This window comes from Myxine glutinosa, chromosome 11 (genome assembly GCF_964187855.1).
Source record: "Myxine glutinosa chromosome 11, kmMyxGlut1.1, whole genome shotgun sequence".
In the NCBI taxonomy this organism is placed as follows: Eukaryota; Metazoa; Chordata; class Myxini; order Myxiniformes; family Myxinidae; genus Myxine; species Myxine glutinosa.
Genome location: NC_136271.1, coordinates 101,289,927 through 101,434,105, shown reverse-complemented (window position 1 = coordinate 101,434,105; position 144,179 = coordinate 101,289,927). Strand labels below are relative to the sequence as shown.

The following is a 144,179-nucleotide window of genomic DNA, read 5'->3' as shown; positions in this document are numbered from 1 at the left end:
TTACCGCTTGTCCGCTTCCTCCTTGCTCACAAGCAGCGCGCGTAACGCCGCGCTTTAACGTCATAATTAAGGCACCAATGAAATGGCGTCATCGTTAACAACATGTATTCCCCATGCGAAATTATTTACAACTAGTATAAAGTCCGCCAAAAATGACGGGTTGGAACAGTTTATTTTCCGGTGCAGCCGCGTGAGCGTGACAGGCTGAAGCCTGGGCCTAATGTCAGGTGTGCTTATAAATCTTTATTTTTTAGACATCCTACAGACGTAAATGAACACTCGTTTTATTCTGCACACTTTGCACATCACATGCAACAAATTTCACCTCCATGTGACTTGTATTTATTGTGATTAAAAAAAACCCGCTTCTGCACACCGACCGAGGCTCAGTTTGCAACCCACCGTCTACAATTCCAATGTAAAAAACATAATTACTCTTCTTTTGGGTTTTTGGAGACCTCGGGGTCTTTTGGGTCCTCCAAGTCATTTGGGTTCTCAGGGCCTTTTGGGTCTTCAGGGTCTTTAGTTTCTTTTGCTTCTTCTGGTTCCTCGTGGTCTTTTGGGTCATTTGAGTCTTTTGGGTCCTCTATGTATTTTGGGTCCTCTGGATCTTTGAGTTCCTTGGGTATTTTCGGTCCTTTGGGTCTTTGGGGTAGTTAAGGGTCTTTGGGGTCCACTGGGTCCTCAGGCTCTTTAAGGAGCTTTAGGGTCTTTTCGGTCTTTTGGATTGTTGTGGGTCTTTAAGGGTATTTTAGGTCTTTAAGAGTCTTTGGAGTCTTTTCCGTCATCAGGAACTTTTCGGTCTTCTGGGTCTTTTCAATCTTTGGGGTTTTTTGGGTCTTTGGTGTATTTTAGGGTCTTTGGGATTTTTGGGTCTTTGGGTTATTTTGGGTAGTTGGGGGTCTATTCAGTATTCTGCGTCTTTTCAACCCTGTCACTCACTAGGGTCTTTTTGGTCTTCGGGATCTTTTCAGTCTTTTAGATATTTTGTATATTTTGGGTCTTCTGGGTATTTTGGTACTCCAGGGTCTTTAAAGGTCTTTGGGATATTTTGTGTCTGGGGTCTTTAAGGGTCTTCTGGGTCTTTTCAGTCTTCAGGTTATTTTGGGTCTTCGGGGTCTTTTCGGTTTTCGGCTACTTTGCTTCCAAATATTGGGTCTTTAATGGTCTTTAATGGTCTCTACTCTGTCGCTCCATTCTTCATCCCTCAGATCGGCAGTCTGCAGCCTCCTCACTCTCTGCAGACCTGGACAAAATCACAGACTGGGCAAACAAGTGGAACATGTCTTTCAATCCTGACAAATCTCACAGTCTTACGATGTCTCTCAGAAAAGACCGACTGGACAGCCCTCCCATCCACTTTCTGAATAATCCTCTCCAAGAAGTTCTGTCACTCAAGCTTTTGGGTCTCACTATCTGCCATGATCTTTCCTGGGAAAACCACATTTCAAATCTGGCCTCCAAAGCCAGTCGCCGACTGGGCATCCTCCGTCGTGCGAAGTCCTTCCTTGGCACACCTGAGCTCCTCACCACATACAAGGCTTTCATCCGCAGCTCAATGGAATACTGCTCTCCCCTCTGGTCTGGTGCTCCTGCCTCACACCTAGCTCGTCTTCACGCTGTTGAAACCAAAGCATTCAGAATCATTGGAATCTCCCGCGATGAAGCTAACTCCAAGTGCCTCTCACTCACTCACTGCAGGTAGGTTGGTGGTCTTTCCGTTTTCTACCAACACCTCTCTGGCCTTGCCCCCCAGCTCTCTCTGGGCTCTGTCCCGCAAATATTCCTACAGGTCGCACAAGATCTGCCTGCAACCCTCTTATGGTTAATCTGCCAAAATCAGGGTCTTTTGGGTCTTCGTGGTATTTTGGGTGTTTGTGGTCCTCTGGGTTGTTTGGGTCCTTTGGATCCTCAGGGTCTTTTGGGTCCTTGGGGTCTTCTGGAACCTTTTGGATCCTTGGAGTCTTTTAGATATTTTAACCGTTGGACACACAGTCACGTTCAAAGATTGCCTATTAAAACCTCACTCAAATCCCTTCAAAGCGCTACTCAAAGCCTTTAAAACCTCCACTTATGAAGGGGGACAGATGTCACACAAACACACATTGTGTTTTTCATGGTAGATGAGCCACGTTTAAACTTTTTCCATGGAGCGGTTTCGGAGATATAGAGGTGCAACCTATAATGCAATCATATTTATCATTGCAAAAAAATCTACAGGAGGAGGCACTCTTATGGTGAAAATTTTGTGTCCATCGGACCTTCAGTTGCAGAGGAAAAAAATTCATACTGATTGGATCAAGCATCATACTTGTCAAATTATGACATCATAATGAAGGCACCGATGACATCATCATTAACATATCTTATTCCCCATGGGGAGTACTTGACAATGGGCCATGTTTCAATTTTTGCCATTGAGCGGCTTTGGAGATTTTGAGGTGCAACGTTTTTCCAAGATGGCGTCCGTACCAGGTACCACTTGACCTATGACATCACAATTATGACTAAAGAATATACAGGCGGAGTCACTCCTATGGTGAAAATTTTGTGTCAATCGGACCAACGGTTACCGAGAAAATGATTTTTTAAAATGCTGCCATGCACGTACTGCACCCGATCGCTTAACTTTGCCTTTCGGAGGGTAATAAGCTTAAGAATAAGATCATTCCAAGAGGACAGCGTGTCTTTAAGAGATCACAGATGCCGTATCCAACTCTCAAATCTGGCTGGATCATCGCACCCAAGGTTGGTTTACTATTTTTTTTTTTTTTTTTTTTTTTTTTTTTTTTGTATACAAGATCGAGGCTCGTGAAAGAGCGAACATTAATCACACAGAAAGACAAACCGACACATAAAACATATAACATAGGGAGCGGTAGACAAGATGGGGAGAGAGGGGGAAGGACACAAACACAACATTTGAGAGCAGGGACCGAGAGACATGGAGACATCGAGAGATCTGAGAGAGGGCGAGGGCTTTGGGGGGGGGGGGGGCGTGGGAAGGGGGCGGTGGGAGAGGTATAAAACATATGGACACTGCCAGGACTTCCAGGAAAGAAGTTGGAATTTCAAACAAGGTGGATCTGGGGTGAATTAGCGGGGGTAGAAAAGATCAAGGTTTTGGATGGGGGAAGATAAGAGATGGTGGTGAACAGCTGTTTTAAAGACCTGGAGGGAGGAGTGGGATTGAAGGGAGTGAGGGAGTTTGTTCCAGAGGCGGGAGAAAAGAGGAATGAAAGAGTGAAGGTGAGCAGAGAGCCGAGATTTCGGCAGTTTAACCATCAGAGGGTTGCTGGCAGATCTTGTGCGACCTGTAGGAATATTTGGGGGACAGAGCACAGAGAGAGCTGGGGGTGCAAGGCCGGAGAGGAGTCGGTAGAAGACAGAAAGACCACCTACCTGCCTGCGGTGAGTGAGTGAAAGGCCCTCAGAGATAGCTTCATCGCGGGAGATTCCAATAATTCTGAAAGCTTTGGTTTCAACAGCGTGAAGCCGAGCTAGGTGTGAGGCAGGAGCACCGGCCCATAGGGGAGAACAGTATTCCATTGAGCTGCGGATGAAAGCCTTGTATGTGGTGAGGAGCTCAGGTGTGCCAAGGAAGGACTTCGCACGACGGAGGATGCCCAGTCGGCGACTGGCTTTGGAGGCCAGCTTGGAAATGTGGTTTTCCCAAGAAAGATCATGGCAGATAGTGAGACCCAAAATCTTGAGCGACAGAACTTCTTGGAGAGGATTGTTGAGAAAGTAGATGGGAGGGTTGTCCAGTCGATCTTTTCGGAGAGACATAGTAAGAGTGTGAGATTTGTCAGGATTGAAAGACATGTTCCACTTGTTTGACCAGTCTGTGATTTTGTCCAGGTCTTCAGAGAGTGAGGAGGCAGCAGACTGCCGATCTGAGGGAAGAGGAATGGAGCGGCAGAGAGTGGAGTCATCAGCAAAGAGATAGAGAGGATTTTCGAGAGAGTCAGAGAGATCATTGATGAAGACCAGAAAAAGCACGGGGCCCAGAACACTGCCTTGGGGAACTCCAGCCTGAACAGGAAGAGGAGATGAGAGAAACCCATTCAGGGCCACACGTTGACGACGACTAGAGAGGAAGTCCGCCAGCCATGCGTGGAGATTTCCATGGATACCAAAGGAGGAGAGTTTGGTGAGCAGAGCGGGGTGCCAGACCGTGTCGAAGGCACGTGATATGTCGAGGGAGACAGCTCTAATTTCCTGTTTGGCATTGAGGACCTCCATCCATTGTTGAGACAGCAGAAGCAGCATGTCCAGAGTAGAGTGACCTGGTCTGAAACCAAATTGATGATCAGAGATCAAGCCATTGGAGAAGAGGAAAGATTTCATATCCGAAGCAATGATGGATTCCATGACTTTGCTGATAATTGGGAGAAGGCTGATTGGTCTGTAGTTGCTAGGATCTGTTTTTGCACCTTTTTTGTGCAAAGCGGTGATGTTGGCTGATTTCCAAGCAGATGGCAGTTGACCTTGAGCAAAAGAGAGGGTGAAGAGAACAGAGAGAGGGTGAGATAGAGCAGCAGAGCAGGATTTTAGGACCCGTGGGCTGATGCCGTCGGGTCCAGTTGCAGAATCAGAGTCGAGGGTTGACAGAAACTTTTCCACCTTGTCAGGAGGAAAGGACACGGAGTCCAGGAGCGGCAGGGTACGACTGGGTATGGTGGGTACAGAGAGGGATGGGTTTGGGACACAAGATTTAGAGGCAAACACAGAGTTGAGGCATTCAGCTTTTTCACGTGCGGAGTCAGCTGTGTAGCCGTTTGAGGTAAGGGAGGGGATGGAGGGGGAACAAACACCAGAAACGGATTTGACCAGACGCCACCAGGATTTGGAAGAGGGAGACAGATAAGAGAGTTCGGTCTTGAGAACGGAGAGATATTGTTTCCTGGCTCTCCTGAGGGTGGACACACACTTGTTTCGGGCTTTGTGAAAGGAAATGAGATTTCCTTCCGTTGGATTTGCTTTCCAGGAGACGAAGGCAAGTTGTTTCTGGGCAACAGCCTCACCACAAGATTCCGTGTACCATGGACGGGAGGAAGGGTATGACAACTGAAGACGAGATGGGATAAATCTGTGCATGAGAGAGAGCAATTTACTTTGGAAGAATTCCCAGGATGAGTTGATGTCAGAGGTGGTAGAGATGGGAGACCAGTCCAGATGATTGATGGCTGCTTGAAGACCGTGCCAGTTGGCCTGAGTGAAATGCCAGACTCGTCGGCGCTGAGCAGGCTCCCTGAGGATGGTCAGAGAGATGTCCACTTTAACAAGGACATGATCAGATGATCCGATCGGAGCAGAAGAAGAGCAGCAGACATTTTCAGGGAAGTTAGTCATAACCAAGTCCAGAAGAGAAGATGTTCCGTTGACTGAGATCCGGGTCGGGAAATTGACAGATTGTGTCAGTCCCAGTGAGTCGCAGAAGTCCTTTGCTGAGGAGCCATGGCTGGTGAGAGAGGTACCCACACCCAGCCAACTGGCATGATGACAGTTGAAATCACCACATATGAGGAAGAGAGAGTTGGGATGAGTAGATAGAAGTTGGTCCATATCATCAGACAGCGAGATGTAGATGGAGTCATCACTGTTTGGTGGACGGTACAACACACATATGAACAAGAGGTGGGAGCGAAGGGGAAGCCGTAGCCAGAGGTATTCCTGGGGGTGAGGTGGAGAGAGTGCAGTGCAGGGCGAGTGAGGAAGAGAGTTTTTGATAAAGATAGCAACCCCGCCTCCAGGACGAGGCTCAGGTCTATCATACCGGAGGAGGGAGTAGCCCGGGAGAGATACTATGGAATCAGAGACATCATAAAGGAGGAAAGTTTCTGTTAAGCAGATCACGTCTGGTTTGACAGAAGCAACCTGTATGGAGAGATCAGTTAAGTTTGAACGAAGGCCCCGGATGTTTGAGGTCCATACCGTTAATGAAGAGGAAGGGGGAGCATCAGATACAGAACAGGGGGGAGGAGGGGTAGGGTAAGATTTGGAAGAGGTGGAAGAGGTAGGGAGAGCTGTTGAAGGTGTGTCAGAGATTTCAGAATAGCTCGGAGAAAGGGAAGGATGGGGCGGACAAAAGGTTTGATGGTGATTGGGTGAGCCACAATGAGGTGTTATTTGAGGAGGAGGAAGAGCGAGGCAGAAGGTTGGGGGAGATGGAGGTGAGAGTTTGAAGGGGGAAGAAGCGGGGAGGACGCTTTGAGGAGGGGGAGTGAGAGGGGGGAAATTGAGAAGCAATGAGGGTTAACCCACTATGGTGGGTTAAGCGAGGCAAAAGGGGAACTGTGCCAGCAGTTACGTAACAGACCTTGGTCAGTCAGCCGAGCAGAAACAATATTGCATAACTCCATCTGAGATTGAACTTATATAACAAATCCCACTGATCAAACACCTCAGCAGTCTTATGCCACCATCAGAACAGGTAAAATAAATCAGGACATCGTTTCTTGAGGAAATGGCTTTTGCTAACAGTAAAAAAAATGCAAGTATTTACAGTGGCAGGCAAACAAGTATTTAAAGGAGAGAAAACAATGCAAAACTATTGTTACAGACGTGGTGGTGGATGTTATTTACCGAGCGGTTTGGTATGACCACGTCTGCACAAGTTACCCGATTATACCCGAACGTTGACTAATCGCGCTACGCTAGGTCAATGAAGGAAAAGACACACGGCTGGGATTAAAATGACACGACACCAGGGATACGGTTCTCAAGACCTCCGGAGGAGATTATATTAAGGCGGAAGGTTAGATTACAACTACAAGAGGGACAGCATAGTAAGGTGGGCACTTAGACACACTTATCTTATTCCCAACAGACGACAGATAAACGGGACAAAAGGCTGACTCACACGGGGATTGATGGCAAGGAAAGGCGGGTTGGTCGATGGCCAGCACAAGGTGCACCTTGTGCTCAGGGACAGGATAGCGCGGCCCAAAAGAGGCAGGAGGTCTCTCAGCGCTCGGAGGTGGCTCTCTTGTCTTCTCAAGGCTCAAGCTCGGGGCGCATCTGACCTCACATCCGGTAAGTCGCTGCGTATATCCGGCGGGGAGTGACACGCCCTCGGCTCGTTAGCTCCGCCCCAGATGGAATCGGCTCGTTGCTTCTCATTGGGTGCATGCGGGGGGGTTACCGGCTCCACCCTTGACGAGGGGCTGACAGGGAGCCCCTTCGTGGTAACCCCGCCGGAGCGCATCGTCAATGGCGGCTAACCGAGCTGGTGTGAGGACGCACACTCCCCCGCGCAGCGCCGTTGTTGTAGTTGTTGTTTGTAGTTGTAGTTGTTGTTGTTGTTGTTTGTAGAAGAAGATGGGAGGAGGTATGGGAAAGGTCCTAAACTCACTACTGGTGCCATATAATCACATTCTGGTGCAACGAAGAGTCAGAATTAATGGAAACGAGTCCTTAACTGACATAGACTAAGAATAACTAGCAAGATGTCCGAAAGTTGTCTACGTGAGATGCGGTGGACCTGGGCACGACATTTAATGGGGGAAAAAGGGGAAGGTCGGTTCTACAGAGTGTTATTTACAGGCAATGGGACTAGGGAATGGGGGATTGGGGATAGTTGGGGAGTATTGGGGAAATAGGGGAATATTTACAAGCGGATATGGAGGCCAAATTCCATATTAGCAACATTGCACCCTTCTCTACCCTCGGGGCGTCCCGACCCGATAAATTTTTACCTACTTTAGTGTGGCACGCAATGTAGTTCCCTCTACTATTAACTCTACCCTGAGTGCGACAGTTTTACAGATATTCACAAATGAGTAAATATGTCCCCCTGCGACGTTGCACCCTTCTCCTCACAGAAACACACCCACAGGATAACCGAATCCGGAAAGAATCCTCAAACTAAACATACAGCCGGTAGGGAGCATTATTTACAAGACTACGCTGATATTTACACTACGATCCAGGACCTGTTTTTGGAGGGACACATGCAGATGTTATGCATAGAGAGCGCACGCATGCCAGCATCGATACACCAACCCACGAGTGCTCTGTGGCCTACGGCCTTTAATAACGTGCAGAGCACCCTTTCCCAGCACGAAAAGCACCACCCCCTCATGTACAGTCAGCACCATCCGGTGCACCAATAAAGTGTCTATAAATCATTGTGTGGTGTCGCAGCCGGCCGATGTTCTGCCGCTGGTCTTGCCTTCGTGTGGTGCACTTGGCCTTCTTACTTCTTTCAAAAATAAAGAAAGGCGCCAACCGCGTCCATTTCTTTATTGTGGCTGTCAGGGGGCCAACTGTTAGTGGTTCACCTTGTATGGCATAGGTGCCACGTTGACCCATAGGTCCATCCATGGGTGGTGCTTGGCCGCAAAAGAACTGCGGTCCATTGTGGGTGGCCACAAACATTGCGGTCCATATGGTGTATCGATCCAAGCAGCAAGCAGCGAAAGTGCAGGCCCACAACTGCGGAGCCAGCACCTCTCTCTCCTCTCTCTCTGCCCCAAAGCCAGATCCTCGGAGGTGGGAGACAAAAGAAGCAGACAAGTGAGTAAGGTGGTAAGGGCGCAAAAGTGCACGCAATGCAAGGTAATGCACACTGGGGGCACATGGGAACCAGGTGAGACAGGTACGTTCCTACCGTACGCCCCCCCCCCCCCACCAGGTAACCTACATGGCCCCTCCCTTACCCCTTACTGTATCCACAAAACACAACACTACCCATAAACATCTACTTTACTAATCAACAAACGTCCCTACTGTCTTCCCCGTTCCTCCCATAAACCAAATTCGTCTTCTCTCCCTCCTAACCAATCAAATTTGCCATTTTCAACTCTCATCAAAATTTGCCATCTCCAATTCATCATCAGTCCCTCCTAGGGAGGGAGAGATGGAATCACCCCAATGTCTCATCCACGTCGTGATGCGTCTCACAAATCCAACAGCAGTCCTTGCTTCCTGCACACAGAACAAAGAAAACACAGGTGTGGAGTCATCATCATCACCACAGGTGAGTGGCTGCGTATGGTGCGACAGGTTCATCAATCCTAACTATTTCCTAAATGACTTTAACAACTTTACACTACCCGGGGTCTTTCTCCGGCCAAACCATTGGCCCTCTTACACTATGGGTTCTAAAAACCAATTCCCATTGGCCAAACTGTGGTGCTTTTCAATTTGGGGTCTCACTCCCCCGATTCATCTCCCGGTGCCCTCGCACAATTTCTGGGCTGTGGCGTGTACCTCTCCCAGCAGGTCTACCCACCTGCACACCCCCACCACTGCAGTTGCCTCCGAGCTTACCTGCTCCTTACCCTAACCTAACTAACTGGGGCAGGCCCTCTGGCGCTCTCCCCACTCGGTGCCCTCTCTGGCACTGGGCTGCCCGATCCACACCCGGGATCCTCAGGCACCCACTCACAACTACCAGCTCCCAGAGCCCACCTGCGGCCTCACCTGGCCGACATCCTCACAGTGGTGGAGTGCCCAACCAACTACACACACTAACAGGCTACACGCCCAGCCATTTCCACAACACTAATGCACCCATCCACAACACCATTCTGCAACCGCACCACAAATGCCAATATCCAACCACAATTTACCTATACCCTCTACCTAACACTTACACTACCCGCCCCGGGTATCCGTGATAGGGGTCCACTCTTCCCCCATCCACACCTTCGCACCATGCACACCACTCCGTACCACTTACTCCAACTCTCTCCACACACCTGTACTTGCACACCTGTGCTCTCACACCTGGTGCCACCTGCACCCTTCTCTCCCCAAGCGCATTCGCGCTGATCCACAACACTCATTACTCACACACTGCTCCACACACCTGTCCAGTTGCACACCTGTGCAATCACACCTGTTCCATTCTCACACACACGGCATCATCTCAGCTAACTACTCCCTTCTGAAACTTGCGCTTCCCAGTCGTCCCTTTAAACTATTGCGCTCCCTCGTCATTATCATCCATGCTAATCTACCTGCGTCCCCACTACAGGTATCAGTCACTAACTAAACTTAACGTTACCTAATGTCATCTTCTAGGGCCCTATCAATATAACCTAACCCACCCGGGCTAGTTTTCACTGCCATACACCCCATAAACTATAGCGCATTTGCCCCACTGGGAAGGGTGGCAGGGATGCCACCCTTACCCACCGGGCTCATCGCTCACTACCAATTTTGCACATCAAATTTCAACAAATCAAAAATTTGCCAATCACTACCCATCATCTGCCAATCACTACTGCCAATCCCTTGCCAATCATCAAATTTTGTTTTTCTCTAATTTTGGGTCCAAAACACTAACCTCATCACCCAGTCTACTCACTAATACCTCTCGGTGCGCCAATCCCTGTCCAAAGCCCGGCTTCGTAAAGCCAAGCCATGAATGCGGGTTGTTCTGTGCCAGCGGCTGGACACGTCCGGCACTCGGTGCAGGGACGGGGGTTTACCCGGGCCGAGATCCCACGCACCATCTCGGCACGGAGCCATCCAATGTCCCGATCTCGACCTGCCGGAATGCCTCAACAAAAAGTGGTCGCCATGACGACTCTTTCTATCGGGCCGCCCGCTCCGCCTAGTGGAGCACGGACGCGGCCGTTCAAAGCGAGGCCCAGCACGCACCGAGGGCCCGATTCGGCTATAAGTCGTTCTAAACTCTACCCCGTCTAACGTCGATGCTTCACCTGCATGCTTACACCCCGCAGCCCGTTCCTTGCTCACACATCCAGCCGTGCCCATGCTCCTCGTACCTTTCCTTACACACCCAGGTACACCCATTCCACTCACAGCCTTGGTCACACACCTGACCACCGAACACTTTGGCACACATTCGTTGCTCGCACACCTCACCAATACACCGCTTCGCGCCCCCTCCTCGGTCACCTCCTCTGTGACAATCACAGGTGTGCCCTCATTCGCACACCCAACCACGTGCCTCACCACCAACTCCAGCGTGCATTCCCACTCACGCTCTACCATTCCAGGTGTGCATCCTTCCATCCCAGGTGTACATCCTCGCTCACCTGTCACAACCAACTCACTCTCCTTGTCACTCTCAATACTCTCACCTCCATTCTTGACAGCGCACTCACCCTTACTCTTGACAGCGCACTCTTTCCTCGTGCACCTGTCCGTCACACACCTTTCTCGCGCACACTCTCCCGTTACACCCTCTGTAACACTCACCACAGGTGTGCATTCTTCCTTGCCTTTGACAGCGCACTCTTTCCCCATGCACCTGTCCGTCACACACCTTTCTCGCGCACACTCTCCCGTCACACCCTCTGTAACACTCACCACACCGCGCTTCCATGTGCCCCCTCGCACACGCGCTACGACCGACTCACTCTCGCCAGCACCCTCACTCCTTGGCACGCACTTTTTCCTCACACACCCCAGAGTCGGACTTTCTCGCACACCTCCTCTTTCGCACACCAGACCTGTCGCACACTTCACCAATGGCCTCTCACGAACACCCGGGTCCATCTCGACCCCCAAGCTTCTTAAATCACCTGGCGCATCATACGCACGACCATATTGGTCACCACTTACACCGGGTCCTCTTCCTCTTCGCTTCTCCTCCATCACCTGCGAATCCCTCATCCGGTTAATGAGCACATCATCACGATCCAAACACAGACTTTGGACCAATTCTTTTACTTCCTCCTTTATCTCTTTCTTATCCTCTCTCCGTCGCTTCTTAATTTCGCTCATCCCTTCTTCCACTTCTTCTAATTTCTGCTTCACCTCCTTCATCTCTTCGTGCGCCCCTTTAAGTTCTTCCTCTAACTCCACTTTATTTTTTTCTATGTGCTCCCGCACCTCCCGCTCTTTAACCTCCATCACCTCTACCACCTTGTCCATTTTCCTCGTCAGGTCCTCATGTACCGTCTGACACTCTTTTTTAATTACCCCTACGTCCTTTTTCATCTCCTTCTGTGTCGATTTTAAACCCTCTATTACCGCTGTGTTCTTCTTTACCTGGTCCCCCAACTCCTTTTGTCCCACTGTCAGTTGTTCTACTCCCAGCGTCAACTCCTCTATACCACCTTGCAATTTTACAGTCCCCTTTCTCACCTCCTTCTCCATGCGCTCCTTACAGTGCCTCACCTCCTCGCGCACTCCTCCGACCTCCTCACTCACTCCTCTTCTGATCTCCTCTCCCATCACTTGCATCTCCTGCCCAGATGCCACCCTCATCTGCTCCATTTCCTCCCTATGAGCATCCAGTTTGGTTTCTACCCCCATTCTGACCCCCTCTATCTGCTGCCCCATTTGGTTAACTTCCCTTTCCGCTTGGTCCCTCATGTCCCTCAATTTGCCTTCCATGGTGTTTTCTAACCCCTCTAACCCTTTTTGCATCCCTTCCATTTGATTCTCTTGAGCGGCCATTCTGTTTTCTACCCCCATTAACCCCTCCTGTATTTCCCCTAATCTATTGTCTAATTTCCCAAATTTCTCGTCTAATCCCTTAAAATTATTGTCTAATCCCCTAAAATTATTGTCTAATCCCCTAAAATTATTGTCTAATCCCCTAAAATTATTGTCTAATCCCTCACCAGTACCCCTCGCTTCGTCCCTCATTACCCCCATTTGGTTTCCCATTACCCCCAATTGCTCACTCCGAGCCCTCGCTTCGTCCCTCATTACCCCCATTTGGTTTCCCATTACCCCCAATTGCTCACTCCGAGCCCTCGCTTCGTCCCTCATTACCCCCATTTGGTTTCCCATTACCCCCATTTGGCCCTCCAATCGCTCACCCATTTGTTCCATAAGGGCCCTCATTTGCAACATAAAAAGGTTCGGATCCACCAGGGGCGCTGCCACGGTCGCGGGCGTGGACGCCGTGGCCACCTCGTGCGTGACAACGCTATTTTGCGACCCTGCCGCCCTCACTGCTTCGCTCTCCTCGCGTCCCTCAATTTGGTCCTGGACCGACCCTGCCTCACTCTCCCCTCCCGGACCCCAGCTGTCTTGGTCTGCCATAGCGTGACTTTCAAAATTCGGGTTTTTATTTTCGTATAACAAATTCAAATTTCGCCGTTATAATTTCGCGTGGGAAACGCGCTCCGAATCGTCGATTCTACCACAAATTTGGGCCTAATAAATTTAGTCCCGGGTCCGAATTCCACTCCTCGACACCAATTGTTACAGACGTGGTGGTGGATGTTATTTACCGAGCGGTTTGGTATGACCACGTCTGCACAAGTTACCCGATTATACCCGAACGTTGACTAATCGCGCTACGCTAGGTCAATGAAGGAAAAGACACACGGCTGGGATTAAAATGACACGACACCAGGGATACGGTTCTCAAGACCTCCGGAGGAGATTATATTAAGGCGGAAGGTTAGATTACAACTACAAGAGGGACAGCATAGTAAGGTGGGCACTTAGACACACTTATCTTATTCCCAACAGACGACAGATAAACGGGACAAAAGGCTGACTCACACGGGGATTGATGGCAAGGAAAGGCGGGTTGGTCGATGGCCAGCACAAGGTGCACCTTGTGCTCAGGGACAGGATAGCGCGGCCCAAAAGATGCAGGAGGTCTCTCAGCGCTCGGAGGTGGCTCTCTTGTCTTCTCAAGGCTCAAGCTCGGGGCGCATCTGACCTCACAATCACATCCGGACTCCGGTAAGTCGCTGCGTATATCCGGCGGGGAGTGACACGCCCTCGGCTCGTTAGCTCCGCCCCAGATGGAATCGGCTCGTTGCTTCTCATTGGGTGCATGCGGGGGGGTTACCGGCTCCACCCTTGACGAGGGGCTGACAGGGAGCCCCTTCGTGGTAACCCCGCCGGAGCGCATCGTCAATGGCGGCTAACCGAGCTGGTGTGAGGACGCACACTCCCCCGCGCAGCGCCGTTGTTGTAGTTGTTGTTTGTAGTTGTAGTTGTTGTTGTTGTTGTTTGTAGAAGAAGATGGGAGGAGGTATGGGAAAGGTCCTAAACTCACTACTGGTGCCATATAATCACATTCTGGTGCAACGAAGAGTCAGAATTAATGGAAACGAGTCCTTAACTGACATAGACTAAGAATAACTAGCAAGATGTCCGAAAGTTGTCTACGTGAGATGCGGTGGACCTGGGCACGACATTTAATGGGGGAAAAAGGGGAAGGTCGGTTCTACAGAGTGTTATTTACAGGCAATGGGACTAGGGAATGGGGGATTGGGGATAGTTGGGGAGTATTGGGGAAATAGGGGAATATTTACAAGCGGATATGGAGGCCAAATTCCATATTCGCAACACTATGTTCATTCTTCCACTGCAGGTATTTCACCTGCATATCATTTTTCAACAGGGTGGCGCTCCCCCTCATTGGGCCTTAGTCGTTTGAGCCATCATGAATGAAACATTTCCAAGTCGCTGGATTCGATGAGGTGGTCGCTGGTCGAGTTATGTAAACTTGCCGTTGAAAGACCGCTTGGCCCCACAATTACCAGATATAACCCCCTTAATTTTTTTCTGTGGGGGTTTGCCTTTTCAACATCATTGATGTTGTACACAAAACCTAGGTGGCAAACCTGCAGGATCTTCGTTTTCGGATCACAGTTGTATGCACACTGGTGGACGCAAACATGCTGAGCCGAACATGGCAAGAACTCGTGTACCGCCTTGATGTCCTGCGTGTGACAAATGGACCTAACAATAAAGTGTATTGATGGTGTGCACAAAACGAAATGAGTTTCTGTATCATATAAAACAAAGGGTATCGTTGTATAACTTGTGGTTCTAAATATATTAACAGCCAAATTTGTCAATTTGTCCTGGTTTTTTTGGAACACCCTGTATATTGTTACGGATTCCGGAGTACGGCGCTCCCCTTACCAAGGGGGGGTTAACCCCTTGTCCTGTACACTGGCCGTCTCCGATCCTGGGGGTATGACGTCACGCCCGGTCAGCGCTGAATAGGGTATCAAACAAATAATAAACGGGACGAGAGACGACGTTGACGATGACGAGACGACGACTGCACGAGAGACGAGAGATGACGAGAGACTGCGTTGTCTGCCTATCTTATTTGTTTGATGCAACACAGATTCAACTATTGGAACCACATGGCCTTACCTGAAACACAGAATAATGAAATAACTAGAGAGGTCCTATGATTTGCTATGTGTTGCAATGTGGACTAACTTAGGTGCGATTATTTCATTTAACAGCCAATTAAGGGGAAATGTACACAGGGGTTATTTATAAGGAAATTTAATACTAAATTTACATGTGAAGGTTCTAAAAACCGCAACAATATAATATGAGAATGAGGAAAAGGATCGAGTTTGAGAATGTGGTTTGAGAATGTAGTTTGAGAATGTAGTTTGAGAATGTGGTTTGAGAATGTAGTTCGAGAATGTGGTATGATAATGATGGTAAGGATGGAGTATGTGAATGAGAGAAAGGATCGAGTTTGATAATGTGGTTTGAGTACAGAGTTGAAGAATGAGTAAGAGGACAATGGGGATCGTTCTAACTGCATCCACAACTGATCTTTCCTATCCACTGATACAAGGGGAGAGGTAATCTAACTAAACAAAATACTATGAATACGTATATCGAAACTCCAGGGTTCCTGTATGTGTTTGATCGTTTTTTTTCGTTTTTGTGTTCGTTTTTTTTTCGTTTTTTTTTGTTTGTTTTTTAAATCACTCTATAGTGCCTTCGCCTTTTTGATTAATGGCAGTTATATACAAGTACATATTCGCAAAAAATAAATATAAAACCATTACCAGACATTGAAAACAAATAATCAAAGAATTCTGGAAGTGGTTGAAGTTGGTGGTAAGTCTTCTTCTTCTTCCTGAACGTCATCAAACTTAACTCGGAAACGTGATCAACGGTACATTCACCAGCATATATTCAACGAAAAGTTAAAATAATAATTTGACATTTGTGATGAATACTGATTTGGATGTATTTGCTTTTCCATTATATTTGCCCTCATTACCTTCACCAGAGGAGAGGGTATTGCATTTGAGTCCGTTTGATACTTGGCAAAACAAATAAATAATTATTGACAAGTACTGTATGTTGATCACTCCGGTTTGTGTGTTTGTCTGTCCGCTCACTTATACTTGCCTACAGGTCACAATTTTAAACTGATCTCCACGAAACTTCACCAAATGGTAGAGTTCGTGGTGTGACAAAATATTATATATTTTTGAGGTCAAAAGGTGAACATAGGCCAAAGGTCAACCACCTTTTTTAGAATTTCTAAAATCCTCAATTTTCATTCGATTGACTTGAAATTTGAATATGATTTACATATCGGCTAACTAAATTCAACCACCTACTATTTTTGAGATCAGCGTAGGCCAAAAGGTCAACATAAGCCAAAGGTCAACCACTTTTTTTTCGAATTTCTAAAATCCTCAATTTTCATCCGATTGCCTTGAAATTTGAATGGGGTTCTCATACCAACGAACTGAATTCAACCACGAACTATTTTTGAGATCAACATAGGCCAAAGGTCAACCACTTTTTTTCAAATTTCTAAAATCCTCAATTTTCATCCGATTGACTTGAAATTTGAATGGGATTTACATATCAGCAAACTGATTCAACCACCTACTATTTTTGAGATCAACATAGGTCATAAGGTCAAGATAGGCCAAAGGTCAACCACTTTTTTCAAATTTCTAAAATCCTAAATTTTCATTCAATTGAGTTGAAATCTAAATAGGATTTGCATATCAGCTTACTGAAACCAACGACCAACTATTCTTGAGGTCAACATAGGCCAAAAGGTCAAAATAGGCAAAAAATTCTAAAATTGTCAATTTTCATCAGATTAACTTAAACTTTGAAGACGATTTGCACATCGGGTCACTAAATTCAACCACTAATTATTTTTGAGGTCAAAAGGATGCTCTACTGAGTGCCATTCTACTTTGTTCTGTTTTGCCAAGTGTCACTCTATGAGTGATTTTTCATTTGTTTGTCTATCTGTCTGTTTGTTTTTGTTTTTCCGCACAGAATAAATATGATTTTCTCTGCAACCGTTGGTCTGATTGACAGGAAATTTTGACCATAGGTGCAGCTCCACCTGTATAGTTTTTTAATGATCATTATAACGTCATAGGTCATGTGATAGGGCGCCATCTTGGAAAAACCGACATTTTTTGCACCGCGATATCTCCGAAAGTGCTGCATAGCACATTTTCATATCCCCCCCCCCCCCTTCCTGAAAGTGCATATTCCCCCCCCCCCGCCCCTTCCCATGCCTCCTCCCCCCAAGCCCTCTCGTTCCCACAGATCTCCCGATGTCCCTGCTCTCAAATGTTGTACTTGTGTGCTTCCCTCTCTCTCCCTATCTTGTCTCCCGCTCCCTTTATCTTATGTTTTATGTGTCAGTTTATCTTTTTGTGATCAATGTTAGCTCTTACACGACCCTCATTCTGGTATACAAAAAATATATATATTTGAAAAAATAGGGACATGGCTCATTGTAAAGAACTCTCCATGTGGAATAACATATGTTAATGATGATGTCATAGGTGCCTCCATTATGACGTCATAATTCGACAAGTACAAAACTTCATCCAATCAAGATGAAATTGCTTGAGCATCATCTAGGGATAAATTGGTGAAGAAAGAAAATATAGAAGACGTTATCGGGCACGTGGTTTGGCCGCCATATTTGTTTTAACACAAAAGCCTTAAAAAAACACTGAAAACATGTCCTGGTGAGGGTCTGCAGTCTTTGATTGCTCTTTCTTGTTTCAAAATGTTGATGTTTCTTTTTCGCTTGAGCAACGCCGGGTACACCAGCTATAAACGCTTTTATACTTTACTCGGGGTACAAATACAAATACAACTTTGTCTGGGGGGGGGGTAACATAGGCTATGTGGCCCTGGCCTTATTTAGGGGTGTGGGGAACCGGGAGAGGGGAATAAAATCTCTATGTAAATGTGTACCGCGTATCGCCACCTGTTGATGGTGGCAGAGGGTATTACAATTTCCTTTTTTACCTGTGCAACACTGAGGTTAAAGCACTCTTTGCACGGGAAATTTTTTCCTCCTTCCCTTCCCCCCTCCCCCAAAACGGAGGGGCCTGTCAAAGCCACTCCTCCCCCCCCCCCCCCCCAAAAGATGTATATGTAGTATATTTTCCTGTCACCAGTGATTAACACAGCAGGATGACGGACAGCCGATCAATCTTACTGCCGAGGCAAACTCCGAATAATGGCGGAACTTTTTGGTGCACGCGGGATGGAACCAAAGTGCTTACCTTTGAAGACCGCCACACGGGTTATCCTCGGACCCAACACCATGCAAACAAGACACAACAAAGAAAATGCACAGTAAGGAATTTAATGAAGTAAATCAAATGACCAAAAATGAACGGTGAGGTAAAAACTAATATCCTAATTTGAGACGTCTCCCCTCAGACACAAATACAAACAAGGGGAAAGATTAAATAAAAATAAATTATTTCATTTTAAGCCGGCCGGCACTCAGCTTGCTCAACGAGGCTCGAAGCCTCACCAGCGGGAAGCGCACCAGATGGCCACTCCTCGGCACCACAAACGTGAGGAACGTTTTGAGGACAGTCCTCCGTCGGGTCCCTCTGGCGTCCTGGGAAGCACAACACGGACCCTCAAGCCACCACTAACACCTTCTCACGATCGCAAAAGTCCACACGAGCTCCGCAAAGTTCTCACGCTCACACATGAGCCAGGAACGGCCAACACAAAAGCGACCGACCGAGAACAAAGCCCTGCCCGAGAGAGAGCGAGAGCGATTCTTTATCCTCTGGATAAATGTTATCCAAACTGCTCTTTCTCAGCACCAATGCACCGAGCCAGAAGAGCCAGCCACCCGAGAGACCACGAGAAAAGCGACCGCCCGGTACGATTGCCAGCACGAGTGAGAGAGAGAGGGAGAGAGATATTCTTCCTCCTCTGTTCTCGAAGTCTCTCCAAGACATCACCCTGACCAATCCTGAAACTCTGGGCGTGGCCTCACGACCCTACTCTTTCGATCATTTCTTTCGATTTATTTGTCGATCGTAATATTCGGATCCTGTCGGCGGTGGTGGGGCGGGGTTTAGCCCGATCGGGAATGTGGGGGTTTCTGTCGGCATTTATGCCAGTAGTTGTTGTTGGTTCACAATGTTGGTTTTTATGGCTGGCATGTTATAATTGCAAGAACACATAATGAAGATCACAGGAGGCAATTACATAATGGGGAGATTAATCTTGAACCCTAGAGCTAATTAGCATATCTTCACCCCCCAGGTGAAGAACACATAAACAACCTTAAGCTCACAGTTTTTCTACTTAAATACATCGAGATTGGCTTCCTACTCGCACGCGGTCCATGCTACCCTACACAGTTCTTTCTCCACTAAGGTATTTCATCCCCTACCCCCACAAACGTAACAATATCTTTCCCCTCCCCCTCCCCTCACCCTCCCTCCCCTCCACCTTCCACTCCCTTCCTCACCCCTCCCCCTTTGGGCCTTTCCTAAGAGCAAGGTTTACGCAGCTCGGCCAGTACACAACTCCCTCCCTTCCCCTCCCCTCCCCCCCCCCCCCCCCCCCACAACACCGAGTACTCCTGCTAGTATATATGATGAGGGTGACACTGTTTCCTTGACTGGAGAAGGAGAAGATAGTGATGGGCCCGATCTTTAAACCGGTGGAGTGGATATTCCTTTATTTGAACCACAAACATTTATATAAAGACTCTGGAAACAGTGGTTGAGAGATCACTTTCTATTAGACGACATTGTGAGACTGACTCGGTGTATTCTTTTTGCCTCAAGATTGTTTTTCTAGTTTCAAAACTTTCCTCTCGTCGTCCATATTTCTTTTTTGAACCGCATTGCTATCTTCTCGGGCATGTGTGACTGTTGAAGACCCACACCGATCACCGGCTCATATGCACTGCAGATGAACCGATAAGATAAGTCTCTGAAATACAAACCGAGCGTCTGTTCCGTGGTTAATTTTTGGCGAGTGGATGACAGGGATCGGACCATCTGCTCATGTTTGCCCTGGTTCGGGTGGGGCTGTGGGTCTCTCATGGGCATGCAATTGCGAATTGTTCAGTACTGGATTGTGCATGAATGGTGTGCATTTTTCGAGCAAGACGATGAAGATCAAAGTTATGGATCATCGTTTTCCTGTGCTTTTCAAACTTTTGAATCTCCATACGAATGTTGGCTGCAGTCTGGGAATCATTTTCTTTGTACTATTTAAAAAGGACAACTACACACACACACACACACACACACACACACACACACACACACACACACACACACACACACATGACACAAACTACACACACACACACACACACACACACACACACACACACACACACACTTCACATACACACACACACATGACACAAACGACACACACATGACACATACACACACACACACATTTCACATACACACACACACACGCACACATGACACGACACACACACACACACACACACACACACACACACACACACATGACACAAACTACACACACGTGACACATACACACACACACATACACACACATGACACAAACTACACACTTGCACACATGACACACACACATATACACACACACACACACACACACACACACACACACACACTCACGGTCCTCACTTAACATCGTAGCTGCGTTCTCTAAAAATGCGACTTTAAGCGAAACAACGACAAGAGAATCACATTTTCCCATAAGAATGAATGTATAAACTGAAGGCAGGCTATTTTGAACATTTCTCATCATAAAAAACATTAAAATTGAAATACCCCAAATTTAGTACATTCCTAAATGGAATAACATTTTAAAAACATACGCTACCTCTCTGCCAAATTTCGTCCGAATCCGTCCACAACCTTTTGAGATATCTTGTTCACAGACAGGCAAACAGACAGACAGACAGACAGACAGATTGGTTGGTGAAAACATAACCTCCATCCACCTTTGGTGGTGGAGGTAAGAAAAATATATATTCTTGTGGATATGAGAATGGTGTTTTTTTATTGTGTTTTTATTGTATAGTACATTGTAAAAATATCGCCCTCCTTCCTCCAGTTGTGTATAAAGGTCAAAGTGCGTCCCGTAATTAGGTCATAAACAATCACGTTTAGCCAATCATAGATTTCCTCCTTGTTGGTAGTTATTTCCCTATTCTGTGTATTAGGCTAAGGATTTGTCTTCCATTAATTAATACTCCATTGCACCGAATCAATTAAGAATAGCTCCCCTTCAATAATTCCATTTCCCAGCCAAACTGGGAAATTTACCCATCTCTGGGTAAAGCAGTTCACAAGCGTGGGGTGCGCGCCCTCTCATTTCGCTGTTATAGTGAATATGTGCTCCGTGCTCTGTTTGAACAGGAGGGGCGGGGTCGCCAGGGAGAGGCAAGCCCAAGCGCGCCACGAATGGCGGGGCTGTTCAGCCCCATGCCCAAATAAGGAAACAAGCCCGTGGCTCGCCACGAGGGGCGTGCCGTCGGCGCCATGCCCAAATAAGGAGACAAGCCCGTGGGATTGCCATGCAAGGTCACGAAACAGAGCACGGGGGGGGGGGGGGGGAGGGCGGTACCGAAACCGACGAGGGCGTGTCAGACCCGCGCTGAAGGGATGAGAGATACGGGAGAGTTGAGAGTGCCAAGTAAAAAAGATATACACCAGAGATACGGCAGATGAGTCCAGGTGCGTAAGAGAGTTGGCAGTCCACCGGGAGAGAGTTGAGAGTTGCACCGGAGTTGCGTGAGAGATATGGAAAGACTTTGGGTGGTTGTTGCGTGAGATACGAAAAGCCTTTGACAAAGAGCCGCTTCAACCAGCCCCGTTTCAACCAGCCGCGTGAAGCCCTGACGGGGCAGCAAGTGACCCTGCCGGTGTGCGGTGCAAAGCCGAATACAAGGAGCTGCCGGCTCCTCGCTTCCCGCCCGGAGTGGACCTGCTCGCTGTGCCCTGTGATCCCACCTGCTCATCCCTCCAAACGATTCCTGTCCTTCCATCCTTTTGTGTACGTGAGTTTGTTTTGTGTGTTCTGTCCTGGGTAATAAGTTAAGCCTGTTTAGTTAAGCTAGAATTTTCACTGTGTCTCCTTGATTTCTTCTGTAAATTATTTTATTATCCTTCCTCCTCCTTGGTTTCTTTTGGTTGTAAATAGCAAATAAATTATATTCGTATTTCCTACTTCTGTCTTCCTCTTCTTCACATCCGTGTCGCCTTTGTCTTTTCCCCATTGAATATCTGTGGCACGATTTGGCCCACGTTTAAGGAATCGGGTCTTAGTCATTGTTAACGGTTCGGGCCGCGGCGCTCGGCAAATTAACATCTTATCCGCGGTCCGTAACAATATATATACTAGCTTCGTTATTGAGGAACGGGCTTATTTTAGCTGAGGATAATGACTACCTGAGTTGCTGTGTTGTCATGATTTACACCAATCATAATACAAACAATTACTTTGCACAAATGTATTCGTTGTGTTTGTGATATTACATTTTTATAGTCAATTTAGGTTGAAGATTTAGGTTGAATGGTTTTTTTTCAAGAAAGAACCCCCCAGCACATACATAGGGGAGGGGTAGGTGCAGACTGGAAGTTTGGGACGATTACACCTCACCACCACGTAATTCAAAACACCTCACCACCAAGTAATTTAAAACACCTCACCACCACGTAATTCAAAACACCTCACCACCACATAATTCAAAACACCTCACCACCACGTAATTCAAAACACCTCACCACCAAGTAATTTAAAACACCTCACCACCACATAATTCAAAACACCTCACCCCACCTCATGTAAAACACCTCACCACCACTTAATTCAAAACACCTCACCCCACCTAATTGAAAACACTTCACCACCAAGTAATTTAAAACACCTCACCACCACGTAATTTAAAACACCTCACCACCACGTAATTCAAAACACCTCACCACCACATAATTTAAAACACATCACCACCAAGTAATTTAAACACCTCACCCCCACGTAATTTAAAACACCTTACCCCCACCAAATTTAAAACACCTCACCACCACTTAATCCAAAACACCTCACCACCACATAATTTAAAACACCTCACAACCACATAATTCAAAACACCTTACCACCACGTAATTCAAAACACCTCACCACCACGTAATTTAAAACACCTCACCACCATGTGATTCAAAACACCTCACCACCAAGTAATTCAAAACACCTCACCACCACATAATTTAAAACACCTCACCACCACATAATTCAAAACACCTTACCACCACATAATTCAAAACACCTTACCACCACATAATTCAAAACACCTCACCACCAAGTAATTCAAAACACCTCACCACCAAGTAATTCAAAACACCTCACCACCACATAATTTAAAACATCTCACCACCACATAATTTAAAACACCTCACCACCACATAATTCAAAACACCTTACCACCACGTAATTCATAACACCTCACCACCACGTAATTTAAAACACCTCACCACCACATAATTCAAAACACCTCACCACCAAGTAATTCAAAACACCTCACCATCACATAATTCAAAACACCTCACCACCACATAATTTAAAACACCTCACCACCACATAATTCAAAACACCTTACCACCACGTAATTCATAACACCTCACCACCACATAATTTAAAACACCTCACCACCACATAATTCAAAACACCTCACCACCAAGTAATTCAAAACACCTCACCATCACATAATTCAAAACACCTCACCACCACATAATTTAAAACACCTCACCACCACATAATTCAAAACACCTCACCATCATGTAATTCAAAACACCTCACCATCACCTAATTCAAAACACCTCACCACCAAGTAATTCAAAACACCTCACCATCACATAATTAAAAACACCTCACCACCACATAATTAAAAACACCTCACCACCACATAATTTAAAACACCTCACCACCACATAATTCAAAACACCTCACCACCACATAATTTAAAACACCTCACCACCAAGTAATTAAAAACACCTCACCACCAAGTAATTCAAAACACCTCACCATCACATAATTCAAAACACATCACCACCATGTGATTTAAAAACACCTCACCACCACATAATTCAAAATACCTCACCACCACGTGATTCAAAACCACCACCACGTTATTAAAAACACTTCACAACCACGGAAACAAAAGTTTCAGGGAGTAGTTCAGTGACAACAGACACTGCCCAGATATGTAGATATGTAGATAAATGACTGTGCCTGAGTTGCTGTTTTGTCATGGTTTACACCAATCACAATTCAAACAATCATAATCCACAAATGTATTTGTAATATACGTGATATTACATTTTATTAACAATTGAAGTTGAAAAAAAAAAATTCCCCCCGAAAAAAAAAAAAGTTGGAAAGTTTTTCAAAAAGAATACACTTAGGACATACAGACAGGAGAGGTAGGTGCATACCAGAAGTTTGGTACGATTTCACAAAAGTTTGAGGGAGTAGTTCAGTGACAACACGGGACAACACACCACAGACACTGTACAGATATATATATAGATATCAGTCATTATGCGACTTCATACCATGAGCCTCTAAACGGTGGTTTTTTATACCATGAGCGGTGAACCACCATTAAGGTATCCCATCCAGCTATGCTGTACCTTAATGGGAGCGATAAGGCACCGTCTGCCACACGGTACATTATCTCTGGTATCCACTCATTATATGGAGTCGCCTGAATGCGGCCGGGAGCAACTAATCCAAATATAAGTTAAGTTCTCCAGCCTAATGAGCGCACAAATAATGCACATACAGGGCACATACAGAGATAATGTACCGTGTGGCAGGCGGTGCCTTATCGTTCCCATTAAGGTACAGCATAGCTGGATGGGATACCTTAATGGTGGTTCACCCCTCATGGTATGAAGTCACATAATGACTGGTATATAACCGAAAGGTTTCCAGAGTCATAAGTGCATGCAGGACTCACTGCGTTGCCTTGATGAAGCCCCAACATGGGCGAAACCAGGTCGGTAACTGTGAGTTTTTGTATGTACTTATGACAGTATCTGAACTAAGATCTAAATTACACACTGTCGGATGGTTCTTCCGGAGCTTGACAGGCAAAGCGCACCTACGTGATGGTGACGTCACAGCGTGCGCTCATTAGGCTGGAGAACTTAAATTATAATTGTATATATATATTGTTGCGGATATGGGATTTGCATCCATCCATATCCGCTTGTAAATATTCCCCTATTTCCTCAATACTTCCCAACTATCCCCAATCCCCCATTCCGTAGTCCCATTTTCTGTAAACAACACTCTGTAGACCCGACCTCCCCCTATTTCCCCCATTAAATGTCGTGCCCAGGTTCACCGCATCTCATGTAAGACAACTATAGGACATCTTGCTAGTTATTCTTAGTCTATGTCAGTTAAGGACTCGTTTCCATTAATTCTGACCCTTCGTTGCACCAGAATGTGATTGTATGGCACCGTTAGGAAGTTTAGGACCTCCCAATACCTCCCCGCAGCTCTTCCTCACGGTTCAGCGACAACAACAACAGCAACGGCAGCGGCGGGCGCGGGGAGTGCGCGTCCTCACTCCGGCTTGGTTGGTAGGGGGTGTTGGGAGGGCACCAGGCCTCCCCAACGAGCTGCCATCGAACATGTGTTCGACGGGGTTACCAAATAGGGGCTCCCTGTCAGCTCCTCGTCAAGGGCGGAGCCCGGTAACCCCCGCACCCAATGGAAGCGGCGGACCGGCCCCAGTGGGGCGGAGCCAACCAGCCGAGGGCGTGTCACTCCCCGCTGAGCATGCGCAGGGAGAGGGAGGTGACGTCAGATGCGCGCTGAGCATGGAGCAAGCAAGACGTACCCTCCGAGCGCTGTGAGGCCTCCCCGCATCTTCTGGACTGGACCGTGCTTTATCCTGTCCCCGAGCCAAGGTGCACCTTGTGCCATCAAACTACCTGTCCCTTCCTGCCATCAATCCCTATGTAAGTCCGCCTTGTTCCGTTTGTCTGTGGTCTGTCTGGGAATATATAAGACGGTAATTAAGTGCCCATCTCTTCTGTGTCTTTTACCTCACTCTGCCGTGTAATCTACCCCCTTTTCTCCACCACTGTAATTATACCCTCCTCCGGAGGTCTTGAGAACTGTACCCCTTGCGTCGTTTCCTCTTTCCCAGTCGTCGCGTCCTTTCCATCATTGATTTGGCATAGCGCGATTTGGTCAACGTCTGGGTGGAATCGGGGTCTAGTCGGGGAATAACTGTTCGGTCGCGGCAATACCACCGCTCGGTAAATAACATCTAAACCGCGTCCGTAACAATTGGTGTCGGGAGTGAGATACGGACCCGAAGCGCGCTTAACGCGCTCAAAATTATAAGTCACCGAAATTTGATTTTGTTTTACAAAAAATCTGGTGCATTTATGCCACGGCATTGTTTCATTGGGGAAAAGGGGGATACGTTATAGGTTCCCAGTGGTTCATGATTCAGAGAGGAAATTTTTTAAAGTTTAAAAAAATTTCGACCGCAAATGCACATGATTACAGTTTCACAAAAAATGCTTACAAATTTTAAAAAACGACAACACCAGGTACCATTTCCAATTTATTGAAGGCGAGTGCTTACAGTTTATTAAAAGTGCTTAACCAGCTTAACCATACAGCATTGTGAAACTTAAAAAACACATCACCATATTCGCGGCTCGTTGAAGATGTTTTTTTGCGTATGTTTTTTTGCGTCTTGACCTTTTGACTTCAAAAATAGTTGGTTTCCCAATTCACTGAGGCACTGTGCAATTGCTGTTTAATTTTCACGTCCATCTTATGAAAAAATCTGACCATAAGATGACCTTTGACTTTTGATCTCGAAATCAATAGGCTTCTCAGTTGCGACTATCTCTACAACTTGATAAAGTTTCATGACGATTGGTTTAGAAGTGTTACCTGTAGGCGATTCACAGACAAACAGACAGACAGACAGACAGAATGAAAAATCAGTGACACTTGGCAAAACAGAACAAAGTAGAAAGGCACTCAGTAGAGCATCCTTTTGACCTCAAAAATAATTCGTGGTTGAATTCAGTGACCTGATATGCAAATCGTCTTCAAAGTTTAAGTTAATCGGATGAAAATTGACAATTTTAGAAATCAGGCCTATGTTGACCTTTTGGCCTATGATGGCTTCAAAAAATAGTTGGTGGTTGGTTTCAGTAAGCTGATATGCAAATCTTATTCAGTTTTCAGGTCAATCGGATGAAAAATGAGGATTTTAGAAATTCGAGAAAAGTGGTTGACCTTTGGCCTATGTTGACATTTTGGCCTATGCTGATCTCAAAAATAGTTGGTGGTTGAATTCAGTTCGCTATGTTAATCCTATTCAAATTTCAAGTCAATCGGATGAAAATTGACAATTTTAGAAATTTGGTCTATGTATATGTTGTTCTTTTGGTCTATGTTGACCGCAAAATTAGTTGGTGGTTGGTTTCAGTTGGCTGATATGAAAATCCTATTCACATTTCAAGTCAATCAGATGAAAATTGAGGATTTTAGAAATTTGAAAAAAGTAGTTGGCCTTTGGCCTATGTTGACCTTTTGGCTGATGCTGATCTCAAAAATAGTTGGTGGTTGAATTCAGTTAGCTGATGTGAAAATCCTATTCAAATTTCAAATCAATTGGATGAAAATTGAGGATTTTAGAAATTTGAAAAGGTTGTTGACCTTTTGGCCTATGTTGACCTTTTGGCCTATGCTGACCTTTTGGCCTATGTTGATCTCCAAAATAGTTGGTGGTTGAATTCAGTTAGCCGATATGTAAATCCTATTCAAATTTCAAGTCAATCGGATGAAAATTGAGGATTTTAGAAATTTGAAAAAATTAGTTGACCTTTGGCCTATGTTGACCTTTTGACCTCAAAAATATATAGGATTTTGTTGGACCACGAACTTTACCATTTGGTGAAGTTTCGTGAAGTTCGGTTTAAAATTGCGATCTGTAGGCAAGTATAAGTGAGCGGACAGACAAGCAAACACACAAACCGGAGTGATCAACATACTTTCAAAAAATTTTTTTTTTTTTTGCCAAGTAACAAACACACAAACATACACACAAACCAGTGATCAACATACTTTCAAAAAAAAAATTTTTTTTTTGCCAAGTAACAAACACACAAACATACACACAAACCGGAGTGATCAACATACTTTCAAAAAAATATTATTTTTTTGAACAAAGAAAAAAACAAAAACAAAACCAAAAACAAAAAACAAATTTTTTTGAACAAACAAATATATATTTTTTGCCAAGTAGCAAACACACAAAAACACACACACAAACCCGAGTGATCAACATACTTGTCCCAAAAAAATTTTTTTGCAAAGTAATAACACAAGACCAACCGATATACGGTGCAGTACGAATTCTTCGATTCGATTTTGCAAGTAAAAAGAATTTCTCTCTGTTCCTTCGTGTCCCCACCACCAAAATAAAGAGCTGATGACCATTTTATCATGCCATGACCCATGCCATCCAATCCAAGGTACAGTACGAATAATTCGATGCAGGGGGAATTGTGCTGCCGAAAGTGTTGCCATTGCCTTTCCAGCGGCCGCGTCAATTTAACCGACATTTACCAGATTGTAATCCAGAAAGAAGCGCAGTCTGCTGAGCCCATAACTCCCAGCACAATCTGAGCAGCTAGGAGCATCACCAAGACCCCATTCCAGCTAAAATCGGAGCCCCTTTCCCCTTGGGCATTTCCATTCCGCCCCCGCGTCTGCTGAATGAACACTCGGCACAGATCCTCGAGTTCCACCTGCTCGGTTGTCCCCTTCTCCTCCTCCCCCCTCCTCCTTCTTTGCGCCCCATCTTCACCAGCCGGTTGCCATGATTGTCATTACCCTTAGATACTGACCGCGCCGTGGCGCCGCCTTTTAACACCTGGGGCTCAAAGTGAAGATTCCGGAAAGCAAAATGATAAACATCTTCATCCGTTTGCAGCACATGGCAGTGGGTAGCATAATTTGCTGGGGTGCTGCTGATGCAGTGCCCCGTGTAGGTTCGAACATGAATTTTGAATTTGGTCAAGGTGCCGGTGATCGATAGCTAGCCAACTCTGGAAAGGACACCGAGGGATCTACCATTTAAAAAAACACAATGTGTGTTTGTGTATTTGTGTGTTTGTGTATTTGTGTGTTTGTGTATTTGTGTGTTTTTGTGTGTTTGTGTATTTGTGTGTTTGTGTATTTGTATGTGTTTGTGTGTTTGTCTATTTGTGTATTTGTGTGTTTCTGTATTTGTGTGTTTGTGTATTTGTGTGTTTGTGTTTGTGTATTTGTGTGTTTGTGTATTTGTGTGTTTGTGTATTTGTGTATGTGTGTGTTTATCTATTCGTGTGTTTGTGTATTTGTATATTTGTGTGTTTTGTGTATTTGTGTATTTGTGTGTTTATGTATTTTTTGTATTTGTGTGTTTGTGTATTTGTGTGTTTGTGTGTTTGTGTGTTTCTGTATTTGTTTGTTTGTGTATTTGTGGGTTTGTGTATTTGTGTGGTTGTGTATTTGTTTGTTTGTGTGTTTGTGTGTTTCTGTATTTGTTTGTTTGTGTATTTGTGTGTTTGTGTATTTGTGTATTTGTGTGTTTGTGTGTTTGTGTGTTTGTGTATTTGTGTGTTTATGTATTTGTGTATTTGTGTGTTTGTGTGTTTGTGTATTTGTGTATTTGTGTGTTTGTGTGGTTATGTATTTGTGGGTTTGTGTATTTGTGTGTTTGTGTGTTTGTGTGTTTCTGTATTTGTTTGTTTGTGTATTTGTGTGTTTGTGTATTTGTGTATTTGTTTGTTTGTGTATTTGTGTGTTTGTGTATTTGTGTGTTTATGTATTTGTGTATTTGTGTGTTTGTGTATTTGTGTGTTTGTGTGTTTGTGTGTTTCTGTATTTGTTTGTTTGTGTATTTGTGGGTTTGTGTATTTGTGTATTTGTGTGGTTGTTTGTTTGTGTATTTGTGTGTTTGTGTATTTGTGTGTTTGTGTATTTGTGTGTTTGTGCGGTGTCTGTCCCCCATCATAAAGGTAGGTTTCAAAGGCTTTGAGTAGCACTTTAGAACGGATTTGGGTGGGGTGGTTTAATGGGCAATCGTTGAACATGACTGTGTGTGTCCACCGGTTAAAAGACCTGTCTTTTGGGTCTTCAATAAAATTGTAATCCTCGGAGTCTTTTTTATAATATAAAAAAAATTAAAATCCTTGGAGTTTTCTACCTAAAAGACTCTGGGGACCCAAAATACGCCAAGGACACAGAAGACCCCAAGGACCCAAAAGACCCCAAAGACCCTGAACACCATTAAAGACTGAACAGACCCTGAAGACCCAAAATATCCCAAAGACCCAGAAGACACAAAAAAAACACAGAAGACTGAAAAGACCCCAAAGATCCAAACAATCCAAAATACCAAAAAGACCCCAAATACCCTTAAAGACCCAGTGGACCCAACGACCCAAATCACCCCTGAGACGCAAAATACCCCAAAGACCCTAAAATACACCAAAGACCCAGGGAACCTAAAATACCCGAGGACCCCAAATATCCAGAGGCAAAATACCTAGAAAAGACCTCAACTCTGTGTTTGCCTCGAAATCTTTAGTCCCAAACCCATCTCTCTCTGTTCCCACCTTTCCCAGTCGAACCCAACTGCTCCTGGACTCTGTGTCCTTCTCTCCTGACAAGGTGGAGGAGTTTTTGTCTAACCTCGACTCTGATTCTGCAACTGGACCAGACGGCATCAGCCCACGGGTCCTAAAATCCTGCTCTGCCGCTCTATCTCACCCTCTCTCTGTTCTTTTCACCCTATCTTTTGCTCCAGGTCATCTGCCAGCATCCTGGAAATCAGCTAACATTACCGCTTTACACAAAAAATGTGCAAAAACAGATCCTTGCAACTACAGACCAATCAGCCTGCTCCCAATTATCAGCAAAGTCATGGAATCCATCATTGCTTCGGATATTAAATCTTTCCTCTTCTCCAATGGCTTGATCTCTGATCATCAATTTGGATTCAGACCAGGTCACTCTACTCTGGACATGCTACTTCTCCTGTCTCAACAATGGATGGAGGTCCTCAATGCCAAACAGGAAATCAGAGCTGTCTCCCTCGACATATCACGTGCCTTCGATACGGTCTGGCACCCAGCTCTGCTCACCAAACTCTACTCCTATGGTATCCATGGAAATCTCCATGCATGGCTTGCGGACTTCCTCTCTGGTCGTAGTCAACGTGTGGCCCTGAATGGATTTCTCTCATCTCCCCTTCCTGTTCAGGCTGGAGTTCCCCAAGGCAGTGTGCTGGGCCCTGTGCTTTTTCTGGTCTTTATCAATGATCTCTCCGACTCTCTGGAAAATCCTCTCTATCTCTTTGCTGATGACTCCACTCTCTGCCGCTCCATTCCTCTTCCCTCAGATCGGCAGTCTGCAGCCTCCTCACTCTCTGAAGACCTGGACAAAATCACAGACTGGTCAAACAAGTGGAACATGTCTTTCAATCCTGACAAATCTCACACTCTTACTATGTCTCTCCGAAAAGATCGACTGGACAACCCTCCCATCTACTTTCTCAACAATCCTCTCCAAGAAGTTCTGTCGCTCAAGCTTTTGGGTCTCACTATCTGCCATGATCTTTCTTGGGAAAACCACATTTCCAAGCTGGCCTGCAAAGCCAGTCGCCGACTGGGCATCCTCCGTCGTGTGAAGTCCTTCCTAGGCACACCTGAGCTCCTCACCACATACAAGGCTTTCATCCGCAGCTCAATGGAATACTGTTCTCCCCTATGGGCTGGTGCTCCTGCCTCACACCTAGCTCGGCTTCACGCTGTTGAAACCAAAGCTTTCAGAATCATTGGAATCTCCCGCGATGAAGCTATCTCTGAGGGCCTTTCACTCACTCACCGCAGGCAGGTAGGTGGTCTTTCTGTCTTCTACCGACTCCTCTCCGGCCTTGCTCCCCCAGCTCTCTCTGTGCTCTGTCCCCCAAATATTCCTACAGGTCGCACAAGATCTGCCAGCAAGCCTCTGATGGTTAAACTGCCAAAATCTCGGCTCTCTGCTCACCTTCACTCCTTCATTCCTCTTTTCTCCCGCCTCTGGAACAAACTCCCACACTCCCTTCAATCCCACTCCTCCCTCCAGGTCTTTAAAACAGCTGTTCACCATCATCTCTTATCTTCCCCCATCCAAAACCTTGATCTTTTCTACCCCCACTAATTCACCCCAGATCCACCTTGTTTGTAATTCCAACTTCTTTCCTGGTAGTCCTGGCAGTGTCCATATGTGTTATGCCTCTCCCACCCCCTTTCCCATGCCTCCCCCCCAAAGCCCTCTCCCTCCCACAGATCTCTCGATGTCTCCATGTCTCTCGGTTCCTGCTCTCAAATGTTGTGTTTGTGTCCTTCCCCCTCTCTCCCCATCTTGTCTACCGCTCCCGATGCTTTTTGTTTTATGTGTCGGTTTGTCGGTTATGTGTCGGTTTGTCGGTTTGTCTTTCTGTGTGATAAATGTTCGCTCCTTCACGAGCCTCGATCTTGTATACAAAAAAAAAAAAAAAAAAAAAAAAAAAAAAGGATCCAAAAGACTCAAATGACCCAAAAGACACAGAGGGACCAGAAGACCCAAAATACACAAAAGACGCAGAAGGCCCAAAATACCCTGAAGACTCAAAATACCCTGAAGACCCAAAGGAACCTGAGGACCCAAATGACTCAGAAGACCCAAAAGATCCCGAGGATGCAAGAGACCCTGAGCACCCAAAAGACCCAAATGACCCAGAGGACACAAAAGACCCCAAGGACTCCAAATACCCAAAATAAAAGTAATTATGTCTCTTACATTGGAATTGCAGACGGTGGCTTGCAAACCGAGCCTCAAAGTCAGTGTACAGAAGCGTTTTCATATTTTAATCACAATAAATAGAAAGCGCAGGCAAGTGAAATTTGCTGCACGTGATGTGCAATATGCGCAGAGAAAAAAAAGTGTTAATTTACGTCTGTGGGATGTCTAATAAATAAAGATCTAAGCACACCTCACACTAGGCCCAGGCTTCAGCCTTTGGCACGCTCACGTGACTGCACTGTCAAACTGTTGCAACACATCATTTTTGACTGGCTTTATATTAGTCTTTAATGTTGACCAACTAATACCTGCAGTCACGGGACACCCCCATAACGACCATTGATGACACCCCCCCCCCCCATAACGGCCATTGATGACATGCCCCCTTTCCTGCCATCCGAGTGATGACACACCCCCATAACGACCATTGATGACATGCCCCCTTAACGGCCATCCGAGTGATGACACGCTGCATGACGGCCATTGATGACACGCCCCCTTAACGGCCATCCGAGTGATGACACACCCCCATAACGACCATTGATGACACGCCCCCTTAACGGCCATCCGAGTGATGACACGCCCCATGACGGCCATCCAAGTGATGACACGCCCCCTTAACGGCCATCCGAGTGATGACACGCCCCATGACGGCCATCCAAGTGATGACACGCCCCATGACGGCCATTGATGACACGCCCCCTTTCCTGCCATCCGAGTGATGACACGCCCCATGACGGCCATTGATGACACGCCCCCTTTCCTGCCATCCGAGTGATTACACGCCCCATGACGGCCATTGATGACACGCCCCTTCACGGCCATCTGAGTGATGACACGCCCCATGACGGCCATTGATGACACGCCCCATGACGGCCATTGATGACACGCCCCCTTCACGGCCATCCAAGTGATGACACGCCCCATGACGGCCATTGATGACATGCCCCCTTCACGGCCATCCAAGTGATGACACGCCCCATGACGGCCATTGATGACACGCCCCCTTAACGGCCATCCGAGTGATGTCACGCCCCATAACGACCATTGATAACACTGATGAATCGTCCTGCCTGTGAATCATCGAGATGACAGTTTAGTTTACTGTTTAATACACCTAGGTCTGGACTCGAACACAGGACGAACCGCCCAGGTGGAATCATTGTGTCCATCAAACAATTAGTCCGGCCGACTGTCATTGTGAGTTGTTGGTAAAACCGTTTATGGTAAATAAAAGGAGGTTTCTAGGGAGGATTTATTTATGTTAGTAAGGGCATTTTATGAGATATTTCACAAATCTGTTAACTAAATTGTTACCAAAAAATTTCTTCACCAATATGTTTGTAAAGGTGTGTAATAACATGTGTTAAAATGTTGAAGTTCAACTCCCGTGGGAAACCCAGAAAAAAAGCTGTTGAATTCGGGTACCGAAAAATTATTTTCGAGAATTTTTATTTTTTTAAATCGGCCCTTAAGTAACTTATGAGGGGTCAAATAAGGGTTTTTCATGATTCTGAGTTGATTGTTAACATTTATATTTTCACTTTTACATTTACACACAAAGTAGTTTTTATTTCACATACATATATAATACTCAAGAGTTATTTCTCATTCACAATGTCAGAAGTTTCAACAGTCATTGTCTATGTCTTCTTCAGACTCAACAACATCATGACTGCAGTTTCTGCATGTAATGCCATTACAGACTCCACAGGCCGAGATGCACGTGACCCCATTCTTCTTGCAGCTGCATCGCCGGTTGCTGCAATGTCCATGACAATTACAGCTCGTGAACTGCAATAGCTCCTCAGGAGCCGTGGGGTCCAGTGTTGGAACTGGCTCATACCCATGCACACCTATTGTCCATCCATAATCACTGGGGTTCAGAGACATGCTCTGTAGAAGGAACCAGTCCCGGGTCTGCAGGTAGGCACGGAGTGAATGTTGTGCAGCTGCACCCTCTGTTGGAGGTAGAGTCTCTGGTTTGATCACTCCTGCCGCTGCCTTCCTTGAGAACATGTTGTACCGAATTTCACCCAATGTAGTATCTCGTCCATGGTAAATGTACTTGAAAATCGCAGTACCAGCCTGAATCACTGTTTCCTTGGTGGCTTCTGTGTCAAGGAAGATGTCGATGTACTCCTTTCACTTCAGTTCCTCTCAGGATCTTAGCTTTGTCGAGTGCCTTCAACTTCACCCGGGGGAAAGCTGCTGTTGTCTGTGGATCTGGCAAAGGTGGTGCCGGAGAGGTGACTTCGATCCAACCCATTGAGTGAAAGGGAGTGTTTCCGTGAATAGAGACAATGTTTAAATCTATATTGTCTCCAACAAACTGAGTGACTGCATTGTTTGTTTCCCCAACCTCCATAAAGACCACCTGATCATTACTTGACAATTCACTTTCACTGGCTGGCACTTTGGCTGTCATCACTGATTGATCCTCAAGCGCAGCATCAACCGCAACCTCATCATTGATCTGTTCATCGGTTTCCTCCACAATGGTGTCAAGAGTGCCAGAAGTATCTGGAACATCATCTCCACTCCTACTATTAAGGAAGCAGTATTTGTAGTTTTGTGTCTCCGTGTAAGACTCAGTGTATCCCAGCCGGTGGAACTTGTTGAGCATCCATTTTGACCCAAATCTGTGATCAAGTTGTATGGCAAGCCCCATTTGGTGTGGCAATACTCCAGACCGAGGTCGACAGGCCTTAATAAAATTCTGCCCCCAAACGGCAACTCTTTCGTCTGTCTTGACAATCGGTCTCAAGAACATCTGAAGGCTTGCAGGAACAAGTGTCAGCTGACTATCGATGTCAGTCATACTGTGTGTGGTGGGGTATGACTTTGGACCTAAATCAATCAAGGCAATATCATTGGATATGAACTTGAGTGCCGTCTTTATGATCTGAGTCTTCTCATCTCCATGGTCAAGATTAGCATGATGCCCTCGCAGAATATTGTCGGTGCCATCTTTGAGACAGAGTACATCTGCCCTTCTTTCCTGTGTTGTGAAATACAAGGTGTCTTCGTATTTCTCTAGAAGTTTTATCTTTAGCCAATGCTTTGAATAAGAAAGGCTCTTCTCTGGTGACTGATCAAACTCCTGCAGCTTTTCATGGACTTGGTCCATGTTCATTACCCCATGCTCTAATTCTGAGTCTAACCATTCGCAGAATTCAATAAAAACTGCCTCTCGCTCCTCATCAATACTCCTCTGTCCTCTCTTCCTTTTTCCTTCCTCATCAGTCTTGGACAAACTGTCACCTCTCGCAAACATAAGTTTGCATCGCAAATGGTACAGTGTTTCTTCTGCTACCAAGTCGTTGATCCCTTCCAGGCGTCCAGTGACTTCAGTGCCCCAGTCATCCCCGCGACTCCGTGCCGTCTTCAGCAAGCTTGCCTTCAGTGTATCTGCAGTCAAATTATCTGGCACTCTGTATTTCTTTCTAGTTTGTGCTGGATTATTTTTGTAGAGCTGGGCTGGTTGGTTGCAAAGAATGCATACATCCTTATACAGGAGGTCAACTGACTGTGATCTTCTAGAACTGCAGCCAGTTGATGAACTGAACTCACAAGTAGTGCGTCTTCTCTTCAACTTTGATGACTCTTTCTCTGCCTTTGATGCTTGAGCTGACTTCTTGGTGGTTGCAACAAAGTTGTTGTACAGATCATTTTTACACTTCTGGTGGTACCTCAGTTTTCCTTCCTTTTGAGCCTCCTTCATACGTTCCACAACAGTAACATTTTCGACAGTTTCTGCTTGTTTCAATAAAGTTGAGTATCCCTTTGGAGTTGCCTGTATGAGCCTTTCAGCTGGTGTATCCGAGCGTGCACAGATGAAGCAATTGAGCACAGGTGGAGTAACGTCTTCATCCATATTGCTAGACTCCATGTCCTGCAAAGTAGAAAATGAGATATATTTAGAAATTATTTTTCCACAAAGGAGTGTCTGTGGTGAAATATAAATGTTAACAATCAACTCAGAATCATGAAAAACCCTTATTTGACCCCTCATAAGTTACTTAAGGGCCGATTTAAAAAAATAAAAATTCTCGAAAATAATTTTTCGGTACCCGAATTCAACAGCTTTTTTTCTGGGTTTCCCACGGGAGTTGACCTTCAACATTTTAACACATGTTATTACACACCTTTACAAACATATTGGTGAAGAAATTTTTTGGTAACAATTTAGTTAACAGATTTTCATGTTTCCCTTACTATGTTTACCTACTTGTATCTACCTAACGATTGTATAATCATGTGACCGGGGTTCAAATGAAGCATTCGATCTGCTCGTTTAATCGATTATTACTTCACCTGCGGACATGTTGTGATTACCTGTATGTATATAATATTGCCCCCCCCTCCCCTCCCCCCCTCAAACCGCCATTCCCACCTTTGGCGACCACATACTGTATACTGACAGTGTATCAATGTTCTACCTAATTACCTGAAATAAATACAATTGATGACATAATTAAACGAACCACTTTAGGACGAAAGGTATTCCCATTTTTCGAGTTATTTAAAATGACCTCAGGTGGAGGTGTGTGTATCGCTGAGCCCTGAGGTATTGTCAATGTCTTCGCATCCCAATGAGCGAGTGCGTCGGGACCCGCACACATTCCACAGAGTGTGAGGAAACATGCGAACATGGAGCCGGAATAAAGAAGCGGGACGGATCCGTGCCGTGTTGGGGAAACATGGACGGCGCGTCCGGACTCGCCGCGGCACGTGGCTGCGCGCGCGCGCAGGTGCCGCTCACACCACATACCTGCGGCTCGATTCCACCATCGGAAAACACAACCGAGGTCTCTCACACGCCACAGGTAAAGGTCGATCGGCCCCAACAGGTACCACATGCCGTCCACGTTGTATGAATTCCACACTCGCTTCCCGGCCGTGATTTCTGACTAACATTGTCAGAGGAGTTAATTGAATATCGACAAGTTCTATTTAGTGTTCCTCATTAACGAGCACCTTTGTGGTGTGACCCGGTATGTTTGGACAACGGACGGGGCACCGGCAGCGGCACGGCTGGTGTTTCCCGCGCAAACTGCACGCCTCGGCGCTCGGTGTGTGTGTAAACACTTGTGTTTGTTTGTGTGTGTGTGTGTGTGTGTAAACACCTGTGTGTGTGTGTGTGTGTAAACACGTGTGTGTGTGTGTGTGTGTGTGTGTGTGTGTGTGTGTGTGTGTGTGTGTGTAAACACGTGTGTGTGTGTGTGTAAACACCTGTGTTTGTGTGTGTGTGTGTGTAAACACCTGTGTTTGTGTGTGTGTGCAAACACCTGTGTTTGTGTGTAAACACCTGTGTTTGTGTGTGTGTGTGTGTGTGTGTGTGTGTGTGTGTGTGTAAACACGTGTGTAAACACCTGTGTTTGTGTGTGTGTGTGTGTGTGTGTAAACACCTGTGTTTCTGGTTGTGTGTGTGTGTGTGTGTGTGTGTGTAAACACCTGTGTTTGTGTGTTTAAATACCTGTGTTTGTGTGTGTGTGTGTGTGTGTAAACACCTGTGTTTGTGTGTTTATGTGTGTGTGTGCGTGTGTGCGTAAACACCTCTGTGTGTGTGTGTGTGTGTGTGTGTGTGTGTGTGTTGTAAACACGTGTGTGTGGGTATGTGTGTGTAAACACCTGTGTGTAAACACCTGTGTGTGTGTGTGTGTGTAAACACGTGTGTGTGTGTGTGTGTGTGTGTGTGTGTGTGTGTGTGTGTGTGTGTGTGTGTGTGTGTGTGTGTGTGTGTGTGTGTGTAAACACCTGTGTGTGTGTGTGTGTAAACACCTGTGTTTGTGTGTTTATGTGTGTGTGTGCGTGTGTGCGTAAACACCTCTGTGTGTGTGTGTGTGTGTGTGTGTGTGTGTGTGTGTGTGTGTGTGTTGTAAACACGTGTGTGTAAACACCTGTGTGTAAACACCTGTGTGTGTGTGTGTGTAAACACGTGTGTGTGTGTGTGTGTGTGTGTGTGTGTGTGTGTGTAAACACCTGTGTGTGTGTGTGTGTGTAAACACCTGCGTGTGTGTGTGTGTCTGTGTCTGTGTGTGTGTGTGTGTGTGTGTGTGCAAACACCTGTGTGTGTGTGTGTGTGTGTGTGTGTGTGTGTGTGTGTGTGTGTGTAAACACCTGTGTGTGTGTGTGTGTGTGTGTGTGTGTGTGTGTGTGTGTGGTGTAAACACACACGTGTGTGTGTCGTGTAAACACACACGTGTGTGTGTCGTGTAAACACACGTGTGTGTGGGTGTGTATACACACATGCGGTCGCAGACGGTGGCGGCGCGCGTTCCGCAGCTGTATGTAAATGTACCGGGAGGCAGCAAGCGAGTACCCTGCGGGTTTGTACGAGGTGGGGGACGTGGACATGTGGAGAACAGCAGAAGGCTTGCAGTGGAACAAGGATGGATGCTCGACCACCTAGTCAAGGCGAGGATACACCACACCCTCGGAAGATAACGTCTAATACTAATAGCGAGAAACATTAAAATGAATTGTCCATCATGGTGTTTTGTTCGTGTAACAAACTTTAGATTACGAGTTCCGTTTAACAAGAACAACGTCGGCACAGGAGGCCATTTTCGGCCATTAAAACCTCCGCCATTATCAACCACTAGGGCATGCCCGTACTATATATATATCTAAAATTATTTCATCCCCCTCTATTTACATGAAATGGTTTGGTTCATGAAATGTTTTGGTCCATTCGCAACGCCAAAGCGAACGGCGAACGCTTTACATGAAATGGTTTGGTTCATGAAATGTTTTGGTCCATTCGCAACGCCAAAGCGAACGGCGAACGGCTTGCGAGTACAGTGACAATCCCCCCCCCCCTCTATTTACATGAAATGGTTTTAATTAGTTTTAAAACATAGTTTAACGCCAACATAGCGGCAACATAGTTTGCCAACGTGAAATAAATGAATACGCTCTCAAATGTGCCGTCCGAGGCAGCGTGTGTTCGCCACGTTCGGCACACGCGATAGCTCGCTGCTCTCTGATTGGTTGAATCGTTTTTTGGACATAGCTCGGTAAGTAATTGTCCGATTAATATGAAACCTTGAAAAGGCACATCCTCGGGTCCCCAGCAATATACCTGGCAAGTTTCAAGTATATCGGACCGGTAGTTGTCGAGAAACAGCGGTCGCATACACACACACAGAGATTACTGGAATTATAGATAGATACATCAGTTTGTGTGTTTGTACATATGTCCGTTCCCCTTAATATTCAAACATAGGTTTTAAAGTTCAATCTTTTAACACGAATGTGTGTTCACTTCGGTCTATTTTTGAGGATGAAACAAACTCGAAAAACATTTTCCATAAAAGAGTAAATATTTCCCTTCTATTGGAAATGTAGACGGTGGCTTGCAAACTGAGCCTCAAGGGCGGTTTACAGAAGCATTTTTTAAAATAATAATAAATACAAGGTGTAGGGAGGTGAAATTCGCTGCATGTGACGTGCAACGCACGCAGAGTAAACTAGTGTTCATTTACATCTGGAGGATGCCTAATAAATAAAGAAGATATAAGTACACTGACTCAAGGCCCAGGCTTCAGACACTGGCACGCTAACGAGGCTGCACCGGCGAATAAACTGTTCCAACTCGTCATTTTTGATGGGATTTTTTACTAGTTAATATTTCCTATATGTAGTCGAGACTTGTGGAAGAGCTCTTTTTCCCCTCTTCAAAGGGGACTATTTAAATTTGGTCATTTTCTTGATTTCTGCATTGTTTAGGCCAAAATAATGATGCCTCAATTAGCAAAGCCTTCTTTTCTTTTTTGGAGTAAGTACTATATCCGGTCGCAATGCTTTGTTTTCTATGTTCACGCTTGATGGGATCATTAGGCCATACATGAGCATTACTTCCTTTTTTTCAGTGATTGCTTTTGGTTCATGTTTCCATTAGTTCTCTGGAACTGGGATATTGAGACTTTTGCAGATGTGCCAATATAAACATACTGTTACGTTTGTGGGGGTAAACAAAGAAATACCTTAGGAAAGTTAGAATCATGTAGGTTTAGAATGCTCCGTATGCTGCAAAGAAGCCATCTCGATGTACGTAAGTAGGCCGTCTGCTTGCCATAAGGGGCGTGGCTTTGTGCTAATTAATTCTAGAGCTTAAAGTTGAATTCTCCAGTGTGTAGTTGCCTCCCGTGGTCTTCCCTTTGGTTTTATTACATTCGGCCAGCCAGGTAATCGAGGGCTCAGTAAAACAATAGCACTGTAATGGGACTCGTGCGCTCAACGCCATCAGGTCTGACAGGAACAGCATTTGCTGATCGGCAAGGGAATGACGTCATCCGAACATTCCTGAACAGAGATTGGACTCTGCCCACTCCTCCCCTCCCCTCCCACCCCTCCCCCCGACGACTTGTAACGAGGAGGCCACACCCCGGTGGAGTGGAGGAGTGGGAGGAGTGATGGGATGATTCAGTAGCGCTCGGTGATTGAACAGAGTGTGACGTCAGCGGTCGAAGATTCGAGAGCTGGAGGAAAAAGACGCGGTCTGGCCATCTTGATCTCTCTCTGGTCCTGAATTTGGTTGCGGGTGACCGCATCTCTATCTTTCTCTCATTTTGTCTTGGTCATGCTGGCAAACGGCTGTGGTTGTGCTGCATCCTTTCGTGAAGCCTTGGATAGTAACGGAGGAAGAAGAAGAAGAAGTCTCGTCCATCTCTTTATCTCGGTGCCTTGGTGGAAGCCGGGCGTGGGTCGTGCTGGTGCGTTTTTGGTCGCGTGTGCACCTGTGAGGAGGAGGAATACGGTGGCGGTTTGCGGAGCTCTTGGCGCATTGGTCGGAGGGAGACAAAAGCAAAAGGTGACTGGCCACACAAAATCACCTCACGTTCGTGGTGACTCGAAGAGGAGCTTTGCACCATCTGGCGATTGTCCAGCACGTGGTAGCGGGCCACTTTGTGCTGCCGGCTTCATTTGACGCCCTCGTTTGAACAACAACAATAAGTGCCGGCACTATAAACACCATTTTATTTTCATTGTCTTTTCCCCTGTCTGTATTTTGCATCAGAGTGGAGGGTCCCTTATTTAGGAATTTAAGTTTACCTCACCTTTTGTTGTATTTTACATTACTGTACATACATTTATATTTGTTGAATTTTACTTTCTGTCCTGGTTTGTTTCTTTGTTTTTGTGGGTTCGGAATAACCCGGTGCTTTACCGATCAGAAACAGGGAAAAGAGTAATAGCGAGAAACAATCTGATCAGAATCACATAAGGCTCGAACCTTCCTGTGCACACGAAAACGTAATCTCGCCAAGTTTGACGTACGCCTCGGAGTTAAAGCTCGTTTCGGCTATTCGTCTGAGGCCGGTCTTCATCGGCCATGGACATGGCAATACCTTGTTGTGCCTTTGGGTGTACAGCTGCTCTGACTTGAGTTTTTGACATCCTGATAGAAGGTGGATCGTACTTTCTGTTTCTACCTTGCAGAAGCTACACTTGTCCGATTGACTCAGTTCCACCAAGGACACTACACCATTAGTGTAGAGTCCTTTGTCTTGGACATTTATAATGATTCGTTCTCCTTCCCAGTTGAGCTGACCTCTTCATAGCCATTCCAAAGAGCCTTCTTTGTCCACTGCAAATCTGTCCAACTCTATTTTTATGCCTTCATGTTCTTTTATTGTTTCCCAGTTGTCAGTGTAGTGTATATCTGTTTGTATTTTTGTGTTTTTCTTTCTACTTTTTGCAATTGTTGGGGCTGTACTTGTTGTTGATTTGGTTTCTTGGGTGATATCTTCCATTTTCACCTGTCTTTGGAATTTTTTTTGCGAGGAGGGTTCGGGATATCTTCTCTGGTTTGTTGTCCTCATGTTTGCATATAAATTGGATTTGCTAGTCTGTTGTACTTTTTACATATTTGGCCAATCCTACAGTTGTCATTCTGTGCACTTGGTTGAGCTCCATCAGGCTGCTACCTCCTTCTCGTCTCAGCAGGTACATTCTCAGGATGCATTGATTTTTGAAAAACATTTTGTGGATGGTGAGGAGTTTCCTTGTTTTGATATACAGTTTATTGATTTCTGATTGTGGCCAGTTTATTATTCCGCAGCTGTACTGGAATACTTGTATTGCGAGTTGGTTTATAGCTTTGATTTTGTTCCTTGGAGATTGATATGTTTTCAGGATCATGCTCGTTCAACATAGGTATTCTTTGGTAATTCTTTTGTGCATTTTTTGCAACATATTTGGTGGCCGTCTTCTACTCCAAGGTATTTATTTGTAAGATTCTTTGTTATGTAGGTCCTGTATTGTTGTATTTATGTCAATTTTTATGTTGTCCGTTTTTGTTGGTCAACCTTGTGTGAATGTGTGCTCCTCAACTCCCCCTACCTTCCCACTCCCCTCTCCCCACCCTTCTCCTCCCGCTCCTCTCTCCCCTCCCACTCCCCTCCTCTTTCCCTCACCTCTCCTCTCCTCATCCTCACCCCCCTGCCTCCCCCCTCCACCTTATCCCCCCTCCTCCCACTCTCCTCTCCCTCTCCCCCTCTCTCCTCCTGGTCCCCCCTCCCCTCCTGGTCCCCCTCCGCTCCCGGTCCCCCCTCCCCTCCCTTTCCCTTCCCTTCTCTCCTCTCTCTCCCCCCTCCTTTATCTTCCCTCTCCTCTCCACCCTCATCATATTCCCGTCGTGAAGCGACTCTGCGTTGCCCGGCAATGCCGGATAACTTTGCTAGTCTATAATATTAAAAGAGTGTGTCCCCATCCGTCAGTCAGTGTGTGGGTCTCCTCCATAATTCCAAAACCATGAAACCGAGCTGCCCCAAACTTTGCATGCATACTAAGGGAACTCCAAAGAGCACATGAATGAAAACTGGGTGCTTGGGTAAATTTGTACACCTATTTTGAAAATACTTAGCGGCTTACTGGCCATTATCCAATCGTTATTTACTTTATTTTAAAATGACTGTGGACAAAGTGTTGTTGACTTCGATGTGGATAATAATAAAGCTCAAGTTCAAGGGCTAATTAAAGTATACTAGTGTGGTACCCGTGCTACGCACGGGTGGGAGGCCAGAAGCAAACAGGCAATGCAGATGTGGCGAATGCTAAAGCATGAAACCAATAAATTCCACATTCCTGTAGCACCTTCAGTCGCACGTCAGACATGGACAGCAAGTTCATGAAAGACTTCCTTGAAAAACGTACCAGTTTGCAAACAAACGGGTACGTTTGTTTCATACCCAGTCAATGGCGAATCTGCATATGGCGATCTGCGAATTTCACGTTTAGAAAGTAGAAACCATCACGGCATTTTGTCATTCCCTTGAACTCAATATCTCTTTATTCATTCCAAACAGCATAACTCCAATCACAAATTAAATAGCATTAATATAAAAAATAAACTTTTAACAACATTCGTGACATAAACAAATATTTAAATCCTGATGTGAAGTTCCGTAAGGTTGGGTGAACACAATTACGAATTCAAAATCGTAATTGTATTCACTCAATTCCAATCATCAATTGATACTTTCACAAAACGTTTAACACGATTAACGTTTAACGATTTAACATTACGATTGAATGACGGTTGTATTGGGATATTATCAAACCCACGCATTGCCGTCATCTGTCCACTTCCGCATTCGTTGCAGGTTCATAATTCTCATCAAAATCTAAACAGTATTTGTAGAATTTCAATAAAAGCCACATCACTGTTCATATCGGTAAATATTATTCCATCGTGTTTGGAAAAACTGCAAAATTGGAAAAATTGGAAAAACAATATAGCCTATTTTACTCCAGGGGGTCCCAGTATTACCCACCCTAAATATCATTGCGATCGGTTCAGCCGTTTTTGTGGTACCTTCGAACGAACGGACGGACAGACGGACATTTGGTGAATTATAGTAAGGGTGCCTTCACATACACGGATTATTCTTACGAGTCCTTACGGATCGCCAACTCGTAGTCAATCGCAAGCATCCGTAAATAACGGAAGATGATTTTTGACATGTCAAAAGTTGTTGCGAGTTGTGACGAGTTATCTACGGATACCAGCGAGTTATTTACGGATGCTTGTGATTGACTATGAGTTGGCGATCCATAAGGACTCATAAGAATAATCCGTGTATGTGAAGGTTGCATAAGATAATCAAAATCTGTGTTCTGGTTTTAGGATCTGATCCCGTGGACTAAATAAGTGACGAAATCTGGAGTGAAATCTGAACATTTTAACAAATCACGTATTCTTACAACTCAGCATGTTCTCCAAGCGTTCGCCCAGTTGTTCGCCCAGTAACAGGGAATGAGAGCTGGGTTTTGTCCGTTTGCCTGCGTCGGTTGGAGAATGTTTCCTGAAAAAATTGAGGCAAGTGCCATGTATGTATCATCTCCGCTCTTCAAGTAATCGCGTGGATGAAATGGCGCACAAGATACACTACTCACAATAAGTTAGGGATATTGTGGGAGTGAGTTTTTTTTTTATAGGGGTTAGGGTTAGGATATTGAAATCAAGAATGCTGTGTTTTGTCACACTCATCAATAACCATAGAATTAGGACCAACAACTTTTTTCAACATAATTAATACACAAAATCAACCACACCGAAGAACCTGCCAATATCCCTAACTTATTGTGAGTAGTGTATACCAGGTCATACTAAACACCGCCTGGAGACATTCGGAGAAGCTTCTTTAAAATGTTTTTTTTTTTTTTACTTTTTTTAAAGCAAATGAACACTTTTTTTAACAGTCGGATCTGCTGCTAATCTCAATTCTGCAGTTTAAATTTTGAAATTCCGCTCACGTTAATATATTTTAGAGCTTATGGCATATTAGTCATAATTAAATAAAGGCACGAGAGTTGTATGGGGTGGAGGGAGGAGGAGGTTTGGGAAGAGGTAACCATGAGGGAGGGGAAGAGAAGGCAGCACCATAGATTCATAGAATATGGCATGTTTATTTACAACTCTTTTATTACTGCCTCGGAAGTACACTTTAAAGAACTTATGCACATGTACACTTTGAAATGTACACCTACACTTTTGTGCACTCGACATTACCTCTGAATTTATGTACATTTTAAAACCGCATTTAAAACTCAACAAGGTGCATTTCCATTACAAGGAAAATAGTCATGATTAATGTTTGAAATCTTTAATAATGATTTTTAAAAATCTGTCTTTTTGTCTGCGTTTTGTATGTATACTGTATGCTGTTGAAATGTCCAGCGATGTGTTCAGTTATCAAGCAGCTTGCTGGCGCTTGCCAAGCCAGCCGTTCCTTATCAATGGTTTTGAATGGAGTGCTTGCTTCTTGGAGTGCTCAAGCCACATGGCGAGCACTCTGCAAGAAACTTGATAAATGAACGCACACTTGGTAGTTCATTACATGGCGATGAGAATAAACACCTCGACCATTACTTCAAGGGGAGATGGGGGGAGGGGGAGTAGGTGGGAGGAGTGAGGGGAAAGCGGAAGGGGTGGAGTGGGAGGAAGCAGGGGATGAGCATGGACGGATCCTGGAATTTCAAGATGGGGGGGGGGGGGGAGAAGGGGGGCACCAAGGGAGGAGTGTGTAGGGAGGGGAAGGAGTAGGATGGGAATCTGGATGGAGTGGGGGTGGGAATCCAGAGGGAGGGGTGTGGCATGGAAGTTTGGAGGGGGTGGGGTGGGAGGAGGCAGGGGATTGGGTGGAATGAGGGAGGGGAAGGAGTGGGGTGAGGAAGGAGATGGGGTGGAAGTCTGGAGGGAGGGAGGGAGTGGGTAAAGGGTAGAATGGGAGTCGGGAGGGGATGGGGTCAAAGGAGGGAAGGGAAGGGATGGGGTGGTAGTCCGGAAAGAGGGGGTGGGAGAAGGCAGCGGAGGTGTGGAATGAGGAAGGGGAAGGAATGAGAGGTGGGACCCAGGACCCCGCATTGGCCAGAAACGCCAGGTACCTTTGCTAGTGGTAAATAAATACAGAAACATGGAAGCAATTATATTTTAAAAAATTAAAAAGGAGTAAAGGCAGCTAATAAAGGCAATTTATCGTCATTATGACTTTGCCATTTCACATTTTGACCCAATTTTTAATTATTTTCTCCATATTCTCAAAATAAAGGTTTGTTATCTCCGCCACCAAAGGTGAATGGAGGTTATGTTTTCACCCCTGTCTCTTTGTTACTTGCCGGAAAAAATTCCGGCAAGTATGTTGGTTGGTTGGTTTGTCTGTCTGTCTGTTTGTCGATCTGTTTGTCTGTTTGTGCGCAGTACCACGTCTACATCGTTGCACATAGCATCGCCATACTTTACACACGTATTTGCCTTGCCTTGGAATAGACTGTGCCCAATTTGTAACTCTCTCGGCCCAAGGTCAAGCTTGAAGGAGCTGGGGCTCCCACGTCGATCGGAAGAATGGACGCGACAAAAAGCTGGAATTCATCCGAGTTGCTTTATTCAAACCAAACACTCAGGCACTCTGAAAAGCCCGTTTATCGGGCAGCAATATATATACATATTATCCCGGAGCGTTTGCCCAGGAAAGGCGAGAGGGGGCGTGGCCCAGCGTCCTGGCTGCGGCCTGGCAAGTTGAGGGCGAGCCTGCCTGGGCGTCCTGGACGAGCCCGGCATGGTGATCGCTCCGCGTCCTTGATAGGTGCAAGGCGATTGTGAAAACCCAGCGGTAGCCGCTACACACGTCCCCCCAGAATCGACTTGCACCGGCAGGGTCAATTTGAGGGGGTCCTGATGACCCGGCCGAAGCGACCCCTGGCGGGTCGTGGGAGGGGGTCCGGTGTGGTGGTGGGCGGTCGAGTGGGGGGCACCGTGGACGGGGGGCGGCCTCGCCGCGGCGGAAGGGCCACCCGTGGTGGGTGGTCGACGTCCACGTGCGCCGGCTTGAGGCGGTGCACCGCAATCCGGTCCGACCTGCCGCCGATGTCGATGACGAACGACTTGTCGTCCCGTCGCAGCACCCGGAAGGGCCCGTCGTACGGCGGCAGGAGTAGCCCCCGATGTGCGTCGTGACGCACAAAAACATACTCCGCTGTGCGAAGTGCTGGGGGGACGTAGGACTGGGGGTCACCGTGGTGGGATGTTGGCACGGGGGCAAACCGTCGGGCGGCCTCCTGGAGGTCCGAGCGCTGGTGAGCTGCGGACCAGGGACTGGTAGCGTCGGGCACGAATTCGCCCGGGACGCGTAGCGCCTGGCCATAGACAAGCTCGGCGGTGGATGCCTGGAGGTCCTCCTTGGGGGCCGTGCGGAGGCCCAAAAGGACCCACGGCAGCCGGTCGGCCCAACCGCCGTCTTGAAGGCCGGCCATGAGCGCGGCCTTCATGGAGCGGTGGAATCGCTCGCACAACCCGTTTGCTTGGGGGTGGTAGGCCGTAGTATGGTGGAGCTTGACCCCCAGATTGCGGGCGACCGCGCCCCACAGCTCGGAGGTGAACTGTGGTCCGCGGTCTGACGAGATGTCCGCCGGTGCGCCGAAGCGGGCGACCCAGGTGGCGATGAAAGCCTGCGCCACGTCGGCGGTGGTGGTGGAGACGAGGGGAACGGCCTCCGGCCACCTGGTGGTCCTGTCCACCATGGTGAGCAGGTGTGTGAACCCCCGTGACGGGGGGAGGGGCCCACCAGATCCACGTTGACGTGGTCGAAACGTCGTTCGGGCACGGTGAAAGGTGCCAGTGGGGCCTGGGTGTGTCGGTGGACCTTGGCCCGTTGGCAGGCCGTGCAGGTGCTGGTCCAATCACGGACGTCCCGACGAAGGCCGTGCCAGACGAATCGCGCCGACACCAGCTTCTGGGAAGCTTTCCGGCCTGGGTGGGAAAGGCCGTGGAGGGAGGCGAAGATGCGGCGTTGCCAGGTGACGGGCACGATGGGGCGAGGCTGGCCTTGGGAGACGTCGCAGAGCAGGACAGTGTCCGCGAAGGGGATGTCGGCCAGGCGGAGGCCCGTGTCCGCCGCCCGGAGGGCTTGCACCGTGGTGTCGGTGGTTTGGTCCGCCGCCATAAGCGCAAAGTCCACGCCCAGGTGGACCGCGTTCGCGCTGGCCCGGGAAAGACAGTCGGCCACGGCGTTGTTTTTGCCGGCGACGTGCCGGATGTCCGTGGTAAACTCCGACACGGCGGAGAGGTGGCGCTGTTGGCGGGCCGACCACGGCTCCGTGACCTTGGCCATGGCGTAAACCAATGGCTTGTGGTCGACGAACGCCGTGAAAGGTCGGCCCTCCAGGAGGTGGCGGAAATGGCGGACGGCCAGGTGTAGACCGAGGAGCTCCCGGTCAAACGTGCTGTATTTGAGCTCGTTCGGCCGGAGCTGCCGGCTGAAAAAAGCGAGTGGCTGCCAAACCCCGTTCACCCATTGCTCATGTACGGCGCCCACCGCGTAGTCGGAGGCATCCGTGGTGAGGGCGATGGGAGCGTTGAGCACCGGGTGAGCGAGCAGTGTTAGGTCGGCGAGGGCCCGCTTTGAGCTTTGGAAGGCCGCATCCATTGCTGCGGACCAGGCGATGTCGTGCTTGGCCGGCTTGCCCCGGAGGGCTTGTAGAGGGGCCGCATGAGTTGAGCAGCGCGGGGCACGAAGCGGTGATAAAAATTCACCATTCCCAGGAATTCCTGCAGGGCCTTTATGGTGCGGGGACGCGGGAACGTGGTGATGGCCTCGACCTTGGTTGGCAGCGGCACGGCCCCGTTCTTGGTGATGTGGTGGCCCAAAAAATCAACGGCCGTCGTGCCGAAGTGGCATTTGGCCGGGTTGAAGATGAGGCCGTGCTCGCTGAGGCGCCCGAACAGTGTTCGGAGGTGGAGGAGGTGCTCGGCCCGGGACGTGCTGGCGACGAGGATGTCGTCCAGGTAAACGAAAAGGAACGGCAGGTCACGCAGCACGCCGTCCATCAAGCGCTGGAACGCCTGAGCCGCGTTCTTGAGACCAAACGGCATCCGCAAGAATTCGAATAAGCCGAACGGCGTGATGACTGCCGTTTTAGGGACGTCGGCCGCCCTGACAGGTACCTGGTGATATCCCCGTATGAGATCAATTTTCGAAAAAATGACCCGTCCCGCCAGACGGGCGGAGAAGTCTTGGATATGCGGGATCGGGTACCTGTCGGGGGTGGTAGCGTCATTGAGACGGCGGTAGTCACCACACGGGCGCCATCCACCCCCCGGCTTTGGCACGATGTGCAGTGGCGAGGCCCACGCGCTATCGGAGCGCCGCACGATGCCGAGGTGCTCCAACGCGTCGAATTCGGCCTTTGCCACGGCGAGCTTGGCTGGGTCGAGGCGGCGGGCCCTGGCGTAGACCGGCGGGCCCGTGGTTGGTATGTGGTGCTCGATCCCATGCCGTACTGCGACGGCCGAAAACGTCGGCCGCGTGAGGGCCGGGAACTCCGTGAGCAGGCGAGCAAACTCGTTCGCCGCCGGGACGGCGCATGCCAGCTCGGTCGGCGCGGAGCTGCTCAATGTGCATACCAGGGAGCTGAAGGTTTCGGCGTTGATTAAACGACGCCGTTGGACGTCCACCAGCAGTCCGTGTGCGCAGAGGAAGTCGGCGCCTAGCAGAGCCATGGGCACGTTTGCGGTTACAAACGTCCAAGCAAAGCGTTGGCCGCCGAAGCAGAGGGTGATGTTGCGCGGGCCGAAGGTGCGGATGGTCGATCCGTTGGCCGCAACCAAGGAGGGGCCGCAAACCGCGGATTGCCTGTCCTGGTCAGAGGCGGGTATGACGCTCAGTTGGGCGCCGGTGTCGCACAGGAAGCGCCGTCCGGACGCTTTATCCGTGATGAACAGTAAGTTGCCCGTGTGGCCGGCGCTCATGGCTGGTAATGAACGCCGGCCCGGCCGTTTCCCGGCCTGCCGAAGGTGCACGGGGGTCGGCATGTCCGGGCCTTCTGTCCGAACCTGGCATGATAGTAACACCACGCTTGGTCAGGTGGAGGCCCCGGTCGTCGTGCTGGAGGTGGTCGGCTCGGTGTAGCGGCCGCCAATTGCATCGGCAGTTCGGTCGTCGACCGTGCCGGGTGCTCGGGCGCCATGGGTGTTGCGTCGGACGGCGGTGGGTCCCATGTCGCCGCTGCAATGCGCTGACCTGCGGCGGAGATCTTGTCGGCTTCTCTGGCAAGGGCCCGGGGATCTGTGATCGTCGTGCTTGCCAGGGCGAGGCGTACCGGGTTAGGCAGCTGACGGAGGAACAGCTCCCGGAACAGGAATGCCGGAGAGTGCTCGCCGAGCAGTGAAAGCATGTAGTCCATTCGCTCGGAAGGGCGCGTGTCGCCGAGCTCGGGCAGGTCGAGCAGGCGCCGTGCGCGTTCCGCCGATGGGAGGGCGAAAGCGTCGAGGAGAAGCTTCTTAATCGCGCCGTATTTGTCAGCGGCTGGCGGGCTCTCGAGGAGGCTCAGGGCGCGGGCCGCGGTGGCCGAACCGAGCGCTGCTACCACATGGTGGAAGCGGGTGTCGTCGGCCGTGATGCCTCGCAGGGCGAACAGGGAATCCGCCTGTGCGAACCAAACCGCCGCGTGAGCCTCCCAGAAGGTAGGCAGTTTAAGGGCGACTGCCGTGTCCATGTCGGTAGGTCACCAATGAAGGAGCTGGGGCTCCCACGTCGATCGGAAGAATGGACGCGACAAAAAGCTGGAATTCATCCGAGTTGCTTTATTCAAACCAAACACTCAGGCACTCTGAAAAGCCCGTTTATCGGGCAGCAATATATATACATATTATCCCGGAGCGTTTGCCCAGGAAAGGCGAGAGGGGGCGTGGCCCAGCGTCCTGGCTGCGGCCTGGCAAGTTGAGGGCGAGCCTGCCCGGGCGTCCTGGACGAGCCCGGCATGGTGATCGCTCCGCGTCCTTGATAGGTACAAGGCAATTGTGAAAACCCAGCGGTAGCCGCTACAAGCTCAAGGTCACCCAAAACGTGAAATCCGGGGGGTCGAGTTTTCATTTAAAATATATTTCAAACCACTATAATTCTAAAAGTACAGGAGATATGCATACACTTACTGTTACTGACATATAGGAAGTCACATACGACATTTCATTTGGCACCATGACCTTTGACCTTCAAACTCAAGGTCAAACTCAAGGTCAAAAATCGTGTTTTTTTTTTACTAATAACTATGTCAAACATTATCTGATTCCCTTCTAACCAACACCCCTGAAAAAAAAGAAGAAGTACATTCCGACAAGTCCTCGGTCTCTGACCTATTTCTAGTTTGTCTGTCCGTTTGTCTATTTGTCTGTGAACAGAATATCTCAACAAGTTGTGGATGGATTCAGACGAAATTTTGCACTGATGTAGCGTATGTGACAAGGACGAAATGATTAGATTTTGGTGAAGATCCGGATTCGGATCCGGCTACTAGAATTTGAAAGTGATTCTTCACCATTGGGAGATCGGGCCAAAAACGATACATAGCAGGATATCTCAAAAAGTTGTGGACGGATTTTGACGAAACTTGTTGGACAGATTGTGTGTGTGACAAGGAAGAATCTGTTCAATTTTGGTGAAGATCCGGATCCGGATCCAGATAGTAGAATTTTTAAGTGATTCTTTGCCATTGAGTGATATGGCCAACCAGGCGGAGGTATTCTCTCTACTCAGTGCCATTCTAGTTGAAAATTTGATGACAAAAGCTCAAATGGTTAAAAAAAAGTTATGGCCTAGTCTGCTGCACGTGGGGATGGGCTAACTATAACGGTACTCGGTAGAGCACAAACCTCCGCCACCTGAATGGTTTACATTTTGTATCCCACTCACTGATGGGCCGAAATTGTCTTCATACGTGAAGCAAAATCGAATCGGCTTCACCTACCCAACTCATCCCCCAAGTTTTGGCATAATCTGTCCAAAACTTTTGAAATACCATGCTTTACTGTATAACCATGCTTGCTAATACCATGCTTTACATGCTTTACTGTTGCTTTACGGCACTGTATATCGTTTTTGCCCCAATCTCTCGATGATGAATAATCACTTAAAATTAAATTCTCATATCCTGATCTGGATCTTCACCAAAATAGAATCAATTCTTACTTGTCATATACCCAACCTGTTTACCATGTTTCTTTCAAATCCGTCCATTTTTAGGGGGGGGAATAATATGCTATACTGTATATTGGTTTTAGCCCGATCACTCAATGGTGAAGAAACATAAAAAAAATTCTCGAATTCGTCCAGAACTTTTTGAGATATTGTGCTTTATATAGTTTTGGCCCTATCACTCAATGGTGAAGAATCACTTACAAATTTTTTTTAAAATCTTGAATCAGGTTCCAGATCCTGATCTTCATCAAAATCGAATTGATTCGTCTGTGTCACACACCCAACCTGTCCACCAGGTTTCGTCCAAATCCATCCAGAACTTTTTGAGATATCCTGCTCACAGACACACATACTGCAGCCAGGGGTGAAAACATAACCTTAGTCCACTTTCAGGGGGTAGAGGTAATAAATAAACCACTAAACATATATGATTTCAAATACAAAACAACAACAGGCATTTTAAGGCCATTTTCCCTGCCAGAGCGGGGGTTAGCCTTGCGGTCCCCATGACAATCTTCTCCATTTTGCCCTATTTTCTGCATCTCCCCTTGTTAACCCCCTTGCCCGCATTTCTTCTTCCACCATCTTTAGCCAAGTCTTTCTCGGTCTTCCCCGTCCTCTACTTCCTTCTACATTCATTTCCATCACTCTACTCAACCAGTCACTTTCATCCTTCCTCAACACATGACCAAACCATCTCAACCTGTTCCTCTTCACAGCATCAATCACAGGCTCTATTCCCATCATCTTTCGCAATTCATCATTTGTCTTCCTCTCTCTCAACGATACTCCACACATCCACCGAACCATTCGCATTTCCACCCTTTCCAGCCTTTGTTGCTGCTCTACGTTCATTACCCATGTCTCGCTCCAAAAATCATAACACTTCTCACACATGCAGCATACACCTTTCCCTTCAGCTTTAACGACACTCCCCTCCTCGTCAGCACGCCACTCAGTTCCCGAAACTTCTTCCATGCACATCTCACTCGAGCAACCGTTGCCGAGTCTGATCCACCTTCTCCATTCAGCATGTCTCCGAGGTAACAAAATGTTTTCACACCTTCCAGCTTCACGCCGTCTCCAAGATCCAACTCAACATTTCCTCCATCTGCAGCTCCCTCTGTGTACACCTTACACTTGAATGTAGCTGCCACACTGGTTAATGACCCTCTCAAACCACTACATTTTTGATGAACCCACTCAGCGCACATTGGACATTGAATGGAATTCGCTCCGACACCCTTCCTGCACACAGCACATGGCCACTTCCCAGTTCTTTCCACCTCACCACATGCTTTACCACTTGCCATCACCTTCTTTTTTCCGATATTCACCTTCAGACCTTTTGTCTCCATACATTCCTTCCACTTGTTCATCTTTTCCTTCAGTCCATCCATACTTTCCGCAATCAACACCAGATCATCTGCATACAACAACTCCCACGGTAAACCCTCCTTTACCTTCTGAGCCAGCACCTCCATGACAGCTACAAATAGTAGTGGACTTAGTACCGACCCCTGATGCACTCCCACCTTCACCTCAAACTCACCACTGTTCCCGTCCTTCATCCTTACAGCTGTGCGCGCTCTTTTGTACATTGCCATCACTACTCTGATCAACCATTCCTCCACTCCTAACTTCCTCAATGCCCATGTCACTGCTTCACGTGGAACCCTATCGAATGCTTTCTCCAGATCAACAAACCCAAGAAACAACTTCTTCCTCTTCTCCAGATCAACAAACCCAAGAAACAACTTCTTCCTCTTCTCCATATACTTCTCCTGCAACTGTCTCACAATAAAAAGTGCGTCTGTCGTTCCTCTTCCTGGCATAAATCCAAACTGCATTTCGTCGATCTTCACCTTCTTCCTTATCCTCCTCTCCAACACCCTTTCCAATACCTTCATTCCATGCTCCAATAACTTTATCGCTCGATACGAGTCACACTCCAGAGGGTCACCTTTCCCCTTGTATAGAGGGACGAGGGTACTCAGTTTCCAAACCACTGGAATGTGGCCTTCTTTCACCACCAGATTGCAGATCTCTGTCATTCTCTTCACACCCCAATTTCCCGCTGCCTTCAACATATCTCCCACAACTCCCGTTGGCCCTCCCGCTTTTCTACTCTTCATTGCTTTTATCGCTTCCTCAACTTCCTTCTCGGTTATCTTCTCTGCCGGTCCTAAAACTGGGTTACTCTCTATGTTGCCATCCCATTCATTCTCTGCATTCAACAGTATTTCCAAATATCTCTTCCATCTTCCTTTAATTCCATCTGGGTCCACAACGATTTGTCCCACTTCATCCTTCAAGCAACTCACCCCCATCACATCACACCTCTCTTTCGCTATGTGCTTTGCAATCCTGAATACTGCTTTCTGACCCTCTTCCAAATCCAAGCGTTCTCCGAACTTTTTCCTACATGCCTCCTGCGCCTTTGCTACCTCTTTCTTTGCAGCCTTCTTGGCTGCCTTATAACTTTCATGCTCTGCTGTTTCTGCTCCCGTACCCTTCGCCTTCTGCCACTCCTTGAACTTCTTCCTCTTCTCATCAATCTTCTTTCCAACTTCATCATCCCACCACCATGTTTCCGAGTGCCTCGGTGGTCCTTTTGTCCATCCACATACCTCACCAACGGCTCCCAACAGACTATCTTTCATTGACATCCAACCACTTTCAAGCTCACCCACATCATCCTCTACCATATTCAGCCTCTCTTTTAATGCCTCCCTCACTGTCACCTCTTTCAACCTCCACACCTTCATTCTCGGTTGGTACTTCACCCACCGAGCTCTCCTCGCACCTTTCACCCTTATCTCGCAAACAACCAAGTGGTGCTGTGAAACAGCCTCCTCCCCCAGGATCACCTTTGTGTCCCGGAGGTGCCCCCTATCTCGCCTACGCACCAGCAGGTAGTCAACGGTTGTCGTCGACCCACCTGACGTATATGTAACAAGCTTATTATCCTCTTTCTGGAACTGAGTATTACAAATCAACAAATCAGCTCCATCAGCAAACTCCAAAATCCTTTCACCTTCTCCATTTCTCACACCATATCCGGAACCCCCATGAACTCCCTCAAAACCGTCTATACTCCTTCCCACATGTCCATTTAGGTCTCCTCCTACCACAACAACTTCCTCATCTTTCACGTTTTCCATCAGCTTCTCTATCGCACACCAGAACTTGTCCTTCTCTTCATCGCTCCGACCAACCTGCGGAGCATATCCCGAGATGACGTTCACCAAGAGCTTTCCAATCATCCTTTTCACCATCATCAACCTTTCACTCACTCTCGTCACACTCACCACACTGTCTACAAACTCCTCAGAAAACAGGACACCAACACCATTCACGCCCTTCGGGCACCCTTGCCACACAAACTTGTATTTCTGTCCCTGCCTACCTGTCACCATTCTTACACCACTTCCCTTCCATCTCGTCTCCTGCACACAACATATGTCCATTCTTCTTCTGACCAATACTTCCACCACTTCTTCTGATCTCCCTGTCATTGTCCCAAATTCCATGTCCCAAACCTCAGAAACCGATCTCCACGTCGTTTCGTCGTTTCGTCAGTCGTTTCATCAGACGTTTCGTCGTCATAAAATGGAATGATTTCCACCCTTGCTTCGATCGGGTTCCCCACCTTGAGTTTTGACGAGAGGGAGTGGGGTCCCTCACGGGGTACTTCGGGCTGTACCCTGCCCATATGTAGTTGTAATTGTCATGGTTCTCTGTTTGAGGAAATGTTTCAAATGTAAATGGTATATGGGGAAATCCAGGCTCACAAGACATCTCTGGGGTATACTGTCTAATTAACATCAGTTAATCTCAAATATATGGTCACATGGCCCATCAGCATGAGGACACGACCTTTTTCCTTTATGGAACATTTATGCGCACCAGGGGATTCCCATCCCTTCCCATGAACCTAACACTATATTGTTTCGTTACTTTCTGGCAGGTGATTCAAAGTTCAGGTAAACAATGGTCCAAGATCAGTCGGTTGTGACGCTGCTTTGATGTTTCACATGATAAATAAAATGCATCAATAATATTCGACAAAAGTACGAGAAACATGTTACTTTCATCAGACCGACATAATGAGTTTCATCCGACCACAGTGTCCCATGAGGGTCAACATAAAAGTTTCATCAATAGCTACGCTGCCCTCCTTTCCAGCTTGTAACTTTTAAAAGTACAATGTCTTTGGTGATTGTAAAACTTCATTTAATTGTGTTGTCTCATTATTTGCTGATACGCCTGGTAAATTTTCAGTTTCTCGCACCATTTGTTTTGCTTCAGTAATTTAAATAACGGAATCTTATGACTAGTTGGACCTTTGGGGAACTTTAATGGAGGGAGAGGTACAAGAAGAAGAAGAAGAAGAAGAAGAAGAAGAAGATAGATAGATAGATATGTGGTTTGGATGGGTATGTTGAAAAGGCTGAAAGAGGCCGAGATTAGCCTGTTTCGCATTCATTGTAAAGAGGCCTAGGTTGGGATGTTTCGCATTTCCATTTGAATCCGTGGTTCATGAATCTTGATGCTCCAAACGTTAGTTCAGATGACATTATTGTTCATGTAAAAGTACACTGATACCTTTTTGTGGTTTTTTTTTTTTACCGTGTGTAGGGCTCACTTGCCTGCACCTGGATGAGTTTGAAGGTAGAAGAGTAGCAGCCGATACCCAAATCCTTCCTCCCAATGACTCTTTGCTTATTTTGGATCCTCCTGATGGCTCCAAACCTCCAATGCTGTATTTTGTCTTTTATTTGAATATCTAAACAAACTTAAATCAATAATCGAGCAGGAAAACTACCGGCCACACAGACTCGATGAAATACTGTACTGTGGCGTACACGAAAGCCCACTGGCGTGGTGACATCATTCCGCGCACCAAGTGGGCGGCGGGCACGCCCGAGGGGTAGGCGTGGCCTCAGGATATACACCGGGCGCGCAGCCCGGAGCGCGCCAGTGCTACAGTGACCTCTTTGGAATAAAGAACTATAAACTTACCGCGTTGTCCGCTTCCTCCTTGGTAGCAAGTCGCGCGCGTAGCAACGCGTGCTTCATTGGTGACCTCCGACATTCGAGTCAGCCGTCGCTGACTACCCGAAACCGCCGCAACAATGGCTACCAACGCGGTCTCCATCAAGCTCCCCGAATTCTGGGAGTCACAAGCCGAAGTTTGGTTCCTGAAGGCGGAAGCCCAGTTCCGACTTCGAGGCATCACGGTGGACGAGACCATGTATTGCCACGTGGTCGCCGCCCTCGGGCCCGGCACGGCCACCCGCGTCGTATCGGTCCTAAGGGATCCACCTGCCGACGGCAAGTACGAGGCGGTCAAGCATCTCCTCCTCGCCTCGTTCGGCCTTACGATGGACGCACGGGCCGATCGCCTCTTGGACCTCCCCGAGATCGGGGACACGCGACCATCGGTCCGTATGGACCATATGCTGGCGCTCATGGGCGACGAAACCCCGAACGCTCTATTCTGGGCGCTGTTTCGACGCCAGCTGCCAGCACGAGTCCGCCTCGCTTTGGCTGGTTCCACGTTAATGGAACCCCGTGCGCTCGCTGCTGAGGCCGACAAATACTACGTGGCTTTGGACGCGCAGGCGAGTCTTGGCGCGGTTGCCGCTCTCGAGGCTCCCGAGGCTCCCGAGGATCCCGAGGCTCCCGAGGCTTTCCCCAATGCACCGCACCTCGTGTCCGCCGTCACGCCCCGCCCACCACCACCGCCACCGCCGCCGCCGCGAAGAAAACCGCGGCCTCCGACGCCGCAGCTGCCCGCCTGGTGTTTCTTCCACGCCAAGTTCGGCCACGAGGCTCGGCAGTGTCGCCCGCCGTGCTCATTCGGCAGGTCGGGAAACGGGCGAGCCGGCGCTCGGTGGCAACGGTGAGCGTCGGCAATTCAAACAGCCTTTTGTACATAACGGCCACCTTGTCCGGGCGCTGTTACCTGTGCGATACGGGAGCGCAGGTGAGTGTCGTTCCTGCCGGTACGTCCGACAAGCACACTGCGGGCCGAGGCCCCGCGCTGCTTGCGGCCAATGGTACGTTTATACGCACGTACGGAAAACGCTGTCTCTCCCTGCGGTTCGGAGGTCAGGTTTTCCGTTGGTCGTTCGTTACGGCTGACGTGCCTATGGCACTGCTCGGCGTGGACTTCTTATGTGCTAATGGATTACTGGTCGATGTAAAGCGCAGAAGGCTTGTCCAGGCTGAGACATTCAGCTCGCTCGCGTGTGCGCTGCCCGGCTCGTTGAGCAGCTCACAGAGCGGCTCACCGAGCGGCTCGCCGAGCGGCTTGCTGAGCGGTTCCGTTCCGGCCAGGTTCATCTGTACGCTTCCGGCAGCGGACGAATTCGCCCGCCTCCTCGTGGGTTTCCCGGCCCTCACGTGGCCCACCTTCTCGGCGGGGACCGTCAAGCACGGGGTGGAACATCACATCCCCACCGCCGGGCCACCGGTCTACGCCCAGGCACGCCGCCTCGAGCCGACGAAGCTCGCCGTAGCTAAAGCGGAGTTTGCTATGCTGGAGCGGCTCGGCATCGTGCGGCGCTCCGAGAGCGCATGGGCGTCCCCGCTCCACATCGTGCCAAAGCCCGGCGGGGGATGGCGACCGTTCGGGGACTACCGGCGCCTCAACGACGCCACCACCCCCGACCGCTACCCCGTCCCCCACATCCAGGACTTCTCCGCCCGGTTGGCGGGGATGTCCTTCTTTTCAAAGGTGGACCTCGTACGCGGCTACCATCAGGTCTCTGTCAGGCCGGAGGACATCCCGAAGACGGCTGTCATCACGCCTTTCGGGCTTTTCGAATTTCTTCGGATGCCCTTCGGTTTGAAAAATGCGGCTCAGGCGTTCCAGCGCCTCATGGACAGCGTCTTGCGCGGCTTGGATTTTTTGTACGTCTACCTGGACGACATCCTCGTCCCCAGCGCGTCCCGCGAAGAGCACCTTCGTCACCTCCGCACGCTCTTCGAACGTCTGGGCCAGCACGGCCTGATCGTGAACCCCGCCAAGTGCCGGTTCGGTGTCGCTGAAATCGACTTTTTGGGGCACCACGTCACCAGGCATAGGGCCATCCCCCTACCGGCCAAGGTGGAGGCGGTGAAGGGGTTTCCGCGCCCCCGCACGATCAAGGGGCTCCAGCAGTTCCTGGGAATGGTAAACTTTTACCATCGGTTCCTGCCCCGCATCGCCCAGCTCCTGCGCCCCTTACACGAGGCCCTTCGAGGGAAGCCGGGCAAAGGTGACGTTACCTGGACCGAGCAGATGGACGCGGCGTTCATGGGCGCAAAGCTCGCCTTGGCCAACGCCACCATGCTCGCGCACCCGGCGCCCGATGCACCGATCGCCCTCACCACCGACGCCTCGGACTACGCGGTGGGCGCGGTGCACGAGCAATGGGTGCGTGGTGCTTGGCAACCGCTGGCGTTCTTCAGCCGGCAGCTTCGCCTGCCCGAACGCCGTTACAGTACCTTCGACCGCGAGTTGCTTGGGCTTCACCTGGCGGTCAGGCACTTCCGCCATCTGCTCGAGGGCCGTGCGTTCACGGCCTTCGTCGACCACAAGCCGCTGGTTTTCGCGATGGGCAAGGTCGCCGAGCCGTGGTCGGCACGGCAACAGCGTCACCTCACGGCCGTGTCCGAGTACATGACGGACATCCGACACGTCGCGGGAAAGGACAACCTGCTGGCCGACTGCCTTTCCCAGGCCGTCGCCCACGCAGTCCACCTTGGCATCGACTACGCCCGGATGGCGGCGGACCAGGCCGCCGACCCCGGGGTCCAAGCCCTGCGGACCGCCGTCACGGGCCTACGTGTCACCGAGATGCCCTTCGACGGCGCAGGCACGGCCCTCGTTTGGGACGTCTCCCTCGGGCGGCCTCGCCCCATCGTGCTCGCAGGCTGCCAGGTTTTTGACGCCATCCACGGCCTGTCCCACCCGGGCACGAAGGCCTCCCAGAGGTTGGTCGCCGACAAGTTTGTCTGGCATGGCCTCCGGAAGGCCGTCCGCGGCTGGACCAGGACGTGCCTCACGTGCCAGCGCGCGAAGGTGCACCGGCACACCCAGGCCCCCTTGGCCCCGTTTACAGTGCCGGAACGTCGGTTCAACCACGTGCACGTGGACCTAGTGGGACCTCTGCCCCCCTCGCGGGGTTTCACCCATGTCCTTACCATGGTGGACCGCACCACCCGGTGGCCGGAGGCCGTGCCTTTGGCGGTGACGACGGCGGCAGACGTCGCGCAGACGTTCATCGCCACCTGGGTCGCCCGATTCGGCGCCCCCTCGGACATCTCGTCCGACCGCGGCCCCCAGTTCACCTCGGAGCTCTGGGCCATGGTCGCGCGGGGGCTCGGGGTCCAGCTGCACCGAACCACGGCCTACCACCCCCAGGCCAATGGCCTGTGCGAGCGATTCCACCGCTCGTTGAAGGCCACCCTCCGCGACGGCGGCTGGGTCGACAGGCTCCCCTGGGTCCTGCTGGGCCTCCGGACGGCGCCCAAGGAGGACCTGCGCGCATCCGCGGCAGAGTTGGTCTTTGGCCAACCGCTGCGGGTGCCGGGCGAGTTCCTCCCCGACCCCACGGTACCTCGGTCCGCGGCGCAGGAGCGTTCTGCGCTGCAGGAGACCGCCCGGAGGTTCGCCCCGGTGCCGACGGCGCACCACGGGCACCCTCCTACACACGTCGCCCCGGAGCTTCGCACCGCAGAGTACGTCTTCGTCCGGCACGACGCCCACCGGACACCACTGCGGCCCCCGTACGACGGGCCTTTCCGCGTGCTGGAGACCGGGGTGAAACATTTCACCCTGGACATCGGCAGCACTCCTGACCGGGTCTCCATAGACCGCCTCAAGCCGGCCCACCTCGACGTGGACCACCCACCGCCGGTGGCTCGGCCCCCGCGTCGGGGCCGCCCCCCTGCGGGCGGACCCCCGGCACCGCCCAGCACCGCAGGCACGCCACCCCCCGGTCCGGCACCCATCCCGGGTACAGCCGGGGGCATCCCACCTGGCATCCCTGCACCCCGGACGCCGCCGGTCGCCAGAGGGCGCTTCGGCCGGGTCATCCGTTTGCCCCGCAAATTGGCCCTCCAGGTGCGCGGGAATTCTGGGGGGGCGCGTGTGGCGTACACGAAAGCCCACTGGCGTGGTGACATCATTCTGCGCACCAAGTGGGCGGCGGCCACGCCCGAGGGGTAGGCGTGGCCTCAGGATATACACCGGGCGTGCAGCCCGGAGCGCGCCAGTGCTACAGTGACCTCTTTGGAATAAAGAACTATAAACTTACCGCGTTGTCCGATTCCTCCTTGGTAGCAAGTCGCGCGCGTAGCACCGCGTGCTTCAGTACAGTATAAAGAGGTGTGGGGTTCAACAACAATCGTTTTTACTGTACATCTATCTTTTTGTTGATACACAACATCTTGAAAATCGAAGTCCAGTTTTTATTATCGGAAGATGATCCTCAAAAGCCATTTCTTTCATGAATCTTATTTTCAAATTATTTTTCTCCATGCCTTTAATTCCCCATGTTCTCATATTCTTATCTACTAGCAACGGTACCCGGCCTACGGGCGGGGCTTCAATTGTAAGGCCCAAATGAAAAGGCAAAATATCAGAAATTGAAGGCTTTTTTATTTTAAATGATTTATATAAACATCCTTTAAATCATATCACACGCAAATCATCAAAATCGAAGCAGTATTTGTAGAATTTCAATAAAAGCCACATCACCATTCATATCGGTAAATATTATTCCATCGTGTTTGGAAAAACTGGAAAATTGGGGAAAAAGGGAAAAAATTGGAAAAACAATATAGCCTATTTTACTCCAGGGGGTCCCAGGAATACCCACCCAAAATTTCTTTGCGATCGGTTCAGCCGTTTTTGCGGTACCTGGGAACAGACGGACGGACAGACGGACGGACGGACATTTGGTGAATTATAGTAAGATTCCCCAACAACGTTCAAATTTTCCCCCCTAACTCCGTAACCCTCCTACCGCCACCCCCCTCACCCCTTTTCCCCAATAATCCCCTCAAATGTTCCTTTTCTCAAATTAACCCCACTGTTTCACATAATTTTAATCTCTAGACTCTCGATGACCCTAAACATGTCACTCCATCTAAAACGCAGAGTTTGTGTTATACCATGTCCCTGGCCGTGCAATTAAAAAAAAAAAAATGAGCGCTTTCTGGGGCCGGCTCTCTCATCCTTTACAAATGATCCATTGTATTGTCTCTACAGAGTGCCTCCCACAACAGGTGTTCAAAACAAGTGTGGATATATATACACAACCTGGGTTATCCGATCAAGATCGGGTTATTTAGACTTCAGTAAACCATCAGGAAGATTGCTGTTTAAATCTGCAACAAAAATTAACCCGGGAGTGCACCACGGTAATGATGGGCCAAATGGCCTCATTTCCTTCTTTGAGGTCGTACAGGGTCGTGCGACTACTTACACTCAGATTTGTCCCGTGGAGATTGTGGACCCTTTGTATATTAATTTCCATTATGCATGAAGAATGTAAATATTTCAATGCAATTGGTTTGATTCCTGACAAATAATTCACCTCTGAAACGTGACGCAGAAGGGCTCAATCCATACCTCTCCTTCGCCAAGGGGATGCTGATCGGCCAGAGCAGCATTATTTGTTCTTGCATCGATTTCATAAAGAATTGCAATTGTTTATTTTATTGTGACGTTGACCTACTGCATGTTTCCATAATGGACAAATTCTGGGTCAGTTTTCCCAGAAGTATGGAATTATGTAAAAATCAAAGAAAAGGCTTCAGACAGACACAACTCGCATACATATTGTTGTAGTTTTTGGAATAAAGGCAACCCCCCTTTAGTTAGTTGCACCACAACATGTAGCCTCGCTTAGTCAGTTATTTCTTATTAAATGTGAAGTATAGTCTCCTTCCCAGTGTTAGTATGCGTTGAGGCAGGTAGAGTAAGGGTAGGCCTCATTGAAGCCTGGAATGCTATGTGATGGGCCTAGCGCAAGTCTAACAGGCCCGAGGGAGGAGCTGGAGGGCGTGGCTGGTAAGCAGCAAACAGCCAATGGGAGATAAAGGGGAGTGGCCAATAACAGCGGCCAATGAGAGCTAAGGGGAGTGGCCAAGAACGGCTGCCAATGAGAGCTAAGGGGAGTGACTAATGAGGGGCCATCACCACACGTGACCCCCAGCGGCCAGTGGAGGCCCGTGGAACATTCTAGTGGGGCTCCGGGGGATATATAAGACCCTGCCCGGACCCCCGAACTCTCTTTCTGGCAGGACGAACTCTCTGGATTCGAACTCTCTAGCAGGCTCAACTCTCTTGGGATTCGCAGGCTGGACGATCTCTGGACTCTGGGCACTCTCTGCATTCGCTCTCTCTCTCTCTGGCCCGACGATCTCCCTGCCTGGACTCCCTGCACGTGCGCTTTGCCTCGCTGGCTTTGGGACATGCTGCGTGGATTCCCGTTCGTGCACGACTGAGGTCGACGTCCCTGCCGCGGCCGTCCAGGGCGAACTGCGCCAAGCGGCCGCGCTTTGTGCGCGTCCCCCTCTTCCTCCCCTTCCCTGAACGAGTCTGAGGGCGCCTGTCTGGGTAACGTAAGTAAGGTGGTTAAGATTCTCCTCTGTGTCCCTTTTCTATCACCATTGTACATTTGTCAATAAATCCTGTGGTTTGTTTCCAACTTGGCCGTTTTCGTCCCTTCACCATTGGCCTCGCATTGCACGAGTTAAAACCGCTCGATCGGGTTCATAGTGATTAACGGCACGAGTTACATGATGCACAAACCGCTCGGGCATATCATACCCGCATGACTCGTGTGAGGTTCAGACCCCGTTCTCGCGGCGGCGTGTGTATCGAAGGTACTCGGGTTGTGACCGGAAACCCTTCCACGTGTTAGCTGTGGGTTTGGCGGCTGGAATTGCTCAGCAATCCGCCCCCACGAGTGTAGAGTGGGTAGCGGCCTCGTGGACTCGAAGCTCGAGGGGGAGCAGGGCTTAACCCTCCCTCAGTACGTCGACGAGCTCGAGATCCGCAACAATATATATATATATATATATATATATATATGTATATATGTGTGTGTGTGTGTACATATATATAAATATATACAGGGTGAGTCAAAAGTAGCACCCGATTTCTGTTTATATATATATATATATATATATATATATATATATATATATATATATATATACATATATATACATATATATATATATATATATATATATATATATATATATATATATATATATGTATATATATTTCTGTCAGTTGATTGTTTGTTTGCCATTTATATTACAGTGTACAAGAAGGTAGAAATAAATGAATGGCATGTTTATCTAACCATTTATTCGGGGGAAAATTATTAGTGCACCAAGAAAAAAAAGTGCACCAAGCTGTTTTACTTGCAATTTTTAAAGTGCCCTCCCTCGTGATCGATGCACAATTGCAGCCGAGCAGGCACAGAGTGGCACACACGCTTGCAAAGTTCGATATCAATTCTCGACAATCAATCGTATGTTTCTTCCCTGGGGTGGGTTAATATCGAATTCCTGTGCCAAATGGCGTGCCGCCATCGTTGGTTGTTCATTACATTTGTAGTAATGTTTCACAGCCGCAGTGCGTTGATTCATTGAAAGGTAATTCATGGTTCAATTTGGTGCAACTTCAGTAACTTTCCAAACTCTCAGCAATAACCTGCAAAACAAAAACAAAAATAAATAAATTAAGAAAATTAATAATCTGCAAGACAATTATTAACAACATGACATCCCAGAAAGAATCTGACAGCCGAAAAAAACAAAAATCGGGCGCGGGCGCTACTTTTGATTCACCCTGTAAATATCTGTGTGTGTGCGTGTGTGTACATATATATCTATGTGTGTGTATATATATATATATATATTTATATATATATATGTATATATATATATATATATATATATATATATATATATATATATATATATATATATATATATATAAACACATATATATAATGTGTGTGTGTATGCGTACCGTACATAGTTTGTATACCTACCGCAAAGACAACCCCCACCCTTTCTGAGGCCTTTATCCATGCACCTTTACTGCCAGGTGCGAAGCGTAAGAATGACGCGCAAGTATGATCCGGCCAGAGAAAATGGCCTCGGCAGGCAGACATGCCTGCGCTGTACCGAACACCTGCTGCGCCACACGCTCTGTGCTCTGTTTGTAGCCCGCAGGCTACGTGCAGCTCGTTGGGTTTTGACGTGGCCGTGCCTTGCCTCGCTTGTGTCCGTGGTCGTTTGTCTCCATCCTAGAGCACGTGCGACGGGTGGACTCGAGCTACAGCTGCACACAACCTCTAATGAGCCAATAATCCAGTTTTGGCTAAAACCAATAACAATTCAAACTTTGCTTAGGCAAGTGCAGCTGAAATAACTACAAATGCATTAAATGACCCTTATTGGCCAAAATTGGCTATTTGTTTTTCTTAATTGTCCGATTTACTTTACAGCAAGTTCAGTTAAATATCCTTCAATATTAATTTTGATGTTGTGTCCTATAATGGTGCTATGAGAGACACAATTTTGGCACGTTGTAAAAATTAACTCAAGGTAAAAACCAGAATATGGCACTCAGTAGAGAACATACCTCTGCCTGGATCACTCAGATACCATATCCTGAGCATACAATATCACTCAATGGTGAAAAATCACTTAGAAAATTCTACTAGCTGGATCCGGATCCGGATCTTCACCAAAATTGAATAGATTCTTCCTTGTCACACACCCAACCTGTCCAAGTTTCGTCCAAATCCACCCACAACTTTTTGAGATATCCTGCTTTGTATCGTTTTTGGCCCGATCTCCTAATGGTGAAGAATCACTTTTTAAAATTCTAGTAGCCGGATTCGAATCCGGATCTTCACCAATATCTAATAATTTCGTTATTGTCACATACGCTACATCTCTGCCAAATTTCGTCCGAATCTGCCCACAACTTTTTGAGATATTTAGTTCACAAACGGACAAACAGACAAACAAGAAAACGTCATGCGTAGCACGATACTTGCAAAATACGCCCTCCCCCAAAAGTTTTCAATGTGACATGATGGCCTATGGTGACCTCAAAAATACTTGGTGGTTGAATTCAGTGACCAGATATGCAAGTCCTCTTCAAATTTCAAGTCAATTGGATGAAAATTGAGGATTTTAGAAATTTGGCCTATGTTGACCGTTTGACCTATGTTCACCTAAAATATAATTTGTGGTTGAATTCAGTGACGAGATATGCAAGTCCTTTTCAAATTTCAAGTCAATTGGATGAAAATTGAGGATTTTAGAAATTTGGCCTATGTTGACCATTTGGCCTATGTTGACGTCAAGAATACTTGGTGGTTGAATTCAATGCAAGTCTTCTCCAAATTTAAAGTCAATTGGATGAAAATTGAGGATTTTAGAAATTTGGCCTATGTTGACCGTTTAACCTATGTTCACCTAAAATATAATTTGTGGTTGAATTCAGTGACGAGATATGCAAGTCCTTTTCAAATTTCAAGTCAATTGGATGAAAATTGAGGATTTTAGAAATTTGGCCTATGTTGACCATTTGGCCTATGTTGACGTCAAGAATACTTGGTGGTTGAATTCAATGCAAGTCCTCTCCAAATTTCAAGTCAATTGGATGAAATTTGAGAATTTTAGAAATTTGGCCTATGTTGACCATTTGGCCTATGTTGACCTCAAAATTACTTAGTGGTTGAATTCAGTGACCAGATATGCAAGTGGCCTTCAAATGTTAAGTCAATCGGATGAAAATTGGGGATTTTAGAAATTTAGCAAATTTGGTGACCTTTGGCCTATGTTGACCTTTTGACCTATTGACCCCAAAAACAATAGGCTTCTGGCATTTGACCAACTCTACCACTTGGTGAAGTTTGGTGAAGATCGGTCGAAAATTGTGACCTGTAGGCCGGTGACAAACTAACAAACAGAGTCACAAACACAACCGACCAATATACTTGAAAAATCTTCGATTTTGCAAGTAACAAGAAGACGTCCTGCAGAGCACGATACTTGCAAAATCCACCCCTCCCCCTCCCCCCCCCCCCCCGAAAAAAAGGTTGCAATTGATTCAGCAAATTGTCCATTTCATCAAGATCAAAATTGACGATCTTGATCAAAGCTCAGGTCAATAGGATGAAAAGTGACGATTTTTAGATGAAAAGTGATGATTTGGGAAGTTTGACCTTGAGTTGACCTTTGACCTTTTGGCCTCAAAAGTAGTTGGTTTCCCAATTTAATGACTCGATGAGCAAATGCTGTTCAATTTTCAAGTCAATCGGATAAAAAATGGCGATTTTAGAAATTCGACCTCCAGTTGACCTTTGACCTTAAAATCAATAGGCTTCTCAATTGTGACGACCTCTACAACTCGGTGAAGTTTCATGACGATCGGTTTGGAATTGTGACCTGTAGACCGGTGACAAACATACAGACAGACAGGGGTGAAAACAACCTCCATCCACCTATAGTACAAAGCTTCATTCTTGAGTTTTTATTGTATTTTAAACTAGCAGGGGTACCTGGCGTTGCCCGGTGATGTTCTAATCTTGTTGGCATTTTGAAGAAATCAATTATTTAATTTTTTTTTTGTATTGGCCTAAAACAATTCCCTACACCCACTAAGGAAAATCACACACACACACACTTAATATAGTATAGATTAAATGAGTTATGGATAATATGGATCAGACTGCAATACATGTCGTCGGATTGAACAGCCAAGAGTGAAAATCTTCCAACCACCTCAAAACCCTGAAGGTTGTTTGTAAACAAACTACGTTTTTATTGACAACCTGATAGCAATATTTTGATTCTCCTTGAACAAATTTGGTTTCCTGCAACTTTGAATCGAATTCCTTAAATGGGAATACCGCTGGACCTCAACCCTCCTAATAGGACTCCTTATCCACATATAAAACGCAGATTCTGGAGGTGTAATGTCCTTGTGATGGAGAGATTAACATACTCCAACATGGTGGTAGTTGACGTCATGTTGTGGTTGGTTCTTAGTGTGGCCAAAAAAAGGAAAAGCGGGAATAATGAGCCAATCCAATAACTTGGGATTCCTGGGTGGTACTTACTGGGGATTATGTCTTGCTTCATTCTTTATCCCAGACTGCTATGTAGACTTTCTGCGATTGGGAATGAATAAAGCCAATGTATCGGAAAACAAACCTGTAGTTTCGCAGTAGTTTGGCTCGGAATTTGTTCCGAACGCATATGCGCCGAGAGGAGTGAGATGGTTTTCTTTAGTCTGTCTGCCTATCTGGCAGTCAAAGTAAATTGAAAATCATTCCAAACAGGAAACTTGTTTTTAGCCACATTATGAAGGGCAAAAACAACAGGCACGAAGAGTTAATGTAACGTGTTCAGTAAGGTGGTGTAAAAGACGCTGCAGCAACGGCGGTAAACTTCAGAATTTTTTTTTCTACGACCTTTAAAATCTTTATTTTATTTCAATTGAATTATACACGAACATTGTAGAACACAAATAACCTTATTGACACTTTCAAAATTCTTTCGTTTGGCGATACCCCGACGAAATATTACGGCATTTTACGTCATCTCGACCAATCAAATTTGCTGCTCGCAGACCCCGCCCATGTCTTTGTTTCTGAAGACTGCGTGGAGGTAAGGTGTTGTAATTTTTTTTTTCGTTTTTATGTGTTTGCATTCATTAAAATTCCTTCGCTTGCCAAGTTCTATAAATCCTTGAGAGAAGTAGATTCCCAAGCTTCTCCAGCAAAAGATAAAAGAGCAGCGCAATTAATTAGTTATGTTATGTACTCGTAAATACATTATTGCAGTACTCCATAAACTTGTTTGCGATGTACGAAATTTTATGAAAGTTTAATTTTGAGAACAAAGACAATGGAGGCGGCACACAACTCTGACGTCAACATAGAACTTCACAGAAAAAAATATATTTATGATCTGTTCTGCCAACACAGGTTCCTCGAAGCGACCTGTATGGGTCTGCTACCACAATTACCTATCAGCAAGGGTCTTAACATCACCTGCTCGTTGTATGGAATTTTTTTTGGGAAATTGTCCTCAATACCTCAATATATAGGCCAAGTGGCTTTTTCTTGCGAAATATAACATATGGTCTCTAACACCTATACAGGTACGCAAACTGCGCTTGATATTATCTTTGTGGGCCGACGCACCCCATGTTGTCCCACTGCTTTGTCGTTCTACACCAGAACAGGGAACTTCCATTATAGGGAACTTCAATGCAGGAGCAGGCCAGTAAGTCCAGCAAAGTCTGCGCTATGATTGTCAACCTATGGTTTCGTTCGTGCTTTATCCTTTAAATACTGAACGGCAAAAAGCAAGGACACGTCCATTGTTTAGGGTCGTTGGTATGACATGGATGGGATTCGATCCACCGAACTCTCAAACTCAGAGCGTAGGCTCTAACCCTTAAACTATAGATAGGTGTACGCCTGGACCTAAGGTGAGGTTACTTAGGTTGGGCTTGGGTCAATATTTCCACGTCCATGAGCAGGTCGACAATAACGGACGACCTACCTAAAATGACTACCTAGTGCCTACCTAAAATGACTACTAATGCCTCCCTAAAATGACGACCTAAAATGACTACCAAATGACTACCTAAAATGACTACCTAATGCCAACCTGAAATGCCTACCTAAAATGACTACTTAATGCCTACCTAAAATTACTTCCTAAAATGCCGACGTAAAATGCCGACCTAAAATGCCTACCTAAAATACATACCTAAAATGACTACCTAATGCCTACCTAAAATGCCTACCTAAAATTACTTCCTAAAATGCCGACGTAAAATGCCTACCTAAAATGCCTACCTAAATACCTAATGCCTACCTAAAATACATACCTAAAATGACAACCTAATGCCTACCTAAAGACTACCTAATGACTACCAAATAATTACCTAATGATTACCAAATGATTACCTCATGACTACCAAATGACCACCACAAGCCTCGATTCAGTATACAAAAAAAAGAAAAAAAGATTACCTAATGACTACCTAATGATTACCTAATGACTATCTAATGACTACCTAATGACTACCTAATGATTAGCTAATGACTACCTAATGACTAATGACTACCTAATGATTAGCTAATGACTACCTAATGACGACCTAATGACGACCTAATGACTACCTAATGATTAGCTAATGACTACCTAATGACGACCTAATGACTACCTAATGATTAGCTAATGACTACCTAATGATTAGCTAATGACTACCTAATGACGACCTAATGACTAATGACTACCTAATGATTAGCTAATGACTACCTAATGACGACCTAATGACTACCTAATGACTACCTAATGATTAGCTAATGACTACCTAATGACGACCTAATGATTAGCTAATGACTACCTAATGACTACCTAATGATTAGCTAATGACTATCTAATGACTACCTAATGACTACCTAATGACTACCTAATGATTAGCTAATGACTACCTATTGACTACCTAATGATGACCTAATGATGACCTAATGACGACCTAATGATTAGCTAATGACTATCTAATGACTATCTAATGACTACCTAATGACTACCTAATGACTACCTAATGATTAGCTAATGACTACCTAATGACGACCTAATGACTAATGACGACCTAATGATTAGCTAATGACGACCTAATGACTACCTAATGACTACCGAATGATTAGCTAATGACTACCTAATGACGACCTAATGACTACCTAATGATTAGCTAATGACTACCTAATGACTACCTAATGATTAGCTAATGACTACCTAATGACTACCTAATGACTACCTAAAACGGAACGCTCGTCCGTTCCTGAGCAGCAATTGTATATTTTATTTCTCGGTGAAGGTCGACGAGGGCATTCATTGCCTATGAATTAAAGATGAATCACCCACGTGCATCTGTCTCTCAAATAGCTGACGCGGGAGACGCCGAGACTCCAACAAACGGACGCCATCAGATCAGGCAGTCTCCGGCAGGTGCGACGAGAGAACAGCAGGGAAAACGCGGCGCCCCCGGCCATTCGGCAGAGCACAAGGGAAGAGCCGGGTGTGCTTCGGGATCGATGCCCATGATACCCACGGAGCGGCCGCCAAACGGGAGCGAAAACGTCTGCACTTTCAGGGGAAGTCAAAAAAAATAAATTGGGAATTGTCTTACGAGACATCGACATATTGTACAGACTGCAGACAACACAAAAACAGCTACAGCTACATAATCTCACTCCCTCTCCTCCATGTCTGCCACCTGCCCTGAATCTCACCTCCTCTTAAATACTCTTCATCCAACTCTCCTTGCCTCACCCTTATCCAGCATGTACCCTTCCTTGTCGTCCTCCTTTTCTCAATTTAAATCTTTCTAAATTATCCCCTTCGAAGTCCCAACTACCTCCCTTGCGCGTCATCTCATGGTGCGGGACACTATGGTGCGCTGGCGCACGCCCCTCCCCCTCCAACAATTATTAGTCTATTGTTTATAAGTGCCTATTATTAATTGGCTAATCATTATGTACTCATTTTCCCTCCATTATGTTCTTGAATCCCGTGAAACTGTCAAAAATATCCGGTATTTTTTCCTGGCCTCATGGAAGAGCGAGGTCTCTCACTCTCTCTGTCTCTCTCTCTGTCTGTCTCTCTCTGTCTCTCTCTCTCTGTCTGTCTCTCTCTGTCTCTGTCTCTCTGTCTGTCTCTCTCTCTCTCTGTCTGTCTCTCTCTCTCTCTCTGTCTTGCTCCGTCTCTGTCTCTCTCACTATGTGTCTCTGTCTGTCCCTCTCTCTCTCTCTCTGTCTCGCTCCGTCTCTGTCTCTCTCACTATGTGTCTCTGTGTCTGTCTGTCTCTCTCGCTGTCTGTCTCTCTCTCTCTCTCTCTGTCTGTCTCTCTGTCTGTCTGTCTCTCTCTCTCTGTCTTGCTCCGTCTCTGTCTCTCTCACTATGTGTCTCTGTGTCTGTCTCTGTCTGTCTCTCTCTCTCTCTCTGTCTCTCTGTCTGTCTGTCTGTCTCTCTCTCTCTCTCTCTCTGTCTCGCTCAGTCTCTGTCTCTCTCACTATGTGTCTCTCTGTCTGTCTGTCTCTCTCTCTCTCTCTGTCTTGCTCCGTCTCTGTCTCTCTCACTATGTGTCTCTGTGTCTGTCTCTGTCTGTCTCTCTCTCTCTCTCTGTCTCTCTGTCTGTCTGTCTGTCTCTCTCTCTCTCTCTCTCTGTCTCGCTCAGTCTCTGTCTCTCTCACTATGTGTCTCTGTGTCTGTCTGTCTCTCTCGCTGTCTGTCTCTCTCTGTCTCTGTGTTTGTCTCTCTGTCTCTGTGTGTGTGTGTGTGTGTCTGTCTCTGTCTCTGTCTCTGTCTCTCTCGTCTTTTATTCCAGTTGGGTCGGGAATCGAACTCAGACTGGAAAGCTCCAGGCTGTGCTCCCTCTGTGCCAAAAAAGCAAGGGAATTAAGGAACAGGTAGAGAGGAGAGAGAGAGACAAAGGGAGGAAACATTAACCTGCAAGTAAGAGGTTCGGTCGAGTTGGGGATACAAAAGATCTCTTGTCTGGATTGAGGGGGGTGTCCTCCTCCCTTTCCCCCTTCACCTCCACACATGTCCTTTCCCTTTCTTCTTCTAACTTGCTTCACCTCCCAAACCTCGACCCCTCTCACATTACCCGCTACACCCTCCTTTGTCTCACACATCCTCCCTTCCCTTCCCTTCCCTTTCTCGATTTGGATTTCTCCCCACATTTACCCCCTGGTGTGTACCCGATCCTTAACACAAGTTTCGACTCTTTTGATATGAAAGTTTTATTCAAATTCTCACTAAACTCGTGATAAAGATGATGAGGGGTTTTGTCCCCCTTTGGGATGAGATCGACCTGCAGCAATTCCTCAATCAATAAGGATTCGTACAGACAGATCTATACTCTTGTCTCTCTAATCATCATTGGCCCAAAAACGCTCACCAAGTCCACCCATAACTTTGCCCTCAACATCGACGGTTTCCCAGTGTCCACCTCCCCTCACATCCGGAATCTTGGCATCATCTTTGACCAAACCCTCTCCTTCGACAAATACACTAAACAGATCACAAAGACAGCCTTCTTTCACCTGAAAAACATCGCCCGTCTCCGTCCATCCCTCTCCTCTGTGGCTGCAGAAACCCTCATCCACGCCTTCATCACTTCCCGTCTGGACTACTGCAATAGCCTCCTTTATGGTTCACCCTCAACAATCACCAATAAACTCCAATACATTCAGAACTCCGCTGCCCGTCTACTCACCCATTCCCGGACCCGTGACCACATCACCCCCGTCCTTTACAAGCTTCACTGGCTCCCCATCTCCCAGAGAATCCAGTACAAAATCCTCCTCTTGACCTACAAAGCCCTCCATAACCTGGCCCCATCCTACCTGGCTGACCTCCTCTCCAGACACACTCCCACCCGCAACCTCCGCTCTGCTGGTACCAACCTCCTGACCCCCCCCATCCGGACCAAATTTAGATCCTGGGGGGACAGGGCCTTCTCCATCGCTGCTCCCACCCTCTGGAACTCGCTACCTCACACCATCAGAGACTCCTCCTCACTCACCACATTCAAAACATCACTCAAGACCCACCTGTTCAACACTGCATTCAACATTTAACCCACAGCATCTAACCCCTGACTATCTCCTCTCCTTCTCCCTCCTTTGTGCTTTGAATATTTCCCTATTGATTCTTCTTTTTTTGCAATTGTCTTTATGTTTTGCTATGCGTTATGTTTTGCACTCTGTCAAAGCGTCTTTGGGCTTCCTGAAAAGCGCTATATAAAATAAATGCATTATTATTATTATTATTATTATTATTATTCGTACATCACCTAATGATTCCGGATATGCAAATGATGAAAACGACTACGTGATAAACAATGGAACAAGAGCTCCACACCTGCAACGAGGTGCTCATAATAAAATGTGACACCTGATCTTTCTGCCCCTTTCATCAACATGAGCCAACAGCCTTTTTTGGATACAGTCGAGGCTCATGGAAGATCGAGGCCATAGGCATAGGGGGTACATGGGTACATCCTGATAGTGGGACATAGGGACAGCACGACACAATAACAGTATAATCTAATAGTGTTTGTGCGGTGGTGTGTTTGTGTAGAGTGTTTGTGTATAGAGTGTTTGTGTATAGAGTGTTTGTGTATAGAGTGTTTGTGTAGAGTGTTTGTGTAGAGTGTTTGTGTCGAGTGTTTGTGTCGAGTGTTTGTGTAGAGCGTTTGTGTAGAGCGTTTGTGTAGAGCGTTTGTGTAGAGTGTTTGTGTAGAGTGTTTGTGTAGAGCGTTTGTGTAGAGCGTTTGTGTAGAGCGTTTGTGTAGAGTGTTTGTGTAGAGTGTTTGTGTAGAGCGTTTGTGTAGCGTGTTTGTGTAGAGTGTTTGTGTAGAGTGTTTGTGTAGAGCGTTTGTGTAGAGCGTTTGTGTAGCGTGTTTGTGTAGAGTGTTTGTGTAGAGTGTTTGTGTCGCGTTTGTGTACAGCGTTTGTGTAGAGTGTTTGTGTAGTGTTTGTGTAGAGTGTTTGTGTAGAGCGTTTGTGTAGTGTTTGTGTAGAGTGTTTGTGTAGAGCGTGTTTGTGTAGAGTGTTTGTGTAGAGCGTTTGTGTAGGGCGTTTGTGTAGAGTGTTTGTGTAGAGCGTTTGTGTAGAGTGTTTGTGTAGTGTTTGTGTAGAGTGTTTGTGTAGAGCGTTTGTGTAGAGTGTTTGTGTAGAGTGTTTGTGTAGAGCGTTTGTGTAGAGCGTTTGTGTAGCGTGTTTGTGTAGAGCGTTTGTGTAGAGCGTTTGTGTAGAGTGTTTGTGTAGAGTGTTTGTGTAGAGTGTTTGTGTGGAGTGTTTGTGTCGCGTTTGTGTACAGCGTTTGTGTAGAGTGTTTGTGTAGCGTTTGTGTAGAGTGTTTGTGTAGAGTGTTTGTGTAGAGTGTTTGTGTAGCGTTTGTGTAGAGCGTTTGTGTAGAGTGTTTGTGTAGAGTGTTTGTGTAGAGTGTTTGTGTCGCGTTTGTGTACAGCGTTTGCGTAGAGTGTTTGTGTAGCGTTTGTGTAGAGCGTTTGTGTAGAGTGTTTGTGTAGAGTGTTTATGTATAGAGTGTTTGTGTAGAGCGTTTGTGTAGAGTGTTTGTGTAGAGTGTTTGTGTAGAGTGTTTGTGTAGAGCGTGTTTGTGTAGAGTGTTTGTGTAGAGCGTTTGTGTAGAGTGTTTGTGTAGAGTGTTTGTGTAGAGTGTTTGTGTAGAGTGTTTGTGTAGCGTGTTTGTGTGATGGTGTGTTTTTGTGCAGTGCATTCAGAAAGTATTCAGACCCCTTCACTTTTTTCACATTTTGTTATGTTGCAGCCTTATGCTGAAATCGTTTAAATTCATTTTTTCCCTCATCAATCTACACTCAATACCCCATAATGACAAATAAAAGAGAAAACAGGATGACAGAAAGTTTTGCAAATTTATTAAAAAGAAAAAACTGAAATATCACATTAGCATAAGTATTCAGACCCTTTGCTATGACACTTGAAATTTAGCTCAGGTGCCTCCCACTTCTCTTGATCATCTTTGAGATGTTTCTACACCTTGAATGGAGTCCACCTGTGGTAAATTCAATTGATTGGACATGATTTGGAAAGACACACACCTGTCTATATAAGGTAAAAAGACATATGAAAGCCCACTTGGAGTTTGCAAAAAAGCACCTAAGGGACTCTCAGACTGTGAGAAACAAGATTCTGTGGGCTTTCATGTGTCTTTCACTGAGGAGAGGCTTCCGTCTGGCCACTCTGCCATAGAGCCCAGATCGGTGGAGTGTTGCAGTGATGGTTGTCCTTCTGGAAGTTTCTCCCATCTCCACACAGGATCTCTGGAGCTCAGCCAGAGTGACCATCGGGTTCTTGGTCACCTCTCTTACCAAAGCCCTTCTCCCCAGATTGTTCAGTTTGGCCGGGCGGCCACCTCTCGGAAGAGTCCTGGTTGTTCCAAACTTCTTCCATTTAAGAATTATGGAGGCCACTGTGCTCTTGGGAACCTTCAATGCAGCAGAAATGTTTTTTGTAGGCTTCCCCAGATCTGTGCCTCGACACAATCCTGGCTCTGAGCTCTGCAGACAGTTCCTTCGACCTCATGGCTTGGTTTTTGCAGCTGTGAGACCTTATATAGACAGGTGTGTGCCTTTCCAAATCATGTCCAATCAATTGACTTTACCACAGGTGGACTCCAATCAAGGTGTAGAAACATCTCACAGATGATCAGGAGAAATGGGAGGCACCTGAGCTAAATTTCAAGTGTCATAGCAAAGGGTATGAATACTTATGTAAATGTGATATTTCAGTTTTTTCTTTTTAATAAATTTGCAAAACTTTCTAAAATCCTGTTTTCTCTTTGTCATTATTGGGTATTGAGTGTAGATTGATGAGGGAAAAAATGAATTTAAACGATTTCAGCGTAAGGCTGCAACATAACAAAATGTGAAAAAAGTGAAGGGGTCTGAATACTTTGAATGGACTGTAAAATGATTGTGTGATAGTGTGTTTATGCAGAGTGTTTATGTGATGGAGTGTTTATGTAGTGTTTGTGTGATGATGTGTTTTTGTAGAGTATTTATGTAGAGAGTTTGTGTGGTGGTGTGGTTGTGTAGGGTGTTTGTGTGGTGGTGTGTTTGTGTAGAGTGTTTGTGTGGTGGTGTGTTTGTGTGATGATGTGTTTATGTGGAGTGTTTATGTGGAGTGTTTATGGAGAGAGTTTGTGTGATGGTGTGTTTGTGTAGAGTCCTTGTATTATGGTGTATTTATGTGATGGTGTGTTTATGTAGTGTTTGTGTGATGGTGTGTTTATGTAGAGTGTTTATGTAGTGTTTGTGTTATGGTGTGTTTATGTAGTGTTTGTGTGATGATGTGTTTATGTAGAGTGTTTATATAGAGAGTTTGTGTGGTGGTGTGGTTGTGTAGGGTGTTTGTGTTATGGTGTGTTTATGTAGCGTTTGTGTGATGGTGTGTTTATGTCGCGTTTGTGTGATGGTGTGTTTGTGTGGAGTATTTGTGTGATGATGTGTTTATGTAAAGTGTTTATGTAGTGTTTGTGTCATGGTGTGTTTATGTAGTGTTTTTGTGATGGTGTGTTTATGTAGAGTGTTTATGTAGTGTTTGTGTGATGGTGTGTTTATGCAGAGTGTTTATGTAGTGTTTGTGTGATGGTGTGTTTATGTAGAGTATTTATGTAGTGTTTGTGTGCTGGTGTGTTTATGCAGAGTGTTTATGTAGTGTTTGTTGTTATGATGTGTTTATGTAGAGTGTTTATGTAGAGAGTTTGTGTGGTGGTGTGGTTGTGTAGGGTGTTTGTGTGGTGGTGTGTTTGTGTTGAGTGTTTGTGTGGTGGTGTGTTTGTGTGATGATGTGTTTATGTAGAGTGTTTATGTGGAGTGTTTATGTAGAGAGTTTGTGTGATGGTGTGTTTGTGTGGAGTGTTTGTGTAGAGTTTGTGTGATGGTGTGTTTGTGTGGAGTGTTTGTGTGATGATGTGTTTATGTAAAGTGTTTATGTAGTGTTTGTGTGATGTGTTTATGTGGAGAGTTTGTGTGATGGTGTGTTTGTGGAGAGCGCTTGTGTAGAGTGCTTGTGTTATGGTGTGTTTATGTCGTGTTTGTGTGATGGTGTGTTTGCGTGGAGCGTTTGTGTCGAGCGTTGGTGTCGAGTGCTTGTATTATGGTGTATTTGTGTGATGGTGTGTTTATGTCGTGTTTGCATGATGGTGTGTTTGTGTGATGATGTGTTTATGTAGAGTGTTTATGTAGTGTTTGTGTGATGGTGTGTTTATGTAGTGTGTTTATGTAGTGTTTGTGTGATGGTGTGTTTGTGTGGAGTGTTTGTGTGATGATGTGTTTATGTCAAGTGTTTATGTAGTGTTTGTGTGATGATGTGTTTATGTGGAGAGTTTGTGTGATGATGTGTTTATGTAAAGTGTTTATGTAGTGTTTGTGTGATGGTGTGTTTATGTGGAGTGTTTATGTCGTGTTTGTGTGATGGTGTGTTTATGTAGAGTGTTTATGTAGTGTTTGTGTGATGGTGTGTTTATGTAGAGTGTTTATGTCGTGTTTGTGTGATGGTGTGTTTATGTAGAGTGTTTATGTAGTGTTTGTGTGATGGTGTGTTTATGTAGTGTTTGTGTGATGATGTGTTTATGTAGAGTGTTTATGTAGTGTTTGTGTGATGGTGTGTTTATGTAGAGTGTTTATGTAGTGTTTGTGTGATGGTGTGTTTATGTAGTGTTTGTGTGATGGTGTGTTTATGTCGTGTTTGTGTGATGGTGTGTTTGTGTCGAGTGTTTGTGTGATGATGTGTTTATGTGATGTTGTGTTTATGTCATGTTTGTGTGATGGTGTGTTTATGTAGAGTGTTTATGTCGTGTTTGTGTGATGGTGTGTTTATGTCGAGTGTTTATGTAGTGTTTGTGTGATGGTGTGTTTATGTAGTGTTTGTGTGATGATGTGTTTATGTAGAGTGTTTATGTAGTGTTTGTGTGATGATGTGTTTATGTGGAGTGTTTATGTAGTGTTTGTGTGATGGTGTGTTTATGTAGAGTGTTTATGTCATGTTTGTGTGATGGTGTGTTTATGTAGTGTTTGTGTGATGGTGTGTTTATGTCGAGTTTGTGTGATGGTGTGTTTGTGTCGAGTGTTTGTGTGATGTGTTTATGTGATGTGTTTATGTTGTGTTTGTGTGATGTTGTGTTTATGTTGTGTTGTGTTTATGTAGTGTTTGTGTGATGGTGTGTTTATGTAGTGTTTGTGTGATGTTGTGTTTATGTTGTGTTCGTGTGATGATGTGTTAGTGTCGAGTGTTTGTGTGGAGTCTGTGCATGGTGAAAGACGGAGAAACATGTCGGTTTCAAAACGATGACGGAGAGTGAACAGTTCACGGAGTGTGTCTTTGTCTCTGTGTCTGTCTGTGTCTGTCTCTTTGCCTCTCTGTGTCTGTCTCTTTGTCTGTGTCTCAGTCTGTGTCTCAGTCTGTGTCTCAGTCTGTGTCTCAGTCTGTGTCTCTGTCTGTCTCCGTGTCTGTCTCTCTGTCTGTCTCTCTGTGTCTCTGTCTATGTGTCTGTGTCTGTTCGTGTTTATCCAAGGAGAGCTACTCTTCATTCTTGGGTACCCGGTATGTCTCTCGCAACATAACGATGCTTCATGCATCCCTGCACCGCGACCATGTCACATGACTCACATGGCCTAACATAGGCTTATATTCTGGGTGTTTTTTTTTCTTTGTTGGTTTTGTTGGTTTAGTAACAAGAGTTTAAGGGTTTACTCGTCTTCGTGGAAGCAAAACCACACACAAGTAAAACAAGATGGTGGTCGTGACGTTGCTAGTGCCAGTGTCGGATTTTAAAGGACAGTCGAGCTGTGCCCCTGTAGTTATCTGCATCGACATTGGCTTGAAGTGAACCCTTAACACGATGTGCCGCATAAAAAGTTCTTTTTTTCCCCGCTGCCGCCGCCCCTCGATGCACGACCCCTCTGTCGAGCGCCGCCAACAAAAGACCCGGCACGTGTCGCGCGCGGCGCACCCGGCGCCGCACGCGCTCACAAAGGCGCGCGACGCGGGGAAAACGGGACCATCCAGAGGGAGCTTCGGGTAGCGGGGGTCGTGCTCGAGATGGAAGGGGGTGGCGCGGATCGTAAGCCCCAGGGCAAGGCAGCATCTGCTGTGCAAGTGAGCGCGGAGCGGGCGCGTCTCCTCCTCCCACCCGTCGGATCCGCAGCTCCACAAACGGCAAACAAAGAGCGCGATCCGCGTTAAAAGGAGCGGGAGCGTCCGCCCCTCGCCTTCTGCGAATGACGGTATCCGAGGCAGGTGCAAACGGACAGACCGACGCTCACAAAGGGTTGCACGTCTGTATTTCCATAAGGTTTCCTCGATATAAATCTTTAAGATGCCCAAAGGATTCTTGGTGAAGAGGATCCGGCGATCCGCGGCGATCGTTTGCCTCCGGCAGCGGAAACAGGACCAAGGAGAGCGCGAGGCCTCCATACCTGCCCGTCTGGGGTCTGGCGCGACTACCTGGAGCTTCGACCCCGGGAGTCCTGCCCGTCCGGGCAGCGTGAGTCCGGGTCGCCCGGACAGTGGGGACCCGCGACAAGCATGTGCAGCAGGTGCAGAAGGTGCAGCCGCGGGGAGACTCCAGCGTGCGGAACTCGCGGAGTCGCTTTTGGCTTTGTCGCGTCACGTGACCTTCGGACCCGCCGCACAGGTGACAACCGGCATCGGCTACGATTTTCAGACGCTGCAGGCGCTTTATTCGCTGCAAGAAGCCCGACCGATCTCTGCCAAGAGATCACCTGCGAGTCGGCGAGGTGCTCAGCGCAAGCGCTCCAAGACCGCGGCAGGTGCATCCGCCGTGGAAGATGACGTCACCACGTCTCCCGTGCTCGGACTGAAGATCACGGACGCGCCGCTACCGGAGACGGGTAGTGGGTACGAGGATGGCGCGGCGGGCAACTACCAGTGCCAGCTCTGTCGGGGTCGCTACCCGGAACCCCTGGCCCTGGCCCAACATCGGTGCTGCCGCATGGTCGTGGTGGAGTACCACTGCGACACCTGCGGGAAGGGCTTCAGCTGTCCGGCGAATTTAGCCTCGCACAAGCGCTGGCACAAGCCCCGGACCACGGGGACCACGGAGGACCGCGAGCCGAACCGCGAACCGAGGCGGGTGCGGGTCGAGCCCCGTATGGACGCGCCGGCGTCTCGAGGCCACGTCGAGGCCCAAATGAAAGCGCATGCGCAGCCCGATCACGTGGTGCAGTTTCCGTGCCCTCACTGTGGCAAAACGTTCCGGCGGCCTGCGTACGTACGTAAGCACGTACAGGCGGTGCACGGAGGCAAGGGTCGCCGCGTGACGACTTCCAGCGGCGTGAGCAGTGACGTCAGCACGCCTTGGATCACCGAGCGGGAAGACGGCAGGATACCTCCGCCATTGCGAGCTGCGGCTTGCTGAGCAGGTGGATGCGACGTGCACACCTGAGGATACTCGTCATGTGCTTTTTACAACCGCTCTTAAATACTGCCGTAATGACGTACTTATCCCAATACGTCATAGATTCCTGAACTCAGTAAATAATGATAATGATTCAAATAATCAAGACAACGCAGACATCAATAAAGTTGTGCCGATGTCTGTATTGGTGTTGTGGACACTAACTCCAGGTTAGCCACAGCTCCTGGAAATTCAAATTTCGAGTTGTGTACGCAGCTCCACAAAAGACAAAGATAATTTCTTTTCTCTCAAGATTGAATTCTCAAAGTTTTGATGCTTCTTCTTCTTCATAAAATGTCGTGATGTTTAATATTTACAGGTATAAAAAATGTTTAAAAAAAAATTAATTAATATATCTTTTGTATACTCCAATCAAGCTTAGCCCTTTAAGTTTATAAACGAATGCTTTGCTCGGCAAAACAGCTTTAACTGAATTGTAAGTACAGTATATTATTTTATTATAATGAAAATTATTTATTGTTATTGTTATCATTATCCCATGGGATGTCCAAATGGGTGACGTCATTTATACCTTGAAACCTTTTTGTTTTTACTTCGGTCATGTTTTAAGTGCATGATTTCTTGCATGCAAAAGCAAACAATGTTGGAGCATTATTTAACAATAAAGTTCCAGAAAGCCAAGAAGGTGTCCTTCACCTGTTGTACAGGTATTCCCTGAGTGTGTGCACATGAATATCCAGCACCCACATGTTGTGTTATAACGTGGGAATGCAATAAAGCCATGTTCTCCAGATGCTAACATTAATGTTCGAAAAACTAAGTATTCTGGTGCCTTACGAAAAGAGTAGGCCATTGCGTACCGGTGCCATGGCCGATCCTCCATTCCTTCCTTGATCTACAGAAGGAATCTACAATGGCGAAGCAACATTCCCAGAAATAAGGTGACCGGCTGGAGTCTGGGGCTCCATTGTTTTTGTATACATGATCGAGGCTCATGGAAGACCTGGAGCAGAATGGAAGGGGACAAAAGAGAAAGAAGGAATGGTGTGGGGGGGGGGGGGGGGGCACCAACAACAACAACAGAGATAAATGGAAGTGGGAGAAAGACACATGGGGGAGAACAAGCTGAATGAAACGAAGAAACAAGAGGAATGAGAAAGCGAGGATGCAACAGTAAAGGAACGAACAAATTAGAATAGGTGAGTGAGACGAGGAAAATCACAATACCTTGTATATCCATGTCAAGTTAGCTCTATCGTGACGTTTTTCCAAGGCCGCTTCGAATAACAAAACTAACGATAATATCGTAATATTAATGTTATTACAAAACAATATTAATACCAATAATATCCCACCTCCCCAAGGTGTTTTTCCGGCGAGTGAACGTATGGAAATAGCTTATAGTTATAATGGCGTTTTCGTGGGAGCAACAGCCTCTACCAGAGGTAAAAATATTATAAACCACAAACACACATTATTATCTTTTTAAACAGTCGCTAATGCTGTTTATAACATTAAACAAAGAAATTTGGAGGAATCCCGACATCCATGAGGTAAGTTTTACTTACAGAACTGAGCGAAGATCTACTGTAATCTATATACCCTACAAGGGTTGTGTGTGAGCTCCTTTACCAAGCAGCTAGCTAGCGCTTGCCAAGCCAGCTGTTCCTTAACGGTTTTTAATGGAGTGCTTGCTCGAATGCTCAAACCATTTGGTGATCTCTCCACAAGAAACTTGGTAAATGAACACACACCCAATGTTCTACCCGACCATAGATCGATGTAATCTATATACACCACAAGGGTTGTGTGTGAGCTCATTTACCATGCGGCTAGCTAGCGCTTGCCAAGCCAGCCGTTCCTTAACGGTTTTGAATGGAGTGCATGCTCGAATGCTGAAACCACTTGGTGATCTCTCCACAAGAAACTTGGTAAATGAACACACACCCAATGTTCTACCCGACCATAGATCGATGTAATCTATATACACCACAAGGGTTGTGTGTGAGCTCATTTACCATGCGGCTAGCTAGCGCTTGCCAAGCCAGCCGTTCCTTAACGGTTTTAAATGGAGTGCTTGCTCAAATGCTCAAACCACTTGGCGATCTCTCCACAAGAAACTTGGTAAATGAACAAACATCCAATGTTCTACCCGACCATAGATCGACTGCAATCTATATACCCCAAAGAGGAATGACCCTTCCTGCCCCTCCCGGAGTTAGCGGGTGTACTAGTGTTACGGATTCGTCACTTCCGCTGTTGTGGTTTTCACCCACTTGACATGTTTCTGATATCATGTATTATTATTATTATTCTCAAAAGGTTTAGTATTCAGGAACAGCTATCTAAAGTTAAAAAGGTTAACGTAAAATGATACAGGAAACCGACCCGGAAAAAAAAGGCGGTGAAGAGGAGGAAGGTGAGAGGACAAAAAGACGTGTCTTGAAGCTCCGTACGGAGCATGGTTGAGCGAACGTCGCGAGTGAACTTTGAGTCCGTGAAAAGAAGCTCATGCGACTGGTGATATCGCCGGAGTATTGTAGAGCCTGCGTAGTCGGGTCTCGGCATTGAGATTCCAGAGAATCCTTGCCTGGAAGCTCCGGCTCGAGTGAGAGCCATTCGCCATTTCGCCCCGCGCGCTGCCTTCATCGGAAAAGGTTTTTGTCGCGTTGGCTGGGCTTTTCCTCCGGTGGTTTGCCGGGGACGGCTGTGCAATAAAGCGGCGTTTGAGGAGTACACGGCGATTCGCTGATTGAACGGCAAACATGTACGTCGGCGTGCGTCTTTGGAGATTTTCCATTCTACCGCGAGTTTGCTGGGTGTTGGACCACGTGACTTCTGTGTCGCTTCGACCGTCTACGCCTCGATTGCTCTTGATCGGACATTGTTCCAACGATCGCCGGAGCGAATCAACTTCGCCTTGAAGGTTATAGAGACATTGAAGAGGTTCTTTCCATGCACTGGGAACAGTGAGTTCGATTACTTTAACAGATGGTAGCATCCTAAGATATTGATTGTATGGTGGCTGGCTATCATGGTTGTATCATTATTCCTGTGTGATTTTTAATATATTCTTTTTGTTCATAACCATTGGTGTGGTTTCGATCTTGATTTGACACGGAGTAATATATTTCTTTTCTGCCGTGGCTCTTCCCGGGGTTCGGGGGTATACCGAGACCAGGGGGTTCGGGGAGGAGCACGTAACAACTAGTTAAATAAATATCTGAGTTTGAAGTGGAAGCAACACAGGAATGTATGTACATCTTTGGGACGTCAACAAACGCAATTGATGTAATTCCTCTACATTGATTACTGTCATGAATATCTTGCCCACTTCGAAATGAGCATTGTATGGTCTGAAGGTGGAAGGGATCTCGTCGCTACAACTCCATTGGACAGTCAGCCTCTTGCATGCCGTGAATACCACCCCTGTCCGTGGTGCTGGAGAGTAGTGCAACATGACGTCACAATTTAACATGCGCGTTAACCCGAGAGACAAACATTTTGGACAGGTTGTGTGTGTGACAAGGAAGAATCGAAGAAAGTTTCTACATTATATAAATTCTGTATTGTGATTTTCTGGGCTACTCTGAGATACAAAACGTAAACTGTTGACCAGGCGGAGGTATGCTCTCTACTGAGTACCGTTCTAGTTTAGAATCTACATTCACAATTACCTTTTGTATCATGTGGCCAATATGATGACCACAAGTTTGGTGAGCATCAAAATCCTATTGGACAGCGAGGCCATAGACGTATCGAGGGTTCCTATATGATGGCGTAAACACATAGTGCACGTAGCTGAGTAGGCCATGTTGGATGACAAGCTCGGCCATTGTCATGTGCTGAGTGAGAATGGTTCCCTTTGCTAGTATAACAACTTCATTGTGTAAAATGTTATTTGCGTGCTTTCTCCCTCTTCCCACAACACAGTGTGGAGGCATTGGTTGTAATGGAGGCAAAATTATACTCTCAGTATTTTCCCGAACAATACAGGCCAACAGAGTCCTTGGTTGTAGGCCTGAACCAGAACACACTAAAAGACGCCAACTTCGGGCTTCTCATAATGGCGTCTCTTCCGTCCGAGGGCAAGGAAACCTCCCCAGGGAGATAAAATGTACAGAACGCTCAAACCCACTAGAGGGCATAACTCCAGAATTTATACAGGACTTTTTTGCAGAGAGTAACCACCTTCAGGTGAAATACATTTCAATATGGTCCTCTGTGATACAAAATGGATATACAGTAAGATACAAGTATATCAATCAACCATTCCATTTGATACTAGGTCTGAGGGGGTCTTTGGTGTCTGAGGGGTTACATTCTCTAACATAATTGTTGCATAGATCACACTCAATACATTTAAAACTGATCAGACTAAGCGTTGTCCCTGTCGAATTATAAAAATATTTAAAAAAAATAACCACCTTTAGAGGCCATTTTTCCCCGCAAAGCGGGGGTTGGCCTTTTTCGGGAACCATGGTTGTTGTTTTTTTTTTTTGTTCCCCTTTTTTGAAGCAATGTTTTACGGCCGGATGCCCTTCCTGACGCCAACCCTTTTGCCGCCTTTAACGACAAGCAGGGAATTACCAGTGAACTGGTCCTCAATTTGCCGACCTCGGAAGGATGATCAGGCTGAGTCAACCCCCCTGGCATTAATTCAGCGATCGACCAGGATTCGAACCCAGGATCCTAGGTATCCTAAGCCAGCACCCTAGCTGCTAGCCCAACACCAGGGTTATGATGTTGAATTATGATGTCATAATTATGGCACCAATGACGTCATCGTTAACAACACCTATTTCCCATATGGAGTTCTTTACAATGAGCCATGTTTCAATTTTTTCCATGCAGCGGTTTTTGAGATATAGATTTTTTTATTTTTTTTGTATACAAGATCTCCTGTGCCGGGTGTGCGGGCCTGGGTGTGCCGTGAAAGAGCTAAACATTCATCACACAAAAAGTCAAACCGACACACAAAACACAAAATAAGGGGAGCGGTAGACAAGATGGGGAGAGAGGGGGGAAGGACACAAGCACAACATTTGAGAGCAACGACATCGAGAGAACTGTGGGAGGGAGAGGGCTTGAGGGGAGGTGGGAAAGGGATAAAACATATGGACACTGCAAGGACTTCCAGGAAAGAAGTTGGAATTTCAAAAAAGTGTTTCTGGGGTGAAAATTAGCGGGGGTAGAAAAGATCACGGTTTTGGATGGGGGAAGATAAGAGATCGTGGATCAGGATCTTGTGCAACCTGTAGGAATATTTGGGGGACAGAGCACAGAGAGAGCTGGGGGTGCAAGGCCGGAGAGGAGTCGGTAGAAGACAGAAAGACCACCAACCTGCCTGCGGTGAGTGAGTGAAAGGCCCTCGGAGTTAGCTTCACACACTAGTAATTACTCCAGCCATTTTTGCTAACAGGTGGAGGTGTCCCGTTCGCCAAGCATCTCCATTAATCACTTTCTCTGCTTGACAAGCGGCTTACAAAGCGATTGATGTGGAACGGATGGGTTGGCAAGCCATGGCAAGCCGCTTGCTAACGGAACACACCCCTGGTCAGCCTGACCTCAGTTGACTTTTGACAGAATGTTTTGTTTTTGACAATGTTTTGTCATTAAACATGGCCGCATATGTTGCGTGCAGATAAATGTAGTTCCTGTTGTGCATTTACTGTAAATTGATACGATAACACATTACTCTAACATACATTACATTGGAAAAGTTATGAATGTAAGATGTTTGTTGACATGACAACACCATGACACATATAACGTATTGGTTTTAAATTATTGTAATAGGTGATTTTAGTTCAAATAGACATGAAGAAAAAGTGCATTTTATTATTTAGTACTGCATGTAAAATGCATTGGTGAATATAAGGAGCTTACCTGTAATGAAAGAGTTGGTATTAAAAGGCGATCAGAGCACCACCTGGCGGATACAGCAGTGTTGTTAAAAAAAAAAAAATCCGGAAAAAGAAAATCAAATCAAACTAGATATATCTGTTTGTTTTTTTTTGTATACAAGATCGAGGCTCATGTAAGAGCTAACATTAATCACATAAAAACAAACAGACACACAACACATAAAATGAAGGGGGCGCGAGACAAGATGGGGAGAGAGGGGGAAGCACACAAGTACAACAGTAGAGAACAGGGACATCGGGAGATCTGTGGGAGGGAGAGGGCTTGGGGGGAGGAGGAATGGGAAGGTTGAGGGAAAGAAAAACACATGTACACTGCTCGGACTTCCAGGAAAGAAGTCGGTATTTCAAAAAAAAAAAGAAGGATTTGGGGTGAATGACCAGGGGTAGAAGAGATCAAGGTTTTGGATTGGGGAAGATAAGAGATGGTGGTGAACAGCTGTTTTAAAGACCTGGAGGGAGGAGTGGGATTGAAGAGAGTGAGGGAGTTTGTTCCAGAGGCGGGAGAAAAGAGGAATGAAGTAGTGAAGTTGAGCAGAGAGTCTTGATTTTGGCAATTTAACCATAAGAGGGTTGCTTGCAGGTTTTGTGCGACCTGTAGGAATATTTGGGGGACAAAGCACAGAGAGAGCTGGCCGCTGGGGGAGCAAGGCCGGAGAGGAGTCGGTAGAAGACGGAAAGACCACCAACCTGCCTGCGGTGAGTAAGTGAAAGGCCCTCGGAGTTAGCTTCATCGCGGGAGATTCCAATGATTCTGAACGCTTTGGTTTCAACAGCGTGAAGACGAGCTAGGTGTGAGGCAGGAGCACCGGCCCAAAGGGGAGAGCAGTATTCCATTGAGCTGCGGATGAAAGCCTTGGATGTGGTGAGGAGCTCAGGTGTGCCAAGGAAGGACTTTGCACGACGGAGGATGCCCAGTCGGCGACTGGCTTTGGAGGCCAGCTTGGAAATGTGGTTTCCCCAGGAAAGATCATGGCAGATAGTGAGACCCACAAGCTTGAGTGACAGAACTTCTTGGAGAGAATTGTTCAGAAAGTGGATGGGAGGGTTGTCCAGTCGGTCTTTTTGGAGAGACATAGTAAGAGTGTGAGATTTGTCAGGATTGAAAGACATGTTCCACTTGTTTGACCAGTCAGGGATTTTGCATTACATCATCCCATGTCTCCTTAACCAGTCACGAAGCTCAGGGCGTGGTTTCTCTGCTACGAGTCATCAATGCAGAGTCGAGCCGCCATTTGAGAATGTTCGGATGACGTCGGCGGTCATGGGGCAGGGTTTTCTTGCCCGATGGAATGTGCGGGAACTGTCGGCAATGTCGGTTTAATGGCCATTTTTGTAACAATGGGGCCGATTGCTTGCCTGGCCGAGTTTTGATAAAATGAAACATGTAGACCAGGAGCCCAGAAGGTTTATTCAAGTGAATAGCGCCGAAGCAACTGACCACGTGGGTTGAAAGGGTTCTACCCCCACATCACAAAAATGCATTGCTGCCGGGTCAGGGCCGGTGCTTTCCCGCCCAAATCGTCCAAAATAGGTACGCCATTACCGAAATTCCTATTTTCATCAATATCTGGAAAACTATACATGGCAGTATCACAAATCTGGTGTCTACACCCATGTTTTCATGGTCAATCATTATAAAAATGCATTTCTCCTTAGCCAGGGTTGTGTCTTTCCCGCCCAAAAGCACCCAAAGTGCCCAAAGTAAGGAAACCATTGCTGAAAATCCTATTTCCCTCAATATCTGGACAACTATACATGGGAGTATCACAAATCTGCTGTCTACACCCATGTTTTCATGGTCAAACATTACAAAAAGGCAGTTTTCTCCTTAGTAAGGGTCATATTTTTCCCGCCCAAAAGCGCCCAAAGTAAGGAAACAATTGCTGAAATCCTACTTTCCTCAATATCTGGAAAACTATACATGAGAATATCACAAATGATGTGTCTCCATCTAAGTTTTCATGGATAATCATTACATTGAGAAAATTATTGTGGTGCTTATAAACTATGTATTTCATCCAGAAATGTTCCTATCAGAGCCTATGAGTTCAAAGGTTCAGAGGTTCAAAACCTCTGACATTAATGAAGCCAGATACAAGGCATTAGTGGTGATAATGAGAAGGAGCCCCTTGCCAGAATCAAGAAGATAAACTGTGCTTCTCTTCCCCCGTGCAGCAAGACACTTGGTAATCATATCAAAAGAGCCCGATATGTGGCAAGAATCTGGAAGAGGGCTGACCAGACTGATCCAACAGGTGGGGCAAGTCCCACAGACTATGGATGGAAGTTGACTCAAAACTGCCTTGAACCAGATTGGTACCCAGGAAGTGCAGCACCAGAGTCCCTCACAGGCCTACCTACGGATGACTGAGACAGAGTTGGAGCGGCTTCCATAGATGACGAGGAATCAGACGTCGATAGTACTTGGAGTGAGGACAGCAATACTAGTGATGAGAGTGACGGAGTAGACACGTAAAAATGCAGAGATGTCAGAACAACTAGTGTCATTGAACAGTACTATTTTCCTTCTGAAGGACAATGACTCTGCAAGTTGTGAGTTAAGGACACAAGTTTTTTTTTTTTTTTTTTTTTTTGTATACAAGATCGAGGCTCGTGAAAGAGCAAACATTAATCACACAAAAAGACAAACCGACACACAAAACACAAGGGGAGCGGCAGACAAGATGGGGAGAGAGGGTGGAGGACACAAAAGAGAGGGGGAAGAAGGGGAAGGACACAAACACAACATTTGAGAGCAGGGACATCGGGAGGACTTGGGGGGAGGTGGGAGAGGATTAAAACATATGAACACTGCAAGGACTCTGGGGTGAATTACCGGGGGTAGAAAAGATCAAGGTTTTCGATGGGGGAAGATAAGAGATGGTGGTGAACAGCTATTTTAAAGACCTGGAGGGAGGAGTGGGATTGAAGGGAGTGGGGGAGTTTGTTCCAGAGGCGGGAGAAAAGGGGAATGAAAGAGTGAAGGTGAGCAGAGAGCCTAGACTTTGGCAGTTTAACCATAAGAGGGTTGCAGGCAGATCTTGTGCGACCTGAAGGAATATTGGGGGGACAGAGCACAGAGAGAGCTGAGGGAGCAAGGCCGGAGAGGAGTCGGTAGAAGACAGAAAGACCACCAACCTGCCTGTGGTGAGTGAGTGAAAGGCCCTCGGCGTTGACTACATCGCAGGAGATTCCAATGATTCTGAAAGCTTTGGCCTCAACAGCGTGAAGCCAAGCAAGGTGTGAGGCAGGAGCACCAGCCCAGAGGGGGGAACAGTATTCCATTGAGCTGCGGATGAAAGCCTTGTATGTGGTGAGGAGCTCAGGTGTGCCAAGGAAGGACTTCGCACGACGGAGGATGCCCAGTCGGCGACTGGCTTTGGAGGCCAGCTTGGAAATGTGGTTTTCCCAAGAAAGATCATGGCAGATAGTGAGACCCAAAAGCTTGAGCGACAGAACTTCTTGGAGAGGATTGTTGAGAAAGTAGATGGGAGGGTTGTCCAGTCGGTCCTTTCGGAGAGACATTGTAAGAGACATACATGATATACATGAGAGACATACATTTCGGAGAGACATACATGATAATACATATGGTATTATCATGTATGGATGGAAATACCATAATACACCATTGTTGAGGTAATGCATGGTGAACTAGATATTTTAAACACTGTAAATGTTGTCAATGTAATGACTGACCATGAAAACATGGGTGTAGACATGTCATTTGTGACTTTAAACACTTTTCTTGCACAACGTTTCTAAAAATGTTTAAAACCTAAACACAAATGTCAAATTCATAAACACCATCTGTTTAATAAACACAAGCGATCAACTTCCTAAACATGTTTAGCATAAATTTAAACTTGTTTAGAAACGTGGTGCAGGATAGTGTTTAGAAAAGTGTTTAAAGTCTAAACACTGTTTTTGCATATGGTATTATCATGTATAGTTTTCCAGATAATTAGGAAAGTTTTTTTTTTTTTAACAATGGTATCCTTACTTTGGGCGCTTTTGGGCTTGACCAAGGAGAAATGCATTTCTATAATGATTGACCATGAAAACATGGGTGTAGACACCAGATTTGTGATACTGCCATGTATAGTTTTCCAGATATTGATGAAAATAGGATTTTCGGTAATGGCGTCCCTATTTTGGGCGATTTGGGCGGGAAGGCACCGGCCCTGACCCGGCAGCAATGCATTTTTGTGATGTGGGGGTAGAACCCTTTCAACCCACGTGGTCAGTTGCTTCGGCGCTTTTCACTTGAATAAACCTTCTGGGCTCCTGGTCTAATAAGGGACAAATCACAGGGGCAATTACACACTGGGGATTATCCTTAAGCCCTACCTAATTATCATAGCTCCACCCCTCGTATGGAGACACATATACGATGTTATGCTCTACCGATTCCCTACTTATGTACGTCGAGGTGGGCTTCTTCTTCGCGTCACATGGTCCATGCTAAACTAAACATTCCAAACTTTCCTAAGGTATTTCATCTCTACCCCCCCACAAACGTAACAATATTGTATACTTAATGTTTGTGTGGCTCAAAAAGTAAACTCAATGAATCATGATGGCCATTCATGCATGAAGGGAAACACTCTGCCTTACCTGGGTGTCCTGCTTGCAGCAATACAGAGCGCCGCAACGAGCCATAGCTGTTTGAACTGATCCTACATCAAGCAGAAATACTGAAGTGGAACCTATTGAAGTCAAACTCGAGTTACCTATAGCCAGGTGGTGATACTTGCCATGTTCACATCTTTAAAATAAGTCATGAGCACTCACAGGATTTCGGTTTCAAGATGTGAAGGTAAAAGATTGCAAATTTCTTGCTCCGAATCAATGTCACCCGCACTCAGTTTGTGCTTCTGCCAAAGCTGTCTACGGTGAGTGCGCTTGCCCTATAATGAAACACCAATTTAACGACATGTCAAAATCGTATGAAAGCAGCCTCAAAAGTATAGGACAGGTGGGGTGAAAACGTGCAGTGTTTCTGGTGTGGGTATATAGACTACCATGGCCGACTGAGTGAAAGCTGATGATGGAATCTATCAATTTGCAGTTGTTGACATCAAATCCTTCCTTTTCTCCAACGGCCTCATCCCTGTTCATCATTTCGGATTTAAACCAGGTGGATATGGATGGAGGTCTTCATTGTCAGACATGAGATCAGGGCCCTTTCTCTAGACATATTTTGAGCCTCTGATGGTCTGGCGCTCTCCAAACTTTCTCTTCTGGCATCCAATGCCACCTTTGTTCACCACCATCTCAGATCATCCCCCATTCATAATCATAATCTTTTTTTTTTTTTTACCGCCGTAACCCCTCTCACTCTACCTCCTTCCAAGCTTCTAGTTTTTTCCTTCCTGAGAATTTGCATCTGGATCCATCTTTCCAACCGCGTCCTTCCCTATCCCACATTCCTTAGTTATTATTTATTCTTCTTATTTATTGTTTGTTTATTAATTATTTGTTTATTACCTTTTCACTCGCGAAGCGAAAATCAGGCAGGGTTAGGCATTCGGTTACGTGCGTGTGTACGTGTGGCGTACATGCGAGTCTGCATTTAAAAAATCCATTTTCTCAGCAACAGTTGGTCCGATTGACACGAAATTTTAGCAAAGGATCGCCTGCAACAGTAGAATTTTTTCTCATAATTATGACGTCATAGGTCACGTGGTGCAGACGCCATCTTGGAAAAGCTTTGCACCTCTATATCTCCCAAACCGCTCAAGGGAAAAAGTTGAAACAAGGCTCATTGTCAAGTACTCCACATGGGGATTAAGATATGTTGATGTGTCATTGGTGCCTTCATTATGACGTCATAATATGACAAGTACAACGCTTTATCTGATCAGTATGAAAAAATATTTTTCCTCTGTAACTGTAAGTCTGATGGACACGAAATTTGTACCAAAGGAGCACCTTCTGTTGTAGAATATTTTAATGATAATTATGACGTCATAGGTCACGTGATACAGGCGCCATCTTAGAAAAACTGAAAAAAGTTACACCTCTATATCTCCAAAACCGCTCTATGGATTTTTTTAAACGTGGCTCATTGTGAAGAACTCCACATGGGGAATAGGTGTTAACAATGACGTCATTGGTGTCCTAATTATGACGTCATAATTTGACAGGGACAATGCTTAGTCTGATCATTTTGAAATTCATTGAGTGTGATTTATACAACAATTATATTGGAGAGTATAAATTGATGATGTATTCACTCACATGGTCTGGCAGCCATATTGGATCAAAGAAAAAAACCGTTCAAAAGCAGAAGAGTTCGCTCACACCAAGTTGACTGCATAGGGTAAGTATTCTATGAATACCATCTAGTAAATGTATTCATTTATTATTTATTAATTATTAATTATTTATTCTTATTTGTTTATTATTATTTAATGAAATATTTTATTCTTTATCTTATTTATTTATTTAGTAATTATTTATTGTTATTTATTTATTCTTTATTTATTGTTATTTATTCTTCCCCACATTCCTTATTTATTCAAGATTCCCTCTATTTTGCCCTCTGTCCTGCTTTTGGTGTGTTCCCACATGCTGTCTTTCTACTGTTCCTTAACTCCACCACCGACGGTGGACGGAAGTTATGTTTTCACCTCTGTCTGTCTGCCTGTTTGTTTGTTACTTGCGAAAATCGAAGATTTTTCAAGTATAATGGTTGGTCTTGTACGTTATTCTGTCTGTCAATCGCCAACAGGTCACAATTCATTTACTTATTTTTTGGAACACAAAGTCGAGGCTCGTGTAAGAGCTAACACATTAAACATATAATAAAGGGAGCGGAGACAAGAAGGGGAGAGAAAGGGAAGCACAACAGTACAGAACAGGGAGATCGGAAGATCTGTGGAAGGGAGAGAACTGGGGCAGGGTACACGGGATAAACAAGATGGACACTACAAGGACTTTCAGGAAAGAAAACGGAATTTGAAGGAGGTTGGGTTTGGGGTGTATTAACGGGGGTAGAAAAGATCAAGGTTTTGGATGGGGGGAAATAAGAGATGGTGGTGAACAGCTGTTTTGAAGACCTGGATGGAGGAGTGCGATTGAAGGGAGTGGGGGAGTTTGTTCCAGATGTGGGAGTAAAGAGGAATGAAAGAGTGAAGGTGAGCAGAAAGTCTTGATTTTGGCAGTATCACCAGAAGAGGGTTGCTGGCAGATCTTGTGCGTCCTGCAGAAATATTTGGGGGACAGAGCACAGAGAGAGCTGGGGGAGCAAGGCCGGAGAGGAGTCGGTAGAAGACAGAAAGACCACCAAGCTGCCTGCAGTGAGTGAGTGAAAGGCCCTCGGAGTTAGCTTCATCGCAGGAGATTCCAATGATTCTGAAAGCTTTGGTTTCCACAGCGTGAAGCTAAGCTAGGTGTGAGGCAGGAGCACCAGCCCAGAGAGGAGAGCAGTATTCCATGAAGATGAAAGCCTTGTATGTGGTGAGGAGCTCAGAAGTGCACAGAAAGGACTTCACACGACGGAGGATGCCCAGTCGATGACTGGCTTTGGAGGCCAGCTTGGAAATGTGATTTTCCCAGGAAAGATCATGGCAGATAGTGAGACCCAAAAGCTTGAGTGAGAGAACTTCGTCGAGAGGATTGTTCAGAAAGTAGATGGTAAGGTTTTCCAGATGGTATTTTCGGAGAGATATAGTAAGAGTGTGAGATGTGTCATGTTTGAAAGACGTGTTCCACTTGTTTGACCAGTTTGTGATATTTTCCAGATCTACAGAGAGTGAGGAGGCTGCAGACTGCCGATCTGAGGGATGAGGAATGGAGCGGCAGAGAGTGGAGTCATCAGCAAAAATATAGAGAGGATTTTCCAGAGTCAGAGAGATCATTAATGAAGACCAGAAAAAGCACAGGGCCCAGAACACTGCCTTGGGGAACTCCAGCCTGGACAGGAAGAGGAGATGAGAGAATTTTTTTTATATATTTTTTTGTATACAAGATCGAGGCTCGTGAAAGAGCGAACATTAATCACACAGAGAGACAAACAGACACATAAAACAAATAACATCGGGAGCGGTAGACAAGATGGGGAGAGAGGGGGAAGGACACAAACACAACATTTGAGAGCAGGGACCGAGAGACATGGAGACATCGAGAGAACTGTGGGAGGGAGAGGGCTTTGGGGGGGAGGCATGGAAGCGGGGGGGTGTGGAAGGGGGGGAAAATTCCATTAGAAAATTCCATTTAGAACCACACATTGACTACGACAGGAGAGGAAGTCCACGAGCCATGAATGGGGATTTCCATAGATACCGTAAGAGGAGAGTTTGGTGAGCACAGCTGGGTGCCAGACTGTACCAAAGGCATGAGATATGTCAAATATGTCAAGGGAGCTTGGCTCTGAATTCCTGTTTGGCATTTTAACCGATCCTTTTTTTTTTAATCTTGAATTTTTAAACCGAATTTTAAATCGATCTTCAAGAAATCTTACCAAAAGGCAGAGTTGGTCATAAGCAAGAAGCCTATTGATTTTGAGGTCAAATGTTCAACATAGGCCAAAGGTCACCAACAATGTCAAATTTCTAAAATCATCAATTTTCATCTGATTGACTTGAAATTTCAGGCGGATTTGCACATCAGGTCTGCATATTTTACCACCAATTATTTTTGAGGTCAACATCAGCCAAAAGGTCAACATAGGGCAAAGGTTAACAACTTATTTTAGGGATTTTGCAAGTATCGTGTTGTGCACAACATACAGTGCATTCAGAAAGTATTCAGACCCCTTCACTTTTTTCACATTTTGTTATGTCGCAGCTTCATGCTGAAATCGTATAAATTCATTTTTTCCCTCATCAATCTACACTCAATACCCCAATACCCCATAATGACAAAGAGAAAACAGGATTTTAGAAAGTTTTGCAAATTTATTAAAAGAAAAAACTGAAATATCACATTTACATAAGTATTCAGACCCTTTGCTGTGACACTTGAAATTTAGCTCAGGTGCCTCCCATTTCTCTTGATCATCTTTGAGATGTTTCTACACCTTGATTGGAGTCTACCTGTGGTAAATTCAATTGATTGGACATGATTTAGAAAGGCACACACCTGTCTATATAAGGTCTCACAGCTGACAATGCATATCAGACCAAAAACCAAGCCATGAGGTCGAAGGAACTGCCTACAGAGCTCAGAGACAGGATTGTGTCGAGGCACAGATCTGGGGAAGCCTACAAAAAAAAAATCTGCTGCATTGAAGGTTCCCAAGAGCACAGTGGCCTCGATAATTCTTAAATGGAAGAAGTTTGGAACAACCAGGACTCTTCCTAAAGCTGGCCGCCCGGCCAAACTGAGCAATCTGGGGAGAAGGGCCTTGGTAAGAGAGGTGACCAAGAACCCGATGGTCACTCTGGCTGGGCTCCAGAGATCCTGTGTGGAGATGGGAGAAACTTCCAGAAGGACAACCATCACTGCAACACTCCACCGATCTGGGCTTTATGGCAGAGTGGCCAGACGGAAGCCTCTCCTCAGTGAAAGACACATGAAAGCCCATGGCATGAAAGTCCGTGACCCTAAAGGGCGAACCCAGGTCGGTAACTGCGAGCTTTACATACACTTATGACTGTATCTGAACTAAGATCAAAATTATGCTCTGTCAGATGGTTCTTCCGAGAGCTTGACAGGCTGAGCGTCCGTACATCACGGTGACGTCATTACGTGCGCTAATTGGCTGGAGAACTGAAATTATATTTAGATTGGTTACTCCCGGCCGCATCCAGGTGATTCCATATAATGAGTGGATACCAGAGATAATGTACTGTGTGGCAGACGGTGCTTATCGCTCCCATTAAGGTACAGCGATAGCTGAATGGGATACCTTAATGACGGTTCACCACTGATGGTATGAAATTGCATAATAACTGATATATATATATATATATATATATATATATACTGTATATATATATATATATATATATATATATATTGTTACGGTTTTTAGAACCTTCACTGGTAAATTTTAGTAAATGTTTCCCTTATAAATGTTCCCCTGTAAATATCCCCATCAATTGGTTTGTTAAAGATCGCACCCTAGTTAGTCCATGTACAACACGTTGCGAACCATAGGACCTCTCCATAGTTATTTCATTATTTTGTGTTTCAGTTAAGGATCTGTTCCCAGTAGTTGAATCTGCGTTGCATTAATGAAATAAGAGTAGGCTCCAAAGTTCCATTCAAAAGCGGTGCGAGTGGTTTTCTATCTCCCCACAAGACGCCATTGCCCATGTGCTTCATCTCGGAGAAGAAGGGGGAGGAGTCCTCAGAGCTCCAGGAATAAGGTGTGGCCCCGTCAACGCACCATCAGGGGGCGGAGCCGGTGAGCCCTCGCGACCAATCAGGGCCGAGGCGAGCTCACCGGTGGGTGTATCCTAAAAGCCGCGGCTTGATACGCAAAAACCCAATATAAGCGCCGTGCGCGGACTACTTGAAAATGAGTGGTTGGGGAAGGCAGAGAGAGATGCGTGAGAAGGTACGAGTCGGGTGAGAAGGTACCAGTTGAGTGAGAGGGTTCAAGAGAGTCGGAGAGAGAGACGCGTGAGAAGACGGAGCATCCAAATCCCATCGCTATATGCAACGTCCGCTCGCGGTGAACGATATGCGCTCGCTGCCTGCCAGGGTTTTCCCACCACGACGCGAGTCGACTCCTGGAGCCGGACCTCGACGCCTACCATCTGCCTGGGCCTTCTCATCCCTTCTTCCAGTCATTCCTGCCTGCCATTCCCTGTCGTGTAAGTCTGTTTGTCTGTCCTGTTTGTTGTCCTGGGGAATAATATAATACTGCTTAAGGCTGCCCTGTGTCTTCTTCTTCTTCTGTATATTACTTTCGTTCCTCCTCTTCTTTGGTTTTGTACATAATTAATAAATGACACCTGTTCCTTCTTATTCTTTGGGTTTTCCTCTCACCCGGTTGCTTTAGTGTTTTCCGTGATTGAATACCTGTGGCACGATTTGGCCAATGCTCGGAATCGGGTTAGTCCTTTGTTAATGGCTCGAGCTGCGGATTGCTAAACCGCTTTGCAAATACCATCTTGTCCGTGGTCCGAGCGGTACTTGTCTCCCTGTTTTGCGGAGGGATTGGTAAAGGTATTCGGGAGAACACCTTGACCAATAACCCTGACCAATTTCACCCCGCAAAAGAGCGTTACAAGTACCAGGACCAGAGACGGCCAGCTTAACAGGCCAAGGGGGATTAACCCCCCCTTGCTAAGGGAAGTGCCGTCTCTGAGATCCATAACAATATAAACATACTGTATATATATTATATATATAATATATTATATATATTATATATATATATATATATATATATATATATATATATATATATATATATATATATATATATATATATATACATGTCATATATATATATATATATATATATATATATATCATATATATATATCATATATATATATATATAATATATATAAGTATAAATAGCGCGATACCTCAAAAAATTATGGATGAGTTGTGACAAAACTTGGTGGTTCTGTGACAAAAACAAGCTGATTCGATTCTGGTTCAGGTCCGAATCCACATCCGGCCTATCAGTGTGAGAGAATGAGAGGCACTTGTAAGGAGCTATTTCCACTTGCTTTGCTCTCATAATCTCAGTACAATTCCAATTTCAGAAATAGCAGTTGTTTCCATATAGAGTCTAGACATTCCGGCCAGGAGTCAAGATCTTTTCAGGTACAAATGTTTCTGTGATGGTACAAGTGTCTGCTGTCCACTACACAGTTTTCTTTTTTCATATTTGAATTATATTTTTTTTGCAGTAATCTTTCTCATGGAGGAGCTAAACGACAGAGGGCAGCAGGTTCACAGACTGAGAGGGAGCATATGAGTGGGAGTGTGTCAGAAGTTGATGTAGTTGGGGTGAACAGATCAGAGATTGGTACAGGATTAAACATGAGGTGATGACGGGATGGCAAGCACCCTTGAAGGACTGGAGGGAGGGCTGAGATACAACAGGTGCAGGTGGTCAGTTCCACAGATGATTGGATAGAGGGGTGAAGGAATAGAGGTGAGCATTCATCTTGGAATTTGGGAGAGTAATCAGGTGTGAGATTCTGGAGGAAATGTATTGCCTGGTGGAGGGCAGTGGGTGAGAAGATCAGAGGAGCTCGGCCAGGATACGGGAACAAAAGTTGTCATTGTTGGACTTAAGCTGGACAGACAGTTTGACATTTTTGTAATTCGAGCTGCAGCAAAAGTAAAACAATTTTGTGAGAATAAATTTGGGGCAAGAGGTGATTGTTAAAAAAAAAAAAACAGATTCTAAATCTTATTGGGATTTTGAGTTGTGCTCCATTTTCATTGGGAGCATTTTAGTGCTTATCGTAAGATGTCCTCAGGGCATTGAGTAAATCAAAATATGTGGACTCGTATCACATTGAAACCAAACTAGATTTCCTCCTCGTTGAAGGTTATTAATGAGCCAGATGGGTTTCAACTGAAAATCCAATGGTAATTCAGTGACAATCTTCGGTTGGCAGGTGAGAATCCAAAATTCTTAACACAAGTGGCATGGATGGAAGCCATAACCACCTGTATGTCAGTCCATGTACTGGTACGATGACGTATCATGCAGACAGTCCGAGAGGATGGTGTGGAGGTAACCCAGCCAACACAACAACGTTCGGCCAACGTAATTTTATCCCGGCAGGCCAGTGGTGGGTTGACGTTGGAAGGGAGCGCTGGAGCAACGTTGGAATAAAGTGGAATTCCATTGGAATTCCGTTGGAATGAAGTGTTGCCCTATCTCACCCTCTCTCTGCTCTCGTCACCCTCTCTTTTGCTCAAGGTCATCTGCATCAGCTCGGAAATCAGCAAACATTACCGCTGTACACAAAAAAGGTGCAAAAAACAGATCCTTGCAACTACAGATCAATCAGCCTGCTCCCAATAATCAGCAAGATCATGGAATCCATCATCGCTTCTGAGAATGCGATGAAGCGAAGGGAAGGAGAGGGGGGAGGGGGAGGGGGAGGGATGGGAGAGGAGAGGGGTGGGAGGGGGGAGGGGGGAGGAGAGGGGTAGGGGGGAGGGGGGGAGGGGAGGGGGAGAGGGGAAGGCGCGCAAATCGTCGAATCAGCGCGCTGCTCTGCCACCGATTCAGATTACGTGTATAATATTCCTCGCTGAAAAAAAATATGGATCTACAGATGAAAGAAAAAAAAACCTATGTGGTGTGAATGGCAATGTTCCTCGCTGAAATGTGAAAAAACGCAATTGCTTTTCGCTCTGAAATACGTGCGAACGCGTAACTGAGTTAATGGCGGCAAGGAACATCACGTGATCGCTCTGAGCGAATCAGCGCGCTGCTCTGCGACCGGTCAGATTCCGTGCATAATATTCCTCGCTGAAATGCGCTGAGGTAAAAATATGGTTAAAAAATATTATGAAATCAATTTTTAGGTCGGCCATGTTCTTCCCAGGCTCAATGGCCATGTCTGTGCCAAATATCAAGTACGTGAGCCTCTCCGTTTAGGAGTCTATCGGTAACATTACACACACACACACACACACACACACACACACACACACACACACACACACACACACACAAACTGTGTTTTATATATATATATATATATATATATATATATATATATATATATATATATATATATATGTGTTGGCACAACGTTGTTGTGTTAGCTGGGAGCACGCTTCTTTTTGAGCCATCTTGTCTGATTTTGATTCTCGGCCCGACTATATACTGTTGTGTTTGTGTTTTGCAGACAGTCTTGTTTCGAAAAACTACATGCTGTCCCTCAGATGGACGTGAAGCTGATATGTCTGCTAGAATTACCTGCTGCGTATTTTAAAATGCCATGGTGTCTTTTGCAAAGACCCTGTCGAGGTATCGTCTGCACCCTGGCAAAATTCCAAATTCCAGCCAAAACTGTGATTAGCAAGTTGTTGGGTCTTCTCGGATATTCCCTCACACTATATTGTTACAGACGCGGCTTTTAGATGTTATATTGACCGAGCGGTGGTGTATTTAACCGCGTCCGAACAGTTACTCCCCGATTAGAACCCGATTCCACCCGACATTGACCAGGTCGCCCCACAGATATTCAATCGGGAAACCTCTAAAGCGACCGAAAGAGAATGAAAAAGAAGAAGAAGAAGAATACGGAGGAAGAACAGATTTATTATACACACACAGCAATGGATGGAAGAAGCAGTAACACAGCGAATCATTAACTTACACTATTCATTTTTACTTAACCCCAAGACAACGAGCAGGACAGGACGTTCACACTTACACAGGGGATAATGCAGGCAGGTAGGGCTTGAGGTGGATTGCTTGAGAGGGAGCAAAGTCGGGAGGCAGCAGCTCGCAATTCCTCGCGGTTTTGGCGGGAAACCCTCCGTCGTGTATCCGCTGCGGTAGACGTCACGCGCTGGTTCGGCACACCTGCTCCTCTTCTTGTGGTGGAGCCGTCTCCCTCCTTTCAGCGCGTCTCTCCAAAGCTGGTTTCCTTGCCGAGTACCTCTCCTCTTTGGCTTGGAGCGTTTCGCATCTCACCGCTCCTCTTGCTGCAGCCTCTTTGCTCATCTCCCAGGTCATCTCCCAAGGCCTCTGGTAAAGCAGTCCCTTACAGTCGCTTTTATCACCTCGGGCGAAATCAAGCCGCCGGCTCCGAGGGCACGCCTACCAGGTCGCTCACCGCGGTGCTGATTGGCTGTTAGGCCTGGCTCACTCCTCCCCCCTTATGACGAGGTGGAGACACGCCTTTCTTCCCCAACCCTACCTCGTGGCCAATGGTGGTTGAAGAAAACCGCCCAAAATGCGGAAGGCAATTGGAAGGGAGGTTTTGGGGAAATTGGAAGGGCCTACGCTTATTTTGTTTGATACAATGCAAAGTCAATCTAGTGGGAAACACATATTTAGCCTACATGGAATAAGGAAATACATTATTTAAAAGATATATCGTGACCTGCGTGTAAGTTTCATGGAATTAACTAGGAGGCTGACTGCGACCATTATTTACATTAACAGGGTGTTACCGTACTTTTGTAACGTTCACATTGTAACGTTTCCACATTCGTTACACTGCACCCTCCTTTCTTCAGGCCCGTCCTCGGGCCTACTAAACTTTAACTTAGTGTGACACGTAGGTGTAATTCCCTCTACAATTAACCTGACCCTGAGTGTGACAATTTTAAAACACAAATAAGTATGTCACCCTATTGCATTGCACCCTGTCTAACAGACTCAAGCCCACAGCTAACCGAATTACGGAATTATTCTCAAACTATACATTTGGATTATTGTGGGGAGCATTGTGGGGAGCATTATTTACAATGACGTGATTTCTTATTTACAACGCAACCCAGGACCTGTGTTTTTTTTGTTTTTTTTTTCTTAGGGAACAAGAAAAAGAAATTCCTGTTGGGAGGGAGGAGACAGCACGCATTGCATCGATGCACCAGTACCAATACCACCAAAGCACCCAAAAGCACCAAAAGCACCACAAAGCACCAAAAGCACCACAAAGCACCAAAAGCACCACCCGGTGCGCAGTCACCATGGTTCATAATAAACACAACAAAACAACTGGTGGTGGTCTTCTCTTTCTCTGCTGGGCCGATGTTCTTCCCGACGTCTTCTGGCTTCATGTGGCCTATTTGGACATAATAAAAAGCACAACTTGTGTTCGTTTTTATTTAGGGCCTCAGGGGCCAACTAAGGGTGGTCCACCTGTTTGGCATAGGTGCCACCTTACCGAGGTCCGCAAGCAAGATTCCCTGGCCACTATGGCCGGTCTCCAACAGAGGTGCCCTGCCCCAGAACCTGGGGTCCATCAAGTGGTACTTGGCCGCAGAACAGCGGTCCATAAAGTGGTACATCAACGCAATGCATGCTGGTTCTGGGAATCTCGGGCGCACAATGGCCACCTCACGCACGCTCCCCTCGGCACCCAATGGCGCACAGGTCATGTGGGAGACAAAAGAAAGACAATTGAGCGAGGGGTAAGGTCACAAGGGTACACGTCAATAAGGCAATGCAAGGCGAAATGCGTACGGAGGGCGAAGTGAGAAAGCTCGTCCCTACCGTACGTCACCCCCCTGTCACCTACCCTACCCTTGCCCTTGCCCTTACCCCATATGTACAAAATCTACACATTACCAATTCGTCACTACTGTCACGTCTTCCCCATATTTCCCCTATACCAAATTCGTCACCACAATCCCTCTACTTCAAAATTTGCCATCACCAACTCATCATCAATCCTCATAAGGAGGGAGAGATGGAATTACGCACAATGTCACACCCACGTCATGATGCGTCTCACAATCCAAACATTTGCATCATAAAAAATAATCAAAACATGGCATGGTGTGGAGTACCTGTCACCTCAGGTGAGTGGATGCAGATGGTGCGAGGAGATCCTTCATCCTAACTATTTTCTAAATGACTTTAACACACTTTACACTACCCGGGGTCTTTCCCTGCCAATTCATTGGCCAACTTACACTATGGGTTCTAAAAACCAATTCCCATTGACCAAACTGTGGTGCCTCTCAATTTGGGGTCTCACTCCCCCGATTCATCTCCCGGTGCTCTCGCACAATTTCTGGGCTGCGACGTCTAGCTCTCCCAACAGGTCTACCCACCTGCACACCTCCACCACTGTAGTTGCCACCCGAGCTTACCTAGCTCCTCACCCTAACCTAACTAACTGGGGACAGCCCCTCTCCTGGCTCTGTCACCCCATGGTGCCCTCTGGCACTGGGCTACCCGGGTCCGTCCTCCGGATCCTCGGGCCCCATCCACAACAACTACTACCGGCTCCCAGAGCCCACCTGCGGCCTCACCTGGCCGACATCCTCACAGTGGTGGAGTGCCCAAACCAACTACACACACTAACAGGCTACACGCCCAGCCATTTCCACAACACTAATGCACCCATCCACATACCATTCTGCCACCCGCACCACAGATGCCAATATCCAACCACAATTTACCTGTACCCTCTACCTAACACTTACACTACCCGCCCCGGGTATCCGTGATGGGGGTCCACTCTTCCCCCATTCACACCTTCGCACCATCCACTCCACTCCACAATTTCCACCATTCTCACTCCACGACCATCCATTCCAATACTCCAGATATTCCACACTACCATTTATTCCACACAGCCACATACACCTGTTGTTGCACACCTGTGCCCTCACACCTGGTGCCACCTGCACCCTCCTTTCTTCCTGGACCATTTGGTCAACACAACACGCAATCACCACTACTCCCTCATACACGGCTCCACACACCTGTTCAGTTGCACACCTGTGCAATCACACTTGTTCCATTCTCACCTGTTCAATCCTCACACACACGGCATCATCTCAGCTAACTACTCCCCTCTGAAACTTGCGCTTCCCAGTCGTCCCTTTAAACTATTGCGCTCCCACGTCATTATAATCCACACTAATCTACCTGCGTCCCCACTACAGGTATCAGTCACTAACTAACCTTAACGTCACCTAATGTCATCTTCGCTAGATCCCTACAATTATCCAAGCCCTCCCTGGCTCGGTTGTCATAGCCACCCCATAAACTATTGCGCATTTGCCCCCACTGTGAGGGATGGTGGATTTGCCATCCCACCACATCGGGGGTCTCTCACTATCAATTTTGTTCGTCCAGATTCCAACCAATTCAAAAATTTTCCATTTACTGCCAATTCTACTCACTTTTCTAAATTTCGTTTTAAATCACTATCACTATCACCATCACCCGTCTACTTATTACATCCTCTCGGTGCGCCAATTCACGTCTACAGCCCGGCTTCGTACAGCCGAGCAATGAACGCGGATTCTTTTGTGCCGGCGGCTGGATGCATCCCGCATTCGGGGCAGGGGCGGGGGCTTACCCGGGCCGAGATCCCACGCACCACCTCGGCGTGGAGCCATCCAATGTCCCGATCTCGACCTGCCGGCACGTCTCAACAAAACGTGGTCGCCATGACGACCCTTCCTATCCATCTGCCCGCTCCGCCTCGTGGAGCCCGGACGCGGCCGTTCCAAGCGAGGCACAGCGTGGATCGCGTACGGCGGTTCTTTCGAAACCGCCGTGGTTCGGATCCCCGCTGGTCCTCGCGGCACGCGAAGCTGCCCGACGCGCACCGAGGGCCCGATTCGGCTATAAGTCGCCCTAACCGCTAAACCGGTTACCGTCGACGCTTCACCTGGACGCTTACATGCATACGCTACCCCTTTCTTGCTCATACATGCAGCCGTCTCCCTGCTCTTGGTCGTACCTTCTCTAACACACCTCGGTATACTCATTCCGCTCACCGACTTGGTCACACACCTGACCAACGAACACCTTGGCACACATTCGTCGCTCGCACACCTCACCAACACACCTCTTCGCGCCCCTTTCTCGGTCACCTCCTTTGTGACAATCACAGGTGTGCTCTCACCCGCACACCCAACCGCGTGCCTCACGACCAACTCAAGTGTGCATCCCCACACACGCTCTACCATTCCAGGTGTGCATCCTTCCATTCCAGGTGTACATCCTCGCTCACCTGTCACAACCAACTCACGCTCCGTTTCACTCTCACTACTCTCACCTCCACTCTCGACGGCACACTCTTTCCTCATGCACATGTCCGTTACACACCTTTCTCGCGCACACCCTCCCGTTACATCCTCTGTAACACTCACCACAGGCGTACACTTCCTCGTTACATCCTCTGTAACACTCACCACCGGTGTACACTCTCTCGTTACATCCTCTGTAACACTCACCACAGGTGTACACTCTCTCGTTACTTCCTCCGTAACACTCACCACACCGCGCTTCCATGTACCCCCTCGCACACGCGCTTCGACCAACTCACTCTTGACGGCACACTCACTCCTCGGCGTGCACTTTTTCCTCACACACCCCATGGTCGGACATTCTCGCACACCTCTTTTTTCGCACACCTGACCTGTCACACACTTCACCAACGGCCTTTCACGAACACCCGGATCCAAACCAATCCCCAAGCCGACTGAAGCTTTCCTCACATCATATACATTGCCACTCACCTCCGTACTTCGTCTCCGCACCTCCTTTGCCACCTGCAAACTCTTTATTTGGTTAGTGAGCATCACATCATGAGTTGAGCACCGACCTTGCACATATTCCATCACCTCCTCCTGGATTTCTCTCTTAGTTTCTGTCCGTCCCTTCTTAATTTCACTCACCTCTTCTTCCACTTCCTCTAATTTTTGTTTAACCTCTTTTATTTCTCGGTGCGTCTCCTCAAGTTCGTCCTCTAAGGCTACCTTAACCGTTTCGATGTGCGTCCTCACCTCTCGGTCCTTTGTCTCCATTATCTCTGTCACCTCGTCCACCCTCATTGTCAGTTCCTCACGTACCATCTGACATTGCCTCTGTGTCGCTATTAATTCGTTTTTAATTTCTTTTTGTGTCGCCTTTAACCCTCCTAGTACCGCAGTGTTCTTTTGAACCTGCTCCACTAGTTCTTTTTGTCCCTCCGTCAGCTGTTCCACCTCCTCCGTCAGATCTTCTATTCCCCCTTGTAACTTAGCCGTATTATTCCTCACTTCTTTCTCCATACGCTTCTCACCTCGCTTTACCTCCTCGCGTAGCCCCGAAACCTCCTCACTTACCCCTCGTCGTATTTCCTCCATCTCTTTTGTAGATGCCACCTCATCTGTCCCAATTCATCCCTCTGAGCATCCAGTTTGGTTTCTACCCCGATTTTCACCTCCTCTATCTGCTCTCCCATTTGTTTGATTTCCCTTGCAGATTGTTCCCCTATTTCCCGCAATTTGTCCTCCATCCTATTTTCTAACCCCATTAACCCATTTTTCATCCCCTCTATCTGATTCTCCTGGGCAGCCATTCTATTTTCCACCCCCGTTAACCCATGTTTCACCTCTTTTATCCCGTTGTCTAACCCCTCAAAATTATTGTCTAACTTCCCAAATTTCTTGTCTAATCCCTTAAAATTATTGTCTAACCCCTCACCGGTACCCCTCGCTTCGTCCCTCATTACCCCCATTTGGCCCTCCAATCGCTCACCCTGAGCATCCATCCGGTTCCCCATTACCCCCAATTGCTCACTCTGCAGTTTGAGGGACGCCTGCATTTGCACCATAAATTGCTCCATGAGGGCCTGCATTTGGGCCATCCCTCCCACTTGTGCAGCGGGTGCGGCCGCCGTAGCTATGTGCGAGGCGCCATTTTGTGCGTCTGATACTCCCTCAACCGCCTCCTCATTGCTCCCCTCCTCCCTTTCTTTCCCTAAGTCCTGGGTTACCCCTAACCCGTCTATTTCCCCCACCGACATCCGATCGCCTTGATTGTCCATGGCGCGATCTCAAAATTCGGGTTTTATAAAACAAAATAAATTTTGGCAGCTTGTAATTTTGAGCGCGTTAAGCGCGCTTCGGGTCCGATTTCGGGTCCGATCTCCCTCCTCGACACCAATTGTTACTCTAATAGTACAATTGGTGTTCCAAAATTTGGGCCTAACAAATTTAGTCCCAGGTCCGAATCCAACTCCTCGACACCAAATGTTACAGACGCGGCTTTTAGATGTTATATTGACCGAGCGGTGGTGTATTTAACCGCGTCCGAACAGTTACTCCCCGATTAGAACCCGATTCCACCCGACGTTGACCAGGTCGCCCCACAGATATTCAATCGGGAAACCTCTAAAGCGACCGAAAGAGAATGAAAAAGAAGAAGAAGAAGAATACGGAGGAAGAACAGATTTATTATACACACACAGCAATGGATGGAAGAAGCAGTAACACAGCAAATCGTTAACTTACACTATTCATTTTTACTTAACCCCAAGACAACGAGCAGGACAGGACGTTCACACTTACACAGGGGATAATGCAGGCAGGTAGGGCTTGAGGTGGATTGCTTGAGAGGGAGCAAAGTCGGGAGGCAGCAGCTCGCAATTCCTCGCGGTTTTGGCGGGAAACCCTTCGTCGTGTATCCGCTGCGGTAGACGTCACGCGCTGGTTCGGCACACCTGCTCCTCTTCTTGTGGTGGAGCCGTCTCCCTCCTTTCAGCGCGTCTCTCCAAAGCTGGTTTCCTTGCCGAGTACCTCTCCTCTTTGGCTTGGAGCGTTTCGCATCTCACCGCTCCTCTTGGTGCAGCCTCTTTGCTCATCTCCCAGGTCATCTCCCAAGGCCTCTGGTAAAGCAGTCCCTTACAGTCGCTTTTATCACCTCGGGCGAAATCAAGCCGCCGGCTCTGAGGGCACGCCTACCAGGTCGCTCACCGCGGTGCTGATTGGCTGTTAGGCCTGGCTCACTCCTCCCCCCTTATGACGAGGTGGAGACACGCCTTTCTTCCCCAACCCTACCTCGTGGCCAATGGTGGTTGAAGAAAACCGCCCAAAATGCGGAAGGCAATTGGAAGGGAGGTTTTGGGGAAATTGGAAGGGCCTACGCTTATTTTGTTTGATACAATGCAAAGTCAATCTAGTGGGAAACACATATTTAGCCTACATGGAATAAGGAAATACACTATTTAAAAGATATATCGTGACCTGCGTGTAAGTTTCATGGAATTAACTAGGAGGCCGACTGCGACCATTATTTACATTAACAGGGTGTTACCGTACTTTTGTAACGTTCACATTGTAACGTTTCCACATTCGTTACAATATATTACAATGCTTGCTATCTCAGTTCAGTTGCTGTGAGCGAAGCAGCTCCTACACTCTAAACGAATTCACTCACCCAGGTGTTCGCATGACATATTTCAAGAGTGATCTTCTGCCCTCAAAGGGCAACCCTAAACACTTGTTTTTGCTTTGGTCACCAACACACCTTTTTGTGGTTTTTGTTTGCATGGGCTGAGTCTCATAGCCGAGCTGCATACACAAATCACACATATACTCGTACATGAGACAACACCGGACACTGAGCGAGGACGAAGACCTCACCTTCCATTTCCACCTTCCATTACACTCTGGGTACCAGTGACGGGTACCATTATCATCTTTTTTGATGATGTCACTTTTATCTCTGAACTCAGTGGGGCAATTACGGAGGACTTTTCTCTTCCCAATGGATGCCAACCGATGATGCTGACTGTCAAGCAAGGAACAGCATGTACCGGTACGTTTTTAGTGTTTGGTATGGTGTATGACTGATCGGCCGGGGTTTGAACTAGCGACCTCTAAAACTTGGAGTGGATGATCACCACCGACCTCTCTAACTTGGAGTGGATGATCAACACTGACCTCTCAAACTTGGACTGGATGATCACCACCGACTTCTCAAACTTGGAGTGGATGATCACCACCGACCTCTCAAACTTGGACTGGATGATCACCACCGACTTCTCAAACTTTGACTGGATGATCACCACCGACCTCTCAAACTTGGAGTGGATGATCACCACCGACCTCTCAAACTTGGACTGGATGATCACCACCGACCTCTCAAACTTGGACTGGATGATCACCACCGACCGCTCAAACTTGGAGTGGATGATCACCACTGACCTCTCAAACTTGGACTGGATGAGCACCACAAACATCTCAAACTTGGTCTGGATGATCACCATCGACATCTCAAACTTGGAGTGGATGATCACCACCAACTTCTCAAACTTGGAGTGGATGATCACCACCGACCTCTCAAACTTAAACTTGGACTGGCTGATCACCACCGACCTCTCAAACTTAAACTGGATGAGCACCACCGACCTCTCAAACTTGGACTGGATGATCATCACCGACCTCTCAAACTTGGACTGGATGATCACCACCGACCTCTCAAACTTGGACTGGATGATCACCACCGACCTTTCAAACTTAAACTTGGACTGGATGATCACCACCGACCTCTCAAACTTAAACTTAGACTGGATGATCACCATCGACCTCTTTAACTTGGAGTGGAAGATCCCCACCGACCTCTCAAACTTGCACTGGATGATCACCACCGACCTCTCAAACTTGGAGTGGATGATCACCACCAACTTCTCAAACTTGGACTGGATGATCACCACCGACCTCTCAAACTTGGAGTGGGTAATCCCCACTGACCTCTCAAACTTGGAGTGGATGATCCCCACCGACCTCTCAAACTTGGAGTGGATGATCACCACTGACCTCTCAAACTTGGACTGGATGAACACCACCGACTTCTAAAACTTGGACTAGATATTCACCACCGATTTCTCCAATTTGGACTGGATGATCACCACCGACTTCTCAAACTTGGACTGGATGATCACCACCAACCTCTCAAAGTTGGACTGGATTATCACCACTGACTTCTCAAACGTGCACTGGATGATCACCACCAACCTCTCAAACTTGGACTGGATGATCACCACCGACCTCGCAAACATGGACTGGATGATCACCACCGACATCTCAAACTTGGACTGGATGATCACCATCGACCTCTCAAACTTGGATTGGATGTTCACCACCGACTTCTCATACTTGGACTGGATGTTCACCACCGACATCTCAAACTTGCACTGGATGATCACCATTGACCTCTCAAAATTGGAGTCAATGATCACCACCGACCTCTCAAACTTGGACTGGATGATCACCACCGACATCTCAGACTTGGACTGGATGATCACCATTGACCTCTCAAACTTGGATTGGATGTTCACCATGGACCTCTCAAATTTGGACTGGATGATCATCACCGACATCTCAAATTTGGACTGGATGATCACCACCGACTTTTCAAACTTGGACTGGATGATCACCACTGACCTCTCAAACTTGAACTGGATGATCACCACCGACCTCTCAAACTTGCACTGAATGATCACCACCGACCTCTCAAAATTGGAGTGGATGATCGAACCATTACATGACCGAGTCTGATTGAACATTGCAAATTGGTTTTCATTTTGGATGACATTCCAACTCTTTGCTGTGTGATGCTTACCTGTTTCACGAGATGAATATACCCTCGTAGCATCAGGAGGACAATACATTTTAAACATCATATAGTCAGGGCCCTTTGGGATATTTTGGTTCAAATTCTTCCAAAAGCATCAAATTTGGCGCAGATGTTGCCCATGCCATACTCTTTCGATTTTTGACGGGCGCCAAGGGCGGTATGATCCGGGGACCCTACCGGTCCATCCCGCCGTCACCTGACCTATGACGTCATAATTAGGATATGCATCCAATCACATGGCGTACTATAAGTGGTCAAAGTTCAAAATGAATCGATCGAAAAATGAAGGCAGGGATCCATTTTTAAGGTTTTCATAAAATCCAATATGGCCGCCAGGTCACATGACCTATGACGTCATATTTATGACATGTATACAATCATGTATACATGAACCCGGATCATGATCGCACAAAAATTAAACACAAGGATATGGCATACAGTTCATAAAACATCAAAATCCGTACCTTTGTAATTAGACTGATGAACTGCATATGCCTGAAAATTAGGAAATAGACATGTAAATATTTCCTCTAATTGTCAAAAATAAGGTCAGAGTTCGATTACCCAACCCAGAAACATAAAATGGTGAACCTCGCGTAAATCTTGACAAAAAACTCAAAAACCGACATGTTTGACTCAAAAATGACCTTTAAGATGACCTTGAGGTCGAATCATCAAAATAACATCATAATTGGATTCCTCGACCTCGAAAACCCCTGAAAAGTGGTATCATACATGATTCCAACCCTTTTGGTTATTTAACTGATTTTCCTCTAATCCGGGTGGCGGCCATTTAGTATTTCGCCAATATGGGGCCCCCGGGGGGGGGGGGGCATCTCGGCGCCCGTCAAAAATCGAAAGAGTATGGCATGGGCAACATCTGGGCCAAATTTGGTGCTTTTGGAAGAATTTGAACCAAACGGCCCCAAAATATCCCTAAGGGCCCTGACTAATAGGCATGTGTAATTTAGTGAAAGGTGGTGCTGAAGGTCCAATAGAAGAACACCTGTACTATTTTACCAGTAACAACAATTTGGTTGAAATGGACGTTTTTTGGCTGTATGCTTATTGGTGTCTTTTCCAATCCAACAGAATGTGTAAAACTGCTGACTCTGTCTCATATAGCAACCCCCGTGGGAGGCAAACCTCAAACAAAAATCACACTAATGCCTGAGTAGGCACTGACCCATGAAAGTTGGAGGAAGTGTGACAGCTGACTCAGCTCCACATTGTCTTCGGCACACACCTGTTTATTGGTCAGCTTTAATATTCTTAATCAGATGGCAGGACAGCTTAGAATTATGCACACTCATCTCAAAGCTGTCTAGACTGGGTTAGAATCCTGACACAGCTATAACTGTCATAATCCAGTGTTTCATGGGCAGGTGATTCATCTATGTGTTTCATCCCTGGAATGGACGTTAAATTGGATGTCTCGTCTGCTGTTGGCATTAGGTGGTGCCTGGTGGATGTTAAAGATCCCGTGGTGTCCTTCCCGAAGAGTAGGCGAGCTATCGCCGGGATCTTCAACAAATTACAAATTCCTGCCATAACCAGCAGAGGGAACTGCATCAGCTCTCTCAGCCCATGATGTTACCACGCAGCCTTGTGCAGAAGATTATTGTTAATATTTTAAAGAATACATTAGTACACTACTTCTTTCAAAAGTTATAGCAAAAATAAAGATCTGGGGATCCCTATGTTTAATGTCACAACGTTTTGAAACCCACAACAAATATATTGTGATTGTTATCATGTTTATCTCAATTACAATCAATCTTTACAAATAGAAGTTTAAAAAAACCAATCAATCTTTACATAGAGGAGTAAAAAACCATGAATCTTTACAAATAGAAGTAAAAAAACAATCATTCTTTACATATTGGAGTAAAGAAACCATGAATCTTTACAAATATTCATGGCAACTTTACATATTTAGCGTCGACGAGTCTGGCATTTCACTCAGGCCGACTGGGACGGTCTTCAAGCAGCCATCAATCACCTGGATTGGTCTCCCATCTCTACTGCCTCTGACATCAATTCTTCCTGGGAATTCTTCCAAAGCAAACTGCTCTCTCTCATGCACAGATTTATCCCATCTCGTCTTCTGTTGTCTTACCCTTCCTCCCGTCCATGGTACACGGAATCTTGTGGTGAGGCAGTTGCCCTGAAACAACTTGCCTTTGCATCTTGGAAGGCAAATCCAACTGATATGATATGAAGGCAATCTCAGTTCCTTCCACCAAGCTCGAAACAAGTGTGTTTCTACCCTCAGGAGTGCCAGGAAGCACTATCTCTCCACACTCAAGATTGAACTCTCAAACCTGTCTCCTTCCTCCAAATCCTGGTGGCGTCTGGTCAAATCCGTTTCTGGTGTTTGTTCCCCCTCCATCCCGTCCCTTACCTCAAATGGCTACACAGTTGACACCGCACGTGACAAAGCCGAATGCCTCAACTCTGTCTTTGCCTCAAAATCTTGTGTCCCAAACCCATCTCTCTCTGTTCCCACCTTTCCCAGTCGAACCCAACTGCTCCTGGACTCTGTGTCCTTCTCTCCTGACAAGGTGGAGGAGTTTTTATCAAACCTCGACGCTGATTCTGCAACTGGACCAGATGGCATCAGCCCTCGGGTCCTAAAATCCTGCTCTGCCGCTCTATCTCACCCTCTCTCTGTTCTCTTCACCCTCTCTTTTGCTCAAGGTCATCTGCCAGCATCTTGGAAATCAGCAAACATTACCGCTTTACACAAAAAAGGTGCAAAAACAGATCCTTGCAACTACAGACCAATCAGCCTGCTCCCAATTATCAGCAAAGTCATGGAATCCATCATTGCTTCAGATATCAAATCCTTCCTCTTCTCGAATGGCTTGATCTCTGATCATCAATTTGGATTCAGACCAGGTCATTCTACTCTGGACATGTTGCTTCTGCTGTCTCAACAATGGATGGAGGTCCTCAATGCCAAACAGGAAATCAGAGCTGTCTCACTTGACATATCACGTGCCTTCGATACGGTCTGGCACCCAGCTCTGCTCACCAAACTCACCTCCTATGGTATTCAGGGAAATCTCCACTCATGGCTTGCGGATTTCCTCTCTGGTCGTAGGCAACGTGTGGCCCTGAATGGATTTCTCTCATCTTCCCTTCCTGTTCTGGCTGGAGTTCCCCAAGGTAGTGTTCTGGGCCCTGTGCTATTTCTGGTCTTCATCAATGATCTCTCCGACTCTCTGGAAAATCCTCTCTATCTCTTTGCTGATGACTCCACTCTCTGCCGCTCCATTCCTCATCCCTCAGATCGGCAGTCTGCAGCGTCCTCACTCTCTGCAGACCTGGACAAAATCACAGACTGGTCAAACAAGTGGAACATGTCTTTCAATCCTGACAAATCTCACACTCTTACAATGTCTCTCCGAAAGGACCGACTGGACAACCCTCCCATCTACTTTCTCAACAATCCTCTCCAAGAAGTTCTGTCGCTCAAGCTTTTGGGTCTCACTATCTGCCATGATCTTTCTTGGGAAAACCACATTTCCAAGCTGGCCTCCAAAGCCAGTCGCCGACTGGGCATCCTCCGTCGTGCGAAGTCCTTCCTTGGCACACCTGAGCTCCTCACCACATACAAGGCTTTCATCCGCAGCTCAATGGAATACTGTCCCCCCCCTCTGGGCTGGTGCTCCTGCCTCACACCTTTTTTTTTTTTTTTTTTTTTTTTTTTGTATACAAGATCGAGGCTCGTGAAAGAGCGAACATTAATCACACAGAAAGACAAACAGACACATAAAACAAATAACATCGGGAGCGGTAGACAAGATGGGGAGAGAGGGGGAAGGACACAAACACAACATTTGAGAGCAGGGACCGAGAGACATGGAGACATCGAGAGATCTGTGGGAGGGAGAGGGCTTTGGGGGGGAGGCATGTGAAGGGGGGGAGGCATGTGAAGGGGGGGAGGCATGTGAAGGGGGGGGGGGGGTGGGAGAGGTATAAACATATGGACACTGCCAGGATTTCCAGGAAATAAGTTGGAATTTCAAACAAGGTGGATCTGGGGTGAATTAGTGGGGGTAGAAAAGATCAAGGTTATGGATGGGGGAAGATAAGAGATGGTGGTGAACAGCTGTTTTAAAGACCTGGAGGGAGGAGAGGGATTGAAGGGAGTGTGGGAGTTTGTTCCACAGGCGGGAGAAAAGAGGAATGAAAGAGTGAAGGTGAGCAGAGAGCCGAGATTTCGGCAGTTTAACCATCAGAGGGTTGCTGGCAGATCTTGTGCGACCTGTAGGAATATTTGGGGGACAGAGCACAGAGAGAGCTGAGGGAGCAAGGCCGGAGAGGAGTCGGTAGAAGACAGAAAGACCACCTACCTGCCTGCGGTGAGTGAGTGAAAGGCCCTCAACCTTGCTCGGCTTCACGCTGTTGAGGCCAAAGCTTTCAGAATCATTGGAATCTCCTGCGATGTAGTCAACTCCGAGGGCCTTTCACTCACTCACCGCAGGCAGGTTGGTGGTCTTTCTGTCTTCTACCGACTCCTCTCCGGCCTTGCTCCCCCAGCTCTCTCTGTGCTCTGTCCCCCCAATATTCCTTCAGGTCGCACAAGATCTGCCTGCAACCCTCTTATGGTTAAACTGCCAAAGTCTAGGCTCTCTGCTCACCTTCACTCTTTCATTCCCCTTTTCTCCCGCCTCTGGAACAAACTCCCCCACCCCCTTCAATCCCACTCCTCCCTCCAGGTCTTTAAAACAGCTGTTCACCACCATCTCTTCTCTTCCCCCATTGAAAACCTTGATCTTTTCTACCCCCGGTAATTCACCCCAGAGTCCTTGCAGTGTTCATATGTTTTATTCCTCTCCCACCTCCCCCCAAGCCCTCCCGATGTCCCTGCTCTCAAATGTTGTGTTTGTGTCCTTCCCCCTCCCTCCCCATCTTGTCTGCCGCTCCCCTTGTTTTTTCTGTTTTGTGTGTCGGTTTGTCTTTTTGTGTGATTAATGTTAGCTCTTTCACGAGCCTCGATCTTGTATACAAAAAAAAAAAAAAAAAAAATAGAAGTAAAAAAGCAATCGTTCTTTACAAATAGGAGTAAAAAAAAAAACAATCAATCTTTACAAATAGAAGTAAAGAACAATCAATCTTTACAAATAGAAGTAAAAAAAACAATCAATCTTTACAAATATAACTTTAAAAAACAATCAATCTTTACAAATAGAAGTAAAGAACAATCAATCTTTACAAATATAAGTAAAAAAAAACAATCAATCTTTACAAATATAACTTTAAAAAACAATCAATCTTTACAAATAGAAGTAAAAAAAAACCAATCAATCTTTACAAAGAGAACTAAAAAAAAAACAATCAATCTTTACAAATAGAAGTTAAAAAAAACCAATCAATCTTTACAAAGAGAACTAAAAAAAAAACAATCAATCTTTACAAATATAAGTAAAAAAACCAATCAATCTTTACATATAGGAGTAAAAAAAACCCAATCAATCTTTACATATAGGAGTAAAAAACCATGAATCTTTACATATAGGAGTAAAAAAAACCCAATCATTCTTTACATATAGGAGTAAAAAACCATGAATCTTTACAAATAGAAGTAAAAAAGCAATGGTTCTTTACAAATAGGAGTAAAAAAAAACAATCAATCTTTACAAATAGAAGTAAAGAACAATCAATCTTTACAAATAGAAGTAAAAAAAAACAATCAATCTTTACAAATATAACATTAAAAAACAATCAATCTTTACAAATAGAAGTAAAAAAAAAAACAATCAATCTTTACAAATAGAAGTAAAGAACAATCAATCTTTACAAATATAACATTAAAAAACAATCAATTGCCACAGACTGGGCAAATAAGTGGAACATGTCTTTCAATCCTGACAAATCTCACACTCTTACGATGTCTCTCCAAAAAGACCGACTGGACAACCCTCCCATCCACTTTCTGAATAATCCTCTCCAAGAAGTTCTGTCACTCAAGCTTTTGGGTCTCACTATCTGCCATGATCTTTCCTGGGAAAACCACATTTCAAATCTGGCCTCCAAAGCCAGTCGCCGACTGGGCATCCTCCGTCGTGCGAAGACCTTCCTTGGCACACCTGAGCTCCTCACCACATACAAGGCTTTCATCCGCAGCTCAATGGAATACTGCTCTCCCCTCTGGGCTGGTGCTCCTGCCTCACACCTAGCTCGTCTTCACGCTGTTGAAACCAAAGCATTCAGAATCATTGGAATCTCCCGCGATGAAGCTAACTCCAAGGGCCTCTCACTCACTCACCACAGGCAGGTTGGTGGTCTTTCCATCTTCTACCGACTCCTCTCTGGCCTTGCCCCCCCCCCCCCCCCCAGCTATCTCTGGGCTCTGTCCCGCAAATATTCCTACAGGTCGCACAAGATCTGCCTGCAACCCTCTTATGGTCAAACTGCCAAAATCAAGACTCTCTGCTCACCTTCACTCCTTCATTCCTCTTTTCTCCCGCCTCTGGAACAAACTCCCTCACTCTCTTCAATCCCACTCCACCCTCCAGGTCTTTAAAACAGCTGTTCACCACCATCTCTTATCTTCCCCCATCCAAAACCTTGATCTTTTCTAACCCCGCTAATTTCACCCCAATTCCACTTTTTTGAAATACCAACTTCTGTCCTGGAAGTCCTTGGTGTCCTTGTGTTTTATACTTCTCCCTCCACCCCCCCCCCCCCTTCCCATGCCTCCTCCCCCCAAGCCCTCTCCCTTCCACACATCTCCCTGCTCTCAATTGTTGTGTTTGTGTGCTTCCCCTTCTCTCCCCATCTTGTTTTCCGCTCCCTCTTTTTATATATTTTGTTTGTCTGGTTCATTTGTTTGTGAAGTAAATGTTAGCTCTTTCACGAGCCTCGATTCAGTATACAAAAAAAAAAAAAAAAAAAAAGAAGGAAAAAAAACAATCAATCTTTACAAAGATAACTTAAAAAACAATCCATCTTTACAAGTAGAAGTAAAAAAAAACAATCAATCTTTACAAATATAAGTAAAAAATACAATCAATCTTTACAAATAGAAGTAAAAAAACCAATCAATCTTTACAAATATAAGTTAAAAAAACAATAATCAATCTTTACAAATAGAAGTAAAAAAACCAATCAATCTTTACAAATAGATGTAAAAAAAACAATCAATCTTTACAAATAGAACTATAAAAAAAAACAATCAATCTTTACAAATAGAAGTAAAAAAACCAATCAATCTTTACAAATATAAGTAAAAAAAACAATCAATCTTTACAAATAGAAGTAAAAAAACCAATCAATCTTTACAAATATAAGTTAAAAAAACAATAAATCTTTACAAATAGAAGTAAAAAAAAACAATCACTATTTACAAATATAAGTTTTAAAAAACAATCAATCTTTACAAATAGAAGTAAAGAACAATCAATCTTTACAAATATAAGTAAAAAAACCAATCAATCATTACAAATAGAAGTAAAAAAAACAATCAATCTTTACAAATAGAAGTAAAGAACAATCAATCTTTACAAATAGAAGTAAAAAAAACTATGAATCTTTACAAATATAACTTTAAAAAACAATCAATCTTAAAAAATATAAGTAAAAAAAACAATCAATCTTTACAAATAGAAGGAAAAAAACCAATCAATCTTTACAAATATAAGTTAAAAAAAACAATAAATCTTTACAAATAGAAGTATAAAAAACAATATATCTTTACAAATATAAGTTTAAAAAACAATCAATCTTTACAAATAGAAGGTAAAAAAAACAATCAATATTTACAAATAGAAGTAAAAAAAACTATGAATCTTTACAAATATAACGTTAAAAAAAAACAATCAATCTTTACAAATAGAAGTATAAAAAACAATCAATCTTTACAAATGGAAGTAAAGAACAATCAATCTTTTTCAAATAGAAGTTAAAAAAATATGAATCTTTACAAATATAACTTTAAAAAAACAATCAATCTTTACAAATAGAAGCTGGCGGAGCTGGCGGACTTCCTCTCTAGTCGTAGTCAACGTGTGGCCCTGAATGGGTTTCTCTCATCTCCTCTTCCTGTTCAGGCTGGAGTTCCCCAAGGCAGTGTTCTGGGCCCTGTGCTTTTTCTGGTCTTCATCAATGATCTCTGTGACTCTCTTGAAAATCCTCTGTATCTCTTTGCTGATGACTCTACTCTCTGTCGCTTCATTCTTCATCCCTCAGATCGGCAGTCTGCAGCCTCCTCACTCTCTGCAGACCTGGACAAAATCAGACTGTGGAAAATCAGACTTGGGCAAACAAGTGGAACATGTCTTTCAATCCTGACAAATCTCACACTCTTACGATGTCTCTCCGAAAAGACCGACTGGACAACCCTCCCATCCACTTTCTGAATAATCCTCTCCAAGAAGTTCTGTCACTCAAGCTTTTGGGTCTCACTATCTGCCATGATCTTTCCTGGGAAAACCACATTTCAAATCTGGCCTCAAAAGCCAGTCGCCGACTGGGCATCCTCCGTCGTGTGAAGTCCTTCCTTGGCACACCTGAGCTCCTCACCACAAAGAAGGCTTTCATCCGCAGCTCAATGGAATAGTGCTCTCCCCTCTGGGCTGGTGCTCCTGCCTCATACCTAGCTCGTCTTCACGCTGTTGAAACCAAAGCATTCAGAATCATTGGAATCTCCCGCGATGAAGCTAACTCCAAGGGCCTCTCACTCACTCACCGCAGGCAGGTTGGTGGTCTTTCCGTCTTCTACCGACTCCTCTCTGGCCTTCCTCCCCCCCCCCCCCCCCAGCTCTCTCTGGGCTCTGTCCCGCAAATATTCCTACAGGTCGCACAAGATCTGCCTGCAACCCTCTTATGGTTAAACTGCCAAAATCAAGCCTCTCTCCTCACCTTCACTCCTTCATTCCTCTTTTCTTCTGCCTCTGGAACAAACTCCCTCACTCTCTTCAATCCCACTCCACCCTCCAGGTCTTTAAAACAGCTGTTCACCACCATCTCTTATCTTCCTCCATCCAAAACCTTGATCTTTTCTACCGCCGCTAATTTCACCCCAATTCCACTTTTTTGAATTACCAACTTCTGTCCTGGAAGTCCTTGGTGTCCTTGTGTTTTATACTTCTCCCTCCCACCCCCCCCCCCCCTTCCCACGCATCCTCCCCCCAAGCCCTTTCCCTTCCACACATCTCCCTGCCCTCAATTATTGTGTTTGTGTGCTTCCCCTTCTCTCCCCATCTTGTCTTCCGCTCCCTCTTTTTATATATTTTGTTTGTGTGGTTGATTTGTTTGTGAAGTAAATGTTAGCTCTTTCACGAGCCTCGATTCAGTGTACAAAAAAAAAACAAAAAAACTATGAATCTTTACAAATGGAACTAAAAAAGAAACAATCAATCTTTACAAATAACAGTAAATCGAAACAAAGAAACTTTACAATAATAGGTTAAAAAAATAGGAATTTTTACAAATAGAAGTTTAAAAAATATCAGGCTAAGTTTGGATAATATTCACAAAGCTTTCCTTGCCATTGGATGTGCTGGTGATCCAGTACAGGGCTCTTGTTTGATAAATATGGGAAAGGAAAGTTATCAGGCCTGACTGATGTTCAGACAAGTTGCAAACACAACACATCCAAATGATTGTGCAAAACTTCTGCCTATTCCATTAACTTCCACATTATCGATGATTTGGCCCATCTCGGAATGACTAATTACGTGTTTGATAGAAATATTAGACATGTAAAACAAACTAAAATACACGAGACTACCGTTGCTTATACTCATCCAGTTCATACAATCGGAGCATTGCCCAATAGGAAATAACAGTGAAGGTTTACCTGTGGATAATCAAGGAATGATATTGAGCGAAGTCAGGAAAACACCAGGGCTCGGTTATTGAAACGACCTTGGTTGCACATTATTGGAATTGCACGATGCCAGAATTCCCAAAATTACGGTGTTATTGCGCTATATTAAGGATACATCCCGCGTTCCTCCACAACACTGCACAACAGGGTATCTATCCATCAAGTCCTTGAGCAACTTTTAACTTTGATAACTTTTGATGTGCACTTGATTGCCCCAAACTATAAATGGCATATGAAGGATAAATTAATCAAGTTTTGTTCTCGTTAGGGTTGTTGTTCTTACTATTGTTAAATCCACAGTTCTGGGTTTCTTGACGATTTGACATTTTCAGGAGAGGCAACTTCAAAAGTCAACCACCACAAATGCTGCATTTTGGGGAAAGAAAAACCTTATGAAGACTGGCAGCACGAAAGAGACCCACCAATTAATCAATATCTGGTGTTTTCCAGGGGAGTCATGCATTATTATTATTATTTTTTGGAAGAAATTATTGTCTCTAGTGAACATTACCTTGCGATGCTGTAAAATTTCATTACTATTTCCGAACTACGACAATTTCACATGTCACCTTGTAGAAGGTGGACTCGACTCCCTGCCAATGTGCTTCGGATGTGCGATAGTTCTTGATCTATTCTACCCCCATTCACCCCAGATCCAATTGGACCTGGAAGTCCTAGCTGTGTCCATGTGTTTTTGTACCTCTCCCACCCCCCGCCCCCTTCCCATGCCTCCTTCCCCCAAGCGCTCTCCCTCCCACAGATCTCCCGATGTCCAATTGGATCTGGGGTGAATTAGCGGGGGTAGAAAAGATCAAGGTTTTGGATGGGGGAAGATAAGAGATGGTGGTGAACAGCTGTTTTAAAGACCTGGAGGGTGGAGTGGGATTGAATAGAGTGAGGGAGTTTGTTCCAGAGGCGGGAGAAAAGAGGAATGAAGGAGTGAAGGTGAGCAGAGAGTCTTGATTTTGGCAGTTTCACCATAAGAGGGTTGCAGGCAGATCTTGTGCGACCTGTAGGAATATTTGGTGGACAGAGCACAGAGAGAGCTGGGGTAGCAAGGCCGGAGAGGAGTCGGTAGAAGACAGAAAGACCACCGACCTGCCTGCGGTGAGTGAGTGAAAGGCCCTCGGAGTTAGCTTCATCGCGGGAGATTCCAATGATTCTGAACACTTTGGTTTCAACAGCGTGAAGCCGAGCTAGGTGTGAGGCAGGAGCACCGGCCCAGAGGGGAGAGCAGTATTCCATTGAGCTGCGGATGAAAGCCTTGTATGTGGTGAGGAGCACAAGTGTGCCAAGGAAGGACTTCGCACAACGGAGAATGCCCAGTCGGCGACTGGCTTTGGAGGCCAGATTTGAAATGTGGTTTTCCCAGGAAAGATCATGGTGAAGGAACTGCGCTCCAACGCGAGTCGAAAGAATTGACGCGACCAAAGACGGAATTCGTCCGAGTTGCTTTATTGAAACAAAACAGCTCAGGTATTCTGACAAGCCCGTTTTTCGGGCAACAATATATATACACATTTATGTCGGGAAGTTTGCCCGGCAAAAGCTATACCGGGCATGCCCGGGTATCAAGGGCGAGCCTTGGAAAGGCGAGTCTGGACCTGCCCGGGCGTGTTTGGCTGCGGCCTGGCAAGTCGAGGCTGGGCGTGCCCGGGCGCTCTGGGCGAGCACTGGAAAGGCGATAGCGGGCATGCCCGGACGCTCTGGGCGAGCCCTGGAAAGGCGATAGCGGGCATGCCCGGACGCTCTGGGCGAGCCCTGGAAAGGCGATAGCGGGCATGCCCGGACGCTCTGGGCGAGCCCTGGAAAGGCGATAGCGGGCATGCCCGGACGCTCTGGGCGAGCCCTGGAAAGGCGATAGCGGGCATGCCCGGACGCTCTGGGCGAGCCCTGGAAAGGCGAGAGCGGGCATGCCCGGGAAAGACGAGACCGGGCGTGCCCGGGAGGTTCGGGCGTGCCCGGGAACAGTGAGTCCGGGCATGCCCGGGAGAGGCGCGTCTGGCCGTGTTCTGGCCGGTGCAAGGCGATTATGTACATCCAGCGGTAACCGCTACACACGCCCCTCCAGAATCGACCTGCACCGGCAGGGTCAATTTAAGGGGGGTCCGGATGACCCGGCCGAAGCGACCCCTGTAGGGTCGTGGGGAGGGGTCTGACGTGGTGGTGGGTGGTCGAGCGGGGGGAACTGTGGACGGGGGGCGGCCTCGCCGCGGAGGAAGGGCCAACCGTGGTGGTCGGTCGACGTCCATGTGCGCCGGTTTGAGGCGGTCCACAGAAATCCGGTCCGGCCGGCCGCCGAAGTCGACGATGAAAGACTTGTCGCCCCGTCGCAGGACCCGGAAGGGCCCGTCGTACGGCGGCCGGAGTGGCCCCCGGTGCGCGTCATGACGCACAAAGACGTACTCCGCTGTGCGAAGCGCCGGGGGGACGTAGGACTGGGGGCCACCGTGGCGGGACGTCGGCACGGGGGCAAATCGTCGGGCGGCCTCCTGGAGGTCCGAGCGCTGGCGAGCGGCGGACCAGGGACTGGTAGCGTCAGGCACGAATTCGCCCGGGACGCGGAGTGGCTGGCCGTAGACGAGCTCGGCGGCAGACGCTTGGAGGTCTTCCTTGGGGGCCGTGCGAAGGCCCAAAAGGACCCACGGCAGCCGGTCGGCCCAACCGTCGTCCTGAAGGCCGGCCATGAGTGCGGCCTTCATGGAGCGGTGAAACCGCTCGCAAAACCCATTGGCTTGGGGGTGGTAGGCCGTGGTGCGGTGCAGCGTGACCCCCAACGAACGGGCGACTGCGCCCCAAAGCTCAGACGTGAACTGTGGGCCGCGGTCGGACGAGATGTCCGCTGGTGCACCGAAGCGCGCGACCCAGGTGGCGATGAACGCCTGCGCCACGTCGGCGATGGTGGTGGAGGTGAGGGGCACGGCCTCCGGCCACCTGGTGGTCCTGTCCACCATGGTGAGCAGGTGGGTGAACCCCCGCGAGGGGGGCAGGGGACCCACCAGGTCCACGTGGACGTGGTCGAAACGCCGATCAGGCACGGCGAAAGGTGCCAGCGGGGCCTGGGTGTGGCGGTGGACCTTGGCTCGCTGGCAGGCCGTGCAGGCGTTGGCCCAGTTGCGGATGTTTCGTCGAAGGCCGTGCCAGACGAAACGCGCCGACACCAGCTTCTGAGAAGCTTTCCGGCCCGGGTGAGAAAGGCCGTGGATGGAGGCGAAGATGCAGCGCTGCCAGGAAATGGGCACGATGGGGCGAGGCTGGCCCTGGGAGACGTAGCAGAGCAGGACGGTGCCCGCGAAGGGGATGTCGGCCAGGCGGAGGCCCGTGTCCGCCACGCGGAGTGCCTGCACCGAGGCGTCGGTGGTCTGGTCGGCCGCCATGAGCGTGAAGTCCACGCCGAGGTGGACCGCGTTCGCGCTGGCCCGCGAAAGGCAGTCGGCCACGGCGTTGTCTTTGCCGGCGACGTGCTGGATGTCCGTGGTGAACTCCGACACGGCGGAGAGGTGGCGCTGCTGGCGGGCCGACCACGGCTCCGTGACCTTAGCCATTGCGTAGACCAACGGCTTGTGGTCGACGAAAGCCGTGAACGGGCGGCCCTCCAGGAGGTGTCGGAAATGGCGAACGGCCAGGAATAGCCCGAGCAGCTCGCGGTCGAACGTGCTGTAGTTTAACTCGTTCGGCCGGAGTTGCCGGCTGAAAAAAGCGAGTGGCTGCCAAACCCCGTCCACCCATTGCTCATGGACGGCGCCCACCGCGTAGTTGGAGGCGTCCGTAGTGAGGGCGATGGGCGCGTTGAGCACCGGGTGAGCCAGCAGCGTTGCGTCGGCGAGGGCCCGTTTGGCACTGGCGAAGGCCGCGTCCATGGCCGCGGACCAAACAATGTCATGCTTGGCCGGCTTGCCCCGGAGGGCCTCGTAAAGGGGCCGCATGAGCTGAGCAGCGCGGGGCACGAATCGGTGATAAAAATTCACCATGCCGAGGAACTCTTGGAGGGCCTTGATGGAACGGGGACGCGGGAACGTGGTGATGGCCTCGACCTTGGTCGGCAGCGGCACGGCCCCGGTCTTGGTGATGCGGTGGCCCAAAAAGTCAACGGTCGTCGCGCCGAAGTGGCATTTGACCGGGTTGACAATTAAGCCGTGCTCGCTGAGGCGACCGAACAGTGTTCGGAGGTGGAGGAGGTGCTCGGCGCGGGACGTGCTGGCGACGAGGATGTCGTCCAGATAGACGAAAAGAAACGGCAGGTCGCGCAGCACGCTGTCCATCAAGCGCTGGAACGCCTGGGCCGCGTTCTTGAGGCCAAACGGCATCCGCAAAAATTCGAACAGGCCGAACGGCATGATGACGGCCGTCTTCGGGACGTCGGCCGCCCGGACAGGTACCTGGTGGTAGCCCCGTATCAGGTCAATTTTCGAAAAGATGACCCGTCCCGCCAAACGGGCGGAAAAGTCCTGAATATGCGGGATCGGGTACCTGTCGGGGGTGGTAGCGTCATTGAGACGGCGGTAGTCGCCACACGGGCGCCATCCACCCCCCGGCTTTGGCACAATGTGCAGTGGCGAGGCCCACGCGCTATTGGAGCGCCGCACGATGCCGAGGTGCTCCAACGCGTTGAATTCGGCCTTTGCCACGGCGAGCTTGGCTGGGTCGAGGCGGCGGGCCCTGGCGTAGACCGGCGGGCCCGTAGTGGGTATGTGGTGCTCGATCCCGTGCCGCACCGCGACGGCCGAAAACGTCGGCCGCGTGAGGGCCGGGAATTCCACGAGCAGGCGAGCGAACTCGTTCGTTGCCGGGAGGGCGCACGCCAGTTCGGTCGGCGCGGAGCTGCTCATTGTGCACGCCAGGGAGCTGAAGGTCTCGGCGTGGACAAGGCGACGTCGTTTGACGTCGACCAGCAGCCCGTGCGCGCAGAGGAAGTCGGCGCCCAGCAAAGCCACGGGGACGCTGGCGGTAACAAAAGTCCATTGAAAGCGCTGGCTGCCGAAGCAGAGGGTGACGACGCGTGGGCCGAAAGTGCGTATGGCCGAGCCATTAGCAGCGACCAAAGAGGGGCCGCAAACTGCGTCCAGCCTGTCCTGCTCGGAGGCAGGTATGACGCTCAGTTGGGCGCCGGTGTCGCACAGGAAACGCCGTCCAGACGCTTTGTCCCGAATAAACAGCAAGTTGCCCGAGTGGCCGGCGCTCATGGCTGGGAATGAACGCCGGCCCGGCCGTTTCCCGACCTGCCGAAAGTGCACGGGGGCCGGCACGTCCGAGCCTTGTGTCCGACCCTGGCGTGGTAATAACACCACGCCCGGTCAGGTGGAGGCCCCGGCCGTCGTGTCGGAAGCGGGCGGTGCGGCGTGGCGGCCGCCAGTTGCACCGGCAGTTCGGCCTCCAACCGCGCAGGGCGCTCGGGCGTCGTGGGCGTCGCCTCGGACGGCGGCGGGCTCCAGGTAACCGCGCCGATGTGCTGGCCCGCCGAGGAGATCTTATCGGCTTCCCTGGCGAGGGCGCGGGAATCCGTGATCAACGTGCCAGCCAGGGCGAGGCGTACCGGGTTAGGCAGCTGACGGAGGAACAGCTCCCGGAACAGGAATGCCGGAGAGTGCTCGCCGACGCCGAGCAACGAGAGCATATAGTCCATGCGCTCGGACGGGCGCGTGTCGCCGAGCTCGGGCAGGTCAAGCAGGCGCCGTGCGCGTGCTGCCGGTGAGAGGGCGAAAGCACCGAGGAGGAGCGTCTTCAGCGCGTCGTATTTGTCAGCAGCCGGCGGGTGCTGGAGGAGGCCCAAGGCGCGGGCTGCGGTAGCGGAACCGAGCGCCGCCACAACATGGTGGAAGCGGGTGTCGTCCGCGGTGATGCCTCGCAGGGCGAACTGGGAGTCCGCCTGGGCGAACCAAACAGCCGCGTGAGCCTCCCAGAAGGTAGGCAGTTTAAGCGTCACTGCCGTATCCATGTCGGTAGGTCACCAATGAAGGAACTGCGCTCCAACGCGAGTCGAAAGAATTGACGCGACCAAAGACGGAATTCGTCCGAGTTGCTTTATTGAAACAAAACAGCTCAGGTATTCTGACAAGCCCGTTTTTCGGGCAGCAATATATATACACATTTATGTCGGGAAGTTTGCCCGGCAAAAGCTATACCGGGCATGCCCGGGTATCAAGGGCGAGCCTTGGAAAGGCGAGTCTGGACCTGCCCGGGCGTGTTTGGCTGCGGCCTGGCAAGTCGAGGCTGGGCGTGCCCGGGCGCTCTGGGCGAGCACTGGAAAGGCGATAGCGGGCATGCCCAGACGCTCTGGGCGAGCCCTGGAAGGGCGATAGCGGGCATGCCCAGACGCTCTGGGCGAGCCCTGGAAGGGCGATAGCGGGCATGCCCGGACGCTCTGGGCGAGCCCTGGAAAGGCGATAGCGGGCATGCCCAGACGCTCTGGGCGAGCCCTGGAAAGGCGATAGCGGGCATGCCCAGACGCTCTGGGCGAGCCCTGGAAGGGCGATAGCGGGCATGCCCGGACGCTCTGGGCGAGCCCTGGAAAGGCGATAGCGGGCATGCCCGGACGCTCTGGGCGAGCCCTGGAAAGGCGAGAGCGGGCATGCCCGGGAAAGACGAGACCGGGCGTGCCCGGGAGGTTCGGGCGTGCCCGGGAACAGTGAGTCCGGGCATGCCCGGGAGAGGCGCGTCTGGCCGTGTTCTGGCCGGTGCAAGGCGATTATGTACATCCAGCGGTAACCGCTACAATGGCAGAGTATTGTAGATTGATTATGGCAAATTATACTGTTAATTGTTCCATGGGAGAAAGAGGAAGGAAAAGATGAATCTGACTCATGTGGTAGAAAAAATGCAACGTTTGTAAATAGGCTGACTTTGGCGATAGTGTGCACAAGGTTCCTTACTTTTCAAGGTGACTTGGGATAGGTGTGACTTGGGATAGGCAAGATGCGTTAATTGGTTGACATGAACGAGGGCCCGTGGCAAGAGAAGGTTGAAAACAGTGCGTTGGAGGGTTACCTAAAAGTGAACGCATCCAATTTTTCTCAATTATTTTTAATTGTTTCCATAAACAACCATTGTGCAGACATTTTTCCATGGTGAAGGAGGCTTTATTTGTGCTATATCATTGCTGAAGGTGTCTTCATATTCTTTATGGTTTCAATATGCCACTTACATTGATGATTGTATTGCTGGATGATAAATGAAGAAGGGAAATGTCTTCCCACTGTCCCAGAAAAGAGATGCAAAAAGACCTTTAGCCTATTTCAGTCGTTCACTGTAGCCTCCCTCGAATTACATGTTGGAGGAAATTTTTTGCACATTCGCCACACACACTGGAGTGAGCGGCCATGGAAATCAAACCCATCCCAGTCAGTGGAGAAAGGAAGAATTTAACCGCTCAATCAAACAGCCAGCTCTAATAACTTTTAAAATTAAGGAATAATGACTCGAACAAGATATCATAATGTATTTATCTCCTGAGAGCTAAGGGATGGGTCCAGGGGATTCCAGACTGCTCGGATGTTCCCCCGACCATGGATCCACGATGAATAATAATCTCGGAGGGCCTTGTTTTTCACCGATCTATATTGGTGCCATTTTTAATGGCCGCCTCGATGGTGCAATCGGTTACTAGAAATAGGCGTCCACGAGCATCATTGACCGTGTTGTGGAACGTCGGCCGAGACCCTCGCTTTTGTTATGCCGCACTCACTTTTTCACCTTCATTCGTTTTAAAATTCGTTTTCTCCGTAATCGCTCGAGCAATTGACAAAAAACTTTCAACATACGAGTACTTACTCGGAGAGAATGTTTTCCTAAAGCTACATGACTATGCGATGGAAAATGTGGCCGGAAATCCAAAAAGTCTGTTTTCTGCAGGCATGGGTTGCGGGGTGTTTCGCATGTCGGGAATAAACGGCCTCGACATCGTTTCGCTCGGCCTCGACTGAATAATTTAACCCCAACAATAGGAAACGGTCTGAAACAGGCTTTTTTTGTTTGTTTTGTATACAAGATCGAGGCTCGTGTAAGAGCTAACATCAATCACAAAAAAAACTAGAACGGGCACTCGGTAGAGCGCATACCTTCGCCGCAGCTACTTTTGTTGCCAAAATAAAAGACTACAAGATCTGTGTAGCAAAGCATTTTGGCATTAGTTGCATGCCAATTGGATAAAAATTGACCGCGCTATGGTAAAAATACGATTTTGACCTTTTCGTGACCTTGACCTTGACCTTTGACCCGATTGCTCCCAAAATCTAATCAAATGTGTCCCGTATAATAACCAATCATCCCACCAAATTTCATGCAATTCGGTTGAATACTTTTTGAGTTATGCGAATAACATACACACACACACACAGACATACAAATAAATACACAGCGATCAAAACATAACCTTCCGCTTTTGCGAAGGTAACAACAACAAACGGACACATCAAATATATAAAAAGGGAGCGGGAGACAAGATGGTGGGAGAGAGGGAAGCACACAAGTACAACAGCAGAGGACAGGGACATCGGGAGATCTGTGGGAGGAAGAGGGCTTGGGGGGAGGAGGCATGGGAAGGCGGGGGAGTGGGAAAGGATAAAACACATGGACACTGCTGGAACTTCCAGGAAAGAAAAAAAGTCGGGATTTAAAAAAAGTCGGGATTTAGGGGGAATTAGCGGGGGTAGAAGAGATCAAGGTTTTGGATGGGGGGAGGCAAGAGATGGTGGTGAACAGCTGTTTTAAAGACCTGGAGGGAGGAGTGCGGTTGAAGAGAGTGAGGGAGCGAATTTTGTTCATTTTTTTTTTCAGTAAAAGCAAATGCAAGATTTCTATTTGAAATATTATTAGATGAAGGAAAAATGTGTGTGTATATGACTCCACTGTACATGTGCTCTTCTCCTCCATTTCTCACTCTCTTCACGTTCCTTATTCACGTTTTAAGGTACAGCTTACTATCTGTACTGTGAAACATTTAAAAAGATGATGAACCTCTTATATATTTCCCATTCCTCTTTCTTCCTCTTCCTTCTCTCCAACATCACCTTGCTACTGTCATTTTTGAGGCTCACCTGTACCAAAAACACAGCTTCCCTGTAAATCAGGGCACAAATGTACAATTCAGCAACGGAACTGTTCAGCCGACTGTTTTTGAAAACTTTTGACATTAAAAAACACAATCCAGGTCAGAGGTTGTGCAACCCACTGCATTTGGCGTTAACCAACCTGTGACCTGGATTGTGTTTGTGTTATCCATCCACTGCTCTCCCGAGCACATTAACTCGTCTCACTGATAACAGCAACATGACGAGACATTGTTTTCACAGAATGCTGATCGACATCCGGTGATATGATTTTGAATCCATTCCTTCGGGGGAGCTGAACCTAGTTGTGCCAAATCGAATGCTGCTTTGTGGGTCCTGATGCGATATCTCAAGTTTCCTTTATTGTAATTCGGCAAGAAAGTGCATCGCAAGTAAATTGTGTAATATTTTGATTGATGATTATAATTAATGATGTGCTTATTTAGACGTGGACGTTAACGCTCAATCTCTAATAAAACGAAGTAGGCCTATACAGAAGCCAGACAAAAAGATGGGAATAGTATATCATTTGTTAACCTGCAGGACCAATACATATAAATATATATATATACAGTATATGTAAACGCTCCCCTCTCCCCTTCCATCACCCTCCCCTCCCCCCTCCCTCTCCTCCCCCCTCCCCTCTCCCCTTCCATCACCTTCACCTCCCCCTTCCATCACCCTCCCCTCTCCCCTTCCATCACCCTCCCCTCCCCCTCCCCTCTCCCATTCCATCACCCTCTCCTCTCTCCTTCCATCACCCTCCCCTCCCCCCTTCCATCACCCTCCCCTCTGCCCTTCCATTACCGTCCCCTCCCCTCCCCCCTGCCCTCCCATCCTCTCCCTCCCCCCTTCCCTCCCATCCTCTCCCTCCCCCCTTCCCTCCCATCCTCTCCCTCCCCCTCCTCCCCCCCCTCATCCTCATATTCCTGGCACAAAGTGACTATGCACTGCCCGGCGACCCGGATACATTTGCTCATTCGTATAATACAGTATATATGACTGATGTATCATGGTCTGTGTTGCAGAGCGAGCGTTGATTCTGCCGAGGCAGTTTCTTGGTCAGGGCTCCTGATGGTGGTTTGTCATCAATAATTTCCAGCAATAGTTATGGCAGGAATTTGCAATTTGTTCACAGTGCCGGCGATAGCTCACCGACTCTTCATAAAGGACATCTTGGGACTTTTCTTTAATGTCCACCAACTAATGGCGGCAGACGAGACACCAGTTTAACGTCCATCCGAGGGTCGTCACACACATTGATGAATCACCCTGCCTGCGAAATACCGGGAGGAGAGTTTAGAATTGGGTCGGGATTCGAACCCAGGCTGGACGGCTTAGACGTGGGTGTAAGTATCGGAAGCAAAGGCTTATGGGAGATGAATTTCTACATCACCGAAGGAAGTTGGGAAGGATCCCTAACCCTAACTCTAACCTTACCCTTAACCCCAACTCTAATCCGAACCCTAACCCTACCCATAACCCTAAACCTACACATAACCCTAACCCTAACTCTAACCTTACCCTTAACCCCAACTCTAATCCTAACCCTAAACCTACCCATAACCCTAAACCTACACATAACCCTAACCCTAACCCTAACTCTAACCTTACCCTTAACCCCAACTCTAATCCTAACCCTAAACCTACCCATAACCCTAAACCTACACATAACCCTAACCCTAACCCTAACTCTAACCTTGCCCTTAACCCCAACTCTAATCCGAACCCTAACCCTACCCATAACCCTAAACCTACACATAACCCTAACCCTAACTCTAACCTTACCCTTAACCCCAACTCTAATCCTAACCCTAAACCTACCCATAACCCTAAACCTACACATAACCCTAACCCTAACCCTAACTCTAACCTTACCCTTAACCCCAACTCTAATCCGAACCCTAACCCTACCCATAACCACTAAACCTACCCATAACCCTAAACCTACACATAACCCTAACCCTAACCCTAACTCTAACCTTACCCTTAACCCCAACTCTAATCCGAACCCTAACCCTACCCATAACCCTAACCCTACCCATAACCCTCACCATACCCATAACCCTAACCCTACCCATAACCCTAACCCTACCCATAACCCTAAACCGACCCATAACCCTAACCCTACCCATAACCCTAACCCTACCCATAACCCTAACCCTACCCATAACCCTAACCCTACCCATAACCCTAACCCTACCCATAACCCTAACCCTACCCATAACCCTAACCCTACCCATAACCCTAAACCGACCCATAACCCTAACCCTACCCATAACCCTAACCCTACCCATAACCCTAACCCTACCCATAACCCTAACCCTACCCATAACCCTAACCCTACCCATAACCCTAACCCTACCCATAACCCTAACCCTACCCATAACCCTAACCCTACCCATAACCCTAACCCTACCCATAACCCTCACCATACCCATAACCCAAACCCTACCCATAACCCTAACCCTACCCATAACCCTAACCCTACCCATAACCCTAACCCTACCCATAACCCTAAACCGACCCATAACCCTAACACTAACAACTTTTATCTCATGAAGACCTTGTTTCAATACCATGATAGACCTACATGTTTTCTTGACAAATACCCAGAGCAGGCATTTTGATCGAGCGGTTAACTTCTGGTTGGTTACCATGATATGAAGGTGCATAGCAAAAGGCCAGGTGAGACAAGATTGACACCTTATTTTAATCCTTTACTTATGATCCCGTTTGTCCTTGGGACAAAGACAAAAACCATTGGATTCCCGGAAGTATTGTCAGCAGTCTTGGATCATCATGAAGAGCAAACACACCAATGTCAGGTTGTTGATGTAAGCTTTTGTAACACGTTGAGATCGTGTTGCAATAACATCTATAATACGGGCTCGTGTCTGCTCGATTTGCTGTGACACATCTATTTAGACATCTGGTGTTTCCGATAATGACATGAGGGTGGTCGATATACAATGGGGGATGCAGGAAATGTCTGCAATCACACTGTTAACGTCATAACCAGCGTGTTCAAGTGTTTATACGGACACGGGCAGACAAGCTTCTTCTTTTTGCCAATAAGCCACTGTACCGGAGCATTGCTATCTATATATAGTGCAACCAAAAATAGAGATGGGGCCTGGGACTTCCTTGAAATGACAAAACAAGGGGTAAATCTAGGTCGGTCGGATTTCAGCAAACCCCAATAATAATTATAATACTGAATTTTTATTTTCTTTTGTAGTAATTTTGGTTATCTACAAAGTGCGTGTCTGTATGTGTCTCATTTCTGGTCTGATTGGACCTGGTTAAATGTACTGAGGGACGATGGTAACTAGGGCAGTTATATATGGCGATGAAGGTATCTCGGTGGGTTCACGGTCCTTGGAGGCCTCCACTAGTCGTAGGGCTTCGGAATTTGGCCGAGGAATGCTGGTTTTGGGAAGAACGCTGGGGATCTCTAATGTCTGCAGGCAACCAATGTTTTTTTTTGTTGTTTTTTTGTATACAAGATCGAGGCCCGTGTAAGAGTTAACATTGATCACAAAAAGACAAAATGACACATAAAACATGATAAAGGGAGCAGGAGACAAGATGGAGAGCAGGGACATCATCGGGAGATCTGTGGGAGGGAGAGGGTTTGGGGAGAGAGGGAATGGGAAGGGAGGGGGGGGGGGAGGTGGGAGAGGTAAAAAACAGATGTACACTGCAAGGACTTCCAGGAAAGAAGTTGGTATTTCAAAAAAGTCAATCTGGGGTGAATTAACGGGGATAGAAAAGATCAAAGGGTTTGGATGGGGGAAGATAAGAGATGGTGGTGAACAGCTGTTTTAAAGACCTGGAGGGAGGAGTGGGATTGAAGGGAGTGGGGGAGTTTGTTCCAGAGGCGGGAGAAAAGGGGAATGAAAGAGTGAAGGTGAGCAGAGAGTCTTGATTTTGGCAGTTTAACCAGAAGAGGGTTGCTCGCAGATCTTGTGCGACCTGTAGGAATATTTGGGGGACAGAGCCCAGAGAGCTGGGGGAGCAAGGCCGGAGAGGAGTCCGTGGAAGACAGAAAGACCATCAACCTGCCTGCGGTGAGTGAGTGAAAGGCCCTCGGAGTTAGCTTCATCGCGGGTTTGTAGATATGTCCCCAGCATAATGTCCATCCAAAGGTTGACAGAATACTCGTTGATTGGCTGCCTGAAAGGTTCCGGGGGTGACGGTTTCCTTTGGGTTCAGAAATCGAACACAGATGAGACTGACAGTCCGATGGTCAACACCGAGCTATTCCACCAATCCTCGATTTGCAATGGGAAAGCCTCGTTAAGTTTATGTTTATAAACAATTTCTCTTTATCAACCTGTTTCTAATACTGAATTTATCTAGCGTGGTATTTATGAAATCTTTATTTACACTGTTGTTTATATTAATTGGGCGTACCCTTAGAGGTTCCCTGGATCCATGGGATGTAAAAGGGAGGGTCTTTCAGAGCTTCAATAAATCTTTCAGCTTCCACTATACTCCAAAAAAACCCCAGATGTTTCAAACACACCTTTACATGCAGGTACACATAGGCACACATGAATTGTATATGCGCAAGAGGAAAGATGTACGAGAGGTAGACAAGATGGAGGAGGAATGCCGTACTCAGATGACCGAACATAAAAGATGATGGAGATAGTTCATCAGCGGCATGGCATTATGACAATGACGTCACCATCGACGTCACACAAAACACAAACCACAAGCTCTTGATCCAACACGGGCAGGATAGCTCAGACGTAGCGTACTCATCTTAGCAATAATGGCCGTGCCATCCTTTAGCCGTTAAGCTGCGGGCACCTCTGCTGAGATAATCTGTTGGATGTTACAGATTCCACATCGTCTTTGGATGAAGAGTAGGTGAGTTATTACCGACACCGAATTGCAAATTCCTGCCCCTGACTACGCCTGCTGTCAAGCATATGCAGCCCCCGCCATGAGGTGCCCTGTGAACTCGGCAAGTGACTGGGGACAACATGTTGCTGCGCTATCTGGATAATTGGCTACCATAGGTGGTTAACCAGTGAGGAGCCTGGAAATAAGAAGAGAGGGAGGGAAGAGAGAGAGAAAGGGAGTCAGAAAAACTGGGGGCATTAAACAAGACCATTGTGTAAATTGGCACAAACGAGCAAATCAAGGTAGAGACACAAGCCTATTATCCTCTATTATCCAAATCCCGTTAATTTGTCGTTAATGGAACACATTGCTCATGGTTGCTTGCTTTTCTAATCCGGCACAACATAAAAAAGCACTAAATTTTCTTCATTGACTGATTTGTTTCTGTATAACAGTTCTGACCGTGAATGTAAACTTTAAAATATACACCGACTCATAAAATGATTAAATGTCACTCAAATGTGTTGATTCAAAGGCATTTTGTTGTTCAAACTGCATAATCCAAGGGAAACTGCATTTAGACGTACACTGCTGTAACGTTGGATTTCAGGAAGGTCGTCAGAATTCCTTATTGTTAAAAGTCCATATTTTAATATGAAACAAGTAAGAGCAATCAAAGATTACTAACCCTCGCCAGGATGTATTTTCAGTGGTTTTTAAAGCTTTTGTATTAAAACAAATATGGCGGCCGAATCACGTGACCGATGACGTCATCATTTTTTTTTTCTAAACTAATTTATTCGTAGATTATGCTCAAGAAATTTCATCGTGATCGGATGAAGTTTTGTACTTGTCGGATTATGACGTCATAATGGAGGCACTTATGACATCATCATTAACATATTTTTTCCTCATGGAGAGTTCTTTACAATGAGCCATGTCTCAATTTTTTCTATTCAGTGCTTTCGGAGACATAGAGGTGCAATTTTTTTCGATTTTTCCAAGATAGCGGCCGAACCACGTGACCTATGATGTCATAATTATCATAAAAAAATTATACAGGTGGAGATGCACCTATAGTGAAAATTTCCTGTCAATCTGACCAACAGTTGCAGAGAAAATCATATTTATTCTGTGCGGACAAACAAACAAACAAGCAAACAAACAAACAAACAAGAGGACGTCATGCGGAGCACGATACTTGCAAAATACGCCCCTCCCCAAGAAAAAATTCCATTGATACAGCAAATTGTCCATTTCATCAAGATTAAAATTGACAATCTTGATCAAAGCTCGGGTCAATATGAAGAAAATTGACGATTTTTCAGATGAAAATGATGATTTTGGAAGTTTGACCTTGAGTTGACCTTTGACCTTTTGACCTAAAAATAGTATGTTTCCTAATTTAGTGACTCGATATGCAAATGCTGTTCAATTATCAAGTCAATCGGTTGAGAATTGACGGCTTTTTAGATGAAAATTGATGGTTTTTCAAATTTGACCTTGAGTTGACCTTTTGACCTCAAAAAAGTATGTTTCCCAATTTAGTGACTCGATATGCAAATGCTGTTCAATTTTCAAGTCAATCGGTTGAGAATTGACAGCTTTTTTGATGAAAATTGTTGATTTTTAAAATTTGACCTTAAGTTGACCTTTGACCTTTTGACCTCAAAAATAGTTCATTTCCCAATTACTGACTTTATTTACAAATGCTATTCAATTTTCAAGTCAATCGGATTTAAAATGGCGATTTTAGAAATTTGACCTCCAGATGACCTTTTTTTTTTTCCTTTTTTTTTTGTATACTGAATCGAGGCTCGTGAAAGAGCTAACATTTACTTCACAAACAAATCAACCAGACAAACAAAATATATAAAAAGAGGGAGCGGTAGACAAGATGGGGAGAGAAGGGGAAGCACACAAACACAACATTTGAGAGCAGGGAGATGTGTGGAAGGGAGAGGGCTTGGGGGGAGGATGCGTGGGAAGTGGGGTGGGGGGGGGGATGGAGAAGTATAAAACACAAGGACACCAAGGACTTCCAGGACAGAAGTTAGTATTTCAAAAAAGTGGAATTGGGGTGAAATTAGCGGGGGTAGAAAAGATCAAGGTTTTGGATGCGGGAAGATAAGAGATGGTGGTGAACAGCTGTTTTAAAGACCTGGAGGGTGGAGTGGGATTGAAGAGAGTGAGGGAATTTATTCCAGAGGTGGGAGAAAAGAGGAATGAAGGAGTGAAGGTGAGCAGAGAGTCTTGATTTTGGCAGTTTAACCATAAGAGGGTTGCAGGCAGATCTTGTGCAACCTGTAGGAATATTTGTGGGACAGAGCCCAGAGAGAGCTGGGGGGGGGGCAAGGCCAGAGAGGAGTCGGTAGAAGATGGAAAGACCACCAACCTGCCTGCGGTGAGTGAGTGAGAGGCCCTTGGAGTTAGCTTCATCGCGGGAGATTCCAATGATTCTGAATGCTTTGGTTTCAACAGCGTGAAGACGAGCTAGGTGTGAGGCAGGATCACCAGCCCAGAGGGGAGAGCAGTATTCCATTGAGCTGCGGATGAAAGCCTTGTATGTGGTGAGGAGCTCAGGTGTGCCAAGGAAGGACTTCGCACGACGGAGGATGCCCAGTCGGCGACTGGCTTTGGAGGCCAGATTTGAAATGTGGTTTTCCCAGGAAAGATCATGGCAGATAGTGAGACCCAAAAGCTTGAGTGACAGAACTTCTTGGAGAGGATTATTCAGAAAGTGGATGGGAGGGTTGTCCAGTCGGGCTTTTCAGAGAGACATCGTAAGAGTGTGAGATTTGTCAGGATTGAAAGACATGTTCCACTTGTTTGCCCAGTCTGTCATTTTGTCCAGGTCTGCAGAGAGTGAGGAGGCTGCAGACTGCCGATCTGAGGGATGAAGAATGGAGCGACAGAGAGTAGAGTCATCAGCAAAGAGATACAGAGGATTTTCAAGAGAGTCAGAGAGATCATTGATGAAGACCAGAAAAAGCACAGGGCCCAGAACACTGCCTTGGGGAACTCCAGCCTGAACAGGAAGAGGAGATGAGAGAAACCCATTCAGGGCCACACGTTGACTACGACTAGAGAGGAAGTCCACCAGCCATGCGTGGAGATTTCCATGGATACCAAAAGAGTAGAGTTTGGTGAGCAGAGCGGGGTGCCAGACCGTATCAAAGGCACGTGATATGTCAAGGGAGACAACTCTAATTTCCTGTTTGGCATTGAGGACCTCCATCCATTGTTGAGAAAGCAGAAGCAGCATGTCCAGAGTAGAGTGACCAGGTCTGAAACCAAATTGATGATCAGAGATCAAGCCATTGGAGAAGAGGAAAGATTTCATATCTGAAGCAATGATGGATTCCATGACTTTGCTGATAATTGGGAGAAGGCTGATTGGTCTGTAGTTGCTGGGATCTGTTTTTGCACCTTTTTTGTCCAAAGCGGTGATGCTGGCAGATTTCCAAGCAGATGGCAGATGACCTTGAGCAAAAGAGAGGGTGAAGAGAACAGAGAGAGGGAGTGAAAGAGCGGAAGTACAGGATTTTATGACCCGTGAGCTGATGCCGTCAGGTCCAGTTACAGAATCAGAGTCGAGGGTTGACAGAAACTTTTCCACCTTGTCAGGAGGAAAGGACACAGAGTCCAGGAGCAGCTGGGTACGACTGGGTACGGTGGGTACAGAGAGGGATGGGTTTGGGACACAAGATTTAGAGGCAAACACAGACTTTGACCTCAAAATCAATAGGCTTCTCAATTGGGACGACTTATACAACTTGGTGAAGTTTCGTGATGATCGGTTTATAATTGTGACCTGTAGGCCGGTGACAAACAGACAAACAGACAGAACCACAAACGGAACCGACCAATATACTTGAAAAATCTTCGATTTTGCAAGTAACAAACAAACAAACAGACAAACAGACAAACGGACTCAAATGCAATACTCTCTCCTCAGGCAAGGATAAATATGCGTGTAATGTCCAAACACGTTATATAGAACCATTTAACCAATCTCTCAACCCAAGTAATGTATAACAATTATCATTTCAAAAGCTTCTTGGAATATTCAACGACTTCTCTGCCACTTCCGACTCTTTCCTCCATTACCGTCCCTTCGCCTCCTTACCCTTCGTTTGCCAAATTGATTTCCCTCGTTGAATCAAACCATCTAAAACAAGAGCACGAGAACGATAAAATCCATGCCGATGAAATTGTTTCATTGTCTGGGGAGATTTTGCTGAAATATTACCTCCGACAGAGGTCAATTGCTTCGGTGTGGTGTTGGGCAGTTGCCCTGCTAGTGTACCAGATGGTCATGGTGATGATCGGACACTTAGTATCTGTTCACTACTGTGGATCAACTACCCAAAGACAGTCCAAATTTAATCGGCAGCGATAAGCATGAAATGATGGGAATTTTTGTCCCCTCGAACCTCTCGGCTTTGACTCAAGGTTTTTGGATTTTCTTTATGCTTGGCCTTGCCTGGTGTTGGCTTAGCGGTTCGGGTGCCGGCTTGGAATTCGAGGATCCTGGATTCGAATCCTGGTCGATAGCTGAATTAACACCAGATGGGGTTGACTCAGCTTGTCATCTTTCCGAGGATCGGCAAATTGAGTTCCAGTTCACTGGTAATTCCCTGTGTATCGCAAGAGGCGACTAACATGGTTGGCGGCAGGAAGAGCATCTGGCCATAAAACATTGCTTCAAAAAAGGGGACCAAGGTGACCAAAAAAGGCCAACCCCTGCCCTGCGGGGAAAAATGGCCTCTTAAGGTGGTTATGCTTCCGGAAGTTTGCTAATACTCCACGTGGAGATTGGCATGCTGCAAAAAAAATGGCCACCCCCATCTTATAAACAATTTCGGCCATTTTTAAATTTACATCTCTGCTCTGTCCCTGTATCGACCACGACCAGCAAGTATGATGGGGGTGGGGGGGGGGGGGGGGAGAGAAGAAGAAAGAAGAAAAGACACACGTGACACACATTCAAGTTATATTTCTTGCAGTTTGCGAATAGGAAGCATTTTTGTGAAATAAATATCTGCCTATTTTTGTTGGATTGATGCCTTGGATACTGCTTGTAGATGCTTAGACGTACCTGTTAACTCTCTTTCTCATTGCTGAGTTGGTGTTTATGGACCAAGATGTCTGAAATCACAAACGTCTGAGATGCTTATGGAAGTTATTGTCTTACGTGTGTACAGTTGAAGCACAAGATGCAATGCATACAGTTTATTGTTAGGGGACATCTACATATTATATTCACGGAACGGACAGAGGTTATAGTCGCCCCCCACTCCCTCCTTTGTCCTTCCTTTTCATATCATTCTGCACACCTCGTCTCTAAATTTTCTTTCCATTTTCATTGGGGCCTCTCAAATTCCCCGAACCCCTTTATTTTTGCTTCCCTCCCTCCCCCTTTCCACATCTATATTGCAAAACAGGAGTGTCCATCTGTCCGTCCGTCCCTCCTGAAACTAGTCCTTCAGTTTTGGGGTGGAATGTTTTGGCGTCTCAGCGGATGTCGTATGGTAGGTAGGTGGGAGGCTTCATAAGTTCCTCAATAAAATTATGATTTTGAAATCGGATAGGTACAGACCTGCTCCCGAATCCGCACGTGAACTGATGAAGACGATTAGCTAGTTTGATAATATCTCAATACAATGGTGATTTAACATTGTATTTTGTTATATTAATGCTATAGTATTAACTTATGATTGGAATGTTGTTGTTTGGAATGAAAATATAGAGATATTGAGTTTAAAGCAAAATGAGGAAATGACACGAGGGTTGCCACCCATGACATTCACGGATTCGCCATTTTCAGTTTCGCCGTTAACTGGGTATAGAAACATTTAAACTGGGTATGATTTTTGTCCAAGGCCTTCGCAAACCTAATGCCCCTGCCTGATGTTCGACTGAAGGTGGCAAGGAATGTGGAATTTATTGGTTCATGGTTTAGCATTCACTGTTTCCGCATTGTTTGTTTGCTTTTGGCCTCCCACCCATGCGTAGCACGGGTACCTTGCCTGTCTTGTATATTGTTACGGCCCAGGGTTCGGGTCTACTATGAGGGGGTTAGTCTAGTTCCCACCCAAACTTACCGGATCTGCGGCTGCCGTGCACAATAACTTCATACTTCGGCAGGTTGCGAACCAGCAACTATGAATGCCAATTGGTCCATCGCGCGATAGCTTACCTGTACCACGTGACGGTCCCAATCGGGGAACGTACCTACGTACCCTCCGGCGGTGTACTACCTTCCTCTGTTTCTGGATGGAAATTTAGACGGCCGAGCAACCGTTGGTACCCGCCGGGCTAGTGCTAATTTTGTTACGGCCGATCGCTAACCTGGGTGCGAGCAATGGCGGACCAATGGAAGAAAAGACATTCACGGACAGAGAGAAAGGAAACGTTTAACGATTTGATTTATTGACAAATATTTACAATGAAACTTATCGATAGGAAAGAAAAAGGGATAAGAAGCAGAAACTTAGCTTATTCTTCGCCTTATGACGATTACAAAAATGAACACAACAATGGTGCCCAGCTCACATTCACTGGGGAGGGGAGGGGGAAACAAACGTTGGGAACCTGTTAGCGAAGCAGTCACAATCCTACCAGATGCTTCTCCTCGTGACGCCTTTTGTCTCGACCTTACCAATGAGGACCTGTCCGGCAAATGGCAGTCCCCAACACGAGCAGGTAAAGAACGTCGGGAACTCGGCAGAGTGAGTGTGTTGGGAAGCGTGCAGGGAAGAGTGCCAGGGACACGTGGAGTAAGCACGTCGTGATCTTGTGCAGGGTAAAGAGTATGTCGTGGCCTCATGCAGAAAGTGAGTGTCGTGCACACGTGCACCGAGAGGCAGTCCAAGAACACGTGTACAGCCAATGGAATCCAAGGCAAAGAGTAATGCAGGCACATACTGAGGCCTGTGATAGGGCCTGACCAAGAAAGGAGCATACGTGTACCGCCGACAGAGTCCAAAAGCCAAGAGTGAGAATATTGCAGGCACGTGCTAGGTGACAAAGTCCAGGCCCAAGAGCGAGAGAGTAACACATGTATAGGCCTGTGAGAGGGTCCACATTGAGACTTGTCCACTTGAGAGGGTCAAGAGCGGATGCACGCGTGCTGAGTGAAACCGGCAAAGAGGGAGAGTCATATGTACTGCATATAAAAATATACATATAATATAGAGTATATACGAGTATATATTGTAACGGATCTCAGAGATGGCACTCCCCTTAGCAAGAGGGGGGGGGGGGGAGTTAGTCCCCTTGGCCTGTTGAGTCGGCCGTCTCTGGTCCTGGTTCTTGTAACGCTCTTTTGCGGGGTGGGATTGATCAGGGTTATTGGTCCAGGTGTTATCCTGAATACCTTTGTCAATCCCTCCGCAAAACAGGGAGACAAGTACCGCTCGAACCACGGACAAGATGGTATTTGCCGAGCGGTTTAGCAATCCGCGGTTCGAGCCGTTATCAATTGACTAAACCCGATTCCGAGCGTTGGCCAAATCGTGCCACAGGTATTCAATCAGGAAAAGACGAAAGCGATCGGGGAAGAATGAAACCAAAAGGGGTAAGAAATAACAGACATTTATTAATTATTTACAAAACCAAAGAAACCAAAGGAAGAGCAACGAAAGTAATATACAGGGCTGGCTGACTCCACCTCCGATGACGAGTCGACATGTCACGCCCGTGATCCGGCCAACCAGCACCGCGGTGAGCGAACCGGTAGGCGTGCCATCGGAGCCCGCGGCTTGATACGGCCGACAGCAATAAAAGCAACTGCGAGGGACTGCTTACAGAGAGAAGCGTGAGGAGGTTCATGAGAGACGCGTGAGGAGGTTCAAGAGAGACACGTGAGGAGGTTTATGTTAGAGATGCGTGAGGAGGTTCATGAGAGAGGACCGAGGAGGAAGAACTGAGAGAGGAGGGAGAGAGGCGCACCGAGCAGCTTTTTTGAGCACGAGCATCGTTGGGGTGCAAGAGTCGGTGCGCTCGGGTCGCCAAGACAGCGGCAACATAAACCGCGCTGCCTGCCGGGTTTTCGCTGCTGAAACCATATACGTGGGGCCGCTGCTGGCTGCTCGTTTTCCAGCCCGGAGCGTGGATTTGAAGCGGACCTCCTCGCTGAGCTTTTCCTCCGAACCTGCTTTCAGCCATTCCTGCCTGCAATTCCTTTGTCGTGTAAGTCTGTTGTCTGTCCTTTTTGTTGTCTGGGGTTTAATATAAGACTGTTTAAGGCTGCCCTGTGTATCTTCTTCTTCTTCGTCCTGTATATTACTTCCGTTGCTCTTCCTTTGGTTTCTTTGGTTTTGTAAATAATTAATAAATATCTGTTATTTCTTACCCCTTTTGGTTTCATTCTTCCCCGATTGCTTTAGTCTTTTCCTGATTGAATACCTATGGCACGATTTGGCCAACCCTCGGAATCGGGTTTAGTCAATTGATAACGGCTCGAACCGCGGATTGCTAAACCGCTCGGCAAATACCATCTTGTCCGTGGTTCGAGCGGTACTTGTCTCCCTGTTTTGCGGAGGGATTGATAAAGGTATTCGGGATAACACCTGGACCAATAACCCTGATCAATCCCACCCCGCAAAAGAGCGTTACAAGTACCAG

At 47.0% G+C, this 144,179-nt stretch overlaps 1 protein-coding gene and 1 long non-coding RNA gene across 2 annotated transcripts; one reads left to right on the top strand and one right to left on the bottom strand.

Annotated features, from left to right (window-relative positions):
* Nucleotides 1-65,196: 65,196 nt before the first annotated feature.
* Nucleotides 65,197-121,704, bottom strand: LOC137437071 (uncharacterized). Its single transcript, XR_013620916.1, has 4 exons — nucleotides 121,618-121,704; nucleotides 87,780-87,822; nucleotides 82,751-82,893; nucleotides 65,197-65,562 (listed from the first exon to the last, which is right to left on the bottom strand). It is a non-coding gene; the product is annotated as an uncharacterized LOC137437071 (long non-coding RNA).
* Nucleotides 80,141-82,565, top strand: LOC137436299 (insulinoma-associated protein 1b-like). Its single transcript, XM_068130006.2, has one exon. It carries the CDS (start codon nucleotides 80,829-80,831, stop codon nucleotides 81,888-81,890), a length of 1,062 nt encoding a protein of 353 aa, XP_067986107.2. The 5' UTR covers nucleotides 80,141-80,828; the 3' UTR covers nucleotides 81,891-82,565.
* Nucleotides 121,705-144,179: the final 22,475 nt, after the last annotated feature.

Bases quoted from the DNA above. Each gene is read 5' to 3' on its own strand.
- LOC137436299 (XM_068130006.2), top strand. From the start codon at position 80,829: ATGCCCAAAGGATTCTTGGTGAAGAGGATCCGGCGATCCGCGGCGATC.